This window comes from Tachyglossus aculeatus, chromosome 21 (assembly GCF_015852505.1).
Source record: "Tachyglossus aculeatus isolate mTacAcu1 chromosome 21, mTacAcu1.pri, whole genome shotgun sequence".
NCBI classification, from domain to species: domain Eukaryota; kingdom Metazoa; phylum Chordata; class Mammalia; order Monotremata; family Tachyglossidae; genus Tachyglossus; species Tachyglossus aculeatus.
The window spans coordinates 24,301,081-24,444,681 of NC_052086.1; the positions used below are offsets into that span (position 1 = coordinate 24,301,081).

The 143,601-nt window shown below is 47.2% G+C and overlaps 2 protein-coding genes across 2 annotated transcripts; both read left to right on the plus strand.

Annotated features, from left to right (window-relative positions):
- Positions 1-12,719: 12,719 nt before the first annotated feature.
- Positions 12,720-82,315, plus strand: LOC119942916 (MLX interacting protein). The gene is made up of 17 exons (XM_038763959.1): positions 12,720-13,114; positions 59,439-59,545; positions 60,332-60,417; positions 61,398-61,487; positions 63,123-63,164; positions 64,380-64,551; positions 65,871-65,960; positions 66,587-66,678; positions 68,013-68,673; positions 68,985-69,094; positions 69,430-69,610; positions 70,267-70,391; positions 70,890-70,991; positions 71,123-71,262; positions 71,675-71,798; positions 75,693-75,822; positions 76,381-82,315. The coding sequence occupies exons 1-17, from the start codon at positions 12,753-12,755 to the stop codon at positions 76,500-76,502; spliced, it is 2,736 nt and encodes a 911-aa protein (XP_038619887.1). The 5' UTR covers positions 12,720-12,752; the 3' UTR covers positions 76,503-82,315.
- Positions 82,316-103,597: 21,282 nt separating this feature from the next.
- Positions 103,598-132,796, plus strand: LRRC43 (leucine rich repeat containing 43). Its single transcript, XM_038763572.1, has 12 exons — positions 103,598-103,678; positions 109,568-109,828; positions 110,910-111,020; positions 111,750-111,889; positions 119,344-119,582; positions 122,340-122,530; positions 124,484-124,608; positions 126,615-126,756; positions 126,986-127,168; positions 127,380-127,574; positions 128,309-128,369; positions 132,592-132,796. The coding sequence occupies exons 1-12, from the start codon at positions 103,598-103,600 to the stop codon at positions 132,714-132,716; spliced, it is 1,854 nt and encodes a 617-aa protein (XP_038619500.1). The 3' UTR covers positions 132,717-132,796.
- The last annotated feature ends 10,805 nt before the right edge of the window (positions 132,797-143,601 follow it).

Consider the following 143,601-nt stretch of genomic DNA (forward strand, 5'->3'; position numbering starts at 1 on the left):
AAAGCACTGTACCAAGCACCTGGGAAAGTACAATAGAGTAGGTAGGATCCCTGCCCGCAAGAAGTTCTCAGTCTACAAGGGGAGACAGATATTAAAATAAATTACAACTAGGGGAAATAGAGGGTAAGTTTATTTACATGGTAATCAGGGTATTTGTTAAGCAGTTACTGGGGAAGATACAAGGTAATCAGATAAGACACAGTCCCTGTACCACACAGAGCTCACAATGGAGGGATATTGAATCCCCATTTACAGATGAGGTAACAGGCAAAGAGAAGTTAAGTGGCTTGTCCAAGGTCACCCAGCAGGAACATAGCAAAGTCAGAGTTAGAACCCAGATCCTCAGACTCCTGAGCCTACTGTGCTTTTTCCAGTAGACCACACTGCTTCCACTAAGCTCATAAGTCTGTGGCTTTAGGGTGAATATCAAAGTGCTGGCTGAGGCCTCTTTTAGAGCTGAGAGAAAATGTGGACCAAGTTTGTGGTTCTGCCACTTTTTCCCTACAACAGGTACCCTTTCATAGGTAACCAAGCTTTCAGAGCCCTCCTTTTTTCATTTTTTATACCTAAATTTCTCTCCCACATGCACCTGGTGCCTTTAGCTATACAGAATAGGTCCCACACCATCTTTCTGCCTTCCACAGTTACTTTTCCTCGTTTCCCCATCTTAATCTGGTCTTCCCAACCTGATCCATTTCCTGGCAGGTGTTTTGGCTCATTACATACATTTAAATGAATAACAGGAATAAAACAGGAGTGGCCTTCGAGTCTTCTCTGCCTTCCTCAAGCCTAGTATGAACAAGAACGGAGTAAATTGACCAGAAGTTTGATCCCCATTGCCCACCTGGGCACACCAACTGGGCATGTACTAGGGGAAACATGAGTTGCCCAGGGTTCTTCGGAAGCCACCAAATCCAAGATGGCAGCTCATCAAAATTCCCACAACACCCCAGGGAGCTTGGTGAAGCAACCTATTGCCAATTCTGTCCAGCTTTCTAGGATATCTTGGCCTCCCCCTTTCTCTACTTAATATTTGTGTAAGGGGGATAATGAGCTCTAGTGTCCCCCACTTATTCTCCCCGAGAATGTGGGAAGATTAATGAGGTAGTGTGGGGAAGGTACCACCTCTTCATTTGATATTAGTTACTAAGCCATAAGGATTCCAATTGGTCTATATTGGAAGATGAGGATCTGTATTTGTCCATTGGTGATGGTAAACCCTTTTCATAGGGGCTCATTTGGGATGGACTCACCCTCCTTCCTTCCCTGTGTCTGTGGTCTCAGTAGTAATGGGGTAGATGTCCACCTACTGATTTGAAATAGCAGGATGCCTAGAAACACTGGGGCGCGTTGACACCAGGAATTGCAAGGAATTGGGAGAGTGGTTGAAAAGTAAGGAAAAGATGGATTCTGTTGGCCTTGTGTGTGAGTACCGGATATTAGGGGATCAGGTACATAATCTGCAAATCAATGGTATGTATTGAGCGCTTATTGTGTGAAGAACACTGTACTGAGCTCTTGGGAGAGTACAATATAACAGAATTGGTAGACATGTTCCCTGCCCACAATGAGCAATGCACACTACACAGAAATGGACTGTACGCCTCTACAGACGTAAGTACATAGATGTGCACATACCTGTGGATAAATGACTTTCTCCTGGACAAAAACTTGGGATTTTTCATCTCCCTTGGGTGTTTGTTTTCCCTTTGCCTGATTTTTTTTAAAATGGTATTTGTTGTTATTATTCATTCAATCGTATTTATTGAGCACTTACTGTGTGCAGAGCACTGTACTAAGCGCTTGGGAAGTACAAGTTGGCAACATATAGAGACGGGCCCTACCCAACAACGGGCTCACAGTCTAGAAGGGGGAGACAGACAACAAAACAAAATATATTAACAAAATAAAATAAAAGTAGAATAGTAAATATGTACAAGTAAAATAGAGTAATAAATCTGTACAAACATATACAGGTGCTATGGGGAGGGGAAGGAGGTAGGGCGATGGGGAGGGGGAGAGGAAGGAGGGGACTCAGTCTGGGAAGGCCTCCTGGAGGAGGTGAGCTCTCAGTAGGGCTTTGAAGGGAGGAAGAGAGCTAGTTTGGCAGATGTGCGGAGGGAGGGCATTCCGGGCTGTGGGAAGGACGTGGGCCGGGGGTCGATGGCGGGACAGGTGAGAACGAGGCCCAGTGAGGAGATTAGTGGCAGCAGAGTGGAGGGTGCAGGCTGGGCTGGAGAAGGAAAGAAGGGAGGTGAGGTAGGAGGGGGCGAGGTGATGGACAGCCTTGAAGCCGAACCCGGCACTGTCCTAAGCGCTGGTGTGGATATAAAGCTAATCAATTTGAACACATTCCATGTCCTACATGGGGCTCACAGTCTTAATCCCCATATTACAGATGAGGTCACCGAGGCAAAGACAAGTTAATTGACTTGCCCTCGGTCACACAGCAGACAAGGGGTTGAGCTGGGATTAGAATCCAGGTCTTTCTGACTCCCGGGCCTGGGCTCTGTCCATTAGGCCACACTGCTTCTCAATGTACTTGTGCACTTAGGTACATATCCATAATTTAAGTTTCTCCTTGTTTCTTCAATCAATCAATCGTATTTATTGAGCGCTTACTGTGTGCAGAGCACTGTACTAAGCGCTTGGGAAGTACAAGTTGGCAACATATAGAGACAATCCCTACCCAACAGTGGGCTCACAGTCTTCAGTCATATCTTAGAGAAGCAGTGTGGCTCAGTGGAAAGAGCCCGGGCTTTGGAGTCAGAGGTCATGGGTTCAAATCCCAGCTCCGCCAATTGTCAGCTGGGTGACTTTGGGCAAGTCACTTAACTTCTCTGGGCCTCAGTTACCTCATCTGTAAAATGGGGATGAAGACTGTGAGCCCCCGTGGGACAACCTGATCACCTTGTTAACCTCCCCAGCACTTAGAACAGTGCTTTGCACATAGTAAGCGCTTAATAAATGCTATCATCATCATCATCCTCTATCTCACCAACACTTACGTCAATAGCTGTGTTTATGAACATATTTTGTATTGTACGTTTGCTGCTCACCATCGCACCTTAGACGTTCCTCACAGGGTCCTTGGCTTATGGTTCTCCAATATTCTAAACGAGTTCATCGCCCAAGGTAGATGTTAAATAAATATTACTTGTACTATTACTTCCTGGAGGAAATGGTCTTGAATCGGATCTAATAACAACTGGGGTGTTCAGAGTGGAGGCCGTCATCATCATCATCGCTGCTGCATAAACATTATGGGATGCTGCTGCTCAACTACATTTCCTTTTGGATGACGATGTGACAAACTGCCCGGAGGCTCACACTCCACAGAGTCGGAATCTTTTCCAGCAGCGACTTCATCGGATGCAGAGTCTTTAAGGCCCCAGGTGGGGAGGGTTGGCCGGAGATGAAATCTGCAGAAATCGAGATCCTGTTTTTGTTGCTAGTGACTGAAACAACAATGGGGAATGGGGAGAAAGGCCACGTGTCACCAACTGGCGGGAGGACTTGGGACTAGAATGTTTTTCAAATTTATTCCCAGAGGTGGCAGCAGCCCTTTAAGGTTCCTGGCTTTATTTGTTTTTAAAGGGAGGATGCCAAGTTGTTCAGCTCCTATTTTAAGTTTTGTTTAAACATACTGACTCTCATTACTAAAATGGACCGCGAAAGAAGAGAAGTAAAGCTAGCACCTGTCCTCGGTATTTTGTGGGAGTTTTCTTTCTGTATGTTTGTTCTTAACTAAACCAGACTGCCAGCGACTTGGTTGTCTGAAATACAGATGGCCCTAAATTCCTGTTAGCCTTGTCAGGAAGGAGGCATCGGGAGTAGGGAGCGTCCCGGACCCTGACTCTCTCATTCATTCAATCGTATTTGTTGAGTGCTTACTGTGTGCAGAGCACTGTGCTGGGCGTTTGGGAAGTCCAAGTTGGCAACATGTAGAGACGGTCCCTACCCAACAGCGGGCTCACAGTCTAGACGACCCTGGCCCTACTACTACTAGGGAAGTAGTAGTGGCTTCACTACTATTATTACTACTATTTATTACTCTATTTATTTAACTTGTACCTATCTATTCTATTAATTTTATTTTGTTAGTATGTTTGGTTTTGTTCTCTGTCTCCCCCTTCTAGACTGTGAGCCCACTGTTGGGTAGGGACTGTCTCTAAGTGTTGCCAGCTTGTACTTCCCAAGCGCTTAGTACAGTGCTCTGCACACAGTAAGTGCTCAATAAATACGATTGATTGATTGATTGATTGATTACTATGAGAAGCAGCATGGCTCAGTGGAAAGAGCCCCCTCCTTCCTCTCCCCCTCCTCCTTGCTCCCCATCCCCCTGCCTTACCTCCTTCCCCTCCCCACAGCACCTGTACATATGCATGTATGTTTGTACGTATTTATTATTCTATTTATTTTATCTGTACATATTTATTCTATTTATTTTATTTTGTTAATATGTTTTGTTTTGTTCTCTGTCTCCCCATTCCAGACTGTGAGCCCACTGTTGGGTAGCGACTGTCTCTATATGTTGCCAGCTTGTACTTCCAAAGTGCTTAGTACAGTGCTCTGCACACAGTAAGTGCTCAATAAATATGATTGATTGATTGATTACTATGAGAAGCAGCATGCCTCAGTGGAAAGAGCCCCCTCCTTCCTCTCCCTCTCCTCCTGCTCCCCATCCCCCTGCCCTACCTCCTTTCCCTCCCCACAGCACCTGTATATATGTATGTATGTTTGGATGTATTTATTATTCTATTTATTTTATCTGTACATATTTATTCTATTTATTTTATTTTGTTAATATGTTTTGTTTTGTTCTCTGTCTCCCCCTTCTAGACTGTGAGCCCACTGTTGGGTAGGGACCATCTCTGTATGTTGCCAACTTGTACTTCCCAAGTGCTTAGTACAGTGCTCTGCACACAGTAAGCGCTCAATAAATACGATTGAATGAATGAATGAATGCTGTGGCTATTTCTTCAGAATGGCTGTTCTGTTTTATGGGCAAGTTAATGCTGCATTTAAATAAGGAGAAAATGGGAACTTTACTTTTTTTTAAAAAAAAAAAGGAACCATAACATTGCCCAATGCTCAATTCAAGGACTGTTCTAAGCTTCTTCACGCTGGAACTCTCCCCATCCTCAAAGCCCTACTAAAACCCCACCTCTTACTGAAAACCTTCCCCGATTAGCTCTAACACCCTAGTCAAATCGACCCAACAGCCCCCCTTATACACTTATGTGTTTAATTTTATTCTGATCCTCAGTATTTACGTATATATGTGTATTGTAATTTGGATTTTCATTTGTATATTAAACTACTTATTCTATTTCATCATAAGACAAATATTTGAATTATTTCCTGCTATGTCTTAACACACTATTTGTAAAAAGCTGTTGCCTTTCCCTTTGGAAAAGAAGCTACGGAATGCAGGCTGGTAAGCGTTGGCTAACATTCTCCCACCCCCTGAACACCAGAGAGGGAAAATGTCCAGTTCACAATTTCCCTTCCCTCTAGCAGCTGGAGTTAATGGCAGTTCAGGACTCAATCAACCAATGGTATTTATTGATCACTTACTGTGAAGAGAGCACCATAGTAAGTGCTTTGGAGGGTCCAATAGAACAGTTGGTAATCAATCAATCCATCAAATTTATTGAGCATTGATTGGGTGCAGATCACTGTACTAAGTGCTTGGGAGGGTAGAGTTGGTAGATACGCGTTCCCTGGCACAAACAGCTTGTAGTCTAGAGCAGGAAACGGACATTAATATAAATAAATAAATTATTTGTATGTACATAAATGCTGTGGGGCTGAGGGTGGGGTGAATAAAGGGTGCAAATCCAGGTGAGCCCGTTGTTGGGTAGTGACCGTCTCTATATGTTGCCGACTTGTACTTCCCAAGCACTTAGTACAGTGCTCTGCACACAGTAAGCGCTCAATAAATAGGATTGAATGAATGAATGAACTCAGTGTAAAAGGGTTGGAAAGTAGAGAGAGAGTGTGCAGAGTGGTTAGTTCTTTCCTCACTCAGAACTAGCTGCTCACTCCTCTTCCCCAAATCCAGGATTTGTAGAGAACCTGGAGTTCCTAATCAATAGAGAAGCAGTGTGGAAAGAGTATGGGCCTAGGAATCAGGGGACCTGGGTTCTAATCCCTCCTAAACTGTAAACCCGTTGTGGGCAGGGATTGTCTCTATTGCTGAATTGTACTTTACAAGAGCTTAGTACAGTGCTCTGCCCACAGTAAGCACTCAATAAATACAATTGACTGACTGACTGACTGACTGAATGAATGAATGAGTGAATAATCCTGGCTCCCCAACTTGTTGTGTGACCTTGGGCAAATCACTTAACTTCTCTCCCTATATTACCTCATCTGTAAAATGAAGATTAAAACCATGAGCCTCATGTGGGAACATGGACTGTGTCCAACCTGATTAGCTTTTACCTAGCCCAGTGCCTAGTACAGTGCCTGACACATAGTAAGCACTTAACAAATTTTTAAAAAATTAAAAAAATTCAGGAAAGCGAAAGATATTCCCAACCAATCAATCAATGGCATCCTTATACTGTGAGCCCATGTAGGACAGGGAATCTGTTTGATCTGATTATTTTATATCTACTGCAGTGCTTCGTACAGTGCTTGGCACATAGAAAGCTATTAAATACCACAGTTTTTATTAGTAGTAATATCTATAGTTGCCTGGCTAAAGAAGTGGGAGAGTACAATAGATATGGATCCCTAGCGTCAAGAAGTTTACATTCTAGTAGGGTGAGAGAGATGCATTGAAATCATTTACAGATAGGAGGAAAGAGAAAAAGGGGATAAGTATATAGGTTAGTGCTTAAGTAGTAGTAATAATGATGGTATTTAAAATCCAGCGCTTAGAACAGTGTTTTGCACATAGTAAGTGCTTAAGAAGTACCAAAATTACTATTTAAGCACTTATGTGCCAAGCACTGTTCTAAGCGCTGAGCACTGTAGGCTGCGTAAATGCAATGGGGGGTTGTCAATAATAATAATAATAATAATAATGATGGTATTTGTTAAGCGCTTACTATGTGCAAAGCACTGTTCTAAGCGCTGGGGGGGATACAAGGTGATGAGATTGTCCCATGTGGGGCTCACAGTCTTAATCCCCATTTTACAGATGAGGTAACTGAGGCTCAGGGAAGTGAAGTGACTTGCCCAAGCTCACACAGCAGATATGTGCTTAGTACAAGTGCTCTGTACACAGTAAGCCCTCAATAAATACGATTGAATGAATGTGGCAGAGCAGGGATTCGAACCCATGACTTCTGACTCCAAAGTCCGTGCTCTTTCCACTGAGCCATGGTGCTTCAAGTGTTCAAGTGGCACTTTCATTCATTCATTCATTCAATCGTATTTATTGAGTGCTTACTGTGTGCAGAGTATAGTGTATTAAGCGCTTGGGAGAGTATAATACAGTGTGGCTCAGCGGAAAGGGCATGGGCTTTGGAGTCAGAGGTCATGGGTTCAAATCCTGGCTCCGCCAATTGTCAGCTGTGTGACTTTGGGCAAGTCACTTAAGTTCTCTGTGCCTCAGTGACATCATCTGTAAAATGGGGATGAAGACTGTGAGCTCCCCGTGGGACAACCTGATCACCTTGTAACCTCCCCAGTGCTTAGAACAGTGCTTTGCACATAGTAAGCACTTAATAAATGCCATTATTATTATTATTATTCCCTGCCCATAATGACCTTATGAGAGCAGGGGAGGCAGACATCAATACAAATAAATAAAATTACAGATATGTACATAAGTGCTGTGGGGCTGGGGCAGGGGGGAGTGGGAGATGAGGAAAGGTGGGGCTTAGTCTGGGAAGGCCTCTTGGAGGAGATGGGCCTTCAGTAAGGCACAGAGGTGCTGAGGTGGCAACTGGGAGGAATTAATTTGTGGACAGTAGAAATTAATTGGGGAAAAAGTCCTGGAGGAGTTGGGAGGGTTACGAACCAATTGGTCAATCATATTTATTGAGCACTTACTGTGTGCAGGGCACTGTACTATGATTGGGAGAGTACAAAATCAATCAATCAATCATATTTATTGAGTGCTTACTGTGTGCAGAGCACTGTACTAAGCACTTGGGAAGTACAAGTTGGCAACATATGGAGACAGTCCCTACCCAACAGTGGGCTCACAGTCTAGAAGGGGGAGACAGAGAACGAAACCAAACATATTAACAAAATAAAATAAATAGAATATAACATTCATTCATTCAATCGTATTTATTGAGCTCTTACTGTGTGCTAAGGGCTTGGAAAGTACAATTCAGCAACAGAGACAATCTCTACCCAACAATGGGCTCACAGTCTAGAAGGGGGGAGACAGACAACAAAACAGGTACAACTAGACAGGCATCAATAGCATCAGTACAAATAATAGAATTATAGATATATACATATCATTAATAAAATAAATAGAATAATACACATGTACATATATATACGCAAGTGCTGTGGGGTGGGGAAGGGGGTAGAGCAGAGGGAGGGAATTGGGGCCATGAGGAGGGGAGGAGGAGCAGAGGAAAAGGGGGGCCTAGTTTGGGCCCAATCAATCAATCAACAACCAATCAATGGCATTTACTGAGTGCTTACTGTGTGCAAAGCACTGTACTAAGTGCTTGGGAGAGTAATAATAATAATAATAATGATGGCATTTGTTAAGCGCTTACTATATGCAAAGCACTGTTCTAAGCGCTGGGGGGATACGGGGTGATCACGTTGTCCCACGGGGGGCTCACAGTCTTCATCCCCATTTTACAGATGAGGTAACTGAGGCTCAGAGAAGTTAAGTGACTTGCCCAAGGTCACACAGCAGACATGTGGGGGAGCTGGGATTAGAACCCATGACCTCTGACTCCCGAGCCCGGGCTCTTTCCACTGAACCTCACTGCTTTTCTAGTACAGAGAGTACAGAACAACAGAACCGGGTAAACATGTTCTCCGCCCACAGTGAACTTCCAGTCTAGAGGACCCTGTAGAATATATTGGGGTTGTCCCAGATAAATGAGAAAATTGAGTTTTCCCAAGGCTTTAATCACCTTGTTTGCCTCCATCAGGACTCTTGCTGAGTTCCTTATGGAACAGTAGATTCAGTATATCACTGCCAAGTTTACAGCCAAGAGCATACCTGCCAACTTTGTGACTTTGGGCAAGTAATTTAACTTCTCTGTGCCTTAGTCACCTCATCTGTAAAATGGGGACCAAGACTGTGAGCCCCACATGGGACAACCTGATTACCCTCTATCTACCCAGAGTTGGTAGACATGTTCAGCAGTGTGGCCTAGTGGATAGAGCACAGGCCAAGGAGTCAGAAGGTCATGGGTTCTAATCGCGACTCCATCACATGTCTGCTGTGTGACCTTGGGCAAGCCACTTCACTTCTCTGGACCTCAGTTACCTCATCTGTAAAATGGGGATTAAGAGTGTGAGCCCTATGTGGGGCAGGGACTGTGTCCATTCTAACTTGTATCTACCCCAGTGCTTAGAACAGTGCTTGGCACATAGTAAGCGTTCAACAAGTACCATAATTTATTATTATTATTATTATTAAGGAGTTTACAGTCATTCATTCATTCATTCAATCGTATTTATTGAGCACTTACTGTGTGCAGAGCACACAGTGCAGAGCCTTTTACAGTCTAGAAGGGATGGGCCGAGGCGGCCCCTCCAGATTTGACGGTGGAGGAAGTTCCAGGCAAGGGGAAAAGATGAGAATGAGGTACATGATAATAACAATAGTATTTGTTTAGCACTTACTATGTGCCAAGCACTGTTCAAAACACTGGGGGGGATACAAGGTAATCAAGCTGTCCCACGTGGGGCTCACAGTCTTAATCTCCATTTTCCAGATGAGGTAACTGAGGCACAGAGAAGTTAAGTGACTTGCCCAGAGTCACACGGCAGACAAGTGGCAGAGCCAGGATTAGAACCCATGACTTCTGACTCCCAAGCCCGGGCTCTTTCCACTGAGCCACATGGCTTCTCCGGAACACCCCTGAAGTTCTCATTTAATCAGTCCCCTGTCTCCCTCCCCACTCTCAAGACCAAGCCTGCATTCGACCATTATTCTCATTTCCTTCCTAAATTTTTCACCTGGTGCTTTGAGAAACTGGGGCCTGCATTTTAACATCCATAAACGTTTCAGGATATCCCAGGGCCTCTTATTTCCCTCAAGGGGTAGAAGCTCCCCTTTATGTCATCTGGGTCTTCTCCCCCCCAATCTCCTCCTTCTAGACTGTAAGCCCCTTGTTGGGTAGGGACTGTCTTTATATATTGCCGCTTTATACTTCCCAAGCGCTTGGTACAGTGCTCTGCACACAGTAAGCGCTCAATAAATACGACTGAATGAATGAATGGAGAAAAGGAGCAAGGGAGGGAGGAGAGAGAGGAGAGAAAGGGGGAGGGGGAGAGGAAAAGGGAGAGAAAAAGAAAAGAGAGAAAGAGAGGGAGAGATGGGGTGGGGGTGAAAGAGCAGGCATGCGAGGATTCATTCATTGATTCATTCAATCATATTTATTAATAATGATAGCATTTGTAAATGCTTATTATGTGCGAAGCACTGTTCTAAGCACTGGGGTATACAAGGTGATCAGGTCGTCCTACGTGGGGGCTCACAGTCTTAATCCCCATTTTACAGACGAGGGAACTGAGGCACAGAGAAGTTAAGTGACTTGCCCAAAGTCACACAGCTGACAAGTGGCAGAGCCAGGATTAGAACCCATGGCCTGGGTTCTGGCTCCCAAGCCCGTGCTCTTTCCTCTGAGCCACCTATTTATTGAGCGCTTACTGTGTGCAGAGCACTGTACTAAGGGCTTGGAAAGTACAATGGGGCAACAGATAGAGACAATCCCTACCCGACAAAGGGCTCACAGTGCCAGCGCTTAGAACAATGATTTCCACCTAGTAAGTGCTTAACAAATACCATCATTATTATAGAAGCGCTTAGCACAGTACTAAGCGCTTAGTCCAGTGCTCTGCACAGAGTAAGCGCTCAATAAATTCGATACAATGAATGAACCATTGAATGAATGAATAGAAGGGGGAGACAGACGACAAAACAAGTAGACAGGCATCAATAGCATCAAAATCTGCCCCCTGCCCCGGGGCATGCGGGTCCTGGAGGAGGAGGAGGAGAAAAGGAGGAAGAGGAGGAGAAAAGGAGGACTGATGATGATGAGGGCATTTGTTAAGCACTTACTATGTGCTAAGCGCTGGGGAGGTTACAAGATGATCAGGTTGTCCCACAGGAGGCTCACAGTCTTCACCCCCATTTTACAGATGAGGTAACTGAGGCTCAGAGCAGTTAAGTGACTCGCCCAAAGTCACACAGCTGAGAATTGGCAGAGCTGAGATTCGAACCCATGACCTCTGACTCCAAAGCCCGGGCTCTTTCCACTGAGCCACCCTGCTTCGAAGAGGAAGAGGAGAGAAGAGGAGAAAGGGAGAAAAGGAGGAGGAGGAGAAGAGGAGGAGGAGGAGAGGAGGAGGAGAAGAAGAGGACGAGGAGAAGAGGACGAGGAGAAAAGGAGGAGGAGGGGAAAGGGAGGAGGAGGAGGAGAAAAGGAGGAAGAGGAGGAAGGGAGGAGGAAGAGGAGGAAGGGAGGAGGAAGAGAAGGAAGGGAGGAGGAAGAGGAGAAAGGGAGGAGGAAGAGGAGAAAGGGAGGAGGAAGAGGAGAAAGGGAGGAGGAAGAGGAGAAAGGGAGGAGGAGGAAGAGGAGAAAGGGAGGAGGAGGAAGAGGAGATAGGGAGGAGGAGGAGGAGGAGAAAAGGAGGAAGAGGAGAAAGGGAGGAGGAGGAAGAGGAGAAAGGGTGGAGGAGGAGGAGGAAGAGAGGAAGAGGAGAAAGGGAGGAGGAGGAGGAGGAGGAAGAGAGGAAGAGGAGAAAGGGAGGAGGAGGAAGAGGAGAAAGGGAGGAGGAGGAAGAGGAGATAGGGAGGAGGAGGAGAAAAGGAGGAAGAGGAGAAAGGGAGGAGGAGGAAGAGGAGATAGGGAGGAGGAGGAGGAGAAAAGGAGGAAGAGGAGAAAGGGAGGAGGAGGAAGAGGAGATAGGGAGGAGGAGGAGGAGAAAAGGAGGAAGAGGAGAAAGGGGGGAGGAGGAGAAAAGGAGGAAGAGGAGGAGGAGGAGGAGAAAAGGAGGAGAAAAGGAGAAAAGAAGGAGGAGGAGACGTGGAGGAGGAGAAGGGGAGGAAAAAAGAGAAGGAGGAGGAGGAGAAGAGGAGAAAAAGAGAAAAGGAGAAGGAGGAGAAGAGGAGGAGGAAGAAAAGAGGAGGAGAAAAGGAGAAAAGGAGGAGGAGAAAAGGAGGAGAAAAGACGGAGGAGGAGACGTGGAGGAGAAGAGGAGGAAAAAGCGAGAAGGAGGAGAAAAGGAGAAGGAGGAGAAGAGGAGGAGAAAAGGAGGAGGAGGAGAAGGGTCCGGGGTCGTGTAGCGGGCGTAGCCCCTAGTTGAGCTTGCACGGGTCGGTTGGGAGGCGGGGGCCGCGTTTTTGTCGGCCGCAGGCGGTCGCGGGGCCGGCGCCTTTAAGAGTCAATCCCGGGCCTCCCATTGGCTGAGGCGCGCCGGGGACGTCGCGGCGAAGGCCCGCCCCCCCGGGGGTTGAGTCGGTGCCGTCCGCCGCGCCTCCTCCCCGCTCCCCGCTCCCCGCTCCCCGCTCCCCGCTCCCCGGCCCGGGACGGTGGGGGCCGTCGGGGGGAGCTCGGTCCTTCGCCGGCCCCGGTCCCCGGGGGATGCCCCGGGCCGCGCTCATGGCCGCGGACGCGTTCACGTGCTCGTCCCGGCGGCCCCGCGGCCGGCCGGCGCTGCCCCAGCCCGACGAGCCGGAGGAGGACGACGACGACGACGACGACTCGGACGCGGACTCGGAGCCCCGGCCTCCGCCGCCCCCTCCCCGCCGCCAGCAGATCATCCACAGCGGCCACTTCATGGTGTCCTCCCCGCACCGCGACCACCCGCCCAAGAAGGGCTACGACTTCGACACGGTCAACAAGCAGACCTGCCAGACCTACAGCTTCGGCAAGACCAGCTCCTGTCGCTTGTCCATCGACGCCTCCCTCACCAAGCTCTTCGAGTGCATGAGCTTGGCCTACAGGTAGCCGAGGGGGGACCGGGGGCACCCCGAAAAACGGCGAAAAAAATTAGGGGCCGAACGGGGACCGAACCTTTAGGGAGAGGGGCGGTGGGACCTCGACACCGACGAGGTCAGACGGACAGAGAGGGAGGGAGGGGTCCCCCCTGCCAAATGTGGGCTAATTAATAATAATAATAAGCGCTTACTATGTGCAAAGCACTGTTCTGAGCGCTGGGGAGGTTACAAGGTGATAAGGTTTTAGACTGTGAGACTACTACTACTACTACTACCCTACTGCGCTTACTATGTGCAAAGCACTGTTCTGAGCGCTGGGCAGGTTACAAGGTGATCAGGTTTTAGACTGTGAGACTACTACTACTACTACTACCACCCTACTGCGCTTACTATGTGCAAAGCACTGCTCTAAGCGCTGGGCAGGTTACAAGGTGATCAGGTTTTAGGCTGTGAGCCCACTGTTGGGTAGGGACCGCCTCTAGATGTTGCCAATTTGTACTTCCCAAGCGCTTAGTCCAGCGCTCTGCCCATAGTAAGCGCTCGGTAAATACGATTGATGATGATGATGATCAGGTTGACCCACGGGGGGGCTCACGGTCTTCATCCCCATTTTACAGATGAGGGAACTGAGGCCCAGAGAAGTGAAGGGACTTGCCCGGAGTCACCCAGCTGACAAGTGGCCGGGATTTGAACCCGTCATCATCATCAGTCGTATTTATTGAGCGCTTACTATGGGCAGAGCACTGGACTAAGCGCTTGGGAAGTACAAATTGGCAACAGATAGAGACAGTCCCTACCCAACAGTGGGAACCCATGACCTCTGACTCCAAAGCCCGGGCTCTTTTGCACTAGAGCCTCGCTGCTTCTCTGATTATAACAGTGTTTAATAACGATGCTATTTGTTCAGCGCTTCCTACGTGCCAAGGACTGTTCTGAGAGCTGGGATAGATACAAGGTGATCGGGTTGCCCCACTTGGGGCTCACGGTCTTAATTCCCAATTTGCGGATGAGGTCACTGAGGCCCAGAGAATAATAATCATAATAATAACGGTGGCATTTATTAAGCGCTTATTATGTGCCGAGCATTGTTCTAAGCGCTGCGGGGGTTACAGCGTCATCAGGTCCTATTTATGTTGATGCTATTGATGCTTGTTTACTTGTTTTGATGTCTGTCTCCCCCCTTCTAGACTGTGAGCCCCCTTATTGGGTAGGGACTATTTCTATTTGCTGCTGAATTGTACTTTCCTTTTAGACTGTGAACCCACTGTTGGGTAGGGACTGTCTCTATATGTTGCCAACTTGTACTTCCCAAGCGCTTAGTACAGTGCTCCGCACACAGTAAGCGCTCAATAAATACGACTGATTGATTGATCAGGTTGTCTCACGTGGGGCTCACAGTCTTCATCCCCATTTTACAGATGAGGGAACTGAAGCCTAGAAAAGTGAAGTGACTTGCCCAAGCTCACACAGCGGACAAGTGGCGGAGCCGGGATTAGAACCCACGTCCTTTGACTCCTAATAATAATAATGATAATTATGGTATTTGTTAAGCGCTTACTATGTACCAACACTGTTCTAAGCGCTGGGGTAGATAGAAGGTAATCAGGTTGTTCCATGTGAGGTTCACACCCTTACTCCCCATTTTACAGATGAGGTCACTGAGGCCCAGAGAAGTGAAGTGACTTGCCCAAAGTCACACAGCAGACAAGTGGCGGAGCCGGGATTGGAACCCTCGTCCTTTTTGACTCCCAAGCCCGGGCTGTTGTCACTAAGCCACGCTGCTTGTTAAGCGCTTACTATGTGAGCCCATTGTGGGCAGGGATTGTCTCCATTTGTTGCCGAATTGTACTTTCCAAGCTCTTAGTACAGTGCTCAGCACACAGTAAGCGCTCAGTAAATACGATTGAATGAATGAATATGTGCCAAGCACTGTTCTAAGCGCTGGGGTCGATGCAAGCTGATTAGGTTGTCCCACGTGGGGCTCAGAGTCTTATTCTAGACTGTGAGCCCACTGTTGGGTAGGGACTGTCTCTATACGTTGCCAACTTGTACTTCCCAAGCGCTTAGTACAGTGCTCTGCACACAGTAAGCGCTCAATAAATACGATTGATTGATTATTCCCCATTTTACGGATGAGGTAACTGAGGCACAGAGAAGTTGTTACTTGTCCGCAGTCACACAGCTGACAAACGGTGGAGCAGCATTGGAACCCACGACCTCTGACTCCCAAGCCCGGGCTCTTTCCACTAAGCCACGCCAACCCTCTTGGGGGTCGGTCACCCGAGAAGAGGTGAAGGGAGAGGGATGGGACCTAGACATCTAGAGCTGGAAGACCTGGGTACTCGGGGACAGACAACGATGCAACGCTTAGTACAGTGCTTGGCGCACAGTAAACGCCCAGTCAGTACCATCGCAATATTAGAGGAAAGGGAGGTGGGGCTTACAGGCACCAACACCCAAAGGAGGAGGGAATGAGAGAGGACCTGCTTTAATGCTGGTGGCCAAAGAGGCTACCTGGACTTTTCCTAGGTCTGTGAATTAGCACCTACCCGTTAGGCCTCTGTCCTCCACCTGATCCAATTACCGCCAAGGTTGAGGGTGAATCAACGCTGTAAATTAATCAGTCGGGCGTATTTGTTGAGCACCGTACTGAGCGCCTAAGTTGAGTTTGAACTGTAATTTAGGGGATCCGACCGCCATCGGTGGTGCACTCTGGCCCCCTGGACAATGAGAACCATCTAGTTTGGGCGAGATGAAGGAAAGGAAATCCCCTCTTTGCCCGGCAACACCGGAGTTTGGAGTGGGTGAGGCCCCAGGGCAATGCAGTCGTGTGCATCCATCACGACTGGATGGATCCCTGAGCCAAGATCCAGCAGAAACCATCTCCGGGAACCAGCAGGAACACTGCTTTTTTTGGTGAATAGGAAGGCGTAGAAGGATTAAGTTTGTTCCAGTCTCTCCCACTTGCCTCTCTCATTGTGTATATATTAAGATCTTACATCTGGTGTCTCTCTTCCACGCTGCCAACAATTCCCCTGGATTTTTGCAGTGGTGTATGTAGCCTCTGCAGTTCATCCCCTCGCACGTAGCTTGCGATTAAGATCTCTGTTGAGCCGAGGTTATTGCATTAGTGGCCGGACGGGCTGAGGCTGTCTCAGCTCTGCTCCTCGAGCTGCAAATGAAAAGTCACCCTGGAGACATCACCAAGAAGACCCGATCCAAAAAGTTTGGGAAGGGAAGAAATAGGAACGTTTTTCTCCATCTTGTAAGCTGAAAGCCAGAACCCTTATCTTTTGAACATCAGGAATTTGGTTTTGAGTATTTATTGACAGCAGAGGAAAAAATGATTAGTCAATATTAACTGCTCCTTTCACTTCCTCTTTTAAAACATTTTTTCTGATGACTTGTCACATGTTTTTACATTTATGTGGTGGGCCTCCGGCCCTCTGATCCACCTCTCATGCACTGCCCTTTGCTCACAGCTGACCTTTGGTGCTTTAGTTTTGTCGTCTAGGGACTGGGCTACACCAAAACCAGGTAGGGAGGGATGATTCTGTTTGGATGGCAAAATAATAAAACTTCAGCAGAACTACCACCCCTTCTCAGCCACCTTTGCCTTGCTGTAGGTGAATAGAAATACTCACTGTAGACAACACCTTACACTTTGACTTTTACTTCCAAATTAGAGATGAAGAATAGCGCTATAATAATGATATTAAATATCTTCAAGTGCAACTCTTGTTGTGGAAAGTTGAGGAGAACCTGAGCCGAACCTAGAACTTTGGAGGGGCCCTCTTTTTATGAACGGGCTTTAGGGTCTCACCAGGAAATAAACTTTAAAAAAAGATGTGTATCAGCATTATGCCCCTCTTTAAAATACTCTGGAAACTTTCTCCTACTTTTGAAGTCTGTGGCATCAGTTCCTTCATGACACCATCCCAGTGGTGTAAAAATACTCATCTTGATGTTCAAGATGGCAAACCTGCTTCATTCTGCTTCTCCTACTCTTCCTCACATACCCAACATCCAGTATGCTGTTGCTTGAGAGCGATTGGTACAGAGCTTGTTTGTTGCTGTGAGGCTGGGTGGTAAACCCCCTTCTTTCAGTCGGCAGCCAGTTCATTCATTCATTCAATCGTATTTATTGAGCGCTTACTGTGTGCATAGCACTGTACTAAGCTCTTGGGAAGCACAGGTTGGCAACATGTAGAGACGGTCTCTACCCAGCAACGGGCTCACTGCCAGTTGATCCGATGAGGCAAGAGGGAAATGATCCTGAACAACTATTAGATCTGTGGCTTCTGACAGGACTAGCTCTCTTCCTCCCTTCAAAGCCGTACTGAGAGCTCACCTCCTCCAGGCCTTCTCAGACTGAGCCCCCTTTTTCCTCTCCCTCTCCCCATCCCCCCTGCCCTACCTCCTTCCCCTCCCCACAGCACCTGTATATATGTTTGTACAGATTTTTTACTCTAATTATTCTACTTGTACATATTTACTATTCTATTTATTTTGTCAGTGATGTGCATTCCTTTCCAAACTCCTTGAACGAGTTGTCTACACGCGCTGCCTAGAATTCCTCAACAACAACTCTCTCCTCGACCCCCTCCAGTCTGGCTTCCGTCCCCTTCATTCCACGGAAACTGCGCTCTCAAAGGTCACCAATGACCTCCTGCTTGCCAAATCCAACGGCTCATACTCTGTCCTAATCCTCCTCGACCTCTCAGCTGCCTTTGACACTGTGGACCACCCCCTTCTCCTCAACACGTTATCTGACCTTGGCTTCATTGACTCCGTCCTCTCCTGGTTCTCCTCTTATCTCTCCGGTCGTTCTTTCTCAGTCTCTTTTGCAGGCTCCTCCTCCCCCTCCCATCCTCTTACTGTGGGGGTTCCCCAAGGTTCAGTGCTTGGTCCCCTTCTGTTCTCAATCTACACTCACTCCCTTGGTGACCTCATTCGCTCCCACGGCTTCAACTATCATCTCTACGCTGATGACACCCAGATCTACATCTCTGCCCCTGCTCTCTCCCCCTCCCTCCAGGCTCGCATCTCCTCCTGCCTTCAGGACATCTCCATCTGGATGTCCGCCCGCCACCTAAAGCTCAACATGTCGAAGACTGAGCTCCTTGTCTTCCCTCCCAAACCTTGTCCTCTCCCTAACTTTCCCATCTCTGTTGACGGCACTACCATCCTTCCCGTCTCACAAGCCCGCAACCTTGGTGTCATCCTCGACTCCGCTCTCTCATTCACCCCTCACATCCAAGCCGTCACCAAAACCTGCCGGTCTCAGCTCCGCAACATTGCCAAGATCCGCCCTTTCCTCTCCATCCAAACCGCTACCCTGCTAATTCAAGCTCTCATCCTATCCCGTCTGGACTACTGCATCAGCCTTCTCTCTGATCTCCCATCCTCGTGTCTCTCTCCACTTCAATCCATACTTCATGCTGCGGCCCGGATTATCTTTGTCCAGAAACGCTCTGGACATATTACTCCCCTCCTCAAAAACCTCCAATGGCTACCGATCAATCTGCGCATCAAGCAGAAACTCCTCACCCTGGGCTTCAAGGCTCTCCATCACCTCGCCCCCTCCTACCTCACCTCCCTTCTCTCCTTCTACTGCCCAGCCCGCACCCTCCGCTCCTCCACCACTAATCTCCTCACTGTACCTCGCTCTCGCCTGTCCCGCCATCGACCCCCGGCCCACGTCATCCCCCGGGCCTGGAATGCCCTCCCTCTGCCCATCCGCCAAGCTAGCTCTCTTCCTCCCTTCAAGGCCCTGCTGAGAGCTCACCTCCTCCAGGAGGCCTTCCCAGACTGAGCCCCTTCTTTCCTCTCCCCTCGTCCCCCTCTCCATCCCCCCGTCTTACCTCCTTCCCTTCCCCACAGCACCTGTATATATGTATATATGGTTGTACATATTTATTACTCTATTTATTTATTTATTTATTTATTTTACTTGTACATTTCTATCCTACTTATTTTATTTTGTTGGTATGTTTGGTTCTGTTCTCTGTCTCCCCCTTTTAGACTGTGAGCCCACTGTTGGGTAGGGACTGTCTCTATGTGATGCCAATTTGTACTTCCCAAGCGCTTAGTACAGTGCTCTGCACATAGTAAGCGCTCAATAAATACGATTGATTGATTGATTGATCTAGCTTTACTTCTATTTAGTCTGATGACTTGACACCTGACCACATTTTGTTTTGTTGTCTGTCTCCCCCTTCTAGACTGTGAGCCCGTTGTTGGGTAGGGACCGTCTCTATATGTTGCCAACTTGTACTTCCCAAGAGCTTAGTACAGTGCGCTCTGTACACAGTAAGCACTCAATAAATATGATTGAATGAATGAATGAATGAGAGTGCGAAAGTTTTGACTCATCAACTGGCAGGTCCATGATCCCAACTTTTTCCCCGGGCTGCCATCTTTCTGTCCTGAGGATTGGACAGATTGGATGTAAAGAAACTTGACTCCTGATAAGGATGGATACATGGAGGATTCCTTTTACACTAATGGCTCCAGTGAGATTTGAACCCCAGAATAGCTCCACCCCACCGCCCGCCCTGGGAAAATGGTCCCCCTCCCTTCTCTCTTGTTGGTGCTGGCAACATGAGGGAATGTGGGACTGGAAGTGGGATCAGCTGGTCTCCTCAACTGTGTAAACGTTTCTGGCCTGGGTTCTAACTTCAACTTCCTGTCCTCTGGCCTCAGAGCTCTAGCCTTCCCTCACTCTCGGTACGCTCTGTGCTTTTGGTTTGGTTTCCTGTTAGCTGCCACCTCCCAGCTATTTCCAGACCATGCTTAGGCAGCTTTTGGGGGAGGAACTAAGAGTGAAGGAGGTCGTAGCTTTTTCTTTTCCAGCTAAGAAGCATTTGAGGACTGTTTGCCCCCAACACACAAACTCCCGTTGACCTGAATGAGTGGAACTCTTCAGGGAACTTGAGGAATGTGCATGGATGTGTGAGGACAGGAGAATGGCCACTTAATCATGGAAAACAGAGAGGAAAGGACTTTCTCTTGACTCCCTTGTTCGAGTCAAACCCTTCCCCCAACAAGGTAGTGGAGGTCAGCCGACAATAGCTTGTAAGAAGTTCCCTCCCTGAGAAGCTGGGTAGGAAGAAAAAGGAGGAATTGAGAGAATAAAAGCGGGCTGCAGCAAATGGAATTGACCTTCAGTATCCTTGACTTTTGAGTTATTTCCCCCTACTGACTCGCTTCACCCTATTTTCCCCCGTGTTCCATTTTTTAGCATCTCTGTGGATCCATTTTTTTAGACCTTCCAAAAATCATTTCTATTTCCAATGTGCAGGACTTGAGGCAGGGTAAGTGGAGTATTGAAATGGTAGAAATTAACGTGTTTCTCCCTGACTGAGGCCAGACACCAGAGTTGTCTGGGAGCTCCTCACTGAGGCGACAGAACCTCCGAGTATTTGTAAATGGTGGTCCTGAACTGGGTGGTGCCGCAGGCCCTGGCTTTTTTGCTCTGGAAAGGGAGGCCTCATCAGGATATCCGCACCTCCCACTAGCAGCTTGTCAGTGGAAAACCGAGGCTTTTTGGAAGATAAAGAGGTTGTTGTGCTCCTGCACAGCTTTGTGTGTGCGTTACACACGTCAGGAAGTCTGGGGTGGGTCCATCCGCTGGTTCTACAACTATGCATGGGTGGCGTGTGTCATATAAGCAAGGTTTTCTCCTTTCCCTTCTCTGCCAGGTATAGGATAAGATAACCAGTACTCTGGCCACCTTAGGCATCATGGAGGTGGAATTAAAAGGCGGGCAGGGGGACAGGAGAGAGAAGTTTCAGCTGTTCTGCCAGCGGGCCAGGCAGCTGCCCCTGCCCGCCAGGGCAGTCGCCACCCAATCCAGGCAGTATCCACGGATAGATAATGTTTCTGGCCTAGCCCGAGGATGTTCTGCCACCCATGCTGGAAACTCCTAGAGAATCAGCGTGGCCTAGTGAAAAGAGTATGGGCCTGGTGGTCAGAAGGACCTGGGTTCAAATCCTGACTCTGCCACTAGTCTGCTTTGTGATCTTGGGCAAGTCGCTTCACTTTTCTGTGCCTGTTACCTCATCTGTAAAATGGGGATGAAGACTGAGCCCCATGTGGGACTTGGGCTGGGTCCAACCTGATTAGCTTGTATTTTCCCCAGTGCATAGTAGAGTGCCTGGCACATAATAACAACTTTAACAGATACCATTTAAAAAAACAAAAACCTAAAAAGACTGCAATCCCTGGCCTGGACAAAGCAGTTAAGTCATGGTAGCGATGGCAGAGGTAGCTGCTGAAAAGGAGGTGGACTTCCTCCTCCTCCTCTTCATCATCTGCATGTTTCAGTCAAGAGTCCAAGCATGCTTTTCATTAGTACTGACTCTCCTCTGTATCACTGAGGAGACTTCACCCTGATGGGAAAAGAGAAAAGCATCTGCAATAAGAGGCCCCTCTAAAACCTCAGGAAAGCTAGTGTCTGTGGGAGCCGTTGCTGTGGGTACAGGTGTGCCTTGGACTCTGGGCCTCTAGGAGCCTAAAACTCTGCTCCTCTAGCCTCAGCATCTGACCCACTTTTGTTTTTTATTTTGTGTACATTGTATCTCTGTCCTTGTCTTTTAGGCTGTTTTAGTGTTATTGTTTCGTTGCTCCTATGTATCTGTCTCCTGTCCACCCTCTCCCTCCTATAGTGAGCCCCTTTGGTGGGAGGGGGTCCATCCCTAATTCTACACCTCTTTCCTAGAGCTCAGTTTAACACTGCACACAGTAAGCACTTCATAAATACTATTGCTACTACTACAATTAGTCAAGTCTCATTAAACCTGCCCAGACACAAAGAGGTATCATTTTCCATGTTTTTGGATTGAGAAACTGAGGCCCTGGAGGAGAAGTGAGGGAATTCTTTCTTCTCTTCAGAGCTGATGCTACTCCCTCAACAATCATCGCTGAGGGGCTCTCCTATGCCATCTCAGCTTTGACTAGAGGCAGGACAGAAATTCCCCAAAATAGGGCCTGTTAAATTCTAAGCTTTATCAAAGCCAGGCATCGGGTCTTCTAGCCCTGTTGGAGTTTGCCAAGCACTCACTATAATGTTTTGTCTGCAGTAGGCACTAAGTAAATACTCTTGATTTATCAAGTTCTGCCCAAATCAGCTCACCTTAGTAGAAATCCAACCTTTTCTGTCTTATAATTTTGGCTAGAGTTCCATACCTGCTGGGTGGAACCTCACTGCCCCTCTCCTTGTCTCAGTTTGTCCATTCAAAAAATTAAGGAAAATAGTGCCTCTTTGTTGGGGTGGGCTTGGCTAAGCAAAAGGATTCAGCTGAAAAATACTAGGGTTGACTCCTTGTCTTCTTATGCCTAGCTTATTTTAGGTTTAGTTGTTTCTACACTCAAAGCTGTGAGTTTGCCTCTCCTCATATCAAGGTGGGCTGTGAATGTTTCATAGTATATGCAGCATCTATGGGGGCAGCTTGGAAAGAAGTGCAGAGTCAGTAGTGGAACTTTTAGCAGGCCTTCCTACCTCAAATGCAATGCACACAACCTGCCTTAATAGCCTTTGTGACTTAAATGTAAGATGCATCCCAATTGTACATCCTGTGTGTGTGGCTTTTGGTTTTTTTTATTATTATTATTACAGAATGTGCTCGCTATAAGTAGAAAATCAGGGTAATTACTTTTATGCATTTTAAGGATTAGTGTGTCTGCCCTTCAGGGCAGGTTGTGGAAGACTGAGTGTAAGTGCTGGTTTGCAACAATCCTCAGGGGTGGAATTATCTTCTATATAGAACGTGCAGGCCTAGCCTGGAATGTCTCAGCTGGTGGAATTACCAGCTTCTTTAGGAGCTGCAACTTGCAGCCTATGCCTCTGGGCAGGACCTGGAGGTCAGAGGGCTTTTGTCTTACAGTTCTGGCATTTGGAAGAGTAACCCTGACCCCCGAGGGTACCCCAGCATATCAGTACTTTTTCCTCGACTCTTGGCATGTTTTCCTTCTTGGCTCTGGCCTGGACTTTTTTCCTTGCCACTTCGCAACAGCAGATTTGGGTGGAGAGGGGCTTTGAGGTTTCAAAAGTGGGTTCTGGTCCTCCTTACCACCCCCCTGATAGAAATTCGTACTGGGCTGAAAGTGGGGGTTTTGCTGAAGGAGCTGGTGAGACCTCATCTGGTCTTGGACTCCTAAACCAAGCAATATTTAGAAGGTGCTCACAGTTAGTTATTCCCAGCTTTTCCTTGAAAAGCCTCATGAAGTGCCTAAGTTCCCTTACCTAATAACCTGTCAAAGATCTCAGCAGTCTGTTTAGCCTCTGTGGTGGGGTGAAGGCCGTTTTAGTGGCAGTGTCCACCATTTTTCCTCCAACTGATTAAGTTTGCATCAGACCCTTGTCCTTCATATTATATTGCTCTCTCTCTCTCTCTCTCTCTCTCCCTCCCCCACCCACCCACCACGTGGCCATCAGGCTTAAATCCCAGATCCTTCTGATTCCAGGCCTGTGTCCTATCCACTCAGCAATACTGTTTCTTGTCTCTGTCTTTCCAAGTGGCAGATCTAGGATTAGAACCCAGGTCCTCCTGACTTCCAGGACTGTGCTCTATCCACTAGGCCATGCTCCTGCTTCTCTCCCTCTCTCTCACTCTCTCGAAGCACATGGCCTAGTGAGTAGAGCATGGGCCTGGGTGTCAGAAGGACCTGGGTTCTAATCATGACTCTGCCGCTTGTCTGCTGTGTGACATTGGGCAAGTTACGTCACTTCTGTGTGCCTCCGTTACCTCATCTGTAAAATGGGGATGAAGACTGTGAGCCCCATGTGGTACAGGGGACTATGTCCAACCTGATCTGCTTGCATCTACCCCAGCTGTTAGAACAGCTTAACACATAGTAAGGGCCTGAAAAATACCATCTTTTTTTTCTTTCTCTGCCTTCCTGCCACTTCTGGGGTTGTCTTGGAACTGAAACATGGCTCATCCAGATAAATGTTCCTTCATGTTTTTCCTTCTAAATATATCTGCAGGCTGACATGCCTCACCTCTTCTCCACTCCACAGTTCTTTATTGTCTAGGTTGGGGAAGCATAAACATTTTCCCCTTAACACCATAGCAATTTTATCAACTGGTTCATTCCCTCTGTTAGCACAGGACCAACCCCATGGGGATAAGGACTGTGGACTTTTTAATCTGGATGATGGTGTAAACCAGAGACCGCAGATTATCTTGTACTGTAGTAGTGTTTCCCACCAGCCTGCCACTCGGGATTTACTGAGGGTTTCCAGTCAGGATAGGGCTGGCAGGACCATTCCACCTACCCTGCCCCTAGCCAAGTGAGATTTGTGCCAAGTGTAAGACCACAGAGTTACAGAGTCAGCCCTCTGTTCCCCACGCCTGCTGCCTCTTAATAATAATAATTATGGTATTTGTTAAGCGCTTACTATGTGCCAAGCATTATTCTAAGTGATGGGGTAGGTACAAGGCAATCAGGTTGTCCCACGTGGGGCTCATAGTCTTAATCCCCAGTTTTACAGATGAGGTAACTGAGGCACAGAGAAGTTAAGTGACTTGTCCAAGGTCATACAACAGTCACATGGCAGAACCAGGATTAGAACCCAGGTTCTCTGACTCCCAAGCCTATGCTCTTGTCACTAGGCCTTGCTGCTTCTACCCCAACAGCAAGGCACGCTGTGAGTTGGAGTGGCCCGTGAAGATGGGGAGTCATGGACCCCCCACCCCAATCCAGGTTGGGGTTTCCTTCAGGCAATCAATCAGTGGTATTTTTGGAGTGCATAATGTTTGCAGAGCACTGTCTGAAGTACTTGGGAGAGTAATAATAATGATAATTGTGATATTTGTTAAGCACTTACTATATGCTAGGGCACTGTACTAAGTGCTGGGGTGGATTCGGGCAAATTGGGTTGGACACAGGCCCTGTTCCATATGGGGCTCCCAGTCCCAATCCCCATTTTAAAGAGGTGGTAACTGAGGCACAGAAAAGTGAAGTGACTTGCTCCAGGTCACACAGCAAAGTCCGGGAGCCAGAATTAGGACCCATTAGCTTCTGATTCCCAGGTCCATGTGGGTCCAGGTCCATCCACTAAGGCATGCTTGATAAAGAGGATCCCTGCCTTCAGGAAACTTACATTCTAGTGGGCTGTTTGCCTTCTTGGTTTCTGGCCCTAAGACAGCGTTATCCCTAAGCAGGATCCCCAGCTTGGGCTGGAGAGGTCTGTGGAGCAGTAGTGAAGCACCTGCTTTGAAGAATGCATGAGATGTCAGGGTGATATGTTATTACGGTCTTGGCCTGGACCCCACTCAAAGCTGAAATAGTCGGTCCTCATACCGACTCCTCAGCTGGGCTCAAAAGGCACAGATGGCAGCGCTCTTGGAAGTGTCCTCCTGGGACCAGCTTGTCATAATAATAATGGCATTTATTAAGCACTTACTATGTGCAAAACACTGTTCTAAGCACTGGGGAGGATACGGGGCAATCAGGTTGTCCCACAGGGGTTTCACAGTCTTAATCCCCATTTTACAGATGAGGTAGCTGAGGCCCAGAGAAGTTAAGTGACTTGCCGAAAGTCACACAGCTGACAATTGGTAGAGCAGGGATTTGAACCCATGACCTCTGACTCCAAAGCCTGGGCTCTTTCCACTGAGCCACACTGCTTCTCTGATAATAATAATAATAATAGTAATGGTATTTATGTGCAAAGCACTGTTTTAAGCACTGGGGTAGTTACAAGGTAATCAGATTGCCCCACATGGAGCTCACAATCTTAATTCCCATTTTACAGATGAGGTAACTGAAGCACAGAGAAGTGAAGTGGCTTGCCCAGTGTCACACAGCAGACAAGTGGCAGAGTGGGATTAGAACCCACGTCCTCTGACTCCCAAGCCCGTGCTCTTTCCTCTAAGCCACGCCATTTCTGTAGAGACGCAGTGTGGCATAGTGGAAAGAGCATGGGTTGGGGGGTCAGAAGGTCGTGGATTAAATGGGGATTGAGACTGTGAGCTCCACATGGGACAACCTGATTTTCTTGTTTCCACCTGAGCGCTTAGTACAGTGCCTTGGACATAGTAAGCACGTATCCTCTGGAAGTCAGAGGATCTGGGTTCTAATCCCAGCTGACTCGCTTGCCATGTGACTTTGGGCAAGTCATTTCACTTCTGTGTGCCTCCGCTTCCTTATCCGTAAAATGGGTGTTCAATATGTTATCCTTTCTATTTATACTGTGAGCCCCACATGGGACAAGACATAGACTTTCTGATCTGACTATCTTGTATGTATCCTGCACTTAGTAGAGTGTTTGGCACTTAGTAAGGGGTTAACCAGTATTATTTTGGGGTGGCTTCTGCTTCAGCTGGGTGCCTGGAACAGGCAGGAGTCAGACTGGGCTCCAGGCTTTGGACCCAGGTAGCTCTTGATGGCTGTAATTCCCGGGACCACAGTTTATTTTGTTAGTATGTTTGGTTTTGTTCTCCGTCTCCCCCTTTTAGACTGTGAGCCCACTGTTGGGTAGGGACTGTCTCTATATGTTGCCAACTTGTACTTCCCAAGCGCTTAGTACAGTGCTCTGCACACAGTAAGCGCTCAATAAATATGATTGATTGATTGCTAAACTTGAGGATCTTCTGGTCTTGGTTCACAAGCACAAGGGCGTGTCTGCCCACAGGGAGTCAGGTGAGGAGCTCTCGGGTGGGAAGGGCAGGGAATGATAGTTGAAAATATTTTTCATTTTTCTTGGGGGCGGGTGGAGGAGGGGAGTGGAGGGAACCTCTCCAGGTGTTGGGAACTGGAAGACATTAGCTTCCCCTTTCACCCTCTTCCCATATGTTTTGTCTCCCGGGGTTGGGCTGTTTCCAAGGGCAGTTTGACCAGACCTATCACCAGACAGATGGTGGGGAGTGGGAAGAAGCAGGGCCCACAGATAACCTTACTTTCCTAGAAACAATAAGCGTGGGAGCTGCCCTGCTCATTTCAATAACCTGCCTGCCATTCTGAGTCATGATCCCAGCTGGTCAGCACACAATCAGGACTGTAATCATCCCCAGGCTGGGAGGCCTGCTGCAGTAGGTTTCTTTCCCTTGGCTTTTGATTGAGGTTTTCTTTGGCATTCTTCCCTCTTCTCTGAGCTCTGGTGGGAGGTGGAGTGAAAAGGGGTGTCTGTGCTACAGAGGTAGAGACCCGAGGGCATAAGGTCTATGGAACTGTGATCCTCAGGAGTTAGGACTCTTGGCTTACTCTCTGAGGAATATCAGCAACTGGCATAGTTACCCTGGAGAAGTGGTTTACCCTCTCTGGACTGCTGTTATCCAGACTCCAACTGATCTGACTCAGACAAGTATTTGCAAATGATTTTGAGATCTTTAGAACAGAGTGGGGAATACTACTCCTTCTCTAATCCCTCCTAAGCCCAACAGGAACCTAACTGGGTTTCTTAAACATAAAGCACCTCCCTGCAGAGGCTAGAACAGTGTCTTCCAAACTTTTTTCAGCTAAGGGATTATTTTGAAAGCAGTCTGGCCTACTGTAAAGAGCACAGGACTGGGTGTCTGGAGTCTTGGTTCTAGTCATACCTCTGCTACTTGCCTACTGGATGACCCTGGATAAGTCACTTAAAACTTATTTGTGTCTCAGTTTCCTCATCTGTAACCTTGGGGTAACATGTCTGTCTTCACCTTAGACTGTGAGCCTTGTATGGGACAGGGACTGTGACCAATTTGATTATTTTGTATCTTCTGCAGTATTCAGCATGGCATTTTGCACACTGAAAATGCTTAATAAAAGCACCTTTATATTTAAATTGTCTTTGACACATGACCTGAATTTCACAGTTCCATTTTTTCAACTCTCTTATCTCACCATTTATGCCCTCATAAATCACTGAAGTTTTTTTTTTACACTCCTCTTATCCCACAAGTGACAGGGCTTTGTTTCAAAAATATCCACAGAATTCAAAAGCACTTAAAATATATGGGTGAACTTTGACCTCAAAGTTATAGAAAAACTAACCCTTCTTTAAGTCCATCTTATAGATCTTCAGTCTGGAATTACTCCTTAACGCTCACCTGCGTCCAGGCTTAAGTTCTGTCCTTCCTTGCCTTTTCCTATCCCTGTGGTTCCTGCTCTGTTTTCTTCAAAACATCTCCTTCAGTCCTTCCTCCATACTCCCAAGACTCACCATGGGTCGGGGGAAGACAAAAAAAAAAAATCCTCACATTCAAGGCTAAAAAAAATTCCATCCATTCATTGTTGTATTTATTGAGAGCTTACTGTGTGCAAAGCACTGTACTAATTGCTTGTAAAAGAACAATATAACAATAAGCAGACATTCCCTGCCCACAGCAAGCTTACAATCCAGAGGGGGCGGGGGGTTCCAAGGACTAAATCCAGTTTCATTTTAAAGACTTCCCATTTTGATATCCAGGATGAGGCTGCAAACAAGGAAATAGAAGAGGCCCCAGGGAGATTACTTTGGTGAGGGAGTTTCTATAGCTTGATTTAAGAGTCTTGATATCAGCATCCCTCCCACTTCCTGCGGAGAGCCTTTTGCTTTAGGTATGGGGGTGTGTGTGAATGCCCAGAGCAGAGCAGCCTGGGATGTCTGACCCTCAGTCAATCAATCAATCGTATTTATTGAGCGCTTACTGTGTGCAGAGCACTGTACTAAGCGCTTGGGAAGTACAAGTTGACAACATATAGAGACAGTCCCTACCCAACAGTGGGCTCAGTCGAAGGGGCTGCCCTGAAGGCCAAGGTAATTTGAGGGTTTGGGTTTGGTCCCTTGGAGTGGACTGGGTTCCCTCCAGATTGGTTTTAGACCTCCTGGCCCCTTTGGATCGAGTGACCTGAAATTTCCCCATTTCAGGATGAGTCTACCCATGCTCAAGTGCTTAGTATAGTGTTTTGCACATAGCGCTCAGTAAATACGATAGAATAAATGCTCAGCCATGGGCTGGGATGGGGTGGAGATGAGCATGAAGGGAGTGCCCAAGCAAAGAGCTCGTATTTGTTTTACTGCTTTCATTGTCTGGATCCAGCAGTGACAGCCCCAGCCCACAGTACCTCCTGTGGTCCCAAGCCAGAAGTCAGGCTTTGGGGCTTTTAACCCTGTTAGTTCCTGCTGGGTGACTCCTCTCATTTGAATTGGGTGATTGCCAAAGAGTGGGCTGCCAGACCTCTCCCCTCTGCTTTTCCTAGTCACTGGACTTCCCCAGGAGCTGGAAATTCTTCTCCCGGAAGGTGCTAGCTAAGAGAAAACTTCCTTTGTATTGGGGAGAAGAGGGAAAATGTTTTTGCCTGGCCCAGCTGCAGATAAACCCCCCAGCCTCTTACTCACCACGTCGTCATTCAATTGTATTTATTGAACACTTCCTATGTGCAGAGCACTGTACAAAGCCCGTGGAAAAGTACAATAATAATAATAATGATGGTATTAAGTGCTTACTATGTGCAAAGCACTGTTCTAAGCGCTGGGAGGATACAAGGTGATCAGATTGTCCCACCGGGGGCTCACAGTCTTCATCCCCATTTTACAGATGAGGTAACTGAGGCACAGAGAAGTTGTGACTTGCCCAAAGTCACACAGCTGACAATTGGCAGAGCTGGGATTTGAACCCATGACCTCTAACTCCCAAGCCCGTGCTCTTTCCATTGAGCCACACTGCCTCCACAGTACAACAATAAACAGTGACATTCCCTGCCCACAATGAGCTTACAGTCTGCAGGGGGAGGGGGAGACCGACATCAATACAAATAAATAAATGACAGATATGTACATAAATTCTGTGGGGCTGGGAGCGGGGGAAGAACAAAGGGAGCAAGTCAGCGCATGGCCGAAGTGAGTGGGAGATGAAGAAAAGTAGGGCTCAGTCTGGGAAGGCCTCCTGGAGGAGAGGTGCCTCCAATAAGGCTTTGAAGGTGGGGGGGAGAGTAATTGCTTGTCAAATTTGAGGAGGGAGGGCATTCTAGGCCAGAGGCAGCATGTGGGCTGCGGGTTCACAGTGAGACAGGCGAGATCGAGGCACAGTCAAAAGGTTCTCTTGTCCTTGGATAAGTTGGGCTGTACAAGGGGAGCCGGGAGAACCTAACTTGTGGGATAGAAGGCCTTGTTCCACCATGTGCTCAGAGCACTGGCCCTTCTGACCCCTTCTCACTTTTGTGCTGCCAGATGGCTATTGATTAACGATGACCAGACGTGGAGTGTGTGACCAGCTGCTTTGTGCCTGATAACTCTGAGCTTGTTTATCTGGGTGTAGTGGAGGACTTGCAAGGTAGGATTGTATGTGGAGTGCTGAAATCACTCTGCCCCGATTGGTGCGATGTGAATTGAGTTGGAAGGGGATGGGGCAAAAGGCGGTTCAGGTCTCTGGTTTGGTCACTGCAATAGGCGTCCTTGCCATGTTCCACTTGGATCCCGTTTCTGAGGCCCTAAGTATCTGCAGAGGATCCCAGGGGGTGTTTGGGGGGGCAGGGAGTATTGTCAATGTCGGTCACGCTGGCAGAGTCATCAGGTTGCTTTTCCCACCCAGAGAGGGGATATAAGTATTTGTCTAGGGCACTGGAAATCCAGTTTCTCCTCAGCTTCCTGTTGAGCTGTGGAAAGACTGTTCAGCAGTGAGGTTATTAAAGAAATATGCCCTGTGGACTGGAGTTCCTAGGATGGGAAGATGGGTAACAAAACAGTGAATCCCTGTGTATGGATTGGGCAGGGCTGAGTTGCCAGTTCTGAAGAACAGCTGAATTATCTTCTGCTGTGTGTCACATGAGACATTTGATGTTGGTTCATGTGCCTTTCATTTAGTCATTTCTTTTTTTTTTTTAATGTAATTTCCCAATGCCATGGAGGGGAGAAGTTGGGGGAAAGGGCAGCGTTTTTAACCGGCCCCTGCTGTGGTGTTGCAATCTAGCCACAAAGGAATCATTGTTTTGGATTTGGTGCTGGTCTGCTTGGTGTGAATCACTCTGGTGCTCTGAAACTGGCTTCTTTTTCTCTGACTTCAGACTCTCTACTTTGGGGTGATTCAGGGAGAAGGGGGGAAAACTAATTCCAGCAAAGGGAAAAAGTGTGCTCGTCTGTCCCCAGCAGCTTCTTAGAATGGCCCGGGCAACCCAGAGCGAACTGTCCCTCCCAGCTAGAGCCACAGCGCTCTTGTTTTCTGAACCTCTGCCCATCTGTAGCCGGTGCTGCCCCCGGTGAATGCCTTTTGGGCATCGGGTTTCCTGTAATCACACCTCATGTCATGGCCTGGCCTCAGACTCTTTTTTTTATTTATTTTTTCCCATTCTCCTCTGGTTCTCATGTCTCCTAGATCAGGACCACCTGTTCTCTGCCTTTGCTCCCCCTCCTGCCACCGGTGACAGAGTTGCCGCAGCTGAACTCCCTGCTACCCTCTGCCTGCTCCTGCCACATCTGGGATGCCTTCGTGGCTGGTGGGGGAAACCCCTTTCCTTGGCATTTTACTGGCAAAGGGAACAACTCCTTTCCCTGGTTATAAATTTAGTACATCAAGCAGGAGGCAGGGATTCCCTCCACTCTTTCAATTTCTGATCACGTCAGAGCCTCCCTGCCTCAGTTTCACTATTGCAACTATCAGGATTGTTGTTGCCAGTGCTAGCATGGCAGGAAGGCTGGGCCCAAAGGTGAGAATCACTACGTCTAAGGATACCTGGATGTGTAAGAAGGTGGGAGAACAGTTCCCTGCCCATGCCCTCACTTCGCCTGAGTTTGTAAACCCAAGAGTCCTGTTCGTCCCTCTGTGGGGAAGTAATGAAAAACTTACCACATTCTAGTCATTCATTCAGGTGTATTTATTGAGCACTTACTGTGTGAAGAGCACTGTACTAAGCACTTGGGAGGCTACAAAATAACAATAAACAGATACATTCCCTGTCCACAACGAGCTTACACTTATGCATGTATTTGTAATTTATTTTAATGTCTGTCTCCCTCTAGACTGTAAACTCCTTGTGGGCAGAAAATGTGTCTACCAACTCTGTTGCACTCTCCAAACGCTTAGTACAGTACTCTGCACACAGTAAGCACCCAATAAATACCATTGATTGATTGATCAAATCATAACACATTGCATATTCTAGTCTGGTAGGCACCATTCAGGACAAAGTTATAGTATTCATTAAATGCAACATGTGACTCAAACGTGGTACTGAGAGCTGGGGTAGATTCAAAAGAATCAGACCAGGAACAGTCTCTTTCTCACACAGGGCTCACACTCTAAGAGGGAGGGAGAGCAGATATTTTATTCCCATTTAACAGGTGAAGAAACTGAGGCACAGAGGTTAAATGATTTTCCCAAGGTCTCACAGCAGTCCTTGCTCTCTGGGAGTTGAGCTATTGTAACAATTGACATGGATGTAGAAATAAACAAGAGAATTATACCCAGCCAGGAAAACAGTTATAGGTGTAATATAAATTTTGAATAGGGTGTGAAGGTCTGTAGTGCTATGGTTGATTTTTATGCTTCCACTTAATCAAGATAGCGTCTTGGAGGAGGAATTTATTTTAATCTTTGAAAGGCAGGAGGGGATTGGTATAGCCCAGGGCTTCTCCCTTGTGGTCTGGGTCTCAGGAAAACAGCATTAGCTGGGCTGTTGTTGGGTCTCCCTGTCCAGGGGGCCAGGCTTAAAATAAATGAAAAAGTAGAGCCATTGTGGGGAAGTTGGACCAAACAGGATGTGGGTGAGAGTAGTAAGATTAGTTCTGCCCCTTTCCTGGGGACCTGTGGGCAAGGCCAGTGGGAGAACGTGTGTGTGTGTGTGTGTGTGTGTGTGTGTGTGTGGCGGGGGTGGGGGGGGGGGGAGAGAGAGAGAGAGAGAGTCAGTCAGTCAGTCCCCTAAATGGAAAACATGCAGGGATGTCAGCAGCTTCAAAGCAAGGGAAAGAGGAGGCCTGAAGTATGGCCTTGTGAAGCAGAAAGCCACAGCTTAGGTTAAATGTGGCTCAGGACTTTTTGTGCAACAGTAACTGTTGTAGTCCTTCAGAAGCAACCCTACGCTTCCCCTTCCCAAACTGAGAGGCCACGCTGAATAGCCTGGCCTAATAGGGCCCCCACCATGTATTCCACCCCCAGGACAGGGAGGGAGGCTTGAGGCTTTTAGACTGTGAGCCCACTGTTGGGTAGGGACTGTCTCTATATGTTGCCAACTTGTACTTCCCAAGCGCTTAGTACAGAGCTCTGCACACAGTAAGCGCTCAATAAATACAATTGATTGAGGCCACCACTGAGGTTGGATTAGCCCTCTTCTCTTCTCCCTGAAAAGGAACAGTAGAAATGGGCAGGGCTGAGCACCTCTCCCTTCTTTATCCTTCCCTTCAGCTCTTTGGGAGGGAATCAGGAAAAACTTCTCTCAGAAGTTGTTGTGTGTAGTTGAGGGGGCTTAACCAGGCAGCCCCACCCCCATTCATCTCCTATCCCCAGGAGCCTCCATCCCTCCACTTCTGGCTGGCGGCATCCCCAAGGGATTAGGGGGAGGAAAGTCTTCTGTAGGGTTGAGACTTTGCCTTTGGTCTGTAAAGCCATTTATGGTTTGGATCCTTATCTTGAACTCCACTTCCTAAAGCATATCCCCACCCCTAGCTGGAGGAGGAGGGTGAAAGTGAATGGTATGGGACGGAAGGGTAGGGAACACTTCACCATCCTGGAAAGATAGAGGGTGGAATGTGTTCCCTCCCCCGGCCCCCAGACTGATTCTCGGGCCTGGAGCGAGCAAGAACTATGATCTCAGGCCTTGGCTTCATGGGAGAGATCAGGGTGGAAGCCGTGGGTTTATCCAAGAAAATATTTCTTCATTAGTCCTGGAGCCTAGACGCAGTTGGAGTATTTTCATAAGGGTTTACCAAGAATCCCATCCCCCCGCCCTATTCTGTGACCAGTATTGGGTAATGTGGAGAGGGGAATCGTCTAGCCCTCCCACCTCCCTGGGATTGTCACTTCCTGCAGCCTTCACCACTCCCCCACCAGTTTCTCTTCTCTCTCTCTCTCTTCCACCTTTTCTCCCTCCTCACACCCTCCCAGACTGCACTCCATCCTAAGTGGTGCTTGATAAGGGTAATTGCAACCAAGTGTCCCAAAAAGGTCTTGGGTGGTTGGGAAGTGGGAGCTGCCTCTCAGTCTCATGCACCCTGGCTTACGAGAAGGGGAACTGCCCTGCCCTATCCTGGCCTGTGCCATATAATAGTAATAATAATAATGATGGCATTTATTAAGCACTTACTATGTGCAAAACACTGTTCTAAGTGCTGGGGAGGTTACAAGGTGATCTGGTTGTCCCACAGGGGGCTCACAGTCTTCCCCCATTTTACAGATGAGGGAACTGAGGCCCAGAGAAGTGAAGTGACTTGCCAAAAGTCACACAGCTAAGTAGCAGAGGCGGAATTTGAACCCATGACCTCTGACTCCAAACCCGTGCTCTTTCCAGTGAGCCACGCTGCTTCTAACGGCATGTAACAGCATCTCCACATGAGAAAGCCCAGTGGCCTCCTGCCCCTCAGATTTCAGTGCGTAGCTGGAGAGTAAAGGCTGGTGAATGTCAGAAGGCCACTGTAAATACCTATGCTGCCCACTCAGGTGTGAGTTTTTCTGTTTTGGGATTACCACTGAACAATAATAATAATAATACTAATTATGGTATTTGTTAAGCGCTTACTATGTGCCAGGCACTGTACTAAGCATTCAGGGGGGATACAAGCAAATTGGGTTGGACACAGTCCCTCTCCCACATGGAGCTCACCGTCTTAATCCCCATTTTACAGATGAGATAACCGAGGTGCAGAGAAGTGCAGTGACTTGCCAAAGGTCACACAGCAGACAAGTGGCAGGCTCAGGATTAAAACCTATGTCCTTCTGATTCCCAGGCCTGTGCTCAGTTAAAGTCATTCAATCAATCAGTGGTATTTATGGAGTGCTTACGGTGTGCAGAGCACTATACTAAGCACTTGGGAAAGTACAGTGCAACAGAGTCGGTAGGTGTGATCCCTGCCCACAAGGAGCTTACAGCTGTGGGAAATGGACATTTGAAGTAGGACATCAATCAGTCATGGAGGAGGGAGTTCCAGGCCAGAGAGAGGAGGTGGGCAAGAGGTCCTCAGCAAGACAGTTGAGATGGAGGTACAGTCCTTTTCCTCCCTTACCATTCTTTCTGTTTTTCCAGCTTGCCCTGGGTGAGGTTCTGGGCTTTCGATGTTGCTTCTGCACCTCTGATTGGTAATCCACTGGTCACCCAACTGCACGTGCCTCAGGATGAGTTGAATATGAAGCCTTGCAGGAAGCAGAGTGGGAGAAGCTTTGACGTGGCACCCATGTCTTTTTTGAAACTGGCTGGATAGTGGGAGATTGTGAAAGCATGTTGAGACGCTCCAATCAATTACAGCCCACGTCTTTCTGAAGAGAAATGCCATAGTAACATTACTTTTGCTATACCTCAAGGCAAATCCTGGAAGATTGAATCTATAGTGAACTCTGTTTTCAGCTGGGAGGGATACCCGATCTGATGGCCTGCTTATAGTGAACTCTGTTTTCAGCTGGGAGGGATACCCGATCTGATGGCCTGCTTTTGGAGACCAGGAAAGGTTAAGTCTAATGGTCCAGATCGAAGCATACAGAATCAAGAGGACAAAACATTAGCAGGGGAAAGGGGAAGGGTCTTTAACAGACTAACATGACCAAGCTTTTTCCTTGGCAGATTTGGTTTGACAGGGGTGTGGTATTTTTCCCTGGCAGAGGGAGCTCAGAGCTTGTGACAGGCACCACAGCCTGTCCGATGCCATTGCTTCTTGCCATGATACTTTCAAGCCCCACGTCATCATCAATCGTATTTATTGAGCGCTTACTGTGTGCAGAGCACTGTACTAAGCGCTTGGGAAGTACAAGTTGGCAACATATGGAGACAGTCCCTACCCAACAATGGGCTCACAGTCTAAAAGTGTCTAATCATCACTTCCCCAGAGGAAGAAACTCATCCCTCAAAACTATTTCTCCATCTCTAAAGATCCTTTTAAAACTCTTACTTAGAAATGGGTTTCCTTCAGTAAAGGATTTGGCTGTGGCATTGAGGGCATCACCAGTTCTAACTCACCATTCATTCAGTTGTATTTATTGAGCGCTTACTTCATTGATTCAGTCGTATTTATTGAGTGCTTACTGTGTGTAGAGCACTATTCATTCAGTCGTATTTATTGAGCGCTTACTGTGTGCAGAGCACTGTACTAAGCGCTTGGGAAGTACAAGTTGGCAACATATAGAGATGGTCCCGACCCAACAGTGGGCTCACGGTCTAAAAGGGGGAGACAGAGAACAAAACAAAACATATTAACAAAATAAAATAAATAGAATAAATATGTACAAATAAAATAGAGTAATGAATACATATATACATATATACAGGTGCTGGGGGGGAGGGGAAGGAGGTAAGGCGGGGGTAAGGCGGGGGGAATGCAGAGGGGGAGGAGGGGGAGAGGAAGGAGGGGGCTCAGTCTGGGAAGGCCTCGTGGAGGAGGTGAGCTCTCAGTTTGGCCTTGAAGGAAGGAAGAGAGCTAGCTTGGCGGATGTGCGGAGGGAGGGCATTCCAGGCTAGGGGGATGACATGGGCTGGGAGTCGAGGCGGGACAGGCGAGAACGAGGCCTAACGGTGAGGAGATTAGCGGCAGAGGAGCGGAGGGTGTGGGCTGGGCTGTAGAAGGAGAGAAGGGAGGTGAGGTCAGAGGGGGCGAGGTGATGGACAGCCTTGAAGCCAAAGCCTTGAAGCACTATACTAAGTGCTTGGGAAGTACAATTCAGCAACAGAGACATTCCTTGCCCACAACAGGCTCACAGTCTAGAAGGGGGAAGACAGACATCAAAACAAGTAATCAGACATCAATATAAATAAATAGAATTATAGATATGCACACATCAAAACAAGTCAACAGGCACTCACTCCCATTGTCTGATTTGGGGCTCTCTTCTCTTGGAGATGAGATGGCCAGTTGCTCTCTGGACCCAACATGGCCCGTGTCCTCCGGTGCTTGTGTGTGGCCATAGAGAAGGATGCTCTTCAATCAATCAGTGGTAATTATTGAGCACTTACTATGTGCAGAGCACTGTATTAAGCTCTTGGGAGAGTACAACAGAATGAGCAGGCAGCTTCCCTGCCCACAACAAGCTTACAGCTTATGCCACTAAGTGGTGCTAGCTTTTGGGCAGTGGTGGTAGTCGTGTGAAGAGTGGAAATAATTTAGATAGTAAGTGTTTAATAGGTGCCGAATGCTAGAGTAGATGACAAATAATCAGATCCACCTGGTTCCCTGCCCACAACAGGGCTCACAGCCTTTTAGGTTGGTGGAGCAAGTATTTTATTCCCATTTTACAGATGAGGAAACTGAGGCCCAGAGAGATTCAGTTGTTTCCCAAGGCCACACAGTAGGCCAGTATCAGAGATGGGCTTAGAGGCCTATGATTCCCAGGCCCATGCTCCTCTCATAAGGCCACGCACACAACTTGCCTACTCTGGGTGCTCCCTCGTCCCCCTGTCCATCCCCCCCATCTTACCTCCTTCCCTTCCCCACAGCACCTGTATATATGTTTGTACATATTTATTACTCTATTTATTTATTTTACTTGTACATATCTCTTCTATTTATTTTATTTTGTTAGTATGTTTGGTTTTGTTCTCTGTCTCCCCCTTTTACACTGTGAGCCCACTATTGGGTAGGGACTGTCTCTAGATGTTGCCAAATTGTACTTCCCAAGCGCTTAGTACAGTGCTCTGCACACAGTAAGTGCTCAATAAATACGATTGATGATGATGATGATGATGGGTGCTGCTGCTGTTCAGTTTATCCAGCTAGGGTTTGTCCAACTGGGTAAGGATCACTAAGGCCCATTTAATCCACTGTAATTTTCTTCTGGCTCGTGTCCGTACGGAGATGCCGCCAACTTTGACATGTCTACCCTGCGACAACTGATATGCCAACTAGGTGCCAATCTTGTAGTAGGTCAAAGGTCACTGGATTCTTTTACTAGACCCCACAGGGCTACCCAATTCGCCAATCACTCTCCCTCGCTTCAGAGCACTACTGAAGGCTCACCTCCTCCAAGAGGCCGTCCCAGACTAAGCCCCCCTTTTCCTCAGCTTCCCCTCCCTTATCACCTTGACTCACTCCCTTTGCTCTTCCCCCGCCCCAAAGCACTTATGTATATATGTATATATCTATAATTTGTATTGATGCCTGTTTACTTGTTTTGATGTGTGTATATAATTCTATTTATTTATATTGATGCCTGTTTACCTGTTTTAATGCCTGTCTTCCCCTTTCTAGACTGTAAGCCTGGTTGGTCAGGAATTGTCTCACTTTATTGTTGAATTGTACTTTCCAAGTGCTTAGTACAGTGCTTTGCACACACCAAGTGCTGAATAAATATGAATGAATGAATGAACTACATGTATTGAAGATAACATCTCTGCTTAGGGGGTGCAGGGCAGAAGTTAAATGGAAAACAACAGGGAAATTGTTCCATTCGGCTAGTGTGTCGAAATCCTGGAAGATATTTTCCTGACTTTCATAAAGGCTCCATCTCCCATTCATCCGTTCCTCTAGATTAAAAAAACCTGAACTTGAAACGATGGGTCTAGGCATTCTGAGGGAAATAATTACATTCGGCTAGTGTGTTGGAAACCTGGAAGATGTTTTCCTGAGATTTATAAAGGCTCCATGCATGTCTCCCGTTCCTCTAGATTAAAAAAGCTTAACTTGAAACAATGGGTCTAGGCATTCTGACCCAGCCTTAACCTCTCAGCAGCCTAACCTGGATTGTCTCAGCCAGGTGGGTTGGAGGTTGGAGCACAGATTCTCTAGTCTTGGTCCAGTGGAGCAGAGGATCCAAAAAGTCTCTTGAAAAAAACAAAGCTGTTTTTGGAAAGAAACCTTTATGGCCTCTGAAACCTATTTATAGTTGGGACCATGTATAGCATGTCACTCTATCCTCTGCATTGCATGGGAGAGCTTCAGATTTCCCCAGGCCTTGAGCAAAGTAAGCAGCTTGCAGAGACTTGAGATTGGCTAATAATAGGAGTCCTGACAATTGGTCGCCTGGGGGAACCACAGCAAACAACTTGTTCAGTGATATCTCTGGGCAGCACCATGCTGGAGAGACTCTAGTTTTTTTTCCCTCTCCATATGCCCTCCCTCCCTGTCTCCTCTCTCTCTCTCTCTCTCTCTCTCTCTCTCTCTCTCTCTCTCTCTCTCTCTCTCTCTCTCTCTCTCTCTCTCTCTCTCTCTCTCTCTCTCTCTCTCTCTCTCTCTCTCTCTCTCTCTCTCTCTCTCTCTCTCTCTCTCTCTCTCTCTCTCTCTCTCTCTCTCTCTCTCTCTCTCTCTCTCTCTCTCTCTCTCTCCCTCTTTTTTAAAAAATTAAAAATTGCTATTCATAAATTTTCCTTGTGGAATCACTGCTCCAGGAATAGCTCCAGGAAGTAATGGCCAGTTTACAAAAACATCCCAGAAAACCACAGCCCCCACGATGAGTGAGAAGAGGTCACAGGATGAGGCTGTGACCCAAGACATTATGGTGTGGTGTCAGGGCATTCATCAGAGGAAGTGAAAGTTCTCTGCAGCTCTGCTCTCCCTTGACCTGACATTATCACTGGAGAGCTGGAAGGATATTGGGAAAATGGGTGTGAGGGAGAATTGTAGAGGGTTTGTTTTTTCTTTTAGTTTGGTTTGTTTTTGTGACTTAGCCTAGCACCTTTACCACTTGGTCATGCTTTCTGCTTCACCCAAGCTTAGCTTCTGAATCTTCATCTGCACACAACTCTCCAGTCTCAAAGCCATCCTTCAAAACCACTCCCCATACTCATAACCAAACCAGAAACCTTTTCTCTCAAGCCACTGGTGGCCACTCCCAAATCCACGTGCCTTGGTCAGCTCCATCTCTAGTTTCCCATGTGTCTTCATTTCCTGGTTTACAATCTTTCTCTTCACCTTTCAGCCAGGAGAAGGAGGAGGCTGAGGGTTGTTGGAAAGAGAATGGTAGAAGAGGAGATAAAAAAGGAAATCACTCATGTTGATAGTGATTGTGCAGACCAAATCGCGCTTAAAGCCAACCTTTGCCCACATCCCCTGTCTGGTCAGAGAACCTCTGCCAACAGCTTTCTTTGAGTGAAAATGGATGACCAGGTCAGATTGTAATTGAATACAAACACATGGCCCATTTTAACTTGATTAAAAACATTAACTAGGAGCATATACAGACACAAACATAATCACGTTACAGGTGAAACATTTTCTTCTTAACACAGCCCTGTAGAGATGGTATCATTGTTGTAATAAATGGCATTTTTGTCCAATACTTCCTAAGTGCACAGAAAGCTGGAGGAAGTTAGAAGATGCTAATTGAGTTGTGGAACTCAGGTTACAGGAGCTTCACAAACTTCAAAGGGGCAATGACAACCAACCTCCAGGGAAAGAGTGGGATTTTTTGCTGTATTTATGCAACAAAACAGCAATCAATGGTATTTATTGAGCACTTACTATGTACAGAATTAAAGGAAACTTTCCCTACCCATGACGAGCTTACAGTCTAAAATAGTAATTCAAAACACCAACAAAACCAGTAATACATAACCACTGGTAGGGAATAGTCCTTAGACTCTTCTCAGCTGTGTTTGGGTCAAATAATTATAGGATTTATTAAGTGCTTACTGTGTGTCAAGCACTATTCCAAGTGGGGTAGCTACAAGTTAATCAGGTTGACACAGTCCCTTTCCCATATGGGGCTCATATTCTAAGTAGGGGGGAGAAGAGGTATTGAATTCCCATTTTACTGGAGGAAACTGAGGCACAGAGAAATTAAGTGACTTGCCGAAGGTTACACAACAGGCAAGTGGCAGAGTCAGGATTGGAATCCAGGTCCTCTGGCCCATGCTTTCCACTATGTTTTGCTGCTTCAAATCCTACAATCTTCCCAACTATCTAAACATGGAAAAAATATACTTCTACCCACTTCTCTGCTGCTCCTCTAGCCCTGGAGGAGGGCAGGGTCCTGGACCTCTTGCATTCTGGCGTCCGTCCCTTTCAGTCCACTGAAACCACCCTCTCAAAGGTCACCAATGATCTCCTTCTTGCCAAATCCAGCGGCTCCTACTCCATCCTAATCCTCGACCTGTCAGCTGCCATTGACGCTGTGGACCACCCCCTTCTTCTGGATATGTTTCTGGATATGAAACCATCCAACCTTGGTTTCACTGACTCTGTCTCTCCTGGTTTTCCTCTTATCTCTCTGGCTATTCATTCCTGTCTCCTTCGTGGGACCCTCCTCCCTCTTCCACCCCCTAACTGTGGGGGTCCCTCAAGCTTCAGTTCTTGATCCCCTTCTAATGTCCATGTACACTCATTCCCTTGGAGCACTCGTTCATCCACATGACTTCAACTACCATCCCTATGCGGATAATACCCAAATCTTCATCTCCTTCCCTAATCTCTCTCCCTCTCGCATCTCCTCCTGCCTTCAAGACATCTCTACTTGGATGTTCTCCGTCATCTCAAACATAACATGTCCAAAGCAGTGTTCCTTATCTTCCCACCCAAACCCTGTCCTCTCCCAGATTTTCCCATCACTGTAGATGGTATCACCATCCTTCCCGTCTCACAGGCTCGTAACCTTGCCATTATTGTTGATGCTGCTCTTTCATTCAATCCACATATCCAATCTGTCACCACACCTGTTGGTCTCACCTTCACAACATCGCTAGAATCTGCTCTTTCCTCTCCATCCAAACTGCCACCACATTAATACAGTCACTCATCTTACCCCATCTAGATTACTGCATCAGCCTCTTTTCTGACCTCCCAACCTCCTACCTCTCCCCATTCCAGTCCATACTTCTCTCCACTGCCCAGATCATCTTTCTACTTAAACGTTCAGGACATATCGCTCACCTCTTCAAAAATCTCCAGTGGCTGTCTGACCACCTCCATATCAAACAAAAACTCACCATTGGTTTTAGATCACTCCATCTCGCCCCCTCCTACCTCACCTCACTTCTCTCCTTCTACATCCCAGCCTGTACACTTCACTCCTCTAGTACTAACCTTCTCATTGTGCCTCAATCTCACCTGTCTTGCTGCCAACCCCCTGGCCCCCTTCCTACCTCTGGCCTGAACGCCCTCCCTCCTCAAATCCTCCAGGCAATTACTCTCCCCTGCCTTCAAAGCATTACTGAAGGTACATCTCCAAGAGGCCTTCCCAGACTAAGCCCCACTTTTTCTCATCTCCCATTCCCTTCTGTGTTGCTCAGACTTGCTTCTTTTGCTCTTCCTCCCTCTCCCCGTCCCACAGCACTTATATATATTTCTGTAATTTTATGTATTTATAGTGATGTCTATTTGTATTGATGTCTGTCTCCCCCAGCTCTAGACTGTGAGCTTGTTGTGGGCAGGGATTGTTTCTACTGCTGTATTGTACTTTCCAAAGCGCTTGGTACAGTGCTCGGCACAAAATAAATGCCCAATAAATACAATTGAATGAATGAATGTGGGCATTCCACTCATCAGGTGTTCTCATGAGAGGGTTTGGACCACGGAAGACCCTTCTCTTTTGCCCACTCCTCAGGGCCCTGTCCCTGGAAATGGGTCAGGGGGCACTCTCAGGATCGTCAGGAACCCCTCTCCGTAAACCCCAGAGAACCTTTCAGAAACATTTTTCAGCAACCTGCCAGCCTGTCCACCCGTCCAGACTGAGGGACAATGAATGAGGTATCAGTGCTCAAAGGACAACCCCAAACTGTGCATTGTATTTTTATATTTTATTGAGATTCTTGCCTCCAACCTGGCTTACTTCAGGCTCTGGACCTCTCCTTTTTTTACCCACTCAGTAATAGTCTTTTTCCTTCCTATCCCCTCTCTCAAAAAAAAAAAAGAAAATAGGATGAGGTGGGGGAAATTCCTGGCTTGGCTATTTAGAAAATTGAACCCAATTTTCTTTCCGGGTGGCTTGAGATTTTTCTGCCCAAGGTGTTAGAAATGGAAAGGATCAAAAGTGTCTGGAAAAGTTTAAGGAACTTAACTGTGAGAGAGCCCTTGGGCATTCACTCTGCCTCTATGGACTCTGCCTTGCCAACTCTGAACAACCATGGGTGGGTAGTACCAGTTAGGGGAGTAGACCGAGAAATTGGAAAATGGGGTTCAGGTTTTACTGTTTTGGCAAACAAACCTTCAGAAGTTGGCCGTCAAGAGCCCCCAGTTGCCCTGGCAGGCCAGGAATCTACCTTCCCTTTGGGGCTGTGGCCAAAGTCTGCCCTAGGTCCCAAGATCTCTGAAGCCTGAAGCATGTGCCCAGAGACACGAAGTGCCCATGTACCCCACACAACTCCTCTTATCAGTGTTGTTTTCCATACACTAGCATTCCTCTTGGGCCCTTTCTTTTTAAAAAGATAAGTGCTTACTATGTTCCAAGCACTGTTCTAAGCATTGAGGTAGGTACAAGGCTATCAGATTGGACACAGTCCCTGTCCAGCATGGGGCTCATAGTCTAGGTAAAAGGGAATAGGATTTAATCCTCATTTTATGGATTAGGTAGCTGAAGCATAGAGAAGTGAAGTGACTTGTCCATGGTCACACAGCAGGCAAGTGGCGGAGCTGGGATTAGAACCCAGTCCTTTAACTTTCTGGCCCGTGCTCTTTCCACCAGGCCATGCTGCTTCTCTCATGTCCTTGTGGGCGGAGGAACTGGGTCCACCAGGGTGGACCTCTCTGATTTTGGAGTAAAGGTCAAGGTCACTGCCCACCCCCCTGACCAGAGCTGTGGGTGTCGGGCTAGAGAATATTATGGCTGGGAAGGTGAAAAGGGGATTTGATGGATTTTTGTAGAAGCAAACCCTAGGCTTTTCTTGAGGCAGATACTCCATGTTAGCTAATTTCAAAAATCTTAGCAAAGTGGCACTTGTTCATTTTTTCCTTTTTTAGTTCCTTGATCGTTCTCTTCTCCCAGGTGGTTTGCATCTGGAATGTGCCCCATATTTTAGGTGGGGAAGGGACCAGGCAGAAAAGGAACTGAAACTGACTGTCTTAGCTTCTGTCTTCTCCCTGTGGGGCAGAGAGAGGAGTATGTTCGTTACAAGTGGAGAAACTTGTATGCATCAGTGGCCTAGTGGAAAAAGTACGAGCCTGGAGTCAAAGAGGACCTGGCTTCCACTTCTGGCTCTGCCACTTGCCTGCCGTGCGAACCAGGGCAAGTGACTTCATTCATTCATTCAATTGTATTTATTAAGCTCTTACTGTGTGCAAAGCACTGTACTGAGTGCTTGGGAAGTACAAGTTGGCGACATATAGAGATGGTCCCTACCCAACAACAGGCTCACAGTCTAGAAGGGGGAGACAGACAACAAAACAAAACAAGTCACTTCACTTCTGTGCCTCAGTTTCCTCTTCTATAAAAAGGGGACTCAGTACCTGTTCTCCCTCCTCCTTAGACTGTGAGCTTCATGTGGAAACAAGACTGTATCTCACCTGATTAACTTCTATCTGCCCCAGTGCTTAGATTGATTAATCAATTAATCATATTTTGAGCACTTACTGTGTGCAAAGCACTTTACTAAGCACTTGGGAGAAAACAACACAACAGACACATTTCCTGGCCATAATGAACAAATAAGTGCTTAGCATAGTGGGCATTTGCTTAACAAACACTAATATTCCTATCATTATTTTTATTAATATTAATAAAATGAATTACAGGCAGGGGAAATAGAGTGTAAAGGTATTTACATAAGTGCTGTGACAGGGCTGGGCTGCATATCATAGAGCATAATAAAAAATGTTTGTTAAGGGCTTACCAATGCACCAGCACTCTTTTAAGCGCAGGGGTTGGATACAAGATAATCAGGTTGTACATAGTCCCTGCCCCACAGAGGGTTCACAATCTTAATCCCTAATTTACACATGAGGGAATTGAGGCAAAGAGAAGATAAGTGACTTGAAGCAGTATGGTCTAGTGGAAAGATCACAGGCCTGGGAGCCAGAGGACCTGGCTTCTAATTCTGGCTCTGCCACCTGTCTGCTGTGTGACTTGGGCGAGTCATTTAACTTCTTTGCCTCAGTTACCTCATCTATAAAATGGGGATTAAATCCTCTCTCCAGTTTAGACTGCGAGCCCTATGTGGGACAGGGACTGTGTCCAAACCTGATTATTATCTTGTATCTACCGGTGCACTTGATGCATAGTAAGTGCGTAACAAATACCATAAGAAAAGTTATAAAAAGGGATACCCAGCCAGGTGCGTAGGTGACCCAGAGGGGTGGGCGGGTAGGGGAAATGAGGACTTGGGGAAGTTAGGCTTTGTCTGCCTCCCTAAGGAGACTTCATATTGAGAATGAAAAGGCAGAGGGCATTAAGTGACCCATGAGCAACTGAAGATAGCAGTGGAGTGTGGGCGTGGAGGAGGACCTTGAAATCCTGCCTGGTTGCCTGGGAGGCATTCATTCAACCGTATTTATTAAGTGCTTAATGTGTGCAGAGCACTGTACTGAGAATCAGAAACCTTTTTTTATGGCATTTATTAAGCACTTACTATGTGCGAAGCAATGGTCTAAGCACTGGGGCGGTTATAAGGGCATCAGGTTGTCCCACAGGGGGCTCACAGTCAATCCCCATTTTACAGATGAGGTAACTGAGGCACCGAGAAGTTAAGTGACTTGCCCAAAGTCCCACAGCTGACAATTAGCAGAGCTGGGATTTGAACCCATGACCTCTGACTCCAATGCCCGGGCTCTTTCCACTGAGCCACGCTGCTTCTTGTCTTCCCTGGGCTTGCTGTGGCGAGGGGAGCATGGCCATATGGGAAGTAACTCTGACTTCTAGTTCCAGCTCCGCCACATGTCTGCTGTGTAATCTCAGGCAACTCACTTCACTTGCTCAAGACTAAGCTCCTTGTGGGCAGGGAGTGTGTCTGTTATTATTGTACTCTCCCAAGCGTTTAGTACAGTGTTCTGCACACAGTAAGTACTGCACTCAGTAAGTATGATTGATTAGTGTGACCCAGTTACAGACTAACTCCTGGAGGAAAGGAAGAGGGGTGGAGGTCGAATGCCTGTGGGTATGTATTTTTGGAAAGAATTCTTTGTCCAGAGCCATGAATGTTAAAAGGTTTCACCTCAACACAATGCTCCCAACCCAGCTACTCCCTGAAAAACTGAGCATGTCTAAAGCTAGGAGAGGGGAAAAATGCCTGGATCTTTGGAAAGGGGAGATTTTGGCCATCTGTGAGCTGATGGCCCAGCTATTCCCTGGGAGGTGCTGCCTGAAGGCAAAGAGGGGCTCCCATTAAAAGCCATTGATTCATTCCTTCATTCAGTCGTATTTATTGAGCCCTTACTGTGTTATTGAGCACTGTACTAAGCGCTTGGGAAGTACAAGTCGGCAACATATAGAGACAGTCCCTACCCAACAACGGGCTCACAGTCTTGAAGGGGGAGACAGACAACAAAACAAAACATGTAGACAGGTGTCAAAACTGTCAGAATCAATAGAATTATAGCTATATGCACATCATTAGCAAAATAGAGTAGTAAATATGTACAAGTAAAATAAATAGAGTAATACGTCTGTACAAATATATACAAGTGCTGTGGGGGGGGGAAGGAGGTAGGGCAGGGTGGGAATTGGGAGGAGAAGAGGAAAATGGGGGTTCAGTCTTGGAAGGCCTCCTGGAGGAGGTGGGCTCTCAGTAGGGCTTTGAAGGGAGGAAGGGCATTCCAGGCCACGGGAAGGACGTGGGCCGGGGGTCGACGGCGGGACAGGCGAGAACGAGGCACAGTGAGGAGGTTAGCGGCAGAGGAGCGGAGGGTGCGGGCTGGGCTGGAGAAGGAGAGAAGGGAGGTGAGGTAGGAGCGGGCGAGGGGATGGACAGCCTTGAAGCCGAGAGTGAGGAGTTTTTGCTTGATTCGAAGGTTGACAGGCAACCACGGGAGATTTTTGAGGAGGGCAGTGACATGCCCAGAGCGTTTCTGCACAAAGATAATCTGGGCAGCAGAGTGAAGTACAGACTGAAGTGGGAAGAGACAGGAGGATGGGAGATCAAAGAGGAGGCTGATGCAGTAATCCATCCGGGATAGGATGAGAGATTGAACCATCAAGGTAGCGGTTTGGGTGGAGAGGAAAGGGCGGATCTTGGTGATGTTGTGGAGGTGAGACTGGTAGGTTTTGGTGACGGATTGGTCATGTGGGGTGAACGAGAGAGTGGAGTCGAGGACTACACCAAGGTTGCAGGCTTGTGAGACAGGAAGGATGGTAGTGCCGTCTACAGTGATGGGAAAGTCAGGGAGGGGGCAGAGTTTGGGAGGGGAGATAAGGAGTTCCGTCTTGGACATATTGAGTTTTAGATGGCGGGCAGACATCCAGATGGAGATGTCCTGAAGGCAGGAGAAGACACAAGCCTGGAGGGAGGGAGAGAGAGCAGGGGTGGAGATGTAGATTTGGGTGTCATCATCATAGAGATGATAGTTGAAGGAAGCCCTGGGAGTGAATGAGTTCACCTAGGGAGTGAGTGTAGATAGAGAACCGAAGGGGACCAAGAACTGACCCTTGAGGAATCCCTACAGTAGGGGATGGGAGGGGGAGGAGGAGACTGAGACTGAGACTTGAGAATGATTGGCCGGAAAGATAAGAGGAGAACCAGGAGAGGAGTCTGTGAAGCCAGGGTTGGATAGTGTGTTTAGAAGGGGGTGATTCACAGTGTCGAAGGCAGCTGAGAGATCGAGGAGGATTAGGATAGAGTAGGAGCCATTGGATTTGGCAAGAAGGAAGTCATTGGTGACCTTTGAGAGGGCAGTTTCAGTGGAGTGTAGGGGACGGAAGCCAGACTGGAGGGGGTCTAGGAGAGAGTTGAAGTTGATGATTAATTCAATCGTATTTATTGAGTGTTTACTGTATGCAGAGCACCCGGGGGTTAATGAGAGAGCGGAGTCGAGGATGACACCAAGGTTGCTACCGGAAAGTGACTTTCTACAGTGACGGGAAAGTCAGGGAGAGGACAGGGTTTGGGAGGGAAGATAAGGAGCTCACTTCTGGGCCTCAGCTACCTCATCTGTAAAATAAGGATTAAGAGTTTGAATCCCTTTTGGGTCCAACCTGATTAACTTGTATCTACCCAAGTGCTTACAAAAGTGCTTGGCACAGAGTAAGTGCTTAACAAGTACTATAATTATTAACTATTACTATTGTGGGTGGGGGGGGGGGAGGTGAGGCACAGGAACGATTCTGTTTACACTTGCTGCCCTTTTCCCTCCACCTCTGGCTGCCGCTTCCTCTCTCCTGGGCTCTTTAATGAATCTTTGTCCGGAAGCTGTTCAGCTCAGCTCGAGGCAGCCTGTAGAACCGAGCCTAGCTTCCCAGCAAAGCCCTGTGGAGAGAGAATACTTTGAGGAAGGTGGGGAGAAACCCTGAACCCATTTGAGGGAGTTTTCAGTGTATGGAAGTCCACCCAGCTTTCAGTGGCAGAGAAGTGAAACCTGGCAGAGTTCACTTTGCTTCCCCCGCAGCCTTGACTCCACCCTGTTACAGTCAGCAGGCCTTGCAGCTTTCTGTTTCCCTCCTGGTTGAAGGAGTTAAAACTTCCACCCAGCTCAGAAGGCCGGGTCAATTAAACCAGGCTTCTTCTCTGTTTTAGTAGCATCACCTCCTTTTAGGGGAAGAAGACATTGTGGTTATTGCTTACCTCCCCAGCTGAGGATAGAATTTGCGTGAAGATCGTTCTGTCCATAGGTATTGCTTCCTGACAGTCTATGCTGTGTCACAGGATGTGTTTTATGTGTGTCTGTATGGGAGTTTATGTATATATCCTTCATCTGTGGGAATGACAGACAATATTGACTGAGACTCTACCCACATAAATGGGTGTGATCAAAAAGTTGAAACATGAGATCCTACCCACATAAATGGGTGGGGTCAAAGAGGTAAAACGTGTGACTGACAATCCATTCTGTATTTTATGAATGTAAAGGTTATTCATTTATTCATTCCATCGTATTTTTTGAGCACTTACTGCATGCAGAGCACTGTACTAAGCACGAAGGTTATCCTTCACTGGGCTTATGACTGTTTGCAAATCTGCTTCTTGGGTTTCCTTATCTGCCCAAAGCCTCTACTCATAGAGAGCAACCCCTCTCAGCTTCTTCCGTTGCCATAACATATTGTTTGAGAACATTTCTCAGCAAGTTGAAGAAGTTCACTATCCTCTTCCTGCTTGGTCACTTTATCCCGTGAATATGGGTTGTGAAGAGCATTGCTTCAGAATTTGTCAACTGTCAGCATTAAGTACCTCATTTTAATGATCCTGTTGGGCATTGATTTTGAGTATGCTAATGAAACTGTTTGAGAAGCCCGAATTGACTTCTGTGGTAATATTTGTTAAGCACCTACTTTGTACAAAGCACTCTACTGAACACTGGTAAAAATGCATGGTGTGCACAGGGGTTACACAATCCAAGAATAAAGGGAGATGGGTTGGAGATGGGCACTTAAGGAGAGATGAAATGGTAAAAACTACAAACAACACAGAACACAAGGAAAATGATAAACATAATAAGGGCAATAGGGTAATGTTTAGACTGTAAGCAGCAAAGAGCATGTTTATGAACTGTTTTATTGTTCTCTCCCAAGTGCTTAGCACAGTTATTATTACTGTATTCATTAAGTGCTTACTGTGTGTAAAGTACTGGTTAAGCGCTGGGATAGATACAAGTTAATCAGGTTGGACAGAGTCCCTGTCCTACATGGAGCTCACAGTCCAAGTAGGAGGGAAAATAGGTATTTAATCCCCATTTAACGGTTGAGGAAACAGGCAGAGGGAAGTTAAGTAATTTGCACAAAGTCACACAGCAAGCATTTATCAGAGCTGGGATTAGAACCCAGGTCCTTTGACTCCCAAACTCATGTTCTTTCGACTAGGTCACGCTGCTCTGTTCACAGTAAGTGCTCTACGAATATGACTCGTGGATTCGCTACAGGATCAGAGTTTCAGGCTCCTTGAAACTCAGAGTCCAGCATTTACAGCAGCCACAGCAGCTGTCTTCCTAATGATCTAAATTTTGAGGTGGTGTGTTGCCAGTGTTTAAATGTTTCTAGTCCCTGCCGTTGTAAGGTAGGACAGGAGACAAGCCCAGGAATGGAGTGAAGGCTGGTGGAGACACTTGGAGTTATGCTCAGCGGCTCAGAGGGATAGAAGACCAAGGGTGTTTTTCCTATTGATATTTGTTAAGCACTTACTATGTGCAAAGCACTGTTCTAAGCACTGGGGAGGTTACAAGGTGATCAGGTTGTCCCACAGGGGGTTCACAATCTTAATCCCCATTTTACAGAAGAGGTAACTGAGGCTCAGAGAAGTTAAGTGACTTGCCCAAGGTCACACAGCAGACATGCGGCGGAGCCAGGATTCAAACCTGTGACCTCTGACTCCAAAGCCCGTGCTCTTTCCACTGAGCCACGCTGCTTCTCTATGTACTATGCACTGTACTAAGCACTAGGGTAGATACAAACTAATGAGGTTGGACACAGTCCCTGTCATCATCATCAATCGTATTTATTGAGCGCTTACTATGTGCAGAGCACTGTACTAAGCGCTTGGGAAGCACAAATTGGCAACATATAGAGTCCCGCATGGGGCTCACAATCTTAACCCCCATTTTCCAGATGCGGTAACTGAGGCACAGAGAAGTTAAGTGACTTGCCCAAGGCCACACAGCAGACAAGTGATGGAGCTGGAATTAGATCCCAGGTCCTTCCGACTCCTAGGCCCCGTGCTCTGTCCACTGGACCACGCTGCTTCTCAAGGGTGTGTGCTACCAGTGTTTAAATCAGTCGATCAATAGTACTTACTGAATGCTTACTATGTGCACAGCACTATACAGTGCACTTGGGCAAGTGTAGTGGAATTAATGGATATGATCCCTGCCCTCAAGGAATTTATAATCTAGTCCAGGGAGATAGGCACTAAAATAAATTGGGGAAATCTCAGTTTAAAGATATTTAAATAAACACTATAAGGGAAGGGAGTGTGCAAGAGATTAGGTGATCTGATCTGAAGTGCTTAAGTGGCAGAAGGAGGGAAACAGTGGGGAAATGAGAGATTAATAAGGGAAGACCTCCTGGAGATAGGATTTTAGAAGGTCTTGTTAGATGGGGAGAAGGGTGATCTGCCAGATATGCTGGGGAAGGGGTTTCAGGCAGAGGGGGAGGGCATGATCAGGTACTCAGTAGAGGGAGGGAGAGGGGAGAGAGAAAGAGAGAGAGAGAGAGAAAAGGTTGACATTTGAAGAGTGAGTAGTGGGATGTAGAGGGGAAGAGCGATGATAAAGAGGCGGTGAGAGAAATGATTGAGTGCCTGGAGGCTAGTAGTAATAATAGCATTTATTAAGCATTTACTGTGTGTAGAGCATTGTACTAAGCACTGGGAGGGAAAACACAGGTGGGAATTCGACATGATCCTTGTCCCTTGTTCCCTGTATTGGAGATTTTTGAGGATAATAATATCCTCAGTTAAAGGATATTAACTGAGGGAGTTAAAGCAGAATGGACGCATTCTGGAGATGCTGGGAAGAAAAAAAATTCAGAATTTGGAGATTAACAGAATATGGGGGTTTATAGAAAGAGGAATCATGCTGAGGGCTTGAGAGACATGGAAGATAGGTAGATTGCTTAGGTAGCAGAATTTAGAGAAGCAGCGTGGCTCAGTGGAAAGAGCATTGGCTTTGGAGTCAGAGGTCATGTGCTCAAATCCCGGCTTCACCGATTGTCAGCTGTGTGACTTTGGGCAAGTCACTTAACTTCTCTGTGCCTCAGTTACCTCATCTGTAAAATGGGGATTAAGACTGTGAGCCCCACGTGCGACAACCTGGTCACTTTGTCACCTCCCCAGCGCTTAGAACAGTGCTTTGCACACAGTAAGCGCTTATAAATGCCATTATTATTATTATTAATTTGGTGGCTGCATTCCGGATTTTGTTGACAGTGAGAATCTCTAGTTGTCAGCAGGGTTTCCTCTACTTCACACACAGTTTCTTGCAACATGGGATCATGTTCTATCCAGGCAAAATACTGCATCAGAGGAAAACCATACCTGTTCTCTGTCTTTTTTGCAAGCCTTGTGGACTGCTCATCTGCATGTCTTTTGGGGTTTGTGTATCTGGAGCAGTCATCAGTAAGGTGACTGGATCAGAAACTTTGGATGAAGCCTGTCAAATTTCCCCGTGGGTCAGAAGTGTATCCTGACAGTAGCTTCCAGGTCCTGGTCACATCCTGGTCAGTGCTTAGAACAGTGCTTTGCACATAGTAAGCGCTTAATAAATGCCATCATTATTATTATTATTATTACTAGCAGCATGGCCTAGTGACAAGAGCTTGGGCCTGGGAGTCAGAGGACCTGGGTTCTAATCCTGGCTCTGCCACTTGTCTGCTGTGTGACCTTGGGTAAGTCAGTTAACTTCTCTGTGCCTTAATGACCTCATCTGTAAAATGGGGATTAAGACTGTGAGCCCCATGTGGGACAATCTGATTAACCTTGTTATCTACCCCAGCACTTAGAGCAGTTCTTGGCACATAGTAAGCGCTTAACAAGTACCATAATTATCAACATTATTATTATTACCCTTAGACATGGAAGCATCTCAATGGCTGAATAGGGCTGGACCTACAAATTATTGATCCTTTGCTCTGTTGATGGGTAAAGGAACAAGCATTTATCAAGGGGTTTACAATTTAATGGACAAACAGACAGGCATAAATTATTTACAAGTGGTGGAAATAGGAGGAAGAACAAGGATATAACAAATAACAGTATTCATTCAATTGTATTTATTGAGTGCTTACTGTGTGCAGAGCACTGTACTAAGCGTTTGGGAAGTACAAGCTGGCAACATATAGAGATGGTCCCTACCCAACAACGGGCTCACAGTCTAGAATGGGGAGACAGACAACAAAACAAAACATGTGGACAGGTGTCAAGTCATCAGAACAAATAGAATTAAAGCTAAATGCACATTATTAACAAAATAAATAGAATAATAAATATATACAAGTAAAATAGAGTAATAAAACTGTTCAAACATATACAGGTGCTGTGGGGAGGGGAAGGAGGTAGGGCTGGGGGGATGGGGAGAAGGAGAGGAAAAAGGGGGCTCAGACTGGGAAGGCTTCTTGGAGAAGGTGACCTCAGTAGGGCTTTGAAGGGAGGAAAAGAGCTAGCTTGGCAGATGTGTGGAGGGAGGGCATTCCAGGCCAGGGGGAGGACGTGGACATGGAGTAAATCAGGATGGAATAACAATAAATAATTGAGTGTACAACTGAATGTGTATATTTATTTAAGTGCTGAGATTGAAAGTCAGAAGGATATAGGTCCTAGTCCTGGCTCCACCACTTGAATGCTGGGTGACCTTGGGCAAATCACTTAGCAACTGCTCTGTACAGGGGATTAAGACTGTTATCAGTGGAATCTAGATAGACTGTGAGCCCGTTGTTGGGTAGGGACCGTCTCTATATGTTGCCGACTTGTACTTCCCAAGCACTTAGTACAGTGCTCTGCACACAGTAAGCACTCAGTAAATACGATTGATTGATTAGTGTGACCCAGTTGCAGACTAACTCCTGGAGGGAAGGGAGAGGTGTGGAGGTTGAATGCCTGTAGGTATGTATGTTTGGAAAGAGCTCTTTGTCCAAAGCCATGAATGTCAAAAGGTTTCACCTCAACACAATGCTCCCAGCCCAGCTACTCCCTGAAAAACTGAGCATGTCTAAAGCTAGGAGAGGGGAAAAATGCCTGGACCCTTGGGAAGGGGAGATTAGTAAATGTGGGAGCCATCTGTGAGCTGATGGCCCAGCTATTCCCTGGGAGGTGCTGCCTGAAGGCAAAGAAGGGCTCCCATTAAGACCAGCCCTCAGGAGAAAGGCCCAGGATGTCTGGCTTGAGATGAAGCCAATAATCTGTCCCTGCTTCTTCATCTGAAATTTGGGGATTAAGACTGCGAGCCCCATGTGGAACATGGACTGTATCCAACTTGATTAGCTTGTATCTACCCCAGCGCTTAGTACAGTGCCTGGCATATCATAAGCATTTAGCAAATACCATTAAAAAAAAGTCAGACGCAGTCCCTGACGTACTCCCAGGCTAGAGGACAGGTAGAACGGGTAAGACTGCTTACAGTCTGAGCTCTGTTATGTGATTATAATAATAATAGTCATAACAATTATAACTGTTGTAATCACATAGTCCTGTTGACCTATTGGATATATTCTTTGTGTCCTATAGACTGTAAACTCATTGTGGGCAGGGAACGTGTCTTCCAACTCTGTTGTGTTGTACTCTCCCAAGTGCTTAGTACAGTGTTCTGCAGACAGCAAGTGCTCAATAATAAGATTGATGCTTATATTGGGAGTGTGCCCATAACAAGCTTATAGTCATCAGCACGATTTGACTGAGATCTTCAGCTTGTTTATTTTCTGACTGCCATTCCTAGTGTTTACCCAGCTCTCTTTCACTGATGACTCTGTGTGCGTTTTTCAGACATGACCCAAGAGTGTTGGTGACTTAGAGCCACGGGGGCATTTGAAACCACACTATAGGGAAATATTGTGGCCTAGTGGAAAGAGTCTGGGACCAGTAATCAAGTTAGAGGACCTGGGTTCTTATCCCCTGCTCTGCCCTCATGTCTGCTGTATGACCTTGGGCAAGTCACTTCACTTCTGTACCCCAGTTGCCTCATCTGTAAAATGGGGATTAAGATTGAGCCCCATGTGCGACATGGACTGTGTCCAACCAAATAAATTTACATCTACTCTAGTGCTAAGTAGAGTGCCTGGCACACAGTAAGTCCTTAACAAATACCATTAAAAAAGTCACTTAACATTTGTCCCTCAGTTACCTCAGTATGTTAAATGGGGATTAAATCCTCCCTCTAATTTGGACAGAGCCCTATGTATGACAGGGTCTGTGTCCAACTTGATTATCTTGTACCTTTTCCAGCATTTAGTACAATGCTTGGCACATAATAAGTGCTTAACAAGTACCATTAAAAAAAGGGGTTTCTGTGTCTGATGTACCACACAGTGAAAGATGAAACACTTCAGAAGCAAAACACAAGAAAACCTAAAAGCAAAGTCAGGAAGACTTGGCTTCTAGCCCAGAAAGCTGAATCCTTCTTGTCAGTATATGGCGTCATTGATTATTCAAGTGTTTGGAGTGTGCCCCACTTTTCCTCATCTCCCACTTCTACACCAGGGCTCAGTGGAAAGAGCTCGGGCTTTGGAGTCAGGTCATGGGTTCAAATTCCTGCTCTGCCAATTGTCAGCTTTGTGACTTTGGGCTAGTCACTTCACTTCTCTGTGCCTCAGTTCCATCATCTGTAAAATGGGGATGAAGACTGTGAGCCCCCCGTGGGACAACCTGATCACCTTGTAACCTCCCCAGCGCTTAGAACAGTGCTTTGTACATAGTAAGTGCTTAATAAATGCCATTATTATTATTATTATTACACCACCCTAACTTGCTTCCTTTGCTCACCCCCACCCCTGGCCTCCCAGCCCCACAGCACTTACGTATATGTCTGTAATTTTATTTATTTGTATTGATGTCTGTCTCCCCCCTCTCTAGACTGTGAGCTCCTTGTGGGCAGGGATTGTCACTGTTTATTGTTGTATTGTTCTTTCCCAAGCCCCTAGTACAGTGCTCTGCACACAGGAAGTGCTTAATAAATATGATATAATGAATGAATGATTGCCATTTTTCCCCCCTGCCCTTTAAAAATTGAGTATTGTAAAGAACTTGTGAGGAGGTTGCTATGGTAAAAATGACTACCGGGCTTTCAAAGAAGGGCTACAGGCCTCTTCTACAAGCACTGGTTTCTGACTTAGCTCTTTGGTGCTCCGTCTCCATTTTCCACCCATTCCGCTCAGGGAATGCCCAGGAATTCTGATTCACAAATGTGTTTCACCTTTACATTTTTTTTAAAATGGTATTTCTTAAGTGCTTACTTTGTTCCAGGTTCTGGAGTAGATAAAAGTTAATCAGGTTGGACACAGTCCATGTCCCACCTTGGGCTCACAATCTTAATGCCCATTTTTCAGTTGTTTGTCATTCCGAGTTCTCCACTGCTGGGAGAGAACTTGCCAACCAAGGACGCTGATTGCACTGCAGATATGCCCTAGAAAGTCTGATTTTAGATCCAGAAAGCCAAGTATCCCTCTGTCTTTCTCTTGACCATTTTTTTATGGTATTTGTTAAGCACTTACAATGTGCCAAGCACTGCTCGAAACCCTGGGGTACATACAAGTTAATAAGAGTGGACACAATTCCTGCCCCATATGGGACTCACAGTCTAATTAGGAGAGCATAGGATTTAATCTCCATTTGATTGATGAGGTAACTGAGGCACAGAGAAGTTAAGAGACCTACCCAAGGTCATACAGCAGACACATGGCAGAGCTGGGATTGGAAACCAGATCCTCTGGTTCCCAGGCCTGTGCTCTTTTCACTAGGCCACACTGTTTCTCTTGGTTGATACTGTCTGCCATCAGTTGAGGGGAAGAAGAGAATTGTCTAGAAGTGAGGAGTATTAACCCTGTGGTCTCGAGTTAGATGATTGCTACTCTGCTACTGCTGATTGGTTCCAGGGGAGAAAGTGGGGTAGGAAGAGAAGTTATTTCCAGGCATTTTGGAAGTTTTTGATGGCTCCCTCTTTTGGAGTGCGCTTCTGCCTTGTGGTGAAAATTGAAATGTGAGCTTTTTTCACTTTCCATATTTTCCCCCTCCTGATAATGAGCAGAAAGGTGGGTAACAGGAGTTTCTCACAGCTGTGACCTGGATCAGGAAGCATGGAATGAAGCAATTAAACGGAGAAGCCTTGAGCTGGTTTTCTAGCATACAGAGAAGTTTTATGATACAGTCACATTCTAATTAATGCAATAAAGGAGGACAAAGTTACAGTAAGAAACTTGAAGTAAATAGTACATCGTGAAATCTGGAGAGAGGTGGCTTCAGAGCTAGGTGAAACTAGTCCCTTGTGCTCTAGAGGAGGACACCCAGGAAGAAGAAGAGAACCCAAGTTTTTAGATCTATTCCACTCCCTTCACGGATGGTGGGGAGGGAGAGTATTCCCTGTGTGGTTCTCAGTTCCCATGTGTAATGGTACTGTAATTAAAATGTTGCAAGCCTCTCTCTGTGTGGCATCCTGGCTCTTGTGTGTTCTGAATCCAAGCACCAGGCTTGATGACCCACTGGAAGACTGGAGCCCAGAGCTTATAATAAGAATCGTGGTATTTGTTAATTTGTTAAGCGCTTACTGTGTGCCAGGCAGTGTACCAAGTGCTGGGGTAGATACAAGATAATCGAGTTGGACATAGTCCCCGTCCCACATAGAGCTCACAGTCTTAATCCCCATTTTACAGATGAGGTAAATGAGGCCCAGAGAAGTGAAGTGACTTGCCCAGGTCACACAGCAGACAAGTGGCCAGAGCTGGGATTAGAACCCAGGTCCTATGACTCCCAGGCTTGTGCTCTTTTCACTAGGCTGCACCGCTCCTGTGCAGTCAGGTGTGGGTAGGGAGGTATGAAGGATTATCTTTGTCCAGAAACGCTCTGGGCATATCACTCCCCTCCTCAAAAATCTCTAGTGGCTACCAATCAATCTGCGCATCAGGCAGAAACTCCTCACCCTCGGCTTCAAGGCTGTCCATCACCTCGCCCCCCTCCTACCTCACCTCCCTTCTCTCCTCCTTCTATAGCCCAGTCCGCACCCTCCGCTCCTCCACCGCTGGTCTCCTCTCCGTACCTCGCTCTCGCCTGTCCCGCCATCGACCCCCGGCCCACGTCATCCCCCAGGCCTGGAATGCCCCCAGTCCCTCTGCCCATCCGCCAAGCTAGCTCTCTTCCTCCCTTCAAGGCCCTGCTGAGAGCTCACCTCCTCCAGGAGGCCTTCCCAGACTGAGCCCCTTCCTTCCTCTCCCCCTCGTCCCCCTCTCCATCCCCCCATCTTACCTCCCTCCCTTCCCCACAGCACCTGTATATATGTATATATGTTTGTACATATTTTTTTACTCTATTTATTTATTTATTTAATTTATTTGTACATATCTATTCTATGTATTTTATTTTGTTAGTATGTTTGGTTTTGTTCTCTGTCTCCCCCTTGTGTACTTCCAATTTGTACTTCCCAAGTGCTTAGTACAGTGCTCTGCTTCTGGGACCGGGCAAGGAGGAGGAAGAGGAGGATGATGCAGGGGAAGGGATCACGTTCCCTTGCTTTCAGGGGTTTATGTTCAAATGGGAGAAAAATCAGAGGCTCCCGTTAGTTAGGTGCTGCAATAAAGTGGCCTCGTGGCCTGAGACCTACTCTAATCCCAGAAACACTTACCCAGAGTGCTCCTGGGCTAGGCTTAGAAAAGCAAATTCTCAGCTTTTCTGCTTAGCAGAAGCTGAGTTCCTGCTACCCTGGTTTATGGCCTTAAAATTCTAAATGATCAAGAGATTGTCTTTCAGTTAAATGTGACCCTTATGCCAGGAGCCCAGAATTGGAGTGCGAAATAGGGGGAAAACAGAGTCTTCCTTCATCATCATCATCATCATCAATCGTATTTATTGAGCGCTTACTATGTGCAGAGCAAGGCCTGGAGAAGTCCCATTTGATTTGGCCCCAAGCACTGAGAACATCCGCTTCTGATTTGGAGGAGAATCAGTCGATCAGTCAGTAGTATTTATTGAGTGCTTACTGTGTGTGCAGAATGCTGTACTAAGCCCTTGAGAAAGTACAATACAACCGAGTGGGTAGACACGTTCCCTGCCCACACCTGGAGAAGCAGAACAGTGCTTTGCACATAGTAAGCGCTTAATAAATGCCATTATTATTACTGTGGCTCAGTGGAAGGAGCATGGGCTTGGGAGTCAGAGGTCATGGGTTCTAATCCCGGCTCTGCCACGTCTGCTGTGACCTTGGGCAAGTCACTTCTGAGCCTCAGTTACCTCATCTGTAAAATGAGGATTAAGACTGTGAGCCCTACATGGGACAACCTTGTATCCCCCCAGCGCTTAGGGCAGTGCTTTGCACATAGTAAGCGCTTAACAAATGATATTATTATTATTATTACCTAGAGGATGCCTTGGCAAGGCTGCCCTGAGTTAACAGTCTGAGGTTTTGGCTGAATGTAGTTGGGAGCCCCTTGCGTCTGATTGTTTAGTACAATGAGCGGCACAGAGTAAGCACTTGTAACAAATATCAGAATTATTTTTTTTCTTATTACTGTTATTATTATTATTAGAGTTGTTTTTATTATTGGCCGTTTCCAAACTTGCCTCACTAAGAAGCTCCTAACTTCCTGGTCTCTCATTTTAGTGGAAAGTTGGTTTCACCAAAGTGGAAAAACTTTAAAGGCCTGAAGCTGCAATGGAGAGATAAGATCCGGCTCAACAACGCCATCTGGCGGGCATGGTATATGCAGTGTAAGTGTCTATAATAATAATAATGATAATAATTGGCATTTGTTAAGCGCTTACTATGTGCAAAGCACTGTTCTAAGCGCTGGGGAGGATACAGGGTGATCAGGTTGTCCCACGTGGGGCTCACAGTCAGATGAGGTAACTGAGGCCCAGAGAAGTTAAGTGACTTGCCCAAGATCACACAGCAGACATGTGGCGGAGTCGGTATTCGAACCCATGACCTCTGACTCCAAAGCCCGGGCTCTTTCCACTGAGCCATGCTGCTCTACTCCTCAGAGGGTGGGAAGAAGCCTACAAGTGCCTGCCAGTAACTCAATCTCTCTCCCCAAGCCCCCATCTTATCCTGGCTTGGAGGTGTGTGTGTGTGGTGGGGGAGGTTATTTCCAAAGATCCTTCTGTCTTCTTCGCTTTGATATCTTGGAAAGAAATGTCAGGAACCCTCAGGTGGGCCAAGAAAATGGGAAACACCTATTGGATCAGATAGGGAGTCAGAGAAGAACCCTCCACACTCCATTTATTGAAAGTTCTAAATCTAGCTGGGGGCAAAGCCTGTCTGCAGGAACTGGCCCTGCCATTCCTAATCCAATTTGGCTTCTCCTGGTTTTTTCTTTAAAGGTAGGGTTGGTTGCCTTAGCTGGACAGGCCTGGTACTAGAAAGCCTTGCCTTCTTTGACGTTTCTCTAGTCCTACGAGAAAGTAGAAGGGGAATGGGTCGTGGACCCAAGTAAAGGGAGGGAGCAGCCAGGAAAGGGGGTGAGGGTCGCAGCTGGAATCTTTCTTTTTCCCCAGACCTGGAGAAGCGGAAGAATCCTGTGTGCCATTTTGTGACTCCCCTGGACGGCTCTGTGGAGGTGGATGAACATCGCCGACCAGAGGTATGGTCAGGATCAACTGGCCAACAAATCAACCAGTGGTATTTATTGAGAGCCCACTATGTGCAGAGCGCCATAGTAAAGCCCTTGGATTGGGTAAGGGTGGTGACCCTAGAACACCCTTTTCTTGGGCCGCATATTAAGAACGGAAAAGCTAAGCAAGGCTGAGAGGTGGTGAGAATTTTTGATCATGGGCATTGCGATGGGGAAGAATAGGACCCCCTGGTCCCCCAGTTATTGGTAAGCCTTTATAGGAGAATGAAAATCTCCATCTTTATTCCTCCACCTTGAAACTACCTTCTGTTTCCCCTTCAGTTTGCTAGTTCTTTGTCTTTTACTCAGTGGGCGACCTGCTGACCTACCCGGCAACTAGCTTACTCACTCCCAGAGAGGTGACTGCCTTTAGACAGCGGGTTGAGGAGAGGTTCCTTTTTCTGTTGTTTGGGGGTGATGTGTCTAGGGCCTCCCTGAATGGCAGTCAGGGTGAGGGACCAGTGGTTGATGCACCTGAGTATTCTGATGTGCTTCCTGTACAGGTGATTTTTCAGTGCCATTTTTCAGTGCATTTTTTGTGCCATTCAGTGTAATGGTGTTTGAGCACTGTCTGAGCACAATGCACTGTGCTAAGAAACAAAAGGTACGTTGCCACCCACCAAGAGCTCTCTTTCTTACATAAGAAGTATTATCTCAGAGGTCCTTCAGGGCCCTGAAAAAAAGGAAGAAGCACGGGCTTAAACGATGTCCTTTGTCTTACAGGCCAGTGGGCTTTTTGTGGCAAGGAGTGGTTGGGAAATCCCTCATATGTTAAAGTCCCTCAGTGGTTCCATAGCAAGATTTCTAGGCTTGCCTCACCAGGTCTTTGTTTCAACCATTTGCTGCTGCCAGCATTTCCTAGGGTGGTGGTAGTGCCATCCTATCACCAAGTTAAATTGGCTCAAGAGCCATTTCTAACTCTAACCTTCTTTACCCTCCCTCCATTCCAGGCCATCACAACCGAAGGGAAGTACTGGAAACGGCGCATTGAGATTGTTATCAGGGAATATCACAAGTGGAGGACGTATTTCAAGAAAAGGGTATCAGTCAATGTTGTTTATTGCGCATTTACTATGTGTAGAGCACCGTACTAAGCCCTGGGGAAAATACAATAAAGGGTTAGTAGAGACGTTCCCTGCCCACAGCAAGCTTACAATCTAGAACTTACAGTTCGATCAGAAGTGAACTAACACTCAATTGTTCCATCATATGTGTTCTGTATAGATCAACACCAGGGAATTAGGGAACATTTCTCTGACTAAGCTCATTTGTTTGGATGCAGCATAGGGCTGGAAGAAAAATTGTGTCCGTCCCCATGGCTTCAGCCAAGGCACATGGTCTGTAGAGTGGAATTTCCTTAGGGCAGAGCTGGTAAGAAATTTAACTCCCACCTGCTAGGGGGAACTGAGTGCCCAAGTTCAAAAGCAGTTAATGATTTGTGGTATTAAGCGCTTACTCTGTGCCAAGCACAGTAATAAGTCCTGGGGTAGGTGCAAGATAATCTGCTCAGACACAGCCCCAGGACTCCCAGTCTAAGTAGGAGAGAGAACAGGTGCCAAATTACCTTTTACAGATGAGGAAACAGAGGCACGGAGAAGTGAAGTGACTTGCCCAAGGTCACACAACAGGCAAGTGGCGGAGCAGGCATTAGAACTCGGGTCCTCTCACTCCCAGGCCTCCGCTCTTTCCACTAGGATACCTGCTTCCCAGATAACAGTGGAACCTAGTTCAATCAACTCCCTGGAAACTAGTTTCTGAAAATTTTCCAAAGATAAATATGGGGCTTTCTCCATCTTTAGATTTACACTTAACTACTTTCATTCTCAGCCTTTTACCTGCCATCAGTCCCAAGCTCCACTAGAGCTGCAAAATGAAATCGGTGATGAAATCACTTTGCAAGAATCAGGTTTGGGGGCTAGGAGACGAAAAGCTAGCTGTCTAGAATGGCTGATCCCCAAAAGAGTACACATTTTTTGTATGAGGTTTTGTAATATTTGGGTAAAAGAGGTGACTGAGCTTTTTTAAAAGGGAATAGTTCCACAATTCCTGAATTTGAAGAAAAAATGAGAGGGAGGGAGGCAAGGGTGGGGGAGAGAGGGGAGAGAGAGAGAAATCATCATCATCATCATCAATCATATTTATTGAGCGCTTACTATGTGCAGAGCACTGTACTAAGCGCTTGGGAAGTACAAATTGGCAACATATAGAGACAGTCCCTACCCAACAGTGGGCTCACAGTCTAAAAGGGGGAGACAGAGAACAAAACCAAACATACTAACAAAATAAAATAAATAGGATAGACATGTACAAGCAAAATAAATAAATAAATAAATAGAAATCAGAATCACTTACTGTCCTTTGACCCAAAAAGAGCATCTTGAAAGTTTCCTCCTGCCAGGGAAATAGCGTTACTGCTCAGAACAATGAAGCTCCACATTCTGGCCCATTTGGGCTGTTCTGGAGAGCAGTACAGAGAAAGAGGCAGTAAATAGGGAACATTTGTTTGGCATTTTAGTCTTCAGATTCCTCATCTATGAACTGGGGGTAAAATTCCCTTGGCTCTTTATTAGAGATTACAGGAGGTATTTCTGCAGGCAGGGAGGAGAAGCTATGTGTCTCTCTCCTAGACAGGAATGTTTCCTGAGGTCTTATGGTTGGTTGTCCTTTCTCCACAGCTACAGAAACACAAGGATGAAGACTTGTCCAGCCTGGTCCGGGTAAGTGCATCCAGGGAAGTTCTTCTTAGCTTGAGGAGGTGCTGGCTTCAGGCACCGATTACTCTGGGGAGCCACATCGGTCCTGGCTGGGGGTGGAGAGAAGAGGTCTTTCTCCCTTCAGAGGGAGAAGGTATTTGAGGTAGGCAGTTCAGCCATGAACCCCACAGTAGAAGGAAAGAGATTCTGTCTTATGTTGTGCTAGTGACAGGCTTACCCGGCCACCTACCATCTCACAAGTACAGCTGTGGTGGATCTCCAACACTGAATCAATCAATCAGATTTATTGAGCACTTTATGTGTGCAGAGCACTGAACTAAGCTCTTGGGTTAGTACAGTATAGTAGAGTTGGTAGACATGTTCCCTGCCCACAACGAGCTTACAGTCTAGGGGGAATTCTGAAGCCTTGGAGGCCTGAAGGAAAGCCACTATCTTGTCCCAGATTGAGAGTTTCTCCCCAAAGTTCTCCAGTCCTTTGCTCTCCTTCAGTAGCGTATAATAGTTGCAATCAATCAATCAATCAATCACTCAATCGATTGTATTTATAGAGTGCTTAATAGGGGCAGAGCATTGTGCTAAGCACAGGGGAAAATGCAGTACAGTAATGTGGAAGGACACGATCCCTGCTCCGCTACTTGTCAGTTGTGTGACTTTGGGCAAGTCACTTAACTCTTTTGGGCCTCAGGTACCTCATCTGTAAAATGGGGATTAAGACTGTGAGCCCCCTGTGGGACAACCTGATCACCTTGTATCCTCCCCAGTGCTTAGAACTGTTACAGAGGGTCCAGAATGCCCTCTGGACTTAAAGCAATGATGTCTACATCAAGAATTTTGTTTATGGTATTTGTTAACTGCGTACTCTGAGCCTGGCACTGTACTAAGTGCTAAAGTAAATACAAGCTAATCAGGTCGGACCAGTCCATGCCCCACATGGGGCTCAGTCTTAATCCCTTTACAGATGAACTAATTGAGGCACAGAGTAGTTAAGTAACTTGCCCAATATCACCCAACGGACAAACGGCAGGGAATGTGTCTACCAATTAATTTTATTGCATTGTACTCTCCCAAGTGCCTAGTGCAGTCTTTGGCACATAGTAAACACTCAGTGAGCACCCCGATTGATAGATTGATCTTCTCAGAGGCTATGAGATAGTTCCCTGTAATCAGAATGTCTAACGTTTTTTCCCTTCTGCCTTTCTCTCTGCACTCTGAGGGTAGGATGATGACCTGCTTCTCTGGCACAAAAGTGGGGATGGGCGGGACACTCCAGTGCCCATGGAGGAGGACGCCCTTCTGGACATGGATATGCTCATGTCAGAATTTAGCGACACCCTGTTCTCCACACTTTCTTCACACCAACCCGTGGCCTGGCCCAACCCAAGGGAGATTGGTAAATCAGATCAGTTTCCCTCAAGCCCTGGCTTCTTTCTTTTCTTCCTCAGCTGCTTTCTGTGCCTGGGTGGGTTGCTGGAGTGTTTCTGTTTCTGAGTCCCTCTGGGCCATATGCCATTAGAGAAGCAGCGTGGCTCAGTGGAAAGAGCCCGGGCCTGGGGGTCAAAGGTCATGGGTTCTAATCCCGGCTCTGCCACTTGTCAGCTGTGTGACTTTGGGCAAGTCACTTAACTTCTCTGGGCCTCAGTAATTACCTCATCTGTAAAATGGGGATTAAGACTGTGAGCCCCACGTGGGACAACCTGATCACCTTGTATCCACCCCCCAGCACTTAGAACAGTGCTTTGCAAATAGTAAGCGCTTAACAAATACTATTATAATAATCAGGAAAGGAGGACAGAGGGACAGAGTCAGTTGGGCTGCTCGGACGATGGCCAGCTGTAGGCTTCTGGAAACAGGAATCCTGGTCCAATTGCATTTTGTGAGATGATGGGCTCACTTGCTTTCTGAGAAAACACACCAAGGAAACGTGGGCTATCCCCGTATCCCAACTGCTGATCTCCGTCTTTGAAGGGGTCTCCTCCTGAAGGAAGAAGTGGATGGGATATTGGGATGGGAGGAAGAAGCCTCGGGATCATTTGATTCCTTTGCAGAGAATCAAGTGGAATCTTGAGTGGGTGGTTTTTGTTTTATTTTATGGTATTTGTTAACTGCTCACTATGTGCCAGGCATTGTACTAAGCACTAGGGTAGATATGAGCTAATCGGGTAGGACACATGGGGCTCACAGTCTTAATTTCTGTTTTACAGATGAGGTGACTGAGGCACAGGAAAGTTGAATGACTTGCCGAAGGTCACACAACAGACAAGTGGCAGAGCCAGGATTAGAATCCAGTTTTTCTGATTCCCAAGCCCATGCTCAGTCCACTAGGCCACACTGCTTCACTGGTTCAGGCCAGTATAGGTTAACAGTGTAGGTGGAGCCTTGGAGAGGAGTCAGGAGCCTGGATTCTCTGGCCAGCTCCTTCACTGATTTCCTGGTGGCTGGCCCTGAATCAAGGCCACATTTTCCCTTTTCTAAAATGGGCAGAATCTTCCATGGCCCAGCTGTCCTCTCCTGGAGGCTGCTAGAGGGAGGGAATTGGGTTGGGGATGTGGAGACAGGATCTGCAGTCGTCACTGGGGAGGATTGGAAAACCAGATCAGATCCTCTGAGCCAGAGGGATCTGTCCTAGGCCCCAGGTCATCTTTGCAACCTCTTCCTGCCCCACTTTGTGACCAGCTTACCCTTCTCTGTTCCCTCTCTGAAATCTTCTAGCGCATTTGGGGAACGCCGACATGATCCAGCCGGGGTTGATCCCTCTGCAGCCAAACCTGGACTTCATGGACACATTTGAACCTTTCCAGGGTGAGGATGTAGGATGTAAGGGAAGTCCAGCTGGGTGGGCACCACACAATGAAATTAAGCAGTAGCCAGGCTGGAGCATGGCGAATCCTGGATCATGATTGGTCTGCCCCCGGAGACCAGCCAACCAATTTCCCGTATGATGAAGCGGTGTGGTTTCTCCCGCATGTCCGTATCCCCTCTCTTGAATAGGAAGCTAACGGTCTGGCCTAGTGGAAAGTGGAAAGGTCTTCTAGTGGAGACCTTTCTCTTCTTCCTTCCCTGAGCCCTGCCTTTGGAAGCTGCACTCATGCTGTGCAGCAGAGAGCGGTGGTTACCCATACAATGGGGGCACTGCCTGGCTCAGTGGGAGGGAATCCTGCTCCCCACCCCTATTCCCCCAGAGAATCCTTGATCCTTAGACCCTAAGGATGAGAGAGCATGTCAAGATTGGTCTAGGAGCATGGCTTCCCTCCTCTGTGCTTCCAGGTGCCAGAACCCCTTAGAGGGATCCCTTCACAAATGGGTATTGACATTTTCCTCTCTCTCACCACTGGGTAAAAGGAGAGCCAGCCTTTCCAGCTAGGTGTTTACCGAGAGGACTGTTTGGGCGCAGACGGATTTTAAAAGCTATGATTTTTGTTTTTCAGATCTTTTTTCTTCCAGCCGCTCCATTTTTGGCTCCATGCCAGCCGTACCTGCCTCTTCACCTCCCCCAGATCCCGGTGGTCCTCCGACACAGGTAGCAGACCTGGCGGGTCAGGGTGCACGGTCTCTGTCTAGGGATCACTCTCTACATCTTTGAGGGCTTGGCATCGGAGCCCTCCTGCGTCATGCCGAGTGGGTGGGAGGGAAGAAAGGAAGGTTTGGGCGGTTACTTCTCCTTCTTGCTTTGAACCAGCTCATCAGAACTGGAAATTCTGCCCCAAACAGCACTGAGGGATGCTGCTTTTGTAGGACAAGGTTTCCAAAAGTTTAGTCCTCCATGCTTTTCTTGCTTTGGGGAATGTAGAACCATCAGCAATCCTGCTTTTTAAAGTTGTCCACGAATAATAATAATAATAATAATGGTATTTGTTAAGTGCTTACTATGTGCCAAGCACTGTTCTAAGCACTGGGGTAGATACAAAGTAATTAGGTTGTCCCACGTGGGGTTCACAGACTTAATCCCCATTTTACAGATGAGGTAACTGAGGCACAGAGAAGTTTAGTGACTTGCCCAAAGTCACACAGCTGATAAGTGGCGGAGCCGGGATTAGAATCCACGACCTCTGACTCCCAAGCCCGTGCTTTTTTCACTAAGCTACATTGTGGAGTCATTAGCTCATTTCCTCTAACTTAGTCACTATAAGGGAGGGTAAACAATAATAATAATAATAATTATAATAATGGTACTTGTTAAGTGCTTACTATGTGCCAAGCACTGTTCTAAACACTGGGTAGATGCAGATTAATCAGGTTGGACAAGTCCCATCCCACATGGGGTTCACATTCTTAATCCCCGTTTTATACATGAGGTAACTGAGGTTCAGAGAAGTGAAGTGACTTGCCCAAAGTCACACAGTAGACCTGTGGCGGAGCTGGCATTAGAACTCAGGTCCTTCTGACTCCCGGGCCTGTGCTCTTTTCACTAAGCCGCAAAGGCTCAATGGCTCCTGAAAGGAAGAGCCCATTCTTTCCATCCCCACTCCATTTCCCTCTCCCGATTCCTCTTAATGTAAAGGAGTGGTAAGTGGAGGCCCTCTGCTATAGTCCATCTCCTTCAGGGCACAGCATGTCCCTGCCACCTGGGAATGTCTTGAGAAGGCAACTCCCTCCCCAGAGGGAGAGGCTCTACCCATGGATCTAATTCATCCCGGAAATCCACTCTCCTGCAAGTCCAGGGTATTGGGGCAGAAATGACAAGCCAGCCCTGAGGAAACAGGTGTGAGTGGTCATCCAGGGGGCTGCTCTTTCTGGAGAAAGAGGGAAAGGTTCCCTTTTCATCTCTTTACTCGGGTGACTGGAGTTTTCTTGGGAAGAGGAGCGAATAGCGGCATGCCGAAAGCCAGTGTTCTCTCCCCGTCTTTCCCTCAGGTGCCCATCCTGCCAGCTGATGGTGTTGCTCTGCCCACTGTGAATCTCCCCGACAGCTTCATTGTCTCACCAGGCCCGGCCACCCTGGACCTCACAGGCAGGCGGAGTAGCGAGGAGGGGGCCCGGGCCGGGGGTCCTTTTATCCAGCCTTTGGACTTCAGCAGGCCCGAGCCGCCCCTGAGTGGCTCGCAGACTTTCCTGCCAGTATTCCCAGCTCCTCTCCTCTCCCCAAGTCCCAACCCCACACCCCAACCACCCCCTGTGATACCGTTAGTGCCATCTGCCGGGGCCAGCCTGAGTCCCTCCACGCCACCAGCCTTCCAGCTCCCACAGAAGTTTGGTGTCGGCAAGTCGTCCTCAGTCATCACCCACACAGCCTCAGCCGCGCTCACCCACGACGCCCCGGCCGCCCCCTTCAGCCAGAGCCAGGGCCTCTTGCTCGCCGCTAGGCAGCCGCCCTCAGCAGGGGCACCCTGTAGCCTGGCATTGCCTTCTGCCATTGGAGCGACCCCTGTGAGGCCATGCCAGCCCCGCTTGACTTTTGTGCACCCCAAAACTGTGCCCCTGGCTGGAGTGAGAACCAAGCAAACCCCCAAGAGAGTGCCTGCTCCCAAACCGGAGACGGTGTCCTTGGTGTTAAAGAATGCCTACATTGCCCCAGGTGAGTGAAGCGGGTTGACTCTGGGGGCATTCTGTCTCTCCCCAGGGCGATGGGGAAGAACGGCCCTGATCACTCTTCATCTGGGGCTGAGAACCCGGGGTATTTGGGCCAGAACACAACCTTCTTTCAGGGCTCTGATTGGTTCTAAGGGCCATGCATCCTGGCCACAACAGGCACAACCAAACGGGGTCCCTTTGGAGTTAAGCTGGTCGTGTTCTGACGGCCGTCCCTCCCTCCCAACCTGCGTCCCTCCAGCCCTGTCCCCAGGTCCCCAGCTTAACCTCCTCCTGTTCCGTCGGCTGCCTTTTCAGTACAACCCCGAGCAGTGATCGTGACCCCAGTCCCACTGAAGAGAGAAGGGATGCTGACCCCGACCATGCCTCAGCCGAACGTGGTCATCGCCTCAGGTGGCTTCGCCAGGGTGAGAGGAAAGCTGCTCCATCTGAGGGCCCGGGGGCGGGGAGGAGACCCCGACAAGATGCTTAGGAGTTCCCCCCTCCCCTTTGGAGATACGCCTGTTTCTCTTTAGAACTCCACCTGCACGCCCTCCCTCTTAACATGTGAACCCTGTGTGGGGCAGCGCATCTGGACTAATTATCTTGTGTCTGCCACAGCACCTGACACGTAATAATCGCTTACTACATCCCATGCTTGATTGACATCTTCTTCTTCCTCTGGTGTGCAGGGGTGGGCTTTAGCTGGTGTGCTTGGGGAATATATGGAGTGATGATCCCTCTCTGTTCCTTGTTGTCTAAGGCTCCCAGTGTCACTGAATTCCACAGCACCATCCTGGTTGACCAAGCCCCACATGCTGCCGGCAGCCAGACGGCTACAGTACCCCAGCTCTTCTCTCCTGGCACCATGCAGGATGCCCTGGTGAAGGGCGAGCAGATCCCAAAGCCCGGAGGCAGTCCCCAAGTGACCTCGCCAGCTTCCAGTGAGTGGTCAACAGGGAGGTGGGGAGATTCCCTGACCCATAGTGGGGCCGCCATGGGGTGGGAACCTTGGGCGTAGGATCTCACCCCTGCTCGTGTCTCCTAACTCCCTTCTGGATCAGGAAAGGGTGGGATGGTCTTGGTCACACATGGTCACTGAAACCCTTCTAGACTGTAGGTTCCTTGTTGTCAGGGAATGTGTCTACCAACTCTGTTGTACTGTACTCCCCCAGTGCTGAGTCTGGTGCCCTGCCCACATTGATCAATTGATTGGCTGATTGAAATGCCTCTGAAAATGTGGACTCCATCTCCTACCTCTCCATTACCTAGCCTTTCTTATCTAACCCAGAGGGCTGCCTTGCAACTGGATAATATTGTTCCATAGTTACAAATTCATTCAATCCTATTTATTGAGTGCTTACTTATGCAGAGCACTGTGCTTCAGCTGCGCTCCCATGGTAGACAAGGCTCCTGGGTTGATTCGGTGACAGTGGACTTAAGAGTACCTTGTGGGTACTGGGGGAGGTGTTGGGGGGACCTTGTGAATCAGTGAGCCCAGCATATGCTGGTGTCCCTTTCTCCTGGAAGTCAGCAGCTGCTTGCTGTTCCTGCCAACCTGATTCTCTCTCTATGACTTGCTTTTGTTTCGCCTTCTCAGGCCGAGACTGTCAAAACTCAGGGCAGGGCTCTCCATGCGCACCCGAACAAAGTCCCAGCCCTCAGTCTCCCCAGAACAGTTGCTCAGGAAAATCCACCTCGGACCCACATGTGGCTGTGTTCAAGGTAGTGCCTTCTCTCCCATCTGTTTGGGCCCAGGGCCTGTGGGGTGGACTTGGGAGCACGGGGGGTTTCCATTCTCTGATTCTTTACAGGGGCAAAACCCCCTTAGTTCTAAGAGTTCAACCCTTGCAGGCTAACCCTGTCCCGGGGCAGAGGGTGTGACAGGAGCCCATGGTTACCCAGCTCAGTCCCTTCCACACACCTTCATCATCTGTGTTTTCAGGGAGATAGATGGGTTACCTTTCAGGAGAGACAAGTGATGGTGTACCCCATTCCTTCCCCTTTCCATTTGCTTTCTCCCTTGAGTCCTTGAATGTAATCTACCTGCTTCCGCTCAAAGGCAACAACTTCAGTCAGGGGCTCTGGAGGGTCCTAGGGCTGCGTTTGAGCCCTAATGTTTGTCGGGCCAGCCAAGTTTGGAAAAAACTTAGCCCCAGGTCAAGGCACACACCTGGAGAGTCCGAGAGGAAGCAGGGTTGACAGGCTTGATTTTCTGAGCAGAACCGGAAGATGAAACACATTTCGGCAGAACAGAAGAGGCGGTTCAACATCAAGATTGCTTTCAGCACTTTGAACAGTTTGGTCTCCAGCAATTCCAAATCGGTAAGTTGACCCAGAGCACAGGGGGAGAAACGAGTCGTAACCTCCCCTGATGGGACCGCCGGCTGTCTGATCATCCTCGGTACCTGGGCTTTAGGGGCCACCCCTGACCCCACCTCTCACCCCTGCTGCAGGCCAGCCACGTCAGCACCAATGCCATCACGTTGCAGAAGACGGTTGAGTACATCGCCAAGCTGCAGCAGGAGAGGAGTCAGATGCAAGAGGAAGCCCGGCGACTGCGAGAAGAGGTTGAGGAGCTCAACTCCATCATAATGTGAGTCTTCCCCTTACCTCATGAGTCCAGGAGCTGCCACGGAGAGGCTAGTGGGAAGTCCGAGTCCTCTCTGAACGCTGGAGAGCGGGGGATACAATCAGACATTGTCTAGACTCCCTGAAGTGGTTTGATATTCACCCCAGCCCCACAGCACTTATGTACATATCCTTACACACTGTCATTATTTCAGTGTCTGCTCCCCATGGAGACTCTAAGCTCTTTGTGGTCAGGGATCGCGTCTACCAACTCTGTTGCTGTATCGTACTCTCCCGAGCGCTTAGTACAGTGTTCTGCACACGGTAAGGGCTCAGTAAATGCCATTAACTGATTGATAGGAAGGCCTGGCAGGGAGGGCCTGTCCGCTGCTCCTGGGAGCTGGTCGCTAGCGCTTCTACTTTGGTTGTTGTTTCAGTGCCTGCCAGCAGCAGCTTCCCGCTACTGGGGTCTCTGTCACTCGGCATCGGTTTGACCACATGCGGGACATGTTTGACGAATATGTGAAAAGCCGGACCCTGCAAAATTGGAAATTCTGGATCGTATCTTTTTTCTTTTCCTGATGTCTTACGTCCTTCCCTCGATTGTGATAGCATCAGAGAAGCATCTCCTTTTCTTCAGAGACAGCCTCAGGAAGAGTGTTCTTTGTAAACTGAATATGGATCGTTTCTAAGGTGGGGCCTGGATTCCCTGCCACTGAACAAAAAAAAAGACCCAGCCTGCCTTTGCCCATAACAGTCAGATCTGAAGTTGCGTGCATGCTCTCTCTCTTCTCTTCTCTCTTTTTTCTCTTTCTTTTTTCCCCAATCTCTTTTCTCTCTCTTCTCTCTCTATTTTCTTTCTTTCCTCCCCACAGCCCCAACCTTCGACTTTGGATAGAGAGGATGACATTTCTTCTCATGATTAGACAAACCTAGGGATGCCCTCATTCAGTGCAGCCTTTACCAAGCACCAGAGACCACCCTAAACATACTGAGCAAACTAACCACGGAAATAGCAATCACTTTTGTTAGCTTCAGGCTTTGCGTAGATAATATAAGGCACTATTCAAACAGGAAAAGCGAATGCCTTTTAATCTACAGTAATCTCGCCAAGGCATTGTGTATGTGTGTGTGTGTGTGTGTGTGTGTGTAGTCTCAGTTGACAGAGAGATAACAGATATCAGCTATGTTTCATTATGTTTTAACTACACAGTTCGAAATAGCTAGGCCATTGCACTTCTTAGTCACAGCAACCAAGACAAGTCACAAACCGCTCCCCAGACTGATGTCTCCCCCTTGGCTTTCCCCACTGTGATTCTTGTTAACAACATGTAATACTAATAGCATATCCTAACACGGCTCCAGTTTCACCCAGTATGGCCCTAGCAGTGAATCCTTTACAACCTTTTTTGGAACCTCAGTTACAGTGCCTGCTGTTGAAGGACCAATTCAGACAAATCTCTCTGACTTCAGTGACCATGAATGAGAATTGGAGGAGGGAGGATAATTTGGGAGCCATCTCCAGCAGTGATCCCCAGGCCCACGTCCCGAACCAGATGACAGATTCTTTCCATTCACCCTGATCTTCTCCATGCCCCCTACTACTCCTGTCTCTCAGGGGAGAATGGAGGTGAACCCCCAAACTGCTAAGGGGTGGAGCGATTGTGGCAATGGCTTCCATCAAGCAAGGATATGTGCGGTAGCGACTCTCAGCCTTGGGGTGTAGGGATGAGGGAGGGGGCTGAGATGAGGTCAGGTGAAGGGGTGGGACAGGAAACTCCAAAATTTCCATCCAAAAGAGAAAGGGCATTCAACTTAATGAAGGCCCCAAAAACCTGATTCGTCTTTCTAAGTGATAACTGCTGTTTATAGCTCTCCAGCTGAGTTGACAATATTCCTCACTCATATGACCAAAAAACCTTTCCTATAAATGTTAAGAAATTGCTTTCCATTGACCAGTTTAAAGGACCAGGTGATAGGACTTTTGTGAATGAACTGCTACAGCCCACAGTCCTTGGTTTTCATGCTCCTGACTCTTCTGGTCTGTTCTTTAAGAGTTGGGGAAAAGTTTAGGGTCAGTCTCAATAATATTTAGTGCTTACTGTGTGCAGGGAACTTTACTGGGCATTTGAGCAATATACAGTAGAAGTAAAAGAAGTGCTCCCTGACCCAGAGGTGCTTACAACCTATTGGAAGAGACATGAAACATAAAATGACTAAAACGTAAAGCTTAAGTGAATGAATCACTAAATCCACACCTGTTAAGTATATGAATGCAGAGGTGGCTGTTGGGATAGATTTCCCTGCTTCTAGTCTCTTGCCAGTCCATGCTTCATTCAACACCAGGATCATTTTTCTAAAACATTGTTTTCTGCACATCTTACCATTCCCCTAAAACATCCAGTGGTTGTCCATCCACCTCCACCTCCACCATCCACCTTTCTAGACTGTGAGCCCGTTGTTGGGTAGGGACTCTCCCTATATGTTGCCAACTTGTACTTCCCAAGCGCTTTATACAGTGCTCTGCACACAGTAAGTGCTCAATAAATACGAATGAATGAATCCACCTCTGCATTCAGCAGGATTTCCTGATTGGCTTAAAGGCACTCAATCTTTTAAAGGCTTTCTCCATCCTAATTTTTTTTATGGTATTTGTTAAAGTATATACTATATGTCAGGCACTCTACTAAGCACTATACCCTAGCACATGTGCTTTACTCCCTCATCCCAGGCTAATCAATGTGCCTCATTCTCATCTCTCGCTGCCAGCCTCTTGCTCACCCCTTCCCATCCGCCTGGAACTCCCTTCTCTTTCACAGCTGGCAGACGGCTGCTCCCCTCATTTTCAAGGCCCTTCTGAAATTACATCTCCTCCAGGAGGTCTTCCATGATTAATCTCTCATCTCCCCACCGTATTTCCCCGTCTACTGCCACTGCAGCACTTCCACATCGTATAAGCACTTGGTTACTCAGAGACCCACCACCCTCCCCGTAGCACTTATATACTTATCTTTAAACTCTGTTGCTTCCCTCCACGTGAAATTATTTTAGTGTCTCTCTCTCCCCCATTAGACTGTAAGCTCCTTGATGGCAGGTAGCAGGTTTACTATCTCGATTATACTTTGCCAAGCATTAAGTACAGTTCTCTACACAGAGTAAATGCCTAGCAAATACGACTGACTGATAGCTTAAACAGGAAGGTGGGGCAATTAATCAGGGAGTGCCTCCTGGAGGAGATGACTTTTTAGAAGAACTTGGAAGAAGGGATGGGTCTGGTGAACTGAGGCCTAGAGAGAATGTTCCAGATGGGCAGAAAGGCATAAGCAATGAGTAAATAATTGGAGTGTTTGTTAAGCGCATAACTACGCCAAGCACTGTACTACAAGCTAGAGTAGGTACAAGACAATCAGGTTGGACACAGTTCCTGTCCCATTTGGGGCTCACAGCCTGAGTGGGAGGGAAGGCAGGTATTGAATCCCCATTTTACAGATGAGAAAACGGAGTTGGAAGTGAAAGAATCAGCAGTCAGCTTGGGAGGAACCAAAGCTATGAGCTGGAGCTATGGAGAGCGGAAGAGTTCAAATTTCTACCTTGCTTTGTTGATTTCGCTGCTGTTGGAACATGTGCCTTGAGCTTAGAATCTGAGGCTTTGAGCAAGGGGCCGGGAGAGAAGAGAGGAAGGGAGAGGGCAGAATATGGAAGCAGCCAAGCCAGAAGCCAAATGCGGTGTTTCAGATGACACTCTATTCACGGTGAATTTCTTGGTTTAACTGCCTTTAAGCATGCTCCCTGAACTTGGGGAAGCTGTGTGGTTTAGTAAAGAGAGCATGGGACTGGGAGTCAGAAGGATCTGGGTTTTAATCCTGGCCCCACCACTTGTCCGCTCTGTTACCTGGGGCAAGTCACTTAACTTCTCTGTGCCTCAGTTACCACATCTGTAAAATGGGGATTAATAATAATGATGGCAATTGTTAAGTGCTTACTATGTGCAAAGCACTGTTCTAAGCACTGGGGGTGGATACAAGGTGATCAGGTTGTCCCACGGGGGGCTCACAGTCTTCATCCCCATTTTACAGATGATGTCACTGAGGCACAGACAACTTAAGTGACTTGCCCAAAGTCACACAGCTGACAATTGGCAGAGCTGGGATTTGAACCCATGACCTCTTACTCCCAAGCCCAGGCTCTTTCCACTGAGCCACGATTAAGACCACAGGCCCTACGTGGGATATGAATTGCGTCCAACCCGATCGATTTATATCTACCCCAGAGTTTAGAACAGTGCCCAGCACTTAGGAAGTGCGTAACAGATACCATAAAAAAAATTGCTAAAGATTTGATTCCTATCCACCCAGTATTGGGCCTCTAAGAGAGAAAAGTGGGGCTAGTCACAAGGTACAATAAAGCACTTCAATGGAATGTGGGAGTTGTTCCCCTTAACCCCTCAACCTCCAGTTCAGCATCATCATCAAGCCACTGTTTGAGTCATTCAACGGGATGGTGTCCACCTCCAGCTTGGGTGAATTACACCAGACGGTCCTGTCTTGGGTGGACCAGCACTGTTCCCTCCCCATCCTCAGGCCAAGTGAGTATGCAGGGCTTTGGGGGGGAGGCGTGGGAGAAGAGGGAGGGGCTGGAATCTCCCAATGATTTTCTAGCTTTCTCAACACTTGATTCATCCCTTGGTAATAATAATAATAATAATAATAATAACAATCATACTTGTTAAGCACTTACTACGTGCCAAGCACAGTTCTAAGCTGTGAGATAGATACAAGTCAATCAGGTTGGACAGAGTCACTGTCCCCCATGGGGCTCACACTCTTAATCCCCATTTTATAGATGAGTTAACTGAGGCCCAGAGAAGTTAAATGACTTGCCCATGATCACACAGCAGACACACGTCCTTCCGACTCCCAGGCCCGAGCTCTATCCATGAAGCCGTCCCCTGGAGACCCTTGAGCAGGGGGAGTGAACCCAAGAAGTGTCCAGAGTGCTGTGGGGCCTCTGGTCAGTCAGTCATATTTATTGAGTTCATACGGTGTGCAGAGCACTGTACTAAGCACTTGGGAGAGTACAGCCCTCTTTCCTCTTCCTCCTGTTCTCCCTCCTCCGACCCACCCTGTCCGCTCCTGTCTTTCAGTGGTGCTGAATACTCTCCTCCAACTGAACACGATGACCTCTATCCTGACAGACCCGTCTCGTTTGCCAGAGCAAGCTTCAGAGGCCGTCACCGGGATCATCAAGAGGACGGGGGAGTCCTAGTGATCCAAAGTCAGAGCCCAGCCCAACTGAGACAGTGTGCCAGAGAATGAAGAGAATGGGTATTGGAAGTGGGTGGGAAGCGAATGTACCTCTCCAAGGTCTGGCCCCAATGGGGTAGAAGGCCAGGCCCCCCAGGCTTCTCTTCCAGCGCAGCAACGGTGCTGTTGCTGTGCGCCTTGGGCTCCCCACCGAGACTGGGTGGATGTTAACGGAATCATAAAGCTCAGGTTTGGAGCAGGTCTGGGTCCTGCCAACAGCAATGACCTACCCGCTGCCGACTTCTTCTCCTGGACAAGGGACCCGCAGCGCTGCTCCCTTTGGGCGTAGGCTGGAGGGATGCCAACCATTGAAAGGGAAAACGCCTGTCTAGTCCCAGCCCCTGCCTCGACCTCTGCGCCCCCTCCGCTGCAGGTTAATTTCCTCATAGGCCCGATGGGATCTGCGGAACTGATGAATGGATCAGGGGCAAAGAAAAACTCAGTTCCCAAGCTCTTCAGGGGAGCAAAGGTCAGTGGCACCCTTCCCGATTCCATTTTCCGTCCTACCAAACGGTTGCCTCTCTTTCAGGGAGGACTCCCCTCCTCCTCCCCTGCCTCCCCACTTTCCTGATGTAGCAGTTGGAAGATCCTTGTCGTCCCCCAACACGACAACGGCAGCTCTGACACGGATTCTGAAGCTTGTAAATAGACTGAAACTTGTGGGCAGGAAGGTAGGCGCTGCCTCCACCTGTCTGCTTTTATGCCACATGCCAATGGGTGGGAGTGCCTTCTTCAGAGAACACCCAGAATACATATGCAAGAACAATGTACCCGGATTCCCCCAGGCCTCGGATGCCCCCAGGACTAGTGTGCACAAAGAAATGCAAAGCTGCTGCTCTGACCTGGGAACAGTTTTTTTGGTAATGTTTGAATTAGTGGCTTGAACTTCATCATGGATCCAAGTACTACTAAGGGGCAGGGATTTGAGAGGCATGACCCCTCAAACACAAACCCCACACCTGGCCCCTATCCATCTGCCATCTGTCCCATGGCCGCAGCAGGTCTGGAAGCAGAAGAGGGCACCCTAACATTTAGTGGGATTTGAGTTCAGGGTAAAGCCACAGTTCTTCAGCTTAACATTGGAAAGGCTGGACTGGACAAAGCCAGACTGTCCCAGATGTCAGAGGATGCTCTCTGCTATCTCTGGAAGCCTCAAAATATTGGAGTTCTCGGACCAAAGAAATACATACCATTGATTAATCCAGGCACCAATCTGGGAAGTAGGTGGGAGTAGAAAATGGGCCCTGCAAAACTCTCCAGGGCTCTCTGTCTGCTCCCGGGAGTGGGAGACCCATTGTTTAACCTGGGGAGAGTTTTTAAACTGCTCCCATTCAAGGGGCTAGACTCAGATGTCCCCCTTCACCCTGCAACCCTCCTCCCTTCACCGTGAAGTGAAAGGCTTTGTGTCTCCAGAGCTCAAAAACCATCCCAACCTTTGCTTTCCAGGTGGGCCAAGAGAGGGAAGAGGCTGGGAAGGATGCCGGCCCCAGCTCACTGGGAAGAGCAGGCAGCAGTAGGACCTTGCCATTTCTCACCACTGCTTCTGGAGCAGAGGGAGGAAGCGCTTGACTTGGTTCAGACTCAGGGGATTCCAGACTGTAACCGTGATCGGAGCGGTGGGCATTTCTAGAGCAGCTGGTAGTTCCTACCCTGTTTCCTTTCCGTAGCCCAGGTGTTATGAACCCTGTAGGGATATTTCAAGAAAGCTTCCTGGGCCATACTGCAGGAACCCAAGGGTGGTAAGGCAGGCAGAAGAAAGAGAACTGGTGAGTGTTCCCAAGCGCAGAAACCATCCAGTAGGAGTTCTGTTGTCCAGTTTCACTTGGGCCCACTCATCCCAGCTCCTTAGCCCAAGGAGACGTGAGGACTAGGTCACCATTCTGAGGCCTGTGGCCCAGACTCACACTAAACTGTACTGCCCAGGGAGAGGAGTATTAGTCGGGGAATACTCCCTTTGAAGGACAGATGGTTGGAACTGATTTCAGTGCTCATTATGAGCTCAGAAGCCCTGGATCTTGGCTTATTTAGACTTTGCCTCTCCCCTATGTAGCCTCACAGCATTGACTTCAAGAGCTGTGGCTAATGCCCAGTGAGCACAAAATGTCTTTGGCACACGGGCCACTCCTAGAGCTTCCTCTTTCTGAAGCCCAAGTTTACAGCCTTCAGGGCTCAGCCAGTGTTTGCCGGCTGGCAGGAAGAGGATGGGGGTGGTGGAAGATTCTGAGTCCGAGAGGTCTGGAGTAGGTGTGTCCTCCACGAAGATCCAGACAGTTGGGTCAAACTTCAGCCTGAGGACCATGAGGCTGATGAGATGGAGATGGGTTTCCTCGGGAGAAATTATCTTTGAAGCTGCAGGAGGGGACTTCCTGCTGAGCCGCCTTCTCTTGGCTTTTCACAGTTCTTGTTCTTTTCCCAAACTGAGAGAAATTTAACATTTCCTCAGCAGTCCCGTCCTCTAGTATTTTGCTTTTGAAAGTAGAGCATCTGGTTTTAACATCTCGGCTTCCCCATTCGAGAACCTCAGGCCATTGACTCAAATACTCGGTCTCTGGGGTTTGAACCCCCGTCGATTCAAAACAAACACCCCAAGTTCTCAGAGCAGTAAATGGCAAGGGGTTCGCTTCCTGAGAGAATTGTAAAGCTCTGTCTTTCTGTAAGCAGACGTAAGTAGAACCACAGGGCTGCTTGGTTTTCAGCAATGTGAAGTGGTGTGGGTCTAGACAATGGCCCATTCCTTGTGATTTCTGGGCTTTGGAAACCTAGTTAGGTTTTTCACTGCAGATAGCAAGGCAAGAGCTCCTCTAAGGAGCTCGTTTAATTCACCTTAGGACTCCATAGGATGTGAAGGAAACTTCCTGCTTCAGTGGCCTGCCTGTCCCTTCATTTGAACTCACCTTTACTCTGCATTAGGCAAAATATTTAAGGTGGTAACTAGGCTGTTTTAAGCTTCATGGAGAGAGATAGTGTGTGTGTGTGTGTGTGTGTGTGTGTGTGTGTGTGTGTGTGTGTGTGTGTGTGTGTGTGCTCACAAACATTCAGTGTATAAATATTTGCATGTCTTATTATTTATTTAGCCATTTAAGTTCATTTCTTTTGCCCCAGATCAGCGTGGTGGTAAGACTGTGAGTCTGGAGCTGTTTTTCCAAATCCAGTTTCCTGATCCCATACTTTCCCCCATTTGAAGTTTCACCTGTTAGATCTAACCGGGTGTCAGATTGGCTGAAACTGGTCTGGTCTAATCAGCTCCTCTGTGCAGATCCTGTTAGCGGACTCCTGATTCTCAACCTGCTTTGTACATAATAGAAGCAGGTACCCACCTTGGGAAATAGCCTGAAATAAGCATACTGTTTGATTCTCTCCTGTCTCCTTCGGGGAAACAAAAGAGAGGTGTTGTCATGTTGCATCTTTGAGAGAAAATCAGTTAGTCTCATTCCCCTGTCTTAAAAATGGCTGAAAAATATTTCTCACCCATTGAATTTCTTGAGAAATCTCTGCCATCATCTCCTCCCATGGTGCTATTTAGATCTTTCAAGAAGTGTAAATCTGTGATATGTTTCAGCAGGGTTTCTGAGTAGTCTGACTTTCAAATCCTCCTCCCCCGACCTCTTGGTTTACATAACCTGATCGATTAGCATTGCTTCAATCTTGCGGCAGATTAGTGGTTTGGCTGCTTTTGATGGCACGAAGAAATGCTTGCAGGAAGTAAACATGGCTGATGTATAAGCTAGGGGGCAAGGGAAAGGTTTTATATGAAGGAGAGAAGGAGGAGAGGAAAACGTAGTCTTTGCAGCAAGCATTGCTGGGGCACCTTTAAAGAACCCTTCCAGAGCCAGCGTAAAAGTGAAGGAACCTTGAGTTTACTTCTTCCACCCACCCTTCATGCTCCTCCCTTCTGGGATTTGTCCATTGATCCTAGAATTGAATCTGTTTGCCACTTGTGCTCTCCTCTATTTGGCATTGAGGATGCTCCCAGAAGTGGTAGCAAACACTATTTTCCAGTGGTTTCCCCAAATCTAGTTTCATTGGGGTAAAGAGGGTTAAATGAGGACCTGGTCCTCCCTCTAATGGTTATGGTAGTTGCTACCCAGCTCAGTTAGAACAGCAAAGAGGAGTCAAAGCTCCTGTATCTGATCTCTATGTGAAACACAGTTTGTGGAACATTGTAGAAATGTGGTAGAATTCAGAGATGCCATAATTACCACCTTTGAGGGTGAGAAAGCTTCCAATCAGCTTATTTCTCTTTCCCTTCTCTACAATGCTGTCGTGACCCTAGCCGGAGTTCTTCAGAATTTGGCAATTAACGATAGTTAACCAGGTAGAGAAACTCAGGTATGACTTTCGACTGCATCCCAGTGGGCAAACATGAGCCTTGCTGCAGGGCAGGTACAAGAGAAGATCAGAAACCGATAATAGGACCTCTAGTCCACATTTGAAGACCTTTTTCAAAAGGACGTAAGCTTCTGCCTCTATGAAACAAGCTCGCTTGCCCTGAGAAATTTTTATCAAGATCATAGGGCTTCCATTGGTGGTTTGGTCAGTCACGTTAGCTCCAAAGATGTCCTGCCTGAATCTTCTCCCATCTGCAGCAGAGTAAAGCAGCATTGCGTGATGGACATGGACTTCATGACAGTTTCTTCGCTGTTATCTATGGCCTGCACTTAAATTGGCAAGGCAGGAGAGCCCAACCACGAGGTCCCGAAAAGCACCCAATCTGCCGGTATTGAAGTGATGTCTGTTGTAAAATAGCTCTGCGGAGTAGGACTATGAAGAGAATGAATGACTGCAGCTGTTGAATGGTAAGTCAAAATGGAAGTGCCTAAACCAGAATTCAACAAAGCACAATTCAAGCAATGTGGCCGAGTTGTAGATTCCCAGAAGAAAACAGCGGTGGATTGATTCCTGGTACGTCATGGACGGGATAATTATTTCAGAGAAGCTGCCTCGGGAAGATGGCAGTGGTAAGCCTCAAGAAGCAGAATCAAATATAGCCCTGGGCCCTGCAAGTAGCAGGTGTAGCAGCATAGCAGAGGACATCACTGTGAGGAAGGAATTGTCAACATGTGTTGGCCTTTCGTGCCACACTGGCATATGGCTAAAGTTCAAGGTCAGTAGCTTCATTTTCAAATGTAAAGTGCAATTATACCAGACCGCTGGGGCACTGGGTTTTTAATCTAAACCTGTATAGGTCGGGTTCCTCGTCATTTTTCACATTAATGCTATTGGGCATCTTCCCTGGGAAGAGTTTATGGGCCAGAATTTGGGCTGGAAATGATGGAGAATGTAGCTCCTCTTGGTCCCACCAATTTGGGAATGATATAACAGTGATATAGTCAGTGTTCCCCTCATCAGTCATTTCATTTCCGCTATTTGATGCCACTGTGTTGAGGGTCACCCCCAAACTGGCCTTTGCTGACCTAAGCATCCTCATTGATGAGAGAGGGAGGCCCAGCTTTTGGGTGTCTACAGCTAGATTCTCTCCCGGGGAATGGATTAACTGTGAGATGATAATAATGATGGCATTTGTTAAGCGCTTACTATGTGCAAAGCACTGTTCTAAGCGCTGAGGAGGATACAAGGTAATCAGGTTGTCCCAGGTGGAACTCACAGTCTTCATCCCCATTTTACAGATGAGGGAACTGAGGCACAGAGGTGAGATGGTAGATGACCCTTGCCAGTCTCTTCCCTGTAGCCGAGTTCCAGGCCTTATTTGTTACCACCAAGTTAGATGCAGAATGTGAATGATTCCTTGCAAATAGCATTTAATGCAAATAAATTACACCTCTCTCGGGAGGAAGGTCAGAGAATTGGTTCTTTGTTAGCTTCTACCTCTTAGCCTCTGAGCCCTTATAATTGTGTGTGTGTGTGTGTGTGTGTGTGTGTGTGTGTGTTTGCGTGAATGAGAGAAATAAAATGTGCTACTCTTTTTTAGAAAAATGCTATTCCACATGAGCTCTTCAGCCAGTCTCAGGTGAAGCCTGGAGTAAGCATGAATGAATAAGGGCCATTCTCTCCATCTTGATAGTTACAAAGGCCATAGAGACTGCTAAGGTGCTTCTCCCAAAGTCATTATGCCCAGGGAAAGTGCTAAAACACCATTCAGTCTTTTGACATTCCAGTTATTTGTGTATGGTTTTTACATAATCCAAAATCTCCAAGCAATCAGTTGTTTGTTTACTCTGTATTTGTGGAATAGCTAGTTACCTTGGTTGCTTGCAAGATATTTCTGGCAAAATGGGTCGAATGAAGCATTTTAGGGAGCTTGTAGAGAAGCATATTGGGGAAATATTTGGGCTTTGTCTCCAGTGAGCGTTGTCGGCCATGAGAGAGATTTAGATGATAGACTAGGCTGTTGACCCTTGGATAATTTGGAATGCCATCTTTCCCAGCTATCACCAAACAAAAAACTATTTACTTGCTGGTGTCCATGATAATTTACTTTGGAAAAAAGGGAAAATGTCTTAACGATTTTGATTCAATTTCTGTACATAGAGGGTGTTAGTGGCATTTTAGCTCTGTCGGTCTACCTCTCTGTGATTATGTCATTTTTATTAAGATAACGCAGCAAAATCAATCAATGCAATATCCCTTTGTCCTCCTGCGCAATTTTGTTGCTGGCTCCATGAGTTTAAAACCTTGATCTGGAAGATGTGGAGTAAAATCTTGGGGAGTGAGGGTGGGCTAGACCTTTCCCAGGGGTAAGATAAAAAGAGGCCAAAGCTGGAAGCATTTCATTCTGTTTTGTATCTAGACATTCAGAAAGTATGAACAGCTTAGTGATATGGGTCAGGTTTAATGTTTACATCATCCCCAAGCTATAGGCCACCCTGAGATCAGGGGGTCGAATGTATCTTCTCCTGGAATGTCCTTGGGAGTCTTATCTAAATCTTTGTAAGCACAATAATGAAAAACAAAAACCCTGTTGAAGCGCTTACATGGGGACACTACAGCAATCTCACACACTCCCTTTCCCCCCATTTTCCTTGTTGAAGTTCCTAGGGGGAAGGCAGGTTTAATGGATTCTTTCCAACAAGTGAATCCACACTGTGGTGGGCAAAGTGTAGAGAATAAAATCTCCGATACTGCAGCCTCCAGGGCCTTCAATGGAATGCTGTTCTGTTCCTCTATGCATCACCTCCTCGGTTTTGCTGTGCAGAAGTTCGTTTCCACCAGCTGTATACAACACTACAATGCATTTCTTTTTATATATTTGCAGCCAAAACAATAAATACTTATTTTTTGGAAGAACCTGTGTTGTGGGGTTTTTGCGTGTGCCTTTAAGTGCCAACTGGTTGTCACTAACAGGAAAGTCCTCTGGAGGCAAACGGGGCAAAGGAGTAAGGCTTCCATCTGTGGGCCGTTCCATATCTGATTTTGTGAGGACAGGTGCAGCCTAGGGAAGGGGAAAAAAGGTGTCCAGATGGTTCCCTTTCCTCTTCAGGCAGCAGAGAGCATGGCCTAGTGGATAGAGCATGGGCCTGGGAATCAGAAGGACCTGGGTTCCAATTCTGCCTCTGCCACATGTGTGCTTGGGTAAGTCACTTCACTTCTCCATACCTCAGTTAGCTCATCTGTAAAAGGGGGTTTAAGACTGAGTCCCATGTGGGATGTGTCCAACCTGATAATCTTGTATCTACCCCAGTGCTTAGAACAGGGCCTGGCGTATAGTAAGTGCTTAACAAATACCTTAAAAAAAACACCCTTCATTCATTCATTCATTCAATCGTATTTATTGAGCACTTACTGTGTACAGAGCACTGTACTACGCTTGGGAAGTACATGTCAGCGGCATAGAGACGGTCCCTACCCAACAACAGGCTTACAGTATAGAAGGGGGAGACAGACAACTAAACAAAACATGTGGACAGGTGTCAAGTCGTCAGAATAAAAAGAATTAAAGCTAAATGCGCATCATTAACAAAATAAATAGAATAATAAATATGTACAAGTAAAATAAATAGAGTAATAAAACTACAAACATATACAGGTGCTGTGGGGAGGGGAAGGAGGTAGGGTGGCGGGGATGGGGAGGAGAGGAAAAAGGGGATTCAGTCTGGGAAGGCCTCTTGGAGGATGTGAGCTCTCAGTAGGACTTTGAAGGGGGTAGAGAGCTAGCTTGGCAGATGTGTGGAGGGAGGGCATTCCAGGCCAAGGGGAGAACGTGGGCTGGGGGTTGACGGCGGTAGAGGCGAGAACGAGGTACAAGGAGGAGGTTAGCGGCAGAGGAGCGGAGGGTGCGGGCTGGGCTGTCGAAGGAGAGAAGGGAGGTGAGGTAGGAGGGGGTGAGGTTTTGAAGAGCCTTGAAGCTGAGTGTGAGGAGTTTTTGCTTGATGCATAGGTTGACAGACAGCCACTGGAGATTTTTGAGGAGGGGAGTAACATGCCCAGAGCGTTTTTGCACAAAGATGATCTGGGCAGCAGCGTTAAGTATAGACTGAAGTGGGGAGAGACAGGAGGACAGGCGATCAGAGAGGAGGCTGATGCAGTAATCCAGTCGGGGTAAGATGAGAGATTGAACCAGCAAGGTAGCGGTTTGGTTGGAGAGGAAAGGGAGGATCTTGGCGATGTTGCGAAGGTGAAACCGGCAGGTTTTGGTGACAGATTGGATGTGAGGGGTGAACGAGAGAGTGTAGTCAAGGATGACACCAAGGTTGCGGGCTTGTGAGAAAGGAAGGTTGGTAGTGCCGTCTACAGTGACGGGAAAGTCAGCTCATTTCTCACCAGCCTCCACCTACCCCTCGTCTGCCTCTGCCCCCTTTAGCTCTTCCCTCTCATCTCCACCTCTGGCTACTTTATCCCATCCCGTGCCAGCCTCTGCCCACCTCTGCCTGCCCCTCACCTGACCTTGCCCCGGGGACAGAATGGGGCCAGGCTTCAGGCCCCTTCCAGATGCCACCGACCTGGTCCACAGGCTCAGTGAGGAAGTCGTTGAATAGATACCACTGTGGGTGGGTGACACCCTACAGGAAGGAGAGGGTCCGGGGGAGGCTAGAACAGGGCACCGGACTCTCACCACAGGGCACCTCCCTACCCTCTGCAGTCAGTCCACCCCACACCCTCGCTTCCCTGCCCCGCTGCCGCCAGCCCACCCTGTGCCCTCTGCCATTCTGCCCCTCTGGGAGCAGCCCACCTGTACTTCAGAGGAATACACCACCCTTTCCTGATTTTCCCTGCAGCCTTGATCATCCCAGATCATCCCTGGGTGAAGCAAGTGCTCAATAAAAATCAGTCAATCAATGGTATTTATTGAGTACTTAATGTGTGCAGAGTACTATACTAACCACTTGGGGAGAGTACAATGTAAGAGTTGGTAGACACATTCCCTGCCCACAGGAGCTTACAGTCTAGAAGGGGAGACAGACGTGAATATAAATGTAAATCAATATCATTCTTAATTGTGGTATTTGCTACATCCTGACTACGTGCCAAGGACTGTATTAAGCGCTGAGGTAAATGCACTGCAATTAAATCAGACTCAGCCCTATCTTACATGAGGCTCACAGTCTAGGGGAGAGAGAAGAGCATGAGGAGCAGCATGTTCTATTGAACAGAGCACGGTTCTGGGAGTTAAAGGACTGGTTTGCTGATTTCGGCTCTGCCGTTAGCTTGCTGTGTGACCTTGGTTAAGTCATTTAACTTCTCTTGGCCTCAGTTACTTCAAATGTAAAATGGGAATTCAATACCTGTTCTCCCTTCTCTCAGACTCTACGCCCCATATGAGATAGGGGCTGTGTCCAATCTGATTTGCTTAAATCTACCCCAGCACTTCGAAGAGTGTTTGACACAAAAAGCGTTTAGAAAATACCATAAAAATCACAGAAATTTAAGCCCTATTTTATAAATGAGGAAACTGAGGCCCAAGGAAGTTAAGCAAATGCTAAATCCTGAAGTCCATCCCGACAGGAGTTGGCAGCAATCCACTCCATGAGGCAGAAGTGGGGAACCCATCCCCACCCCCTGCCTTTTCTGGGAGTCTTCTTTCTAAAGAAGCTTGGGGGATTTTACAGCTTATTCCAAACGGTACTGGGAGCTTGTGGCCTCAGAATATTCCACCCCCGTGAACAGAAAGGGGTTTTTCCTACTACATTTTCAACAAGGCCATGAGCAAGAAGAGGGCAGGAAAGTTATTGGGTGTAATTTGGTGGCCTAACATTGATGTTGCTCAGAGGAAGTTGGCTCACTGAAGTCCCTTGCCTAGGGCTGGAGGGAACTGTTGTCGGTAGTAGGGAAAATGTGAATTGTAGGAAATTGCTTCACTAGAGGATGCGGGGAGGGTGGAACAACATAGGCCCCCGCCTGAACCTGGGGCACCTGCTATCGGAGGTGGAGACGGGAGGTAGGGATAAGGGGAACAGGCGGGCATCACCACCTTTTTTCTCTTCAGAGAGTTCCACTTCCAGCTGCCAAACCTCTTCCTTCTAGAGAAGCAGCATGGCTGAATGGAAAGAGCACGGGCTTGGGAGTCACTCTGGCTCTGCCACTTGTCAGCTGTGTGACTTTGGGCAAGTCACTTAACTTCTCTGTGCCTCAGGTACCTCATCTGTAAAATGGGGATTAAGACTGTGAACCCCATGTGGGACAACCTGATTACCTTGTATCTACCCCAGTGCTTAGAACAGTGCTTGACACATAGTTAAGACTTAACAAATGTCATTATTATTATTATTATCATCATTATTATTATTATTCTCAGGGGTGAGGAAGAGCCTGGCTCCCAGTTATCTTGGTGGTTTCCCACTCTGTGAAGAATGCCACAGCAGGAAGAAAAGATTTCTGAGGGATAAAAAGAGAGGTAGTCTTTTTTTCCCAGCTCTCCCACTTACCGGCTGTGTGATTTTGGGGAAAGTCTTCTAACTTTTCAGTGCCTCAGTTTCTTCATCTGTACCAGGGGGATTCGATATCTGTTCCCCCTCCTACTTAGATTGTGAGCCCTGGATGGGACAGGGACTGTGCCCAACCTGATAATCCTGTATCTACCCCAGTACTTAGCACATAGTTTTGTGCTTAACAGATACCAAAATTATTTTGCTCTACTCCCAACCTCCCTCCCTCCCTCTTTCCCATTGCTGCTGCTCTGGGGGTGGGGAGAGAGTGTTGACTCCTCCATCTCTTCCTCCTCACTTAGGAGGGGCTTTCTTTTCTCCTCTTCCCTGCCTGTGCCCAGGGGTGCCCCCAAACCCCTCCAAGTCACAGAAAACGAATGAAAGTGGCAGAAAGTCCTTTCTCTCCATGGTTTCTTTTGCCAAGATTTAGCTCGCTCCTCTCAGGAAATTTGATGGGCCTGAAAATAAAGGGGCAAATTACCAGGAAACAAATTCTGATGCCATAACGATGAGGTTTCATTGGCTTTAAAAGGAAACAACTTTCTTTCCATCCTCTTCCCACTCACTTCCAGCATTCCTGTCTGGACCTCTCTCTGCCTTGGGCTGCCCTTCTGAAAACAGACATGGCCAACAGAACGGAATCGGGGTCTGGCTTGGGAACCGGGGAGAGAAGGAGTCCGGCTACGGGCACCTGGCTCTGGGCTTCTGCCACTCAGCTGCTTCTGTCATCCTGCTCAGATTCCCATCTCTTGACTAAAAATGTACCTGGTTGACACAGGCGCTTGTCTGATCAAACCCACGCTCATCTCTCAAGGGAAAAAGTACTTAAACCTCAAGGGAAAAAGTTTTCGAGTAATGACACAAAGTGAGACCTCTGGATCCCAGGGCTCTGGGAAAGAGAGAGGCGAGAAGGTGAATTTTAAGGGAAAATTTGGTTAACTGCATGACACAGTGTGAAACTCATCCCACCCCTTAGATAAGAGAAAAGTTTCATAGACATCCTTGGGCTAGAAGGGGCCTTCAGAGTTCATCTATTCCTTTCTCCATGCCAGGTTTAACCCAATCCAGCTCAAAAAGGGGCCAGTCCTATTCTTCCCCACTATTTTGCTTTGGCTCATTCATTCATTCATTCATTCAATCGTATTTATTGAGCACTTACTGTGTGCAGAGGACTTAGGGAACCAATCTGAGAGTCTTTTAGTCTGTGAGCCCACTCTTTTAGACTGTGAGCCCACTGTTGGGTAGGGACTGTCTCTATATGTTACCAACTTGTACTTCCCAAGCACTTAGTACAGTGCTGTGCACACAGTAAGCGCTCAATAAATACGATTGATTGAGAGGTGACTATGGTGGATAGAGTGGACACCCCTGGCTTAATAGGGGGAGAGGAGTGGCCACATAAGCTCCTATTTGAGATGTAAATAATAGTAATAATAGTGGTGTCAGTTCCCTGTAGACTTATGGGCAGGGAAAGTGTCTGCTAATTCTGCTAATACAACAGAATTAATTAATAATAATTATTATTATTGTATTTGTTAAGCACTTACTATGTGCCAAGCACTGTTCTAAGTACTGGGGTAGATATAAGTCAATCAGTTGGAGACAGTCCCTCTCCTACATGGGGCTCACAATCTTAATCCCCATATAAAAGATGAGATAACTGAGTCACAGAGAAGATAAATGACTTGCCCAAGGTCATACAGCAGACAAGTGGCAGAACCAGTATTAGAACCCAGATCCTTCTGAGTACCAGGCCCATGTTCTATCCACTAGACCATGCTTTCTGCTGCCTGAAGAGGCAGGGAAACCCTCTGGGCACCCTTTTTCCCCTCCCAAGCCCGTGCTCTTGCCACTAGTCCATGCTGCTTCCTAGTACAGTGCCTGGCACATAATAAGTGCTTAACAAATATCATAAAAACAGGTTCTACCAGCCCCATGAGTGCAACCGGCACCATGACTGCATCCTTAGCTGCAGGGCAAATGAACCACTGGCCATGGCTGCTACATGTTCCACTTGACTCTGATTCTGAAGGACTTAGTAGTAAGTCCCTCAAGACTGTAAACTCATTATTCATTCATTCATTCAATCGTATTTATTGAGCGCTTACTGTGTGCAGAGCACTGTACTAAGCGCTTGGGACGTACAAGTTGGCAACATATAGAGAGGGTCCCTACCCAACAGTGGGCTCACAGTCTAGAAGGGGGAGACAGAGAACAAAACAAAACATATTAACAAAGTAAAATAAATAGAATAAACATGTACAAATAAAATAGAGTAATAAATACGTAGAAATATATATATACATATATATATATATATATATATATATAGGAGGTAAGGCAGGGGGGAAGAAGGGGGCTCAGACTGGGAAGGCCTCCTGGAGGAGGTGAGCTCTCAGTAGGGCCTTGAAGGGAGGAAGAGAGCTAGCTTGGCGGATATGCGGATACAAAGGGCAGGCATTGTGTCTGCTAATCTTTGGCATTATACTCTCCAAAGCGCTTAGTACAGTGCTCTGCACACAGTAAGCACTCAATAAATATGATTGAATGAATGAATGCTCTGTAACAATAATAAGGATAATGATGGCATTTATTAAGCACTTACTATGTGCAAAGCACTTGTCTAAGCACTGGGGAGTTACAAGGTGATCAGGTTGTCCCACAGGGGACTCACAGTCTTAATCCCCATTTTACAGATGAGGTAACTGAGGCCCCAGAGAAGTTAAGTGACTTGCCCAAAGTCACACATCTGACAACTGGCAGAGCCGGGATTTGAACCCATGACCTCTGACTCCAAAGCCCATGCTCTTTCCACTGAGCCACGCTGCTTCAAAGGTAGGTGCTGAATTATTGTTATTGAATGAATAAATGAATGAATGAAGAGTGAATTGGGGAGGCCTAAAGTTGAATTTGAATCAAGGAGGTCAATACATTCTTCAGGAGACTGTCAAAGGGTAGTGGCAATATGGCAATAGGCTCCAGACCAAATTAGAAATCTGCGGAGTCATAGTATTCTATTTCTATTTTGATGACTTGACACACATCCACATGTTTTGTTTTGTTGTCTCTCTCCCCGTTCTAGACTGTGAGCCCGTTGTTGGGTTGGGACCGTCTCTATATGTTGCCAACTTGTACTTCCCAAGCGCTTAGTACAGTGCTCTGCACACAGTGAGCGCTCAATAAATACGATTGAATGAATGAATGAATGAATAGTACTGACCCGAGCTCCTCTATGTCAGCTCTTTCATTCATTAACTCAATCGTATTTATTGAGCATTTACTGTGTGCAGAGCATTCATTCATTCATTCAATCGTATTTATTGAGCACTTACTGTGTGCAGAGCACTGTACTAAGCGCTTGGGAAGTACAAGTTGGCAACATATAGAGACGGTCCCTACCCAACAGCAGGCTCACAGTCTAGAAGGGAGAGACAGACAACAAAACAGAACATGTAGACAGGTGTCAAAACCATCAGAATAAATAGAATTATAGCTATATAATAATGATGGCATTTGTTAAGCGGTTACTATGTGCAAAGCACTGTTCTAAGCGCTGAGGGGGGGATACAATGTGATCAAGTTGTCCCACGTGGGGCTCACAGTCTTAATCCCCATTTTTACAGATGAGGGAACTGAGGTTCAGAGAAGTGAAGTGACTTGCCCAAGGTCACACAGCAGACTTGTGGTGGAGTCGGGATTCGAACCCACGACCTCTGATTCCACAGCCCGTGCTCTTTCTACTGAGCCACGCTGCTTCTCTATGCACATCATTAATAAAATAGTCGTAAATATGTACAAGTAAAGTAAAATACTTCTTTGAGGGCAGAGAAGGTGCATATTAATTTGGTAGTACTCTCCCAAGAGGTTAGTACAGTGTTCAGCACACAGTAAGTGCTACTGACTCATTCTCTAGGACTGTGAAGGCTAGACTCTCAGATTCCACATCCAACTCCTTGAACAGTTCCATTAGCATCCCTTAAGGGCTATCAAATGGCAGGACAGGATCACAAAAAACAAAGTTCTGAAATGGAATCAGTCTCCCAAATGCAAATCTGCTAGGTGGGACACATCAGCAGACCGGACAACTAGATACACCAACAACTGAAACGGGGAAACCAAAAGCAAAGAGGTCTGAGAAAAACTTTTAGGGGTGCACTAAAGCCAAGCTTCAGAGAACTTATTCAATCACGTTTATTGAGCGCATACTGTGGGCAAAGCCCTGTACTAAAGCATGCAGTCTTTCCAAGCTTCAGAGGACTTATTCGATCGCATTTACTGAGCGCATACTGCGTGCAAAGCCCTGTGCTAAAGCATGCAGTCTTTCAGCTGGAAGCCAACAGGCGATTGCGGCAGACGGGTCTGCAATCAAGAGAGGAGTCGTGCTTTTCCAGCAGAAGCTTCAAAAGGATTAGGAGACAAAGGCAAAAATGGAAACAGTACCGGGTACTAAGAACAGGAAGCCCCTTGGGAGCTCCACAAAGGCACTCTTCAGGTTCAGCGCTTACTGTGTGAAGAGCACTGCTCAGGGCTGTGCTCATCCCACTAAGCCAAGCTGCCTCTCAGGAGTGAAGCATCTGCTTTGGGAAGATGACAATTTTTAGAGAGGGAAATGAAAATGGCACCAGGTCCGGAGGCGCGTAAATGGAACGGTGCCACATGGGGCAATCTTGACATTCATATGGTGGAGAAAGGAGCGTTGGACACACATTGGTCTTATTGTGTGGCTTAATGGACAGAGTCTGGGCTTGGGAGTCAGAGGTCATGAGTTCTAATCATACTTTGCCACTTGTCTGCTGTGTGACCTTGGGCAAGTCACTTAACTTCTTTGTGCCTCAGTTCTCTCATCTGTAAAGTGGGGATTAAGACTGTGAGCCCCACAGTCTGGGGCAACCTGATTACCTTGTATCTACCCCGGCACTTAGAACAGGGCTTGGCACATAGTAAGCGCTTAACAAATGCTATCGTCATCATTATTATTATTATTATCAGTCGCATCTAGGTCACAGATCCAAGTGCATAGGAGATGCAGAAGAGAGACAGAGCCAGGGAAAAGAGGGCTTAATTGAGGAAAGCCTCTTGGAGAAGATGTGACTTTAATAATGTTTTGAAAGTGGGGAGAGTGGTGGTCTGATGTAATGGACAGGAAGGGAGTTCCAGGTTAGGGGGAGGACATGGGAAAGTGGTCAGTCATTCGAACAGTTATCTCCAGAAGGTAATCTTCATTAAATTTAATTTGGTAGCTACTGAGCAACTTCCCTATGTCTTCAGATATCTTCTCACAGGTATCCTCAACATTTACACTACTTTCCTGTAGGAGGATTTCACATTCTTTTAATTCACTCAAGCTTGAGGATATTTGTACCCAGAAATTGTCACCTTAATTCTCTTCACAGCAAGAAATTGCAAAAAGTCCCTTCTTGCCTTTAAATTCTATTAGCATATGACAAGTTATAGTTGGGATATTATTTCCAGGGAATGATCTTAGGACTAATTTTTATGGTACTTGTTAAGTTCTTATTGTGTGTCTGTCATGCACTGTGCACTGTTCTAAGCACTGGGGTAGAGATAAGTTTATCAAGTTATTTCTAAACAGTCACAGAGTTCTGTTTTCATTTTTAACCTGTTGATACTTTGCTGTGCTATAGTATTTACTTGGGCTCCCAAGGTGAACCTCAATAGTTATCAGGTTTTTATGCTCCTTGTTGAGCTATTTCCATTTGAATTTATATATCCTCTTATTTTCATCTGAATTTGCAGTTGTCTTCTTTCCTTTTCAGTGTAAAGTGCTCAAAAATGCTGTTTGTATTTCAAGTAATGGCATAAGCTTTTCTTTTTGAGGGATCTCTACTCCATTCTGATAAGTTGCAGAAGCTTCTTCTTCTGCTTGAACTCTTAATAAAACTTGAATATTTTCTACTGTTTTTTATAACGGCTGTCCTGAAATCTCTGGATTACCTCTCTAGACTGTAAGCTCGTTATTCGCCGAGAAAGTGTCCACTAATTCTGTTATACTGTACTTTCCCAAGTGCTTAGTACAGTGCTTTGCACATAGTAAGTGCTCAATAAATACCATTGATCGATCAATTGATTGATTTCCTAAACTTGCCTCCTTATCATTGCTTTCCTCCTTGTTTGTTTAGTTTTTGTCTCTCCTCTTTCAATTGCTCTTTTTGCTCCTTCCTGTACTTTCATTCATTCATTTGATCATATTTATTGAGTGCTTACTGTGTGCAGAGCACAGTACTAAGTGCCTGGTGAAAGTACAATACAACAATAACCTATCAGCCCAATTTCCCTTTCTTTAGTCACAATTTATTGTCTTATTCTTTTTTCATCTCTCCTCTGTTACTGTGAAGGCCTCTATCCTCCCTCTGCCACCATCCGCTCCAGCCCTGGCTCCCAGGATGTCTCTATGCCTCCTGACATAAATCCAACAAAAGAATCTCCTCTCCTCTGCCTCCCTGCCCTGCCAACATAGCAGAACCTGTCATTTTATACATATATCTATCTATCTATATCTCTATCTATCTATCTATATCTATATATGTATATATATATATATATATATATATATACACACGTAGACTTGGTTTGTTATTGAATGCTCTGTGTTTGTCCATTATGTATGCTCTTGGTTTGGTAGAAAGACCTAGAGATGGACAGAGTTCAATCAAGCAATCAATGAGTGGTATTTACTGAGTGCTTACTATGTTCAGAGCACTGTTCCAAGTGCTTATGATGCCTGAGAGCCTTGGGAGCCCACCCCAATGGGCTGCCAGTGGTAATGAAAACAAAATCCATCAGCCCAATCAAAATTGGGGTTGAGGGCCGACAAAGTCAAATTTCATGGCAAGTGATGGAGGCCTTCAAGGCTTGTGAATGATTTGCCAAAGTGGTTGTTAGGATCCGAGGCAGAGCCAGATTAGGGAAGGGAAGTATCATGGTCTAGGGGAAAGACCGGGGGCCTGAAAGTCAGAGGACCCGGATTCTAATCTCGGACATACCAATTCCCTGCTGCGTGACCTTAGGGATGTCACTTATTTTCTCTGTGCCGCAGTTTCCTCATCTGTAAAATGGAGTTTCAAAACCTGTTCTCCATCCTTCTTAGACTGTGAGCCCTATGTAGAGCAGGGACTATGTCCGACTTCATTAACTTACACCTACTCCAGCACTTAGAACAGTGCTTGACATATAGTAAGTACTTATCGCATTCGACAATCATTATTAGAACCCAGATCTCCTGACTCCCGGGCCTGTGCTTTTCCCACCAGGCCATGTAGAAAGGCATTGCGGTGGTGAGGAAGGAGATGGAAGAGGAAGTGGGGGAAAGGGCAGGGCTTGCTAGAACCTAAGCAAGAAACCAGATCTCAGGTCAGAAACTGATGCTTTGTAGGGGAGTGGTCCTTCTGGCTCCCAGCTCCATTCCAAGGCATGATCCCAGTTCCCTGAGGCCCAGGGCCAGCACTTCCCAATGCAGGGAAATCCAGCCGCCTGAACCACCTCAGATCAGACACTTATGTTCATATATTAAGATTTATTCAATTGATCTTGAGCACATGGTCTTCACAAGGCATTTTATAATTACTCCGTTCATAATAATAAGAACAATAAATAACAATCAATTGAAATTGCTTTCCCTTCCCAGCTCACCAGACCATTGAGTGGGTGAGTCTCAAAAAGAAGAAAAGGGATCTTATCCCTTTTCTTTTCATTTTCAAAAGAAAACGAAGCTCTTAGAAACTCCTCAGAAGGAAGACAATTCTGTAGATAAATATAACTAGTTGACATTGATTGGAAAAGTGCAAAATCAAAAAGGAACAATTACCTGGACCCACTTGGGTTCACCCAACAGTTTCTAATGATTTCCTCACATTGTTTGCCATCCTTTAGGCTTCACAAAGAACACCCAAACAGTTAGTTACATCTTGGCACCCACTGGACTGTTGACCTTTGGAGCACTCAACCATCTTTTTCATACCTTCCGAAAGCAATTTTAAAATCTTCCAGGTAAATATTTTCTCCTTGTCAGGTGTCCTATGGATCTTGGGGGGCCCCATCTGGGACCCCCGCTGACCTTCCAGTTCGGTTCGTAGAGCATGCAGGTCCCTTTGGAACAGACTGATCTTGTACAGGAGATTTTGGTTTTCAGGCCCATCCACCAAGTACCCTTGGATCACCTGGAGGCTTTGCTCGAACGAGGTGATGCTGAGACAGTGGGAAGGAATGCATCCTCCTGACTGCTTGGATTCAGAGCAGCAATTAGTGAGACTCAGGCCCACTGGCTCGAGCCCTTCTTTCTTCTGCTATAGGGGAGAGGATGGAAAGAGTTTAGGGACTTGCTGGTGGACAGCCTTTTTTAGGTCAGCTCCCTTGTTCCAAAATCTCAGGCAAAGTGTGAAGTGAATTGCTCACAGATGCTGTCGGGCTGGGGTCAGAGAGCAGGGGGCTGGAAGTTTGGTGACTTGGGTGTCCACTCCACTCCACTCCCCTCCAATCAAGCAAGCAATGGTAGCAGTGGGAAGCAGCATTACCTAGTGGGTAAAGCACGGGCCTGGGAGTTGGGCGGGCCTGGGTTCTAATCCCACTTGTCCACTGTGTGACCTTGGGCAAGTCACTTTAATTCTGTGGGCCTCGGTTCCCTCATCTGGAAAATGGGGATTAAGACTGTGAGCCCCATGTGGAACATGGACCATGTCCAACCTGATTAGCTTGTATCCACTCCAGTTATTAGTACAGTGCCTGGCACATAGTAAGCACTTTACAAATACCTTAAGATATTTATTGATATTGATTGAGCACCTGCTGGGTGCAGAACACTGTACTAAGCACTTGGGAAAGTTCGACATCATCATTACTTGAATTAACAGACTCGACCCCAGCCGGAGCAGCAAGCCTGTTTGAAATATGTATTAATAATGATAATAATAATAATGGTATTTGTTAAGCGCTTACTATGTGCCAGGCACTGTACTAAGTGTTGAGGTAGATACAAGCAAATTGAGTTCCCCACTGGCCCTGCACATTCAGAACCCATTGTTACCCAGCCCAATGTTACCCTCAAAGGCAGATATTTGGAGACCTGAGGCTTGGTCCTGACCCAGTTCATGCTGAAGTGTGAGAGACAGTTGGGGAGGCTGTCCGGTCCCTACTCTGAACTTCAATTTTCCCCTTGATTCACTGCATTTCACAAAACCATCTAGAAAAGCAGCTCAAGAAGGACTGAGAAGCCTTTTGCACGTCCTCAGCGCTGGGCAATAGGAGAGAGTGGGGTGGCTTCTGGCCCCCAAATCCCTCAGGGTCCTCTCCTGATGGTCAGGCCTCCCTGGGCCCCTTTCACTTCACTTTGACAGGGTTCTGGTCACCAGTCCTGGCCCTCTACTGCCTCATCTTAGGTTTGGAATGAGTGATCAGTTTTGGAGTGTAGAGCAGCACAGTGCTGGCTTTGCTGTCACCCCATCATAAACCTGCTTTAGTAAGGACTTTCCTGACCTCCTGGATCGGTTGGAAATGTCGGGTTCTTTCGCTTCAATAATGGAAGATCAGTTGGCAGTACCCCTCAAGCCCTCCTGAAACCACGGGCAGTCATCTGAGAAGTCATAAGAGAAGCGGCGTGGCTCAGTGGAAAGACCATGGGCTTGGGAGCCAGAGGTCATGGGTTCGAATCCCAGCTCCGCCACTTAGCTGTGTGACTTTGGGCAAGTCACTTCACTTCTCTGAGCCTCAGTTCCCTCATCTGTAAAATGGGGATTAAGACTGTGAGCCCCCTGTGGGACAACCTGATTACCTTGTAACCTCCCCAGCACTTAGAATAGTGCTTTGCACATAGTAAGCGCTTAATAAATCCCATTATTATTATTCTCTGGGCCTCAGTCACCTCATCTGTCAAATGGGGATTAAGACTGTGAGCTCCACATGGGACAACCTGATCACCTTGTATCCACTCCAGCGCTTAGCACATAGTAAGTGCTTAACAAACGCCATCTTCGTTATTATTATTATCTTCCAGAGCACTAGCACTGCTTAACTAAAGAAGCAGTGCGGCCTAGTGAAAAGAGCACGGGTCCAGGAGTTGGGGGTCCTGGGTTCTAATGCCACCTTTTCCACTTGCCTGCTGCATGACCTTAGGCAAGTCGCTTAACTTCTCTGTTTCCTCATTTGTAAAATGGAATTAAATATCCATTCTCCCTTTCTCTTAGATTGTTGGCCCCATGTGGAAGAGGGACTGTGTCCAGTGAGATTATCCTGTAACTACCCCAGCGCTTAGAACTGTGGTTGGGACATAGAAAGTGCTTAACAAGTACCATTATTCATATTAGATGAGCCTGAATCAACATTTTCAAAAAGACAACTGAAAGATACTTACATATAATTCCAAAAGTTTTTGAGATTCGAATCTTAATTTTGAAACCATAAGCAGAGTCACCATAGAATCATTATCTGAAGAGGTCACAGGTATAGGAACAACTGAAGTTGCCACAAAACACAACAGAACAATGGTGAGCCATCCAATTTCTAGAGAAAGAGAGAGCAATATGAATATTCTGCTCAGGCACCCACTGTAGTCTCATTGTTCGCACCCCTCAAAACCCCTCAAACCATCTCTGGTTTCCTCAGGTCTCTTCCTGAAACATTTCTCCTCCTTCACCCTCCCCCAGGAGGCTCCCCCGGCATACCGTTTATGGCCATGACAACTGGACAGGGGATACCAACTCCGTTTTAAGCCGTTCCAGGAGGCAGATGCTTTAGCCATAGATTTGGGATCATATATAAAGGGCCAGGACAGGAAAAACAACATTATAAGCTACGAAAAAGTGGTTACTCAACTTTTCTCCAGAAAAAGATGAAGACTTCCACAAGCTAACACTGAGCGTCAGCGGCTTGTGGGGGACGGAAATTTTGAGGTTACGCTAAAGGTAGGCAGGTGATTCACTATGATAAAAGGCAGTCACATAAAATTTTCTATCATTTATTCTTGGAAAGAGTTGGATTACTCAAATTTAATTTTTTCAAGCTCTCAGTTGATTCAGACGAACGGGGTGGAATGGATAAAGACAGACGTTCTTTATCTGCATGGTGGGGGGATGAGGATGTGAACCTCAAAAACCTCAGGATTTCTGTAATAATCCAAGGTGATTTGCATGGGGCCTGAGAGAAATTCAAAGACTCCCTCACCCCAGCCCAAATACTAAGAACTGAATGACATAACCAAGTTTAGTTTTGAAGTAAAACAGGAGAAAGAGGGGAGGCTGAACATAAATTCAAATTAAACCCCAAACACACAGGTTCTCATAACATGACAAACCAGTTTTTTAAACTCAGTCCTGGGGCGACTTATGCCCAGCATCTGGAAAGATCTTCCCCGCTACTGATTTCAATCAATACCTGTGGTGAGTACTGTACTAGGTACAGAAACCTAGTCCACTGGGGTTTTACAATCCAATGGGGAAAACACAATATTATTTACAGTTAGAAGGAGAAAGAGAATGGGTAAGTGAATGAATAAGTGCTCAAGTACTAGAGTATGTAAATTGATATGTACATAAGGGCTACAGGGCCTGGGAAGGCATGTTCTGGGGAATGTGTGACCTGGAAGAGGAGAAAATTAGTCGGGGGAAAACATATGGGGAGGTGGGATTTCAGAAGGACTTTGACAAAGGGGAGAGCTTTTATCAGACAGATTTGAAAGGAGGTGGCATGCCACACAGTGGGGAGGGCATTTTCAAGGGGCTGGACATGGGAGAGAGGAGAGCCAGGGACAGTGAGAAGGTTCACTTGAGGAGAGTTTTGAGTGTGAGCTAGTGACTAGCAGCTTTACTAGCAGACCAAGAGGACACATCCAAGACAGAGCTCCTTATCTTCCCTCCCAAACCCTGTCCTCTCCCTGACTTTCCTGTCACTGTGGATGGCACTATCATCCTCCATGTTTCACAAGCCCGCAACCTTGGTGTCATCCTTTACTCTGCTCTCACATTCACCCCACATATCCAATCTACCGCCAAAGCCTGCCGGTCTCACCTTCACAACATTGTCAAGATCTGCCCTTTCCTCTCCATCCAAACTGCTACCACATTAGTACAATCACTCATCTATCCCATCTAGATTACTGCATCAGCATCCTTTCTGACCTCCCAACCTCCTGTCTCTCCCCATTTCAGTCCATACTTCACTCTGCTGCCCGGATTATCTTTCTACAGAAACGTTCTGGGTATGTCACCCCCTCTTCCTCAAAAATAGTGGTTGCCTATCAAATTCCGTATCAAACAAAAACTCTCCTCACTATTGGCTTCAAAGCTCTCCATCACTTTGCCCCCTCCTACCTCACCTCTCTTCTCTCCTTCTCCATCCCCCACACACTCCACTCCTCTGGTGCTAACCTTCTCAATGTGCCTTATTCTCACCTGTCCCGCCATCGACCCCTGCCCCTCGTCCTACGTCTGGCCTGGGATGCCCTCCCTCCTCAAATCTGCCAAACAATCACACTTCCCCCCTTCAAAGCCCTACTGAAGGCTCACCTCCTCCAAGAGGCCTTCCCAGACTAAGCCCCCCTTTTCCTCAGCTCCCCTTCCCCATCACCCCAACTCTCTCCCTTTGCTCTACCCCCCTCTCCCCACCCTATAGCACTTGTGTATATATGTAGATATCTATAATTCTATGTATTTATATTAGTGCCTGTTTACTTGTTTTGATGTGTGTGTCTCTATAATTCTATTTATTTATATTGATGCTATTGATGCCTGTTTACTTGTTTTGATGTGTGTGTCTCTATAATTCTATTTATTTATATTGATGCTATTGATGCCTGTTTACTTGTTTTGATATCTGTCGTCCCCCTTCTAGACTGTAAACCCGTTGTGGGCAGGGATTGTCTCTATTGCTGAATTGTATTTTCTAAATGCTTAGTACAGTGCTCTGCACACAGTAAGCACTCAATAAATATGATTGAATGAATGAATGAATGACGGAAAGTCAGAAGGAGAGAGGCTTGTCTACATCCTCCCTCTCGCTCACAACTCCTTCCCCTTCATATCTGAAAGTCCACCATTCTTCCCATCTTCAAAGCCAAACCAGACCTTCTCCAAGAAGACTTCCCTGACAACCCTTCATTTCACCTATTCACCCTCCCTTCTATCTCACCTAGGCAACTTGGGCCTCTACACTTCAAGCACTTTTATATTCAACCCAACCCCAATCTTACAGGTCTTAAGTATGTAAGTCTGTCTCCTCCACTAGACTCTTAGCTTCTTGTGGGCAGGGAAACTTCTCTGTTTCCCCATTTGTAAAATGGAATTAACTATCCATTCTCCCTCCCTCTTAGATTGTCAGCCCCATGTAGAACAGGGACTGTTTCCAATGAGATTATCCTGTAACTACCCTGGTGCTTAGAACAGTGGTTGGGACATAGAAAGCGCTTAACAAATGCCATTATTCATATTAGAGGAGCCTGAATCAACATTTTCAAAAAGAAATCTGACAGATGCATATAATTCCAAAAGTTTTTGAGATTGGTATCCTAATTTTGAAACCATCATAGGCAGCATCACCATCAAATCATTATCTGAAGAGGTCACAGGTATAGGAACAACTGAAGTTGCCATAAAACACAGCAGAACAGCAAGCCATCCAATTTCTAAAGACAGAGACAGCAATATGAATATTCTACCCTATCAACTCTATCATATTGTCTTCTCAAAAGTACTTAGTCCAGTGCTCTGCACACACTTAATGCTTAATAAATGCCACTGATTTATTTGGTTGTTTGATTGAAACCAATTTTGCTCAATATAGAGGGAAATGTCCTATAGGGGTTAGTTGGTGAAGGCTGTAGACTCTAGGTAGACTCTAGGTTGTAAACTTGTTATGAGCAGGGAACGTGTTTCCTAATTTTGTCGTAAGCTGGCTGTGGGCAGGGAATGTCACTTTATTATTGTATTGTACTTTCCCAAGCGCTTAGTACAGTGAACTGCACACAGTAAGCGCTCAATGAATACAATCGAATGAATGAGTGAATGTTGAACTAGCGTTCAGTAAATATTATTGTTTGATTGACTGAAGGCCCAACCCAGTGGGTGCTTACACTGCAAGTGTGATGTGGGATCTTAGTATGTTCCAATTCACCCATGTGCAAGGCTTCTGTGTTTCATTCTATTTATTTGATGAGTGGCTGCTCTCTTCACCAAGCTGGATTCTCCATATCCACAAGTTTGGCCAGTGCTAGAGAAGACCACGGTGAAAAGCCACCTGCAATCCTATTCTTGTCACTTTCTTTTCGCTTTGTCTCCCTGTCCAAGATGATCGTAAAGTCAGGAGTCATAACCGTTTTAGAATTTATTTTTATCTTTCTCGTCAGACATCACAGGGACATGATAAAGATCATCTCATATCTTTGCCTTTGTACACTTCCTCCCTAGAGTGATTACCAAAGAGAAAAATCCGCGGTAGGGGTCAAGTTTCCAACTGTGGTCCTTATTCCTCTCCAGCAGCAGTCAGAGCTGTGGTTGCTCATCATTCTTGCTTCGAGAAGCAGGGTGGCTCAGTGGAAAGAGCACAGGTTTTGGAGTCAGAGGTCATGGGTTCAAATCCTGCCTCTGCTGCTTGTCAGCTGTATGACTTTGGGCAAGTCACAACTTTTCTGTGCCTCAGTTATCTCATCTGTAAAGTGGAGATTAAGACTGTGAGCCCCACGTGGGACAACCTGATCACTTTGTATCCTCCCCAGCACTTAGAATAGTGCTTTGCACATAGTAAACATTTAACAAATGCCATCATTATTATTATTATTATCTTTCTCCTTTAAATGCCAGTTTGACTTGCTGCCTGGATTCAAACTGCTGGTTCATCTCCACAGAATCAGGGTTGCCCAGTAGTTTGCAGAACATATAAGCCCATCACTTACTTCAAAGTCTAGGGAAAGCAGCAATTCTTCCACAAAACCTTTCCTGGCTATCCAACCTCCACACAAGGCATTGCCAGTCTTGCTTCTCCCCAAAAATGATAGTGGAAGCTCTTGAGGTAATAGCATGACCTAGTGTAAAGAGTGAGGGCCTGGGAATCAGAGCTCCAGGGTCCCAGTTCTAGCTCTGCTACTTGCCTGCTATGTGATCTTGGGCAAATCATTTAACTTCTCTTTGCCTGTTTCCTCATTTATAAAATGGGAATTAACTACCTGTTCTCCCTCCTACTTAGATTGGGAGCCCCATGTGGGACAAGGGACTGTGTCTGACCTGATTATCTTGCACAATGCTTGGCAAGTACTAAGTGCTTAATCAATCAATCAATGGCATTTATGATGCATATACTATGTGCAGAGCACTGTACTACATGCTTGGGAAAGAACAATACACAACAGAATTAGCAGACACATTCCCAGCCCAACACGAGCTTATTTGCCCCAAATGTCACTAGTATTGATAATATGAGCTTTAATCAATCAAATATCAATGACACTGCATTATAGGCTACCTATGATGTCTAAGATCTATTTAGCAGCTCCTGACTCATTCAGTGACATTGGACTCTTCTCCTTAAGGGAATAACAATAATTATAATAATAACATTTATAATAATAATAATTATTATTATGGTATTTGTTAAGCACTTATTATGTGCTAAGCACTGTTCTAAGCACTGGGGTAGATAGAAGGTAATCAGCTTGTCCCATGTGGGGCTCACAGTCTTAATCTATTTATTTATTTATTTAGTTTACTTGTACATACCGATTCTATTTATTTTATTTTGTTAGTATGTTTGGTTTCGTTCTCTGCCTCCCCCTTTTAGACTGTGAACCCACTGTTGGGTAGGGACTCTAGTCCAGTGCTCTGCACACAGTAAGCGGCTCAGTGGAATGAGCCCGGGCTTTGGAGTCAGAGGTCCTGGGTTCGAATCCCGGCTCCACTAATTGTCAGCTGTTTGTCCTTGGGCAAGTCACTTAACTTCTCTGTGCCTCAGTTACCTCATCTGTAAAATGGGGATTGACTGTGAGCCCCACGGGAGACAACCTGATCACCTTGTAACCTCACCAGCGCTTAGAACGGTGCTTTGCACATAGTAAGCGCTTAATAAATGCCATTATTATTATTATTATTAGTAGTAGTAGTATTGATTGATTTATTGAATGAATGAATAAAATCGCGTTTCCCCGCGTGCCGCGAGAACGCGCGGACCTGAGCAGTTGCCTGGCAACCCGTCGTCTGTTCCCTAGCAACAGCGCCTGGCGCCCTCTGGCGGCGTGAGGAGGGTGATGGGGACGGTGAGCGCGGCCTTTCGGGATCATCTGCAGCAGCTGTGCCTGCACCAGTTCCCGTGTGGCACGGGCAGCTGGGTAATAATAATAATAATAATAATAATAATAATAATAATAATAATAATGGCATTTATTAAGCGCTTACTATGTGCGAAGCACTGTTCTAAGCGCTGTGGAGGTTACAAGGTGATCAGGTTGGCCCACGGGGGGCTCACAGTCTTAATCTCCATTTTTACAGATGAGGTAACTGAGGCACAGAGAAGTTAAGTGACTTGCCCAAAGTCACACAGCGGGTGCCAACGCCTCAGGAGGCCGTTCCCCCCCCCACCTCGAGTGAGAGGCCAGAGGTGCCACCGGGCCCGAAAACCCCAGAAGGGCCCAACCCTTCCCACCCCCCAGGCCGGGCCTCCCCCTCCTCCCCATCCTCTCAGGCCCAGGGCCCGAATCAATCAATCAATCAATCAATCAATCAATCAATCGTATTTATTGAGCGCTTACTGTGTGCAGAGCACTGGACTAAGCGCTTGGGAAGTCCAAGTTGGCAACATCTAGAGACAGTCCCTACCCAACAGTGGGCTCACAGTCTAAAAGGGGGAGACAGAGAACAAAACCGAACATACTAACCAAATAAAATAAATAGAATAGATGTGTACAAGTAAAATAAATAGAGTAATAAATATGTACAAACATATATACATATATACAGGTGCTGTGGGGAAGGGAAGGAAGTAAGATGGGGGGGATAAAGAGGGGGACGAGGGGGAGAGGAAGAAAGGGGCTCAGTCTGGGAAGGCCTTCTGGAGGAGGTGAGCTCTCAGTAGGGCCTTGAAGCTTCCTGGGGGCATCTGCAAGAGACAGGGAAGATTGGGGCTTCCTGAGGGTGTCTTCCTTCAGTGTGGCTCAGTGGAAAGAGGCACGGGCTTTGGAGTCAGGGGTCATGGGCTCAAATCCTGCCTCTGCCACTTGTCAGCTGTGACTTTGGCCCAATTCTGTGGGCCTCAGGTCCCTCATCTGTAAAATGGGGATTAAGACTGTGAGCCCCGCATGGGACAACCTGATCATCTTGTAACCTCCCCAGTGCTTAGAATGGTGCTTTGCACATAGTAAGCGCTTAATAAATGCCATCATTATTATTATAGAGAAGCAGCGTGGCTCAGTGGAAAGAGGCACGGGCTTTGGAGTCAGAGGTCATGGGTTCAAATCTCGCCTCTGCCACTTGTCAGCTGTGACTTTGGCCCAATTCTGTGGGCCTCAGGTCCCTCATCTGTAAAATGGGGATTAAGACTGTGAGCCCCTCATGGGACAACCTGATCATCTTATAACCTCCCCAGCGCTTAGAATGGTGCTTTGCACAGAGTAAGCGCTTAATAAATGCCATCATTATTATTATAGAGAAGCAGCGTGGCTCAATGGAAAGAGCACGGGCTTTGGAGTCAGAGGTCATGAGTTCAAATCCCAGCTCCACCAATTTCCAGCTGTGTGACCTTGGGCAAGTCACTTAGCTTCTCTGTGCCTCAGTTACCTCAACTGTAAAATGGGGATTAAGACTATGAGCCCCACATGGGACAATCTGATTACCTTGTAACCTCCCCAGCACATAGAACAGTGCTTTGCACATAGTAAGCACTTAACAAATGCCATAATTATTTATTATTTATTATTCGGAAGCTGGGCAGCCAGGGAGGCGTTCATTCATTCAGTAGTATTTATTGAATGCTTATTATGTGAAGAGCACTGTACGAAGCGCTTGGAAAGTGCAATTCAGCAATAGAGACAATCCCTGCCCACACCGGGTTTACAATCCAGAAGGAGGGAGACAGACATTAAAACAAGTAAACAGGCATCAGTATAAATAAATAGAATTATAAATATGTACATATATACACAAGTGCCGTGGGCCGGGGAGACGGGGGGTAAAGGGAGAGAGTTGGGGCGATGCGGATGGGAGGGGGAGCTGAGGAAAAGGAGGGCTTAGTCTGGGAAGGCCTCCTTCAATAGGGCTTTCAAGGGGGGAGTGTGATTGTTTGGCAGATTTGAGGAGGGAGGGCATTCCAGGCCAGAGGTAGGACGTGGGCCAGGGATCGCTGGGACAGGTGAGAATGAGGCACAGTGAAAAGGTTAGCACCAGAGGAGCGGAGTATGTGGGCTGGGCTGCAGAAGGAGAGGAGGAAAGTGAGGTAAGAAGAAGCAAGGTGATGGAGAGCTTTGAAGCCAGTAGTGAAGCTTTTGTTTGATACAGAGGTTGATAGGCAACCACGGGAGATTTTTAAGGAGAGGGGTGACGTGCCCAGAACATTTCTGTAGAAAGATAACCTGGCAGCAGAGTGAAGTATGGACTGAAGTGGGGAGAGACAGGAGGTTGGGAGGCCAGAAAGGAGACTGATGCAGTAATTCAGTTGGGATAGGATGAGGGACTGTACTAATGTGGTAGCAGCTTGAATGGAGAGGAAAGGATAGATCTTGGCAATGTTACAAAGGTGAGACTGGCAGTCTTTGGTGATGGATTGGATTTGTGGGGTGAATGAGAGAGCAGAGTCAAGGATGACACCAAGGTTGTAGGCTTGTGAGATGGGAAAGATGGTTGTGCCATCCACAGTGATAGGAAAGTCAGGGAGAGGACAGGGTTTGGGAGGGAACATAAGGAGCTCAGTCTTGGACATGTTGAGTTTTAGGTGGCAGGAAGACAGCCAAGTAGAGATGTCCCAATGGCAGGAGGAGATGCGAGCCTGGAGGGAGGGAGAGAGAACAGGGAAGGAGATAGAGATTTGGGTATCATCCGCGAAGAGATGATAGTTGAAGGCGTGGGAGCGAATGAGTTTACCAAGGGAGTGAATGTAGATGGAGAATAGAAGGGGACCGAGAATGACCCTTGAGGGACCCCCATAGTTAGGGGATGGGATGGGGAGGAGGAGCCCACGAAGGAGACTGAGAATGAACAGCCAGAACATTTTTGGGTAGGGACAATCTTTATGTTGCCAACTTGTACTTCCCAAACGCTTAGTACAGTGCTCTGCACACAGTAAACACTCAAAGACGAATGAATGAATGAATGAGAGGATGGAGTCAGTGAAGCCAAGGTTGGATGACATGTTGAGAAAAAGGGTATGGTCCACAGTATCAAAGGCAGCTGAGAAGTCGAGGAGGATTAGGATGGAGTAGAAACCGTTGGATTTGGCAAGAAGGAGGTCATTGGTGACGTTTGGTGGTTTCAGTGGAGTGGAGTGGGCGGAAGCCTGATTAGAGGTAGTCCAGGAGAGAGTTGGAGGAGAGTGAGACCTAGTGTCTAGAGCACGGGCCTGGGCATCAGAAGGACCTGGGTTCCAATCCCAGCCCCGCCACTTGTCTGCTCTGTGACCTTGAGCCAGACACTTCACTTCTCTGTGCCTCAGTTCTCTCCTATGTAGAATGGGGATTAAGAGTATGAGCCCCATGTGAGACAGGGACTGTGTTCAACCCGATTAGCTTGTAACCACCCCAGTGCTAAGTACATGCCTGGAACATAGTTAGAGCTTGACAAATTACCATTTTAAAAAAAGTACCCCTTACTATCTCCCCTTGCCTCTCAACTTCCTTCGCCTCTTTCAGCCGCACTGAGACAGGCGGGCCCCCGGAAACATATGTAGAAGTGGCTAGTCCCTGGCAAGAGGGCCCGGGGGAGGGGGAAGATAAGGGAAACTAGAGTGTCTAGAGGTACAACCAGCTCCAACTATTTACACAACTGCTCCCTTGGCCCTTTGGCCTCACAGGAGCTTATCCAGCAGGTGAGTTGACCTCTCCTGATGGGACAGAATCCTACTCTTCGCACTCCACCAGTAGTTGCCGGGGCCTGAAGAGAAGTCACCAGTTACCCCATTTTTCGCAAGATACAGCATACATACGATTTTTCTGTCTTCTCCTCCTCCCAGCAACATTACTTCTCCATTCATATTGACTCCCAAACCCATTGCCAGATGTTTAACACCCTTCTTAAATCCCCTGACACCCCCCCACCCCGCCGCACTGCCCCACTCTATTACCCCTAATGGCCTGGTCATGTACTTTACTGATAAAATTGAAGCCATCAGACATGATCTCCATAAAATCTCCTGTGCTCCTTTCTAGCCCTGCCCTCCTCCTGACCTTTCTTCGACTTTCCCCATCTTTCTCAGCACTCTCATGAGATTTCCTGCCTATGCTCAATATCCACTCCCTTCACTTGTGCCCCTAATCCCATCCCTTCACACTTTATCAAAACACTTGCCTTTTCCCTTTTCCCCTCCCTGACTGCTATCTTCAACTGTTCAGTTTCCAATGGCTTCTTCACTGGTTTCAACAAGCTCATGTATCCCCTATCATAACCCCCCCCACCCCCTTAACCTACAACTCTCTCCAGGTAACACCTCATCTCCCTCCTACCATTCTCCTCCAAACTCCTTGATCAAGTTGTCTACATCTGCTGCCTCCACTTCCTCTCTTCCAGTTCTCTCCTTGATCCCCTCCAAGCTGGCTTCTGTCCCATTTGCTCGATGGAAACTGCTCTTCCTAAGATCAACGATGGTGTCCTTTTTGCCAAATCCAAAGGCCTCTACTCTATCCTAATACTCCTCAACCTCTCAACTGCCTTCATCACTGTGGACCACCCCCTTCTCCTAGAAATATTAGCTAAACTTGACTTCACTGACACTGTACTCTCCTGGTTCTCCTCCTATCTCTCTGACCACTCCTTCTCAGTCTCTTTCACGGACTCCTCCTCTGCCTCCCACCCTCTACCTCAAGGCTTAGGTCTGAGTCCCTTTCCATTCTCCACCTACACCCACTCCCTTGGAGAACTCTTTGCTCCCATGGCTCCCAATCTCCCATGGCTTCAACTACCAATTCTATGAAGATGTTTCCCAAATCTACATCTCCATACCTGATCTCTCTCCTCTACAGTCTTGAATTTCCTCCTGCCTTCAGGATATTTCTACAAGGATATTGCACCAGCACCTCAAACATAACATGTCCAAAACAGAACTCTTCATCTTCCCATCCGAACCCTATCCTCCCCATCTTTCCTATCACTGTAGACAACAACACTATCCTCCCTGTCTCACAAGCGCATTACCTTTTCATTATCCTTGACTCATCTCTGTCATTCAACCTGATTATTTAGTCTGTCACCAAATCCTGTTGGTTGTACCTTCACAACATGGCTGAAATCCACCCATTCCCCCTTTTCTCTCAATCCAAACTGCTACTATGCCAATCCAAGCACTTATATTCTGCCTTGACTACTTAATCAGTTACCTTGCTGTCTTCCCTGCTTCCTGTCTTTCCCCACTCCAGTCCTTACTTCATTTTCCTGCCTGGATCATTTTTCTAAAAAAACATTCAGTTCATGTTTCCCCTCTCTTCAAAAACCTCTAATGATTGCTTATCCACCTCCATATCAAACAGAAAGACCTTACCACTGGCTTTAAAATACTCAGTTAACTCATCCTCACCTATCTTTCCTCAATGATTTCCTACTATAAAGCAATCTACACGCTTTGCTCCTCCAACACCAACATTCGCACTGTACCTCAATCTCCTGTCTCATCACCACTCTCCCCATTTTAAAAGCCTTAGTAAAGTCACGTTTCCTCCAAGAGGAATAATTTCTTTATAATTATTGTAAGCCCCTGGTGGGTGGGGAATATGTCTACCAACTGTTGTATTGTACTCTACCAAGCATTTAGTTCAGTGCTCTATACACAGTGAGTGCTCAGTAAATACCGTTGATTGGTTGATTATTCCCATCTAATAGCTGAGGAAACTGAGGCATCTTTCAGGGAAATGACTTGCTTGGGTCACACAGAGTGGGGGCCCAACCAGGGCTTAGAATCCAGGAGTCTGATTTCATAGACTACCTCGCGCCAATGTCTCCTTCCAGCTTCCCTCCTGCGTTTGACCGTGGTTCAGGGGGCAGGCAGGGTGAATTACAGCTGTTCCACCCCTGTTGCACTTCAGAACAAATCCCGCTTTATGTCAAGGAAGAGGAAATCCTGGAGGGTGGGGACATCAAAGGAGGAGGAGAATCGGGACCCCGGGGAGGAAAGCCTGGAGGCCCTGGTGGAACTGGTGCATAGCCCACATTCCCCCTGGGTCCTGCCTGAAGATTCCAGTGCAGAGGATCACTACCTGAGAGAGCTAGCCATCAGGAACCCTCATGTCCTCCGGGACAGCTTCTTCTTCTCCTACTTCAAGTGCCTCAGAGTTGTTGATAAGGGGGTAAGTAAAAGGGTGGAAGAAAATACCAACTCCCTGCGGACAGGGATTGGGACTAATAAAATCTATTATAAATACTTCCTGGGTGCCTGTAATAACAATAATAATAATGGTGGCATTTGTTAAGTGCTTACTATGTGCAAAGCACTGTTCTAAGCACTGGGGAGGTTACAAGGTGATCAGGTTGTCCCACATGGGGCTCACAGTCTTAATCCCCATTTTACAGATGAGGGAGCTGAGGCTCAGAGAAGTGAAGTGACTTGCCCAAAGTCACACAACTGACAAGTGGCGGAGCCAGGATTTGAACCTATGACCTCTGACTCCCAAGCCCAGGCTCGTTCCACTGAATCACGCTGCTTCTCTAGTCTCTAGTCTCTAGTCTCTTCTCTAGTCTCTGTACAGGACTCTGCATACAGTAGGGTCTTGAGAAATGCAAGTGATCGATGAGGGGATCCAAGATGGATCATAAATCATTAGTGGAATCATATGGCTTAAAAGGGGTGAAGCAATTGGCCAACCAAAGTGTGGTTATGAATTATTTCCTAGGTCCTGAATTCCTATTTTTCATTGTGCTGACTATGCTGACTACGCAGCAGAGAAAACTGCCAGCAAAGATCTCTGTGACACTTTTCTGTTTCCAGATAGCTTGCTCTCTTGCTGTGAACGGTTATTCCCATTGATTCCCGATCTATACTGGGAAAGATATCACTGGCTAAGAAAGAAGAGAAAGGACATGGCTTGTCTTTGTCTTCTGGGGAATGTTGTGAAATGTATCCAGGGAAAGGATCATATAATGTGGGAGTTGTCCCATCCCCAAGAGTTGCTTCCCTGGAAGGTACCCTCCCCATATGGGGTTTCATTTTGATGTCTTTGGGTCTGTGCTAACCAACACTTAATTTGGGGGCCTCTGAAACGATTCTTGTTGTCTAAGGCCAGACCATGCGATTCATAACCAACCGTAAGAAACGACCAAGTGGATTATAAGAGGGGTGGAAGGGAGGGAACTTCTCTACTTGGATGAGACCTTAATGTTCTTCTACTAGCTCAGGTCAGGCCATGTCTGCTACCATCCCATCTCTTCCAGGTGAAAGAAATTGACTCAAACCTGTTAAAGTTTTCCAACCTTGAAGAGTTGATACTGACCGCCAATAGAATCAGGAAAATCAATGCGGAGAATCTGCCTCAGACTCTCAAGGTAAAGGAGCCCCTGCAGTGAATGCAGGCATCGAGTCCTGTCCGATGGAGTTACTGAGACTCAGTCCTCGGTCCCCAAAATGACTGTGAGCCCATTGGGTAGGGATTGTCTCTATTTGTTGCTGAATTGTAATAATAATAATGTTAGTATTTGTTAAACACTTACTATGTGCCAAGCACTGTTCTAAGCGCTGGGGTAGATACAAGGTAATCAGGTTGTCCCATGTGGGGCTCACAGTCTTCATCCCCATTTTACAGATGAAGGAACTGAGACCCAAAGAAGTTTAGTGACTTGCCAAAAGTCACACAGCTGACAAGTGGCAGAGCCAGGATTTGAACCCATGACCTCTGACTCCAAAGCCTGGGCTCTTTCCACTGAGCCATGCTGCTTTCCAAGCGCTTAGTACAGTGCTCTGCACACAGTAAGCACTCAATGAATACGATTGAATGAATGAATGAATGAATGAGTCTGTAGCCTCCTCCCCAACAGCATTTGCTTTTGAAGACCTTTTTTTTAATGGTATTTGTTAAGCGCTTACTATGCGCCAAGCGCCAAACTAAACATTGGTTTAGGTACAAGCTTCTTGTAGGAGCTGAGCTCTGTGAACCTTCCACCCAGTCTGTGACTGCCACCGACTCCCAACCATTCCGGAGCTCAATCCGGAGTCCCCCAAGCCTGCTCCTGTGTTTTATTTTCTCTCCTTCCAGTTCTGTGCTCTTTCTATTTCAGGTGCTGGAACTGTATGGCAATGAGATCACTGATACAGAAGGCCTGTGCTCCCACCCACCGCCCAAACTCCAGCATTTAGGTCTTGGAAGCAACAGGTTATTTGGCTCCTTGGAAACAATATATTTCTCAGCCAACTTCTGGTAAATAAAAATAATAATGATAATAATAATAGTATTTAAGTGCTAGAGTAGATACAATACAATCAGACCAAACACTGACTAAGGGGTAAGGAGAACAGTTTTTTGTTTTTTTTAATGGTATTTGTTAAGTGCTTTTTCTGTGCCTGGAATTGTACTAAACTTTGGAGTAGATACAAGATAATCAGGCCGGACACAGTCCCTGTCCCACATAGGGCTCACAGTCTTAATCTCCATTTAACGGATGAGGGAACTGAGGCACAGAGAAGTGAAGTGACTTGCACGACATCACAAAGCAGGCAAGTGGCAGAGCCAGAATTAGAATCCAGGTCTCCTGACTCCCAAGCCTATGCTCTTTTCACTAGGTCTTGGTAATTTGGGAATTATAGGTGGTGGCAAAAAGGGAAAAAGTTCAAGGTTTGAGGTTGGGGTAGGTGGATCATGGTCCTGTGAGTGATAATTTTTTGATTCATGATTAGCTTCTGACTTCAAACTTGTGGGACCTCTGACTGTGAAAGAGCTGCTCTCTCCAGCCAACTGTTGGCTTTTTGCACGAGGTTGCTAAAATTACCTTTGTTTTGTTCAACAACATTAAAGTCTTTTTTTTATAACGCACTATGCACTGAATACTATATCCTTTACAAGTGTAATCCTTTTCCCTTTTCTTTGTCTTTGGACTCCTGGACATGGGAGAAGGAAACTATGCAGTTTATTAATCAGGGAGTGGGAGGGAGGACTCTTGGGTGGGATTTCAGCAGGTCTTTGGAGAGGGGAAGAGCTTGGGGGATTGGGTAGGGACTGTCTCTATGTGTTGCCAACTTGTACTTCCCAAGCGCTTAGTACAGTGCTCTGCACACAGTAAGCGCTCAATAAATATGATTGATGATGAGGAAGGATGTAAGCTGAGAGTCAGAGGCAGGGGAATAGAGAGAAGGTGAGTGGAAGAGGACCAAAATGTGTGCCCTGGGGTGAAGTGATAGGAGAGAGTAGATGATAAGATGGAGAGATCTAATGGAATGACTTAAAGCAAAGTCAAGAGTTCCTGTTGGATGCAGAGAATGTGTAAACATTGAAGGTTTTTGAGGAGGGGAGAGACGTTTGCCAGAAGATATTTTGGAAGGGTGATCTGGGGTGCAGAGTGAAGTATAGACTGGAGAGGGGAGAAGTAGTAATAGGAGCAAAAGCATTTTTTAAGCACTTCCCACGTGCAGAGCACTGTACTAAGCACTGGGAAAGAATATACAGGTGAGAATTAGACTCAGTTCCTGGCCCTGTGGAGGTTCAAAATCTAAATAAGTTGTAGGTAGGGATAGCGTGGTGGCTGTTTGGGTAGAGAGGAAGCGCTGGATCCGAGAAATGTTGTGGAGGAAAAACCGACAGGAGTTTAAGTTGAAAGAGTTGAAAAGCAGCATGGCCTAATGGCTAGAACAAGGGCCTGGAAGTCCAAAGGACCTGGGCTCTAATCCCAGCTCCGTCACTTGTCTGCTGTGTGACCTTGGGCAGGTAGTGATTTATCTGTGCCCATTACCTCCTCTGTAAAATGGGGATTAAGACTGTGAGCTCCATGTGGGACACAGACTGTGTCCAAGTGGATTAACTTGTAGAGAGGCAGCGTGGCTCAGTGGAAAGAGCCCGGGCTTTGGAGTCAGAGGTCATGGGTTCAAATCCCGGCTCTGCCAATTGTCAGCTGTGTGACTTTGGGCAAGTCACTTCACTTCTCTGGGCCTCAGTTCCCTCATCTGTAAAATGGGGATTAAGACTGTGAGCCCCCTGTGGGACAACCTAATCACCTTGTAACCTCCCCAGCGCTTAGAACAGTGCTTTGCACATGGTAAGCATTTAATAAATGCCATCATTATTATTATTATTATAATCTACCCCAGCACTTAATGCACTGCCTGGCACAACACGGGATGGGACAGGGAAGGCCAGAGTCCTGAGGGAAAGATGGGAAAAGGGAGGCGAGGGAGCCCGTTAGCAAGCGTGGAAAGGGCACAGGACTGGGAGTCCTAGTCTTGGCTCTGCCACTTGTCAGATGTGTGAACATGGGCAAACCGCTTAACTTCCCTGTGCCTCTGTTACCTCATCTGTAAAATGGGGATGAAGACTATGAGCCCCACGTGGGACAACCTGATTACCTTGTATCTATCCCAGGGCTTAGAACAGTGCTTGGCACATAGTAAGTGCTTAACAAATACCAACATTATTATTATTATTATTAACAAATACCATTTTTAAAAAAGCGAGGAGTCAAGTGGGAAGTAAAGTGGCCTAGGGGAAAGATTGTGGGCCTAGGAGGACCTGGGTTCTAAGTCACTTAATTTTTCTGTGCCTCAGTTACCTCATCTGTAAAATGGGGATTGAATCCTCCTCCCTCCAACTTAGGCTGTGAGCTCTTTATGCAACAGGGACCGTATTCAACCTAATTGTTTTTGTACCTTCCCCATTGGTTAGTACAGTGCCTGGCACTTAGTGCTTAACAAATACCATACCATGATGCCAAGGTTGTGGGTTTTGGAGATAGGGAGGATCCCTTCACCACTCTTGTACCACTAACCCACAGCCCTGGATCACTGCCACTGTACTCCTCCTTTGCTCTTATGCTCGAGCTGCTGAACGCTGCTGGCGAAAGTCTAAACACCAAGCCAACCTCGTTCACTTCGTTTATCCTTTCCTGACTTAACTCTGCCCTCTCCTCTGCCAGGCAAAAGTATTTCTCCTCCCTTATTGACACCCATGCCCATCATCCCCATCAGCTCTTCCGTATATTCAAGTCCCTTCTCAGGCCCCCTGTTCCTCCCCCTCCTCCATCCCTCACCCCCAACGATCTGGCCTCCTACTTCATTAGTAAACTTAACTCCATCAGGTCTCAGCTCCCCAAAGTCACTCCTCCTCCTTCTCCAACCCCCCGCTCTCAAACCTCTCCACTACTCTCCCATCCTTCCCAACACGATCTTCAGACGAGATCTCCTCCCTCCTCTCAAGTGCTACTCCAGCTACCTGTGCTTCTGACCCCATTCCCTCTCATTTTATGAAATCTCTCGCCCCTTCCCTCCTCGCCTCCTTAACTTCCATCTTCAACCACTCACTCTCCACTGGTTCCTTCCCCTCTGCCTTCAAACATGGCCATGTCTCCCCCATCCTAAAAAATACCTCTCTTGACCCCACCTCCCCTTCTAGTTATCACCCTATCTCCCTCCTACCATTCCTATCCAAACTCCTTGAACGATTCGTCTACACCCGCTGCCTCGAATTCCTCAATGGCAACTCTCTCCTTGACCCCCTCCAATCTGTCTTCCATCCCCTACACTCCACCGAAACTGCCCTCTCAAAGGTCACCAATGACCCCCTTCTTGCCAAATCCAACGGCTCCTACTCTATCCTAATCATTCATTCATTCATTCAATCATATTTATTGAGCGCTTACTGTGTGCAGAGCACTGTACTAAGCGCTTGGGAAGTACTAGTTAGCAACATATAGAGATGGTCCCTACCTAACAGTGGGCTCACAGTCTAGAAGGGGGAGGCAGAGAACAAAACAAAACATATTAACAAAATAAAATAAATAGAATAAATATGTACAAATAAAATAAATAAATAAAGAGTAATAAATACATGCAAACATATATACATATATACAGTTGCTGTGGAGAGGGGAAGGAGGTAAGGTGTGGGGGATGGAGAGGGGGAGGAGGGGAAGAGGAAAAAGGGGGCTCAGTCTGGGAAGGCCTCCTGGAGGAGGTGAGTTCTCAGTAGGGCCTTGAAGGGAGGAAGAGAGCTAGCTTGGCGGATGTGCGGAGGCAGGGCATTCCAGGCCAAGGGGAGGACGTGGGCCGGGGGTCAACGGTGGGACAGGCGAGAACAAGGCGGCAGAGGAGCAGAGGGTGCCGGCTGGGCTGGAGAAGGAGATAAGGGAGGTGAGGTAGGAGGGGGCGAGGTGATGGACCGCCTTGAAGCCCAGGGTGAGGAGTTTCTGCCTGATGAGTACGTTGATTGGTAGCCACTGGAGATTTTTGAGGAATCTCCTCGACCTCTCAGCTGCCTTCGACACTGTGGACCACCCCCTTCTCCTCAACACACTATCCAACCTTGGCTTCACAGACTCCATCCTCTCCTGGTTCTCCTCTTATCTCTCCGGCTGTTCATTTTCAGTCTCCTTTGCAGGCTCCTCCTCCCCCACCCATCCCCTTACTGAAGGGTTCCTCGAGGTTCAGTTCTTGGTCCCCTTCTGTTCTCTATCTACACTCACTCCCTTGGGGAACTCATTCGCTCCCACAGCTTCAACTATCATCTCTACGCTGATGACACCCAAATCTACATCTCTGCCCCTGCTCTCTCTCCCTTCCTTCAGGCTTGGGTCTCCTCCTGCCTTCAGGACATCTCCATCTGGATGTCTGCCCATCATCTAAAACTCAATATGTCCAAGACTGAACTGCTTATCTTCCCTAACAAACTCTGCCCTCTCCCTGACTTTCCCGTCACTGTAGACGGCACTACCATCCTTCCCATCTCACAAGCCCGCAACCTTGGTGTCAACCTCGACTCCGTTCTCTCGTTCACCCCTCACACCCATTCCGTCACCAAAACCTGCTGGTCTCACCTCCGCAACATCACCAAGATCCGCCCTTTCCTCCTCATCCAAACCGCTACCTTGCTGGTTCAATCTCTCATCCTATCCCAACTGGATTACTGCATCAGCCTTCTCTCTGATCTCCCATCCTCCTGTCTCTCCCCACTTCAGTCTATACTTCACGCTGCTGCCCAGATCATCTTTGTGCAGAAATGCTCTGGGCATGTTACTCTCCTCCTCAAAAATCTCCAGTGGCTACCAGTCAACCTACGCATCAGGCAGAAACTCCTCACACTCGGCTTCAAGGCTGTCCATCACCTCGCCCCCTCCTACCTCCCCTCCCTTCTGTCCTTCTCCAGCCCAGCCCACACCCTCCGTTCCTCTGCCGCTAACCTCCTCACTGTACCTCATTCTCGCCTGTCCCGCCGTCGACCCCCGGCCCACATCCTCCTCCGGCCTGTAATGCCCTCCCTCTGCCCATCCGCCAAGCTAGCTCTCTTCCTCCCTTCAAAGCCCTACTTTGAGCTCACCTCCTCCAGGAGGCCTTCCCAGACTGAGCCCCCTTTTTCCTCTCCTCCTCCCCATCCCCCCCGCCCTACCTCTTTCCCCTCCCCACAGCACCTGCATATATGTTTGTACAGATGCATTACGCTATTTATTTTACTTTTACATATTTACTATTCTATTTGTTTTGTTAATGATGTGTATCTAGCTTTATTTCTATTTATTCTGGTGACTTGACACCTGTCCAAATGTTTTGTTTTGTTTTCTGTCTCCCCCTTCTAGACTGTGAGCCCGTTGTTGGGTAGGGACTGTCTCTATATATTTCCAACTTGTACTTCCCAAGCACTTAGTATAGTACTCTGCACACAGTAAGCACTCAATAAATATGATTGAATGAATGAATGGATGAATGAATGATGGGAAAGGTAAGCAGAGGAAAGGATTTTGGAGGGAAGATGAAGTTCAGTTAAAATACATTGAGCTTAAGGAGTTGGTGGGATAAAATATGGGTCTGGGAAAACCACATATCATCCCTAACTTTCATGTGCTTTTATGTACCTTTAAATACTTAAGCAGATTTGTCAGTAATTGGTTCGCTTCCTCTCCTGGGCACTAGTAGAGGCATTAGGGTTTAGAATTATTCCTCCAGGATAGACCTCCCTTGAATAATGAAACACAATGTTATTGAGAGCTACCCTTTCTCCGCATTTTGAGACTGGAAAATTGGAACCTGGGCAAGTTGTGCAATTTTCTTTCCATTCTTCTTAAGAGTGTACCCTGTGGAAGTGCATGATCATCCCACCAAGCTCCCTTTCTCATGGCCTTCCGGGTTCTGAAAGTCAAAGGCTGATTTAGAGACAAGTAGTTTCATCATTAGTAGATTGTTACGGTTGGCGATGAGAATCGGAGACATTACCCGGATGAGTGATTACACAGATGAGTGTTCCCCTGTGCTTTTTCTTGCTCTTGTACTTTCCAAGGCTGAAGACTAAGATTCAGAGCTGGAAAGTTGGCCCATCCAGTGGGAGTCACTGGAAAATCCACCTCTTCTTCCTTCTAGCTTTTTCTCAGACAAGCCCTGGTTATCATCAGGTTTGTTATCTAGCAGAAATCAAAGGTCACTCTGGATGACTTTCTCTGAAAGCCTCTCTTAGATCAGGGAGACCAACGGGGCCAGGTCAGGCCAGGCTTTGGAATCAGAGGTCCTGAGTTCAAATCCCGGCTCCGCCAATTGCCAGCTGTGTGACGTTGGGCAAGTCACTTCACTTCTCTGTACCTCAGTTACCTCATCTGGAAAATGGGGATTAAGACTGTAAGCCCCCTGTGGGACAACCTGATCACCTTGTAATCTCCCCAGCGCTTAGAACAGTGCTTTGCACATAGTAAGCGCTTAATAAATGCCATCATTATTATTATTATTAGGTCAGCAGGAGAAAACTCCCTTTTGCCTCACTAGCCTGAATGAGATAATCAGAAGGATCCCAGAGGCTCCACGTTATAGCTCCAGGATAAGGGTGCTGTCCAGGGGACTGGGTATCGAGCAAACTGGGAGGGTGGAAGGGGGAAAGATCAGAACAGGGAAGGATGGAGAGCTGAATGGGTGGAGCTACATTCTGGTCTCCTAAGCTGCTGATGTTCAGCACTGGAACACTGAGTAATTCAGTGTCAGAGGGAGGAAGATGTCTGTCTTGTTTTTAAGTGAGAAATGTTGAACTGGTGCTGTATATTTCCTAGACTTTTCTTCACCCCAAGACAAAGTATTTCTACCTGAACATGGCCTGTTGCTCTCTCTTGTCAGCCTCAGAGCTCCTCTTGGCTTGGAGCTCCCCAAGAAACCAGCCCAGAGCCCGGGATCCTAGCCACCTGTGTTCTCCAGGCCCAAGCCCTCACCACTGTTTCTATCTCTACCTTTTCCAACTCCAGACCCTCCAATAACCCCTTGCCCCTTCCCAGGAGCAAAGCACCGATTAGCCTTTGGGCGGTGGAGCATGTGCTGCTCTTGGGGCTTTCAGAGCAGACTGGACAATCCCGGGGAGCTGCTTGACTTGTATTGGCCACACTGGACCAAAGAATTCATGGAAGGCCTTTATTTTCCACTTGGTTTTGGGCCACTCTCCCTTCCGGTATTCCCCTGTGCTCCCACGCCAGCTTTTCCGTCCCCTCTCTATCTGCCCGCTCCCTCTTTCTTCCTTCCCTTTCCAGTTCTCTCCAGGCCCAGTTCTTCCTGGCTCATCCACAAGAAATGGAGATTGCCGAGGAGCAAGGGTAATGATTAGATAAATCTCCAGTCGAGTAGCAATGGGGGAGAGCAGATCCCTGACAGAAGAACAGCTTCCCTTCTTCCTCCCAGCCAAGCTAACTGACCCAAGTTCTCCCCTCCCAGGCCCAACCTGGTCTCCCTGGATCTGGGCTTCAATGATCTGACGGAGCTGCAGAATGTGGTTTCCAGCCTGCGTCCCCTTAGAAAGCTGCGCCTTCTGGTGCTGCAGGGGAACCCTTTGGCCCTGGTCCCCAGCTATCGGGGCTTCACCATCGACAGCCTCTCCCGCCTCTCTGTCCTGGATGACATCACTGTCTCGCCCGATGAGAAGCACCAGTTTTGGGGGCTCAGCCACAAACGAGGTGAGCCTGCTGGGAAGGTGGGGGAGAGGGGAGACTGACATCCTTCTCCTCCCTGTCCATCCTACCTCCTAGGTGCTCAGAGGCTCAGCCCATAACTTAGAGTTAGCCTGGCCACCTGGCTCAGACCCTGCTCAGGCTTCACATGGCATCCCAGGCCTTTGGTCCCTGTGTTCAGATTAAGTTCACAGGTGGAGTAGGGAAATATCACAAATTGAAACCTTAATTTCACAAAGGAGAAGGGGACAAGAAGGACTCCTTTTAATTATTATTGGTATTATTATGACATTAAGCCCTTACTATATACCAAGTACTGTACTGAGTCAATCAGTCGATCACCGGTGTTTATTGAGGGCTTACTGTGTGTGGTTCTGAAGTAGATTCTAGTTAATCAGGTCAGACATAGTCCCTGTCCCACATGGGGCTCACAGTCTAAGTAGGAGGGGGCGCAGGCAGTGAATTCCTATTTAACAGATGAGGAAACTGAGACACAGGGAAGTTGTGACTTGCCCAAGCTCAAACAGTAGACAAGTGGCAAAGTTGCCAATAGAACCCAGGTCCTCTGACTCCCCACTGGACCACACTGCTCCTCTTTGCCTTTAGAATGGCAGTGTGACCTAATGGAAAGATCATGGGATTGGGAGTCGGGAAGCCTGAGCCCTAATCCCAGCTCTGCCACTAGCCTGCTATGTATCCCCTCTGGGTCTCATTCATTCATTGTCATATTTATTAAGCCCTTAATGTGTGCAGAGCACTGTACTAAGTGCTTGGCCCAATTTCCTCACTTGTAAAATGAGGCCAAACTGCCTTCTATCTCCACCTCTTAGACTAGGAGCTCAGGAGAGCTCAGTGGAAAGAGCAGGACTTGGGAGTCAGAGGTCATGGGTTCTAATCCCTGCTCCGCTATTTGTCAGCTGTGTGACTTTGGGCAAGTCACTTAACTTTTTTGTGCCTCAGTTACCTCATCTGTAAAATGGGGATTAAGATTGTGAGCCCCACATGGGACAACCTGATCACCTTGTATCCTCCCCAGTGCTTAAAACAGTGCTTTGCACATAGTAAGCACTTAACAAATACCAAAATTATCATTATTATTATGGCTATGTCTAATGTCATTAGCCTGTCTGTCTCTACCTCAGAGCTTAGTCCTGTGCTGGCTGGCACTTGGTAAGCGCTTAACAAATTGTTGTCCGTCTCCCTCTTCTAGACTGTGAGCCCGTTGTTGGGTAGGGACTATCTCTATATGTTGCCGACTTGTACTTCCCAAGGGCTTAGTACAGTGCTCTGCACACAGTAAGTGCTCAATAAATACGATTGAATGAATGATTGAATGAATTAGTGTGGAGCCCCCTTTTTCCTCTCCTCCTCCCCATCCCCCCACCCTATCTCCTTCCTCTCCCCACAGCACTTGTATATATTTGTACAGATTTATTACTCTATTTTCTTTACTCGTTCATATTTACTATTTTATTTAATGTGGTAATGATGTGCATGTAGCTATAATTCTATTTGTTCTGACGATTTTGACACCCGTCTACATGTTTGGTTTTGTTGTCTGTCTCCCCCTTCTAGACTGTGAGCCCGTTGTTGGGTAGGGACCGTCTCTATATGTTTCCGACTTGTGCTTTCCAATCGCTCTATTTTCTTTACTCGTTCATATTTACTATTCTATTTATTGTGGTAATGATGTGCATGTAGCTATAATTCTATTTGTTCTGACGATTTTGACACCCGGCTACATGTTTGGTTTTGTTGTCTGTCTCCCCCTTCTAGACTGTGAGCCCGTTGTTGGGTAGGGACCGTCTCTATATGTTGCCGACTTGTACTTCCCAATCGCTTCTCCCAGTGCTCAGCACCCAGTAAGCGCTCTATAAATACGATTGAATGAATGAATGAATGTGGTACCCTTTCCATTGTGTAAGACCGCCCCCTCGTGGCCGTTGTGTGCTGCTGCAGGAGAACCTTCCCCGTGTCAGGGTGAGGCCTGCCATCCATCCATCCATCCATCAATCAAGCAATCAATCAATCGCATTTATTGAGCGCTTACTGTGTGCACTGTACTAAGCGCTTGGGAAGTACAAGCTGGCAACATATAGAGACAGTCCCTACCCAACAGTGGGCTCATAGTCTAGAAGGGGGAGACAGAGAACAAAACCAAACATACTAACAAAATAAAATAGATAGAATAGATAGGTACAAGTAAAATAAATAAATAAATAGAGTAATAAATATGTACAAACATATATGCATATATACAGGTGCTGTGGGGAAGGGAAGGAGGTAAGATGGGGGGGATGGAGAGGGGGACGAGGGGGAGAGGAAGGAAGGGGCTCAGTCTGGGAAGGCCTCCTGGAGGAGATGAGCTCTCAGTAGGGCCTTGAAGGGAGGAAGAGAGCTAGCTTGGCAGATGGGCAGAGGGAGGGCATTCCAGGCCCGGGGAAGGACGTGGGCCGGGGGTCGATGGCAGGACAGGCGAGAATGAGGCACGGTGAGGAGATTAGTGGCAGAGGAGCGGAGGGTGCAGGGTGGGCTATAGAAGGAGAGAAGGGAAGTGAGGTAGGAGGGGGCAAGGTGCTGGAAAGCCTTGAAGCCGAGGGTGAGGAGTTTCTACCAGATGCGCAGATTGATTGGTAGCCACTGGAGATTTTTGAGGATTTTTGAGGATCGCCATCCCATCATCTCCATCCAATCCGCCGGTACTTGGAAGGCAGTCGGCATCACCGGGTACCTCACTGCTCAAGACCCACTTGTGCATTTCAGCTCTCGTGGAGGATGAGGCGCAGCTGGTGGTGACCGTAGGGCGTGTTGGGGGCGTCCCGAACTCTGCAGCCGAAGACCCAGAGCCGGGGCCTGATGGCCCTTACATCTCCTACAGCTACTACGTGACCTACGACTTCATGGAAGATGAGGAGGCCAGCAGAGGAAGCAAGGTCACAGGGGTCCTGGCCGAGGTGGGTGGGGGAATCCCTTTCCAGATCTGTGGTAGGGGGGAATGGGACTGAGACCTTGACTCTTCTGGGGTGCCACGGATATAATAATGATGGTATTTATTAAGCGCTTACTATGTGCAAAGCACTGTTCTAAGCGCTGGGGAGGTTACAAGGTGATCAGGTTGTCCCACATGGGGCTCACAGTCTTTATCCTCATTTTACAGATGAGGGAACTGAGGCCCAGAGAAGTGAAGTGACTTGCCCAAAGCCACACAGCTGATAAGTGGCAGAGCCAGGATTTGAACCCATGACCTCTGACTCCACAGCCTGTACTCTTTCCACTGAGCCATGCTGCTTCTCTGATATGATGGAGAGTTAATAATAATAATGGAATTTATTAAGCACTTACTATGTGCAAAACACCGTTCTAAGCACCGGGGAGATTACAAGGTGATCAGGTTGTCCCACGGGGGGCTGACGGTCTTAATCCCTATTTTACAGATGAGGTAACTGAGGCACAGAAAAGTTAAGTGACTTGACCAAAGTCACACAGCTTACAATTGGCAGATCTGGGATTTGAACCCATGACCTCTGACTCCAAAGCCCATGCTCTTTCCACTAAGCCATGCTGCTTCTCTGTTGTAACTCCATTCTGTATCAGAACTCCATTCTGATCTTTCTCCAGATGGGAGGAGGTGTGGTTTGCTAGCTGGTGCCCAGGAAGCTTTGTGAGCTGCAGTTTATAATAGTAATATTAATAATGGGACTTGGTAAGTGCTTACTTTGTGCCACGCGCTGTTTTGAGCGCTGGAGAAGATACAAGTTAATCAGGTTGAACATAGTCCCTGTTCCACATGGGGCTCACATTCTTAAACCCCATTTTTTACAGTTGAGGTAACTGAGATCCAGAGAAGTTAAGGTACTTGCCCAAGGTCCCATAGCAGACACTTGCCGGGGCCAGGATTAGAACCCAGGTCCTTCTGATTTCCAGGCCCGTGCTCTATCCACTAAACCACCCAGTTTATCCATGCCGCTCCCAATGTCTGAGATTAAGTGCTTTGATCTCCTCTTTTGGGATGGTCTGACTGAATACAAGGCCCAGAAGTCAGCTTTCTCGGACTCTGCCCTCCCTCCCTTAAGGATGTGGGCTGGTTAAGCAAACTTAAGAAAGCGATCCTGAATGGCTCCGTGTCAAGGACTTTTAGGAAAAACGCTGGAAGGCATTTCTGCTCAGATGATACAGGATGGGCCACTTAAATCAAGGTCTGTTTAATAATGGCATTTGTTAAGTGCTATGTGCCAGGCACTGTTCTAAGCGCTGGGGTAGATACAAGATAATCAAGTTGGACGCAGTCCCTGTTCTACATAAGGCTCACAGTCTCAATCCCCGTTTTACAGATGAGGGAACTGAGGCACAGTGAAGTGACTTGCCAAGGTCAGACAGCAGACAATTGGTGGAGCTGGGATTAGAGAAGCAGCGCGGCTCATCCCCCTTTTAGACTGTGAGCCCACTGTTGGGTAGGGACTGTCTCTATGTGTTGCCAATTTGTACTTCCCAAGGGCTTAGTACAGTGCTCTGCACATAGTAAGCGCTCAGTAAATACGATTGATTGATTGATTAAAGAGCCCTGGCTTTGGAGTCAGAGGTCATGGGTTCAAATCCCGGCTCCGCCACTTGTCAGCTGTGTGACTTTGGGCAAAGTCACTTCACTTCTCTGTGCCTCAGTTACCTCATCTGTAAAATGGGGATCAAGACTGTGAGGCCCCCATGGGACAACCTTGTAACCTCCCCAGTGCTTAGAACAGTGCTTTGCACAAAGTAAGCACTTAATAAATGCCATTATTATTATTATTAGAATCCTGTTCCTTCTGACACCCAGGCCTGTGCTGTATCCTCTAGGCCATGCTAAGTGAAGGTTGCCTTTGTCTTGGGTGTGTGTGTGTGTGTCTGTGTGTCTTTGTCTTTTGGGACAGGTGATCCAAGCTTCTGGGAGCCAGGGTTCTCTGATCTCCAAGAGTCCACCAGAAGACAATAAAGAGGCCAGAGAGTTAGCAGCACCACTGCCCGTCGCCAATGCCCGGCTGACGCCACCCCCAGGGTGAGGATGGGTTCCAAGTCGAGAGCAACGTGGAGGGGCTGATGGGGTCTGAAAGAGCCATTCTGGCCTGTTTCCTGCTGACAGCTGAGCCATTGCCCTGGATTCCTCCGATGAATTATTAATGGTTATCCCTATCCTGCCAGTTACCTGATCGGAGTCGTCCCTGCCCTGCCCGCCAACTGTTGTAGCCTGCTCCTAGACCTACTCCTGAACCTCTGGGAATACCAGAAATCAAGTCTTAATGGGCAATGCCAGAGGGGTGCTGCCAGACTGGCCAAACAGAGCTTCTCTACCAGTCCCAAGGCCAGTTTGAAGTCCTGGTCCTTTGAACTGGGCATGATTCTAGCCCCTCAATCCCTGGAATCACCTAGCTGATGTCCACATGACTTTTTAAAAAAATAAAATGGTATTTTTTAGGTGCTTACTACTATGCGTCAAGCAGTGGGGTAGATACAAGTTTATCAGGTTGAATGCAGTCCCTGTCCCTCATGGGGCTCACAGTCCAAGTGACTTCAGGGGTAGAATCAGCCAGTCAGTTGTATTTATTGAGTGCTTACTGTGTGAAGAGCACTGTACTAAGCACTTGGGGAAAGTATAGTATAACAATAAACAGACACGTTACCCATAATGAGCTTACAGTTTAGAGGGGAAAGCAGATGTTATTATAAATAAATACAAATCATGCTTGGGGCAGAGAAGGGGCAGTGGGTCTAAATATTTGTTCCCCTCCTTGAAAACACTTTTCTCCAGTCAGGGCAGGAAGGAAAGCAAGGGAGATCAGGAAGTTCTAACAGTCGGCACTCTATCTCGGCTGAGCTGCCTGTTGATCTGGACCAAGACATGAAGCTCCTCAGGGTCTTTGCCTTATATAATAATAATAATAGTAATATACGGTATTTGTTAAGTGCTTATTATGTACCAGGCACTGTTCTAAGCGCTGGGATAGATACAAGATAATCTGGTTAATTCAGTCATTCATTCATTTCAATTGTATTTATTGAGCACTTACTGTGTGCAGAGCACTGTACTAAGTGCTTGGGAAAGTACAACAGAGAGTGACATTCCCCGCCCATAACAAGCTCACAGTCTAAAAGTGGGGCGATAGACATCAATAAAATTAAATAAAAGAATAAATAAAATTACAGACATGTTCATAAGTGCTTTGGGGCTGGGAGGAGGGGAGAGCAAAAGAGGAGCAAGTCAGGCCAATGCAGAATGGAATGGGAGATGAGGAAAAGTGGGGCTTAGTCTGGGAAGGCCTCTTGGAGGAGATGTGCCTTCAGTAAGGCTTTGAAGCGGGTGAGAGTGGTTGTCTGTTGGATTAGAGGAGGGAGGGTGTTGCATCCGGGTGGACCCAGTCCCTGTCCCACACAGGGCTCACAGTCTTAATCCTCATTTTACAGTTGAGGGAACTGAGGCCCAGAGAAGTGAAGTGACTTGCCCAAGGTCACACAGCAGACAAGTGGTGGAGCCAGGACTAGGACATAGGTCCCTTAGTCTCCCAGGCCTGTGCTTTATCCACTAGGCCACGCTACTTCTCATATTTGTTAAGCACCTACTATGTGTCCAGCACTGTGCTAAGCACTGGAGTGGATATAAGCAAATTGGGTTGGACACAGTTCCTATCCCACATGGGCTCACAGTCTCAATCCTCATTTAAGTGATGAGGTAACTGTCTGCTGTGTGACCTTGGGCAAGTCACTTCACTTCTCTGTCCCTCAGTCTTTTAGACTGTGAGCCCACTGTTGGGTAGGGACTGTCTCTATGTGTTGCCAATTTGTACTTCCCAAGCGCTTAGTACAGTGCTCTGCACATAGTAAGCGCTCAATAAATACGATTGATGATGATGATGAAGTGGTGGAGCTGGGATTAGAACCCATGTCCTTCTGACTCCCAAGTCCCTGCTTCGTTAGAAGTGGGACTGGCAGGGCCACCTTTGCTCCGAGTTGGGAGCCGCGGCACCAGGCCACCAGGGTCTAGGGTGACTGGTGTCTTGGCATTCACAGTGCGGTTCTGTTCAGCACTCTCCACAAGCCCTGGGCCGACGTGATTGAGTGTAACTACAGCATGCAGCACTGCCTGACGGACCTTGTACCTCTGAAGGCCTTTCTGCTGTCAGGGACCACGGTGACGGTGGTGGAGGAAAAGGTGATGGGGTCGAGCGCCAGAAGGGTTAGCGCCCAAATGGGCCCTGAGCAATTTCTTCTCTCCCAGAACTGGTGAAGGGCGGGATGGAGGAAAGTCGTGGTGGGATCTCGGGTTCTTGAAAAATCGGAAACCCACAGGGATCATCTGGGATTCCCCTGGCCTGACTAATCCCCAAATTGCTGGGCTCTTTTTAGGGGTATTGAGTTTGGATGGGGTGTGTATCCTCTAGATTCTCTCTTGGCCGATTCTTCCCCCTCCCTCCGAGAGTTCTCCACTTGGCAAAAAAGAAAAGAAGAACCAAGAGGTGGGCAAGAAGAACAAAGAAGTGGGCAAGAAGAACCAAGAGAAGGGCCAGAAGAACCAAGAGATGGGCAAGAAGAACCAAGAGATGGGCAAGAAGGAAAAGCCAAAGGTACACACTTGGAATGAGTTTAACCTGAGTTCCACCTGACTCCCTGGCTGGAAATGGAGGCAGAGAGTCAGTGCCATCTGTTTCTCACTCTTTTCCCTTTCTCCAGCCTGCCCTGCCTCCTCCCTACCCCCTTCACCCCCCACCTTCATGCCCACCACAGTTCCTTCTACCCTCTGGGGCCTGCTTTTTTGTTCCTTTTTCTCTTGATCAGGGTGGGAAAGAAGCTGGCAAGCATAAGCGGAAGGAGATCCCGCGAGACTTGCAGCAGGATCCTCCCCTGCTGCGGGTCCTGGGCAGTGGTCAGCTCAGCCTGGAGCCCCTGGTGTCTGGTGAGGCGCAAGTGTCTGCTGTGTGCAACTTTGGGGTCCTCCGCTCCGTGCCTACACCGGGGACTGCTTCCATCAAGGTACAGCCTAGCACCCTCTCTCCTAAACCCTGCCAATTTGCCAAATCCCCCATCTCTCCTCAATGGCACCTTAACCTTCAGGGGTGGGCAGGAGCCTGGGTTGAGGCCTGTTATCATGGAAACGACATCAAGATTCTCCCAGCACACCTGACTCCTTAGTGCAGGGGGCCAACTTGAGTTGGGAGCTGGGGGGAGCTTCAGAGAGGGGAGGCAGAGCAGGAGTATGAGAGAAGTCAAAAGCAAGGCCACCCCCCTACCCCCAATCATCATCATCCTTTATCCATCCGATCACCTCACTGCCTCACCAATATCAATGCCTCCCTGCTCCTTTCAGATCCCTCCTAGGTGTAACAGACCTTAGGGTGTGAAGTGACTTGGGCAGGGCTTCTCCTCTTTCTCCCATCTTCCCCTCACCACTGTTCCTCCTGGCCCAGCCAAGTACCAGGAAAGTGGAGGTAGGGACCCACAGAGAGGTTTAGGACTGCAGCTTGGAGTTGTAAGTAGGCAGGAAAGAATCTCTCATTGCCCCCTTTCTCCTCTACTCCCTCCAGCTCCAATCAATCAATCAGGGAGGGGTCCTTTATGGAGCACTTACTGGGTGCAAAGCACTGTACTAAGCCCAGGGAGAGAATCCATAGGTGGGAATTAGACACGGTCCCTGTCTCCTAGGGGTGGGGGTGGAGGGTGGCTCACAATCTAAGACCAAGATTATTTTTTTGTGTTCACTTCTTCAGGAAACAAAGGACAAGAAGAGTGGGAAAAAAGATGAGTCAGATCAGAAGGCAGCAGCTAGAGGTAATAAAGACTGGCCCTGTCCACCCACCGTGAGATATCGTCGTAGAGGTTTATTGTTGGTTTGATTTGGAAGTCAGGAAGTTTGCTCTTCAGATGACTTTCTTTGTCTCCCAGGCAGGCCTCATTCCTCTCTCTTTCCCAGGCAGAGACTCGGGGAAGAGAAGGGAGGGCAGGTGGAGGACAGGAGAAGAGAATAGGTATGGGGGGAGAAGAGAATGGGGATGGGAGGAGAAGAGAGAGTTTAAGAACCTTAGCCCTTTTAGCTGCTTTGAAGTAACAAAGGGATGTGTTTGGATAGGTGACATATTAGCATGGTATACTTTTCTGTCCTTCACTGAGAGCATAGGGATTCTGACTGCAAATAGAAGGGGGCTCTGAGGGTGGGGACCCAGCTTCCAGAGAATAATAATAATAATAATAATAATAATAATAATAATAATAATAATGGCATTTATTAAGCGCTTACTATGTACAAAGCACTGTTCTAAGTGCTGGGGAGTTTACAAGGTGATCAGATTGTCCCACGGGGAGCTCACAGTCTTAATCCCCATTTTACAGATGAGGTAACTGAGGCACAGAGAAGTTAAGTGACTTGCCCAAAGTCACACAGCTGACAAGTGGCGGAGCCAGGATTTGAACCGATGACCTCTGACTCCGAAGCCCAGGCTCTTTCCACTGAGCCACGCTGCTTCCCAGAAGTAGTCTGGTTACTCTTTGGGCCCAGAACTCTACAGATGGGGCCTATTTGGGCAAACATTACTCGGCTGTGGGCTAATATAACCATGCCTAGCTTTGAACAAATGCTTTCCCTATTGCGTACCATGCAGCAGATTGAAGAGACAGCCAGAATACCTGGGCTAAGCAACCTCCCTGCCCATCTATTTCCCTAGCACCGTTGCCAAAATACTGAGGTCAGGTGCTCTGACAAATGTCCTACATCCCAGAGATGATGAAACTTATGTATTCGTTTTTGGTTTATCCACTTGTGTGAATAACTGATCTATTATTTATATCTTCTCTAATGCCCATATCGGTAATTAGTACCGACACCCTGAGTCACTGCTCTTAACTGGTTCCGTGAAAATCGGGTAAGCGATAGGGCTAAACGAATTAGTTTTCCATAGAAAATAACATAGAGCTCATTATTAAGGAGTTCCCAAGATCCAAAAAATTGAGAAGGTAAGTTAGATAGAGAGTAGCTAAATAAGGTAAGGTAAAGGTAGAAGACTTGGTCCTTTCTCTCAAGGCATTTACAATATAAAGCTAAGTCCTGCCTACCTTTCCTCGCTGATTTCTAGACTGTGAGCCCGTTGTTGGGTAGGGACCGTCTCTCTATGTTGCCAACTTGTACTTCCCAAGCGCTTAGTACAGTGCTGTGCACACAGTAAGCACTCAATAAATATGATTGAATGAATGAAAGAATGAATCTCATATTACAAACCCATCCCTCACACTTCACTCCTCTAACACCAACCTACTCACTCTACCTCCATCTTGTCTCTCTCACTCACCTAACCCTTGCCTACATCCTCCTTCTGGCCTGAAATTCACCCCACCCACCTCAAATCCGACAGACCACAATCTCCCCACATTCAAAGCCCTATAAAAATCACATCTCTTCCAAGAGGCCTTCCCTGACTAAGCCTTCATTTCCCTATCCACTCTTCTTTCCACGTCATTTATGGAGTTGGGCCTGTACTCCCTAAACACTCGATATTCGCCACAGCACTTATGAATTTATCCTATACTCTCCCATTCCCTTATCAGGAATTCATTTTAATATCTGTCTCCCCCTCTAAACTGTAACCTTGTGGGCAGGGAACATGTCTACCAACACCCACTGTATTTTTCTCTCCCTAGTACTTAATACAGTTCTCAGCACATAGTGAGCTATTTTTTTAAAATAGTATTTGCTAAGCGCTTCCTATGTCCCGGGAACAGTACTAAGTGCTGGGGTAGATATAAGATAGATAATCAGACCCCATGTAGGGCTAACAGTCTAAGTAGTAGAGAAAGACAGGTACTCATAGTAAGCGCTTAAAAAACGCTAAAATTACTATTTATTATTGTTATTATTATTATTATGGTAAATACCACAATTCTCCTTCCTGATTGAAGAGAAAACTTCGGAGAATGTTCTGGTTACAGTAGCATTTATTGAGCGCCCGTTTGGTGTGGTGCACTGAACTAGCCACTTGCGGGGGCGGTGAGGACGGGGGGTGGGGGGGTTGGGCTCTGTGTGTGTGTGTGTGTGTGTGTGTGTGTGTGTGCGCGCGCGCGCACGCGCACACGCCCACCTTGTGAGGTATCATTGCATTGAGAAGCAGCATGGCTCAGTGGAAAGAGCCCGGGCTTTGGAGTCAGAGGTCATGGGTTCAAATCCCAGCTCGGCCACTTGTCAGCTGTGTGACTTTGGGCAAGTCACTTAACTTCTCTGGGCCTCAGTGACCTCATCTGTAAAATGGGGATTAAGACTGTGAGCCCCACGTGGGACAACCTGATCACTTTGTATCCCCCCAGTGCTTAGAACAGTGCTTTGCACATAGTAAGCGCTTAATAAATGCCATTATTATTATTATTCAGCGCTTAGAACGGTGCTTTGCACATAGTAAGCGCTTAACAAATGCCATTATTAGTAGTAGTATTATTACTAAATCCCCATTTTGCAGTGAGGGAACTGAGGCACAGAGAAGTTAAGTGACTTACCCTAGGTCACACAGCAGAAAAGTGGCAGAGGCAGGATTAGAACCCAGATCTCCCGACTCCCAGGCCTATTCTCTTTCCACTAGGTCATGCTGAATTAAACAGAAACTCCTGCCCTCGGTTTTAAGGCACTCAATCAGCTCTCTCCATCCTACCTTACCTCGCTGATCTTCTATGACAATCCAACCCATGTGTTTAACTCTTCTAATGCCAACCTACTCACAGCAACTCAATCAATCAATCAATCATATTTATTGAGCGCTTACTGTGTGCAGAGCACTGTACTAAGCGCTTGGGAAGTACAAGTTGGCAACATATAGAGACCGTCCCTACCCAACAGTGGGCTCACAGTCTAAAAATCTGATCTGTCTCACAACTGACCCCTTGCCCACATCTTCCTTCTGGCCTGGAACTCCCTCCCACATCATAGCCAACAGTCCACCATCTTCAAAGCCCTATTAAAATTACATCTCCTCCAAGAGGCCTTGTGTAGCCCTCCATTTCCCCACCAATTCAACCTCCTTTCTGCATTTCCTATGTACTTGGGTCCTGGGCCCCTAAATACTTTTGATTTTCTCCCCACCCCTGTCTCACATCATCCTTAAGCACTTTATTACTCACCCCACCCCAGGATTTATGTACATATCTTTAAATGCTGCCATTTCCCCTATCTATAATTTCATTCAGTTGTATTTATTGAGCACTTCCTGTGTGCAAAGCATTATTCTAAGCGCTTGGGAGAGCACAATACAACAACATTCCCTGTCCACAACTGGCTCACAGTCTAGAGGGGTAGACAGGCCTTAAAATACATAAATACATAAATAAATAAATTACAGATATATATATATACATGGCTGTGAGGCTGGAAAGAAGGAAGAATGAAGGGAGCAAGTCAGGGTGATATAGAAAGGAGTGGGAGAAGAGGAGAGGAGGGCTTAGGGAAGGCTTCTTGTTGAAAATGTGCCTATAATTTATTTAAATGTCTCCTCTCACTAGATCTTAAATTTGTGGTAGGCAGGGATCATGTCTACTAACTCTACTAACTTCATTCATGCATTCCATCGTATTTATTGAACGCTTACTGTGTGCAAAGCACTGGATTAAGCGCTTGGGAAGTACAAGTCAGCAACATTCATTCATTCAGTCAGTCGTATTTATTGAGCACTTACTGTGTGCAGAGCACTGTACTAAGCGCTTGGGAAGTACAAGTCGGCAACATATAGAGACGGTCCCTACCCAACAACGGGCTCACAGTCTAGAAGGGGGGAGACAGACAACAAAACAAAACATGTAACTCTATTGTATTGTACAACTCTATTGTATTGTCCTCTCCCAGCCGCTTAGTATAGTGCTTTATACACACTAAGCATGCTCAGTAAATGCAATTGATTAAAAATGGGTTAATATGTGAGTCCAGAAAGTGGTGTTTAAAAGACATTTTGGGGTAGTTCCGCAGATTGAGAATAATTAATTTTTACTTCACAAGGTTGACTGTCTTCTTTTTTCCCACCCCCAGGAAAAGGGAAAGTCAGAGAGTACCTTGAGACTGAAACGGTTGAACCCCAACCTGAGCCCTTAACAGTAGAAATCCACGTGCAGTTAATTCAGTGGAAGAGCACTGCAGAAGCTATGAAGAAATGAGAGGATCAACCACTGGGTGCATAATGCCTGGCTTCTTTGAGTGTTTCTGGGTTTTTTTTCCTCTTCAATTAATTGACTTTTGGCCCATGTGCTGATGTGTGGTCTAAAGATGCCTGCTAGAGCCTGGGAACTGGGATGCCTGGGTTCCAGCCCCAAAGTACATGGTTTTGGACAAACCCCTCCACCCCTATTGGCCCTCAGTTTACCTATTTGGAATCCCAAGGTGATTTAGGAATAGTGACAAAGAGAATTAGATTGAAAACAGACTCGTTAAGGAAGCAAAACATGACGCTGGGCTCCAGGCTTGAGTGTGTCCCTGAAGTCAGCTAGGTTCAGCCATGATGGGTTTGCTTGGGTTCCCCCCGGGGTGGGACGAGGGGCCTGGGATTTTGGGGGAGTCCAGCAACTGTGGCATTGCCCCGTGAATGGGGGCAATCCCTGTGAACCCCTAGACCCTGTTGGGGCTTGGGCCAGGCTTTAATATTGATAATAATAATAATGGTGCTTGTGAAGCACTTACTATGTGCCAATCACTGTTCTAAGCGCTGGTCCTAATAATAATAATAATATTTGTTAAGCGCTTACTATGTGCAAAGCACTGTTCTAAGCACTGGGGAGCTTACAAGGTGATCAGGTTGTCCCTCGTGGGGCTCACAGTCTTAATCCCCATTTTACAGATGAGGTAACTGAGGCACAGAGAAGTTAAGTGACTTGCTCAAAGTCACCCAGCTGACAGTCGGCGGAGCCGGGATTTGAACCCACGAACTCTGACTCCAAAGCCCACGCTCTTTCCACCGAGCCACGCTGCTTCTTCTGTCCTAGTGAACATAGCTTCCCATTCTGAGTTTCTATCATCATCAATCATCAATCGTATTTATTGAGCGCTTCCTGTGTGCAGAGCACTGTACTAAGCTTTTGGGAGGTACAAGTTGGCAACATATAGAGACAGTCCCTACCCAACAGTGGGCTCACAGTCTAAAAGGGGGAGACATATCAGAGTTACATAGACGGCATTTGTGGCTCAGCCACTCCCCCACATCCCCATCCACCCGGCCCAAGCTGTAACTCAGCCCCTTTTAGAAAATTGGCATTTTAGCCCTTAGTGCCTTGGCCCGCTCCTCGGGGAGTGGACACAGCACAGACTATAGTCTGTTCAATGGGCAGGCTTGAAAACGCAAGACTCATGAAAGCTCTGAGGCCGGGTTGATTAAAAAGGATGTCAGCGTACTTCTGTATCGGCGGGATCTTTACCAAGAGAAGCAGTGTAGCCCGGTGGATGGAGCATGGGCGTGGAAATCAGAAGGACCTGGGTTCGAATTCTGACTCTGCCAATTGTCTGCTGTGTGACATTGGGGAAGTCACTTGAGTTCTCTGTGCCTCATTTACCTCATCTGTAAAGTGGGTGTTAAGACTGGGTGTCTCTTGTGGGACAGGGACTTTGTCCAACCCCATTACTCTATTTATTTATTTTACTTGTACATATCTATTCTATTTATTTTATTTTGTTAGTATGTTTGGTTTTGTTCTCTGTCTCCCCCTTTTAGACTGTGAGCCCACTGTTGGGTAGGGACTGTCTCTATATGTTGCCAACTTGTACTTCCCAAGCGCTTAGTACACTGCTCTGCACACAGTAAGCGCTCAATAAATACGATTGATTGATTGATTGATTGATTGATTAGCTTTTATCTACCCCAGTACTTAGTATAGTTTCCGGAACATTCATTCATTCAATCATATTTATTGAGCGCTTACTGTGTGCAGAGCACTGTACCAAGCGCTTGGGAAGCGCAAGTCGGCAACATATAGAGACGGTGGCATAGTGGATAGAGCACGGGCCTGGGTCTCACAAGGTCATGGGTTCTAATCCCAGCTCTGCCCCTTGTCTGCAGTGTGATCTTGGACAAGTCACTTCACTTCTCTGTGCCTCAGTTACCTCATCTGTAAAATGGGAATTAAGACTGTGAGCCCAGGTGGGACAGGGGCCGTGTCTGACTCGATTTGCTTGTATCATCATCATCAATCATATTTATTGAGCGCTTACTGTGTGCAGAGCACTGTACTAAGCGCTTGGGAAGTACAAGTTGGCAACATATAGAGACAGTCCCTACCCAACAGTGGGCTCACAGTCTAAAAGTGGCAGAGGCTGGATTAGAACCCACGACTTCTGACTCCCAAACCCACTCTGCCTTGTATCCATCCCAGCGCTTAGCACAGTGCCTGGCACACAGTAAGCGCTTACAAATACCACAATTATTATAATATTTACCAAATGCCAATTGTTAAATTCATCCAGAGGCACAGTTAATGGTGTTTTCCCCCAAGAGATCCCAGCCACTGTCCTAGTTCCAAAACAAAAGGGCAGCTGGACTCTGCATGGTGCCCAGAGAGGTCACTCCCCAATCCCCATCCTATTCCCGCAATCCCACTGTTTCTCCCAGCCTCATCCCGGCTCCGCCACTTGTCTGCTGTGTGACCTTGGGCAAGTCACTTCAGTGTGGCTTAGTGGAAATCAATCAATCAATTGTATTTATTGAGCGCTTACCGTGTGCAGAGCACTGTACTAAGCGCTTGGGAAGTACAAGTTGGCAACATATAGAGACAGTCCCTACCCAACAGTGGGCTCACAGTCTAAAAGAGCATGGGCTTGGGAGTCAGAGGTCATGGGTTCTAATCCCTACTCTGCCACTTGTCAGCTGTGTGACTTTGGGCAAGTCACTTCACTTCTCTGTGCCTCATTTCCCTCACCTGTAAAATGGGGATGAAGACTGTGAGCCCCCCGTGGGACATCCTGATCACCTTGTAACCTCCCCAGCTCTTAGAACAGTGCTTTGCATATAGTAAGCGCTTAATAAATGCTATCATTATTATTATTATTATTAACCTGATAACCTTGTATCCATCCCAGTGCTTCGAACAGTGCTCAGCACATAGTAAGCACTTGCAAATACCATCATTATTATTATTATTATTCTCTGTGCTTCAGTTTCCTCATCCGTAAAATGAGGATTGAGACTGTAGCCCCACGTAGGACAGGGACTGTATCCAACCCCATTTGCTTGTCTCCACCTCAGTGCTTAGTACAGTGCTTGTCACACAGTAAGCGCTTAACAGATACCAAGCGGCGTGGCTCAGTGGAAAGAGCCCGGGCTTTGGAGTCAGAGGTCATGGGTTCAAATCCCCGCTCCGCCAACTGTCAGCTGTGTGACTTTGGGCAAGCCACTTCACTTCTCTGGGTAGGGACTGTCTCTATGTGTTGCCATCTTGTACTTCCCAATCACTTAGTACAGTGCTGTGCACACAGTAAGCGCTCAATAAATACTATCTTACCTGCAGTCATCCATCAGTCAACGGTACTTAGTGCACAGCACCGAACTAAGCATTTGAGTGAATGTTGAATTCTTCCAAACGCCTAGAAAAGTGTGACCTAAAATTCATTCATTCATTCAAATTTATTGAGCACCTACTGTGTGCAGAGCACTGTACTGAGCGCTTGGGAGTGCAGTACCACAAGAAATAGACGCATTCCCTGCCCACAAGGATCTTACAGTCATAGAGCACAGGGCTGGGAGTCGGAAGGACCTGGGGTTCTGTTATTGTGGAAGCAGTGTGGCTCAGTGGAAAGAGCCCGGGCTTTGGAGTCAGAGGTCATGGGTTCAAACCCCGGCTCCACCACTTGTCAGCTGTGTGACTTTGGGCAAGTCCCTTCTCTGGGCCTCAGTTCCCTCATCTGTAAAATGGGGATGAAGACTGTGAGCCCCCCGTGGGACAACCTGATCACCTTGTAACCTCCCCAGCGCTTAGAACAGTGCTTGGCACATAGTAAGTGCTTAACAAATGCCATTATTATTATTATTCTCTGGGCCTCAGTTCCCTCACCTGGAAAATGGGGATTAAAACTGTGAGCCCCCCGGGGGGGCAAGCTGATCACTTTGTCACCTCCCCAGCGCTTAGAACAGTGCTTTGCACATAGTAAGCGCTTAACAAATGCCATTATTATTATTATTCTCTGTGCCTCAGTTCCCTCACCTGGAAAATGGGGATTAAAACTGTGAGCCCCCCGGGGGGGCAACCTGATCACCTTGTCACCTCCCCAGCGCTTAGAACAGTGCTTGGCACATAGTAAGCACTTAACAAATGCCATTATTATTATTGTTCTCTGTGCCTCAGTTCCATCACCTGGAAAATGGGGATTAAAACTGTAAGCCCCCCGGGGGGGCAACCTGATCACCTTGTCACCTCCCCAGCGCTTAGAACAGTGCTTGGCACTTGGTAAGCGCTTAACAAATGCCATTATTATTATTATTCTCTGTGCCTCAGTTCCCTCCTCTGTAAAATGGGGATTAAAACTGTGAGCCCCCCGGGGGGCAACCTGATCAACTTGTCACCTCCCCAGCACTTAGAACAGTGCTTTGCACATAGTAAGCGCTTAACAAATACCATTATTATTATTATTATTCTCTGTGCCTCAGTTCCCTCATCTGTCAAATGGGGATTAAAACTGTGAGCCCCCCGGTGGGGCAACCTGATCACCTTGTCATCTCCCCAGCGCTTAGAACAGTGCTTGGCCCATAGTAAGCGCTTAACAAATGCCATTATTATTATTCTTCTCTGTGCCTCAGTTCCCTCACCTGGAAAATGGGGATTAAAACTGTGAGCCCCCCGGTGGGGCAACCTGATCACCTTGTCATCTCCCCAGCGCTTAGAACAGTGCTTGGCCCATAGTAAGCGCTTAACAAATGCCATTATTATTATTCTTTGTGCCTCAGTTCCCTCACCTGGAAAATGGGGATTAAAACTGTGAGCCCTCCGGGGGGGCAACCTGATCACCTCCCCAGCGCTTAGAACAGTGCTTGGCACATAGTAAGCGCTTAACAAGTGCCATTATTATTATTCTTCTCTGTGCCTCAGTTCCCTCACCTGGAAAATGGGGATTAAAACTGTGAGTCCCCCGGGGGGGCAACCTGATCACCTTGTCACCTCCCCAGCGCTTAGAACAGTGCTTGGCCCATAGTAAGCGCTTAACAAATGCCATTATTATTATTCTTCTCTGTGCCTCAGTTCCCTCACCTGGAAAATGGGGATTAAAACTGTGAGCCCCCCGGGGGGGCAACCTGATCACCTTGTCACCTCCCCAGCGCTTAGAACAGTGCTTGGCACATAGTAAGCGCTTAACAAATGCCATTATTATTATTATTCTCTGTGCCTCAGTTCCCTCCTCTGGAAAATGGGGATTAAAACTGTGAGCCCCCCGGGGGGGCAACCTGATCACCTTGTCACTTCCCCAGTGTTTAGAACAGTGCTTTGCACGTAGTAAGAGCTTAATAAATGCCATCATTATGATGATGATGATGATTAGCCCTGCTCCCGCCCTGAAGCCCAGGTGTGGGAAGTTGTTTGCCTGCTTCTTTTAGGCCAATAAAGTGAAGGGAGGGCCGGGCCTTGGAAAAATGGCAGGGATGCCAGCCAATCGGGGCTAACAAGAGCCCCTTGGGCGAGGCTGGTACTTGCCACGGGCAACTAAGCATCGCAGGTGGGTGGCCCGGGTGCCCTGGTATGTGTGACCCCAGGTAAGTGCCCACCTCGGGGACCCAGCTCCCCTCTGTCTGCTCTTCGATCCCACTTTTGGGTAGGAACCGTCTCTCTATGTTGCCAACTTGTACTTCCCAAGCGCTTAGTACAGTGCTCTGCACACAGTAAGCGCTCAATAAATACGATTGATTGATTGATTGATTTTCCTTGCAACTGTTAAAAGGGGGGTGGGGGGAAACCCCGCCCTGCTAGCTGCCCGTGGGAGGCGGGGGCCACGCTTAGAACAGTGCTTGGGACGTAGTAAGCGCTTAATAAAATACCATCCTGGCTCAGTGGAAAGAGCCCGGGCTCGGGAGTCAGAAGTCGTGGGTTCTAATCCAGCCTCCGCCACTTAACGATGGCATTTTAATGATGGCATTTTATTAAGCGCTTACTATGTGCGAAGCACTGTTCTAAGCGCTGGGGTGGATACAAGGTGATCAGATCACCTTGTAAACGCTTACAAGTAATAGTTATAGTAAGTTATAGTATATATAGTAGGTTATAGTAAGCGCTTAATAAATGCTGTTATTATTATTATTATTGTTATTATCAGGTTGTCCCACGTGGGGCTCACAGTCTTCATCCCCATTTTACAGATGAGGTAACAGGCTCAGAAAAGTTAAGTGACTTGCCCATGGTCACACAGCAGACATGTGGTGGAGCGGGATTTGAACCCACGACCTCCGACTCCGAAGCCCGGGCTCTTTCCACCGAGCCACGCTGCTTCGCCACTTGTCGGTTGTGTGACCTTGGGCAAGTCACTTCACTTCTCTGGGCCTCAGTTCCCTCATCTGGAAAATGGGGATGAAGGCTGGGAGCCCCACGTGGGCCAACCTGATCACCTTGGCACAGTGGAAAGAGCCCGGGCTTTGCAGAGGTAATGGGTTCGAATTCCGACTCCGCCACTTGTCAGCTGCGTGACTTCGGGCAAGTCACTTCACTTCTCTGAGCCTCAGTCACCTCATCTGCAAATGGGGATGAAGACTGTGAGCACCCCGTGGGACAACCTGATCACCTTGTAACCTCCTCAGCTCTTAGAACAGTGCTTTGCACATAGTAAGCGCTTAATAAATACCATATGTTTGTACATATTTATTACTCTATTTATTTATTTATTTATTTTATTTGTACATATCTATTCTATTTTATTTTGTTAGTATGTTTGCTTTTGTTCTCTGTCTCCCCCTTTTAGACTGTGAGGTAGGGACTGTCTCTATATGTTGCCAATTTGTACTTCCCAAGCGCTTAGTACAGTGCTCTGCACATAGTAAGCGCTCAATAAATACGATTGATGATGATGATGATCATTATTATTATTGTAGCTATCCCAGCGCTTAGCACAGTGCTTGGCACATAGTAAGCGCTTAACAAATACCAACATTATTATTGTTATTATTACTATTATTTTTCCCCCTCCCCTTCCAGCCTTCCCCTGCAGGCATTTTTCAGGCTCGGGGAGGCTGACTAGCGGCCAGACCACCTGGGCTTCTTTAGGACCCCCCTCTCCCCATCTGTGGGAGAAAGGAGCCGGGCCTGGAGGGGGAGAGGGGAGCCATGTGTGAGTGTGGTGTTATGAGCCCTAAGCCCTACTGAGACCTCACCTCCTCCAAGAGGCCTCCCCAGACTGAGCCCCCTTTTTCCTCTCCTCCTCCCCATCCCCCCCCGCCCTACCTCCTTCCCCTCCCCACAGCACCTGTATAGATGTTTGTACAGTTTTATTACTCTATTTTATTTGTATATATTTACTATTCTATTTATTTTGTTAATGATGTGCATTTAGTTTTAATTCTATTTGTTCCGACGACTTGACACCTGTCCACGTTTTGTTTTGTTGTCTGTCTCCCCCTTCTAGACTGTGAGCCCGTTGTTGGGTAGGGGCTGTCTCCATATGTTGCCAACTTGTACTTCCCAAGCGCTTAGTAATGTGCTCTGCACACAGTAAGCGCTCAAGAAATATGATTGAATGAATGAATATTTACTATTCTATTTATTTTGTTAATGGTGTGCATTTAGCCTTAATTCTATTTATTCTGACGACTTGACACCTGTCCACATGTTTTGTTTAGTTGTCCGTCTCCCCCTTCTAGACTGTGAGCCCGTTGTTGGGTAGGGACTGTCTCTATATGTTGCCAACTTGTACTTCCCAAGCGCTTAGTACAGTGCTCTGCACACAGTAAGCGCTCAATAAATATGATTGAATGAATGAATATTTACTATTCTATTTATTTTGTTAATGATGTGCATTTAGTTTTAATTCTATTTGTTCTGACGACTTGACACCCGTCCACGTTTTTTTTTGTTGTCTGTCTCCCCCTTCTAGATTGTGAGCCTGTTGTTGGGTAGCGACTGTCGCTATATGTTGCCAACTTGTACTTACCAAGCGCTTAGTAATGTGGTCTGCACACAGTAAGCGCTCAATAAATACAATTAAATGAATGAATGAATGTGAGCTTCTGCTGTAGCAACGGGGGCTGAGCAGTTATCACTCCCCCCGCCCCAGAACCCTGGGACCTGAAGGGCCTGGTACAGATGGTCCTGCAGACCGTGGATTATTATTATTATTATTATTAATAATAATAATAATAATAATAATAATGATACTTGTTAAGCACTTACTATGTCCCCCATACTTTGTACCTCTAGACTGTGAGCTCGTTTTGGGCAGGGATTATGCAGCAGCGTGGCTCAGTGGAAAGAGCACGGGCTTGGGGGTCAGAGATCATGGGTTCTAATCCCAGCTCCGCCACTGGTCATCTGTGTGACTTTGGGCAACTCACTTCACTTCTCTGTGCCTCAGTTATCTCATCTGTGAAATGGGGATTAAGACTGTGAGCCCCACTTGGGACAACCTGATTACCTTGTATTCCCCCCCCACAGTGCTTAGAACAGTGCTTGGCACATAGTAAGCACTTAACAAATACCATTATTATTTGTTTATTGTCTCTCTTTATAGCTGTATTGTACTTTCCCAATCGCTTAGTACAGTGCTCTGCACTCAGTAAGCACTCAATAAATACGATTGAATAAATGGCAAGCGCGGGGGTATATACAAGTTAATCAAGTTGGACCCAGCCCCTGTCCCACACGGGGCTCACAGTCTTAATCCCCATTTTTCAGACGAGGGAACTGAGGCACAGAGAAGGGAAGTGTCTTGCAAAGGGCCACACAGAAGACAGCATTAGAACCCAGATCCTGAATCTAGCTTTAATTCTGTTTGTTCTGACCATTTTGACCCGTCTCCATGTTTTGTTTTGTTGCCTGTCTCCCCCTTCTAGACTGGGAGCCTGCTGTTGAGCAGGGACTGTCTCTATATGTTGCCGACTTGTCCTTTCCAAGCACTTAGTACAGAGCTCCAGACACAGCGCTCAATAACTACGATTGAATCTAGCTTTAATTCGATTTGTTCTGACGATTTTGACCCTTCTCCATGTTTTGTTTTGTCGTCTGTCTCCCCCTTCTACACTGGGCCCAACTTGTACTTCCCAAGCGCTTAGTACAGTGCTCTGCACACAGTAAGCGCTCAATAAATACGATTGAATGAATGAATGAATGACTCCCTGCAGTCTAGCCACTAAGCCACGCAGTTTAGGGTGGCCTGGGGCAGGTGGAAACAATGGGTGTGGTTTGGAGCAGGGCAAGAGAAGAAAAATTGAAGGCCCTGCCCCTCCCCGGCTAGCCATCCTCGCACCCATAGTCCTGGAAGGAGGGGAGAGTGGCTAGTGGCCGAGGGGACCACTAGGTCCCCGATGGAGGCCTGTGCAGTTAGGAAGGTGGGCATACTAACACCTGCTTTTCCAGCGTAGCCGGGAGCGGGGCCGATCAGAATAATAATAATGATGATGGTATTTGTTAAGCACTTACTATGTGCCAAGCACTGTTCTGAGCATTGGGGTAGACACAAGATAATCAGGTTGTCCCACTCGTGGGGCTCACAGTCTCAATCCCCATTTTCCAGATGAGCTGAGGCACAGAGAAGTGACCTACCCAAAGTCACGTAGCTAGTGACAGTCAGGATTAGAACCCACGACCTCTGACTACCAAGCCCGTGCTCTTTCCACCAAGACACGCTGCCGCCACGTGATCAGAAGAGAAATATCTCGACTTTTCCAACCATTTTCCAACCCCTCCTCCTCTGCGTTGGCCTCCCCTGGAGGACAGGGGATCGTGTGCGGAGTGCGAAGCCGCGGGCGGGAAGTGGTCAGGGCTCGGTATGAGGCCGAGTCGGGGTGTTGATCGTTATTTTCAAATGTGCAGAGCCCTAACTAAACCGATCTGGCCCCCGAGACGCTGCCGGGGAGGAAGTGGTTACTTGGGAGCTCCCGAGTAGGGTGTTTTTTTTCTCAAGTTCGAGGTCACCGCCGCAGACGCGAGCAGAACACGGGTTAGGCCAAGTGGAAATTTAGAAAAGATTTTTGGAAGCCCCAGAAAGCATGCCGCTTTCAGCTTTTTGGACCCAGGCAGCGGGGCGGGACCAGCTTTTCCCTCAAAAATGCTGAGATGTGGTAGAGGAAAAGGAAAGATGGATTTCAAAAGGGGTCAGTTCCGCAAAATCCCCCCCTCCCCGCCATCCTTTTCCAGGATGAACTGGGAGACTCGTCTCATCCCTTTTAGACTGTGAGCCCACTGTTGGGTAGGGACTGTCTCTGTGTGTTGCCAACTTGTACTTCCCAAGCGCTTAGTACAGTGCTCTGCACACAGTAAGCGCTCAGTAAATACGATTGATTGATCAGGAGTGAAGCTGGCAAGGAACATCTCCTTACTCTGATCAGGGGGAAGTTCTTTAGACTTTTTCCTCTTGTTTTTGTTACTAGCCCACTGTTGGGTAGGGACTGTCTCTATATGTTGCCAACTTGTACTTCCCAAGCGCTTAGTACAGTGCTCTGCACACAGTAAGCGCTCAATAAATACGATTGATGATGATGGTGGTGGACAGGAGCAAGGCTGAGGGAGAGCAGCCCCAGAATCTGATTGGCCCTTTTTTTTTTAATGGTAATAATAATAATAATAATGGTATTTGTTAAGTGCTTACTATGTGCCAAGCACTGTACTAAGCACTGGAGGAGATACAAGGTTATTAGGCTGTCCCAGGTGGGGCTCTCAGTCTTTATTCCCATTTTCCAGATGAGGTAACCGAGGCAAAGAAGTGAAGCGACTTGCCCAAAGTCACACAGCTGACAAGTGGCAGAGCTGGAATTAGAACCCATGACCTCTGACGTGCCTACTGTGCCAGGCACTGTACTAAATCCCAGCTCCGCCACTTGTCAGCTGTGTGACTTTGGGCAACTCAACTTCTCTGGGCCTCAGTTACCTCATC

Excerpts from the sequence above, each read along its gene's own strand:
- LOC119942916 (XM_038763959.1), top strand. The coding sequence starts at position 12,753 with ATGCCCCGGGCCGCGCTCATGGCCGCGGACGCGTTCACGTGCTCGTCC. Across the intron at positions 68,674-68,984 it reads GAATGCCTACATTGCCCCAG|TACAACCCCGAGCAGTGATC; the intron begins GTGAGTGAAGCG and ends CTGCCTTTTCAG. Across the intron at positions 75,823-76,380 it reads CCTCCCCATCCTCAGGCCAA|TGGTGCTGAATACTCTCCTC; the intron begins GTGAGTATGCAG and ends CCTGTCTTTCAG.
- LRRC43 (XM_038763572.1), top strand. The coding sequence starts at position 103,598 with ATGGGGACGGTGAGCGCGGCCTTTCGGGATCATCTGCAGCAGCTGTGC. Across the intron at positions 109,829-110,909 it reads TCAGAGTTGTTGATAAGGGG|GTGAAAGAAATTGACTCAAA; the intron begins GTAAGTAAAAGG and ends CATCTCTTCCAG. Across the intron at positions 128,370-132,591 it reads TCAGAAGGCAGCAGCTAGAG|GAAAAGGGAAAGTCAGAGAG; the intron begins GTAATAAAGACT and ends TCCCACCCCCAG.